General features: G+C 38.0%; 1 protein-coding gene across 1 annotated transcript; it reads left to right on the top strand.

The window, feature by feature from the left end:
* The first annotated feature begins 59,781 nt into the window (after window positions 1-59,781).
* Window positions 59,782-120,247, top strand: LOC144366277 (contactin-1-like). Its single transcript, XM_078020313.1, has 8 exons — window positions 59,782-59,926; window positions 69,187-69,257; window positions 70,689-70,923; window positions 73,299-73,402; window positions 81,259-81,445; window positions 83,619-83,731; window positions 84,520-84,676; window positions 119,917-120,247. Exons 1-8 carry the CDS (start codon window positions 59,800-59,802, stop codon window positions 119,991-119,993), a joined length of 1,071 nt encoding a protein of 356 aa, XP_077876439.1. The 5' UTR covers window positions 59,782-59,799; the 3' UTR covers window positions 119,994-120,247.
* Window positions 120,248-144,179: the final 23,932 nt, after the last annotated feature.

Here is a 144,179-nt window from a genome sequence, read left to right as displayed (position 1 = left end):
GAGATTTTTTTAAAAAAATTAAGAATCATTTGCAGAAAGTTTTCTGGGTTCTTGGGACTGTCAGAAGTTCAAGTTGTAGAGAAAGGAAGCAAGAAGGGAAGAGCCCATTGGCAGTATCTTGGTTTTCTTGGGGCTGCAGACACATCACAGGCACTGGGGCTATTCCCCTGCGGCAGTGAGCCCTGGGATGTGAGGTTCATGTTCTTTCTTTAGTATTCCCCCAGTGTCTTTAGGACAAAATCATACCAACTCGTTTGCCAAAAAGCAGCCACCATCAATACCCTTCAGAGGGTCCTGTCTCGGTGCATTTTACCCCTGCTGGCTCCCTGGGGCAGGGTGCCCCACGCCTCCCCAGTCTGCACAACCTGATGTGCCCTAAAGTGGGAATCAGAAGAAGTTGAAAGCTGGGCCCAGGTGCCTCCCAAGCAGCCACAGAGACCACGTTCTGCTACTCATTGTCTGCCTTAAATTTTGCTCAGTCCCCAAAGAAGATACCCTCCCCCCACCCAAAGGACAGAAAGGTGAAAACGAAAGGACTGGACAGAGTGATCACATCACACAGACACCTGGAGCGGCTAACGTGTGAACAGAGCCTCAGTCTTCAGGTGTAGGCCCTGCAGAAAGTGACAGCACAAAAGTGCAATGGCGTCTCCCCTGGTTCCCACCTGGGACAAGCACCCAGGTGCTGATATTTCAGGACAGCAAGAGAAGAGCATTCTAGTGTAGAAGAGGAAAATTGAATTTATTAAGAACGCAATAAAATGTGCTGTGTTATAATCTCAAACCATGTCCTGGAAAATGATCCAGACTGACAATGTTTTATGGACTTAATTACTATTTGTTTCTTCATTCAATGTGCTCATTTAATGATTTTTTTTCCTCTAGCAGAACATGTCTGCAGTGCTATAAATGGCCATCACGTAACCCTTAGTAGGTCCTACGTGCACCTTAGAGAGTTTCCAGCCCCTGAGGCTCCTGGAGAGCTGGGAGCAACAAACAAGGAGTGGACTTTGGTTTGGGCATCAACCAGTGGATGACCATGCCCTAAAAGTTAACCCAGAAGCCACCAGAGTAAGACCCCACCCTTAGGGAGAATCATGTACATGGGCACAGACAGAGCCTGGGGATCTCCATTCTGAGGTCCAAAGCCTTTCCCCAGGGGACGTTCACTGTCATTCTTGCCCTCAAAGAAATCAAATGTCACATGTATATTCACAAATAAAATAACATTTAAATAATCTTTTAAAAATCTTACTTCTCAATCTCACTAAATTGTACTGGGTCAATGAAATACCCATAGGCAAAAAAAAAAAAAAAAACTTGACCTAGAAACTCACATCTTACATAAAATCAACTCACAATGGGTCAAAGATTTAAATGTAAAATATAAAGCTGTAAAATTTTCTGAAAAAAAGAAGAGAAAATCTGAGGGATCTGGGAGTGGTAAAAAAAACATAACAGCAAAAACATCGTCTACCCACACAAACAAAAAAAATAAATAATCAGTAAGTTGATCTCATCAATATTAAAGACCTCTGGTCTGCAAACGCCTAGGTGAAAAGATGGAAAGACAACCTGCAGCCCCCCTGCAATGAATAATTTCAAACCAAGGATCTGACCAAGGATGGGCACATAGATCACGAGAACTCCAAGTACTTAACCGCCTACGAAGGAATGATGTCATGGAGAACGGCAGCTAAGTGAAATAAGCCAGACCCAGAGAGTCAAGGGTCAAATGTTTTCTCTCATATGTGGAAAAAAAAGGGATATTGCAAAAATAGGAGGAAAAGGAAATTGACCGAATTATGCTATGTCCTTGCATCAACAGGCGGAATGAATCCCACCTTCATGTATAATTATAAGGCACCAATAAAAAAAATTAACAGGAGGAAGACCAGGAGATGAGAGGAAGGGGGTCAGAGGGAGGGAGGAGAGGGAAGGGGAAGTACTTGCACTGAGATGGATCCCATGATAACATGTGCATACACAAATATGTCACAATAAATCCCACCTTTATGCATAATTATAATGCACCAGTAAAAACCATAAAAAGAAAAAGCAATCCAATTAGAATATGAGCAAATGACATGGATAGACATTTCGCTGAGCCAGGCACCACCACAAAGCACATGAAAAGATGTTCAGCGTCCTTAGTCGTGCAGGAGACACAAATTAAAACCATCAGGGGGTAACTCTCATACTTATTAGAACAACTAAAAAAACGTGATAAAACTAATGCTGGTGATGATGCACAGAAACTGCATCTCTCACTCGTTGTGTGTGTGTGTGTGTGTGTGTGTGTGTGTGTGTGTGTGTGTGTGTGTAGAGCAGTACAGCCACCTGGAACACGGCATGCCAGTTTCTTCAAAGCTCAAATGCACACCTACCATCCAATCGGCAGTCACACCCCTGGGCACCGATCCCAGAGAGAGAGAGAAATGAACCTCCCCACAGAAGCCTCTACACAAATGTTCATTCCTAGCAGCTTCACTTGTCAGAACTGGTATCTGGAAGCAGCCTCAATAGATGATACTCAGTGATAAAGAGAAAGGAGCTATCGATACACAACCTGGGTGGATCTCAAGGGCACCATGATGTGCAAACCATGCCCATCTCAGAAGATCCTATACTGAATCGTTCCACTGACAAACGTCCCCAAAGTGACAAAATTTTAGTGAGAATGGATTAGCGGTGTAAGATTTTAGGGTTCCAGGGATGAAGGACCACGAGGCGTGGGCTGAAGAAATCTTTGAAGGGATGGAACAGTTCTGCATTTAAATGTTGGTGGTCACTGCAGGAGTCTTCCCAGGTGACAGAACCGTGTACAAGGACAGACACACCCTGTTCCAACATCAGTTCCCAGCTGTGACATTGTACCAGACTTTTATAAGCTGGGTCTTTCAGCAAGTGCTGTGGTTTGGATGTCGAGTGCTCCCAAAGGCTTGTGTGTCCAGGCTTGGTCCCCTGGGGGCGGTGTTATTGGGGGATGGTAAAACCTTTGGGAGGTGGAGCCTGCTGAGGGCCCTTAGGACATTAGGATGGACCGTTAAAGGGGACTGTGGGACCCTGGTCTCTTCCTCTTCCTCTCTTCCTGGGCAGGAGGTGAGGGTCTGGCTTCACCACACCTGCCTGCTGTGATGCACGGCACCATATTTTCTCATTTATTCATTCATCTGTTCATTCACGAAGTATTTATCTAAGGCCACAGGCCAGATCTGTGGCAGGACTGAGCTCTTTCAAGGCTGCAGACATTGAAAACTTGTGTCCCTCACTTCAAAAGACCCACTGAGCTCAAAAATATCTTCAAAGAAAAGGCTCAGCATTGTTTTTCCAGGATGCCATGATGGCATCCATCATGAGTTTTCCAAATGACTCAGGTTTGTCACCTCCACAGACCTGGGGGATGTCCCTGATGGCCTGTCCCAGCAGGTATTGGGGGCACATCCCCAACCACTCGCAAGTCGTGGTCAGAGCTGTAGAGAAGGTTGGCTGGTGCTCCTTCCTGGCCTCCACTGGCATCATGGATGGACACTGGTCTCCTCTGCCTTGTCTTCTACAACCACAGCCTCCCGTTCTTTCTTTCTTTCTTTTCCTTTTTTGGTGCTGAGGATGGAACCCAGGCTCTATCACTGAGCCACATCTCTAGCCCTTTTTATTTTTTCATTCCAAGATACAGTCTCACTTAGTTACTGAGGCTGACCTCAAACTCGCAATCCTCCTGTTACGGCCTCCCAAGCCACTTGAATGATAGGCCTACACTACCACGCCCGGCCCATTATTTCTTTTCTTTCATTATTTTTATTTTTTAACTGACACATGATAATTGTACCTATTTACGGGGCACAGTGTCATACATTGTGTAATGATCCCATCAGGGTAATAAGCATATCATCTCGAACACTTATCATTTCTTTAAGAACATTCAAAACAAAACAAAAAAAAATGATTTTCCTGAAAACAAAAAAGAACATTAAAAATCTTCTAGCTACTTTTAAATCTGCAATTGATTTTGTTAACTCTAGTCACCAGTTATGCTGGCACTAGAATTTCTCCTCCTCTCTGACCGTATTTTTGTACTGGGTCCCCACTCGCTCTGAGGGAGGATCAACACACATTCCCTGTTCAGAGCTGGACAGAGGTCAAGGTGCTGCCTCTCTGGTCTTGCCCATTGCAGCTCACTCTCAGGGAGTACAGGTGACAGAGGGCAGGGAGCCTCAAGCATCTGGACCTTGCTGTCCAAAAGGAAAGCGTTGACATCACAGAATCCAAGGGCTCTCAGGCTTGTGAAGGCTGCACTTTCTGGCTTCCTGGAGTGGGTATCAATAAGGACAATTCTGCACCTACCTGCCAGGCTCAAGGTCTAGAACGGCTTGCTGAGAGAGGCCTCCGGCTCTTACTTATATAGAGCAGAATAACTCCCTCGGCCCTGAGCTGGTTCAGGGGGCTTCCCTGTAAATCAGGATGGTTTCCTTTATCATTTATAGCAGACTGAGGAATAAGAAGAAGCTTCTAAGAATAGTCTCTGACCGGCAGATAAATAAAGAGCTGGAAATCATGTTTGGATTCCTGTTTGTTTATGCTGAGTCAGGTAATAGAGGTGTCAGAGCAGGGAGGTGCCAGGAGGGGAGAGAGGTAGCACTCACTGGGGATCTGCTGTGCCTGGTACCACGAGGCGCTTTGTGTGTGCATGTGTACAGTCCTTCCACAGCCGACCAGTCCGTGTCACCCACCAGTTTGCATACAGGAACCTGGTGCTCAGGCCCATGAACCACGCACTCAGCTCCTCCCAGCCACGAGGCCAGGCTGGCCCTGCTTCTAGCCATATGAACCTGCATAGACATGCAACGTGACAGCCGCTTGTCCAGTCTGGACGACCATGTCACAGTCAGAGGTTCAGTGCTGGCCCAGAGCCTGCTGCGGTGTCACTGGGACTCCGTGGGCCTTTCCCGGCACACACCTCCAGCAGCAGAACTGGACAGACACATCCAGTTCCCTTTGGTCATTAAGTCTTGGATCCCAGGCACCTCCAACATCCTTTTTTCATGTTTTTGATCCCAATCTCTGCATGGGAATCTTTCAACAGAATTTGCAAAGAAATGCTGACCTGTAATTAGGAAAACCAAGAATGGAAATGTTTCTATTAATATTGGTCCCTACTCTTGGAGACAAGCGTTATTGGGCCAAAGATGAGATGGTCTTCCCACACGAGCTCCAGAGATCCTCCCGTGCACTGCAGAGGTCTTGCCTGCTGAGCACCCCATGGTCCTCCTGCTCTGCAGGGTTGCAGAGCTCACGCCTCTTGGCCCAGTTCTTGCATTGGCTGAAGTCCCCCTCCAGCCCGTTCTCCCTCCACATCAAAGGTCTCCGCTACCATGCTCTGCTTCCAAACCACCAGTTAAGGAGAGTGTTTACTGAAGAGGAAGAGTAAATCTGGAAGCAGCTGTGGGAAGGGCCCAGGGCTCAGTCCCCGGGGGCTCACACTTGGCCATCTGTGTCTCTTAGGGCTAATCTCTCTGGTTCTCAGAGAAGCAGCCCATTAACTCAGACAGCTGGGAAATGATGAAAACCATCTTTTTTTTCATCCCAAACCATTCTTATGATGCAGTGTTTATGCTTCAGAATCCGGGGGACTTTCGAATGATGACCTTTCCTAGGCTGTCCAGGCCCAAAGGCGTGGGTGCTGGGAACTCACGCCGAACCTCACGCTTCCTGCCAGATCCCCGTCAGGGGCCACACAGAGCTGCCTTACACACGGCTACATATGTGGACCAGTGGGCGGCTGGATGCAGATTTTTTTTTAATGCAATTTATCATTTTGAGCAGTGTGTGTCTGAGAGCCGGGGCCAGGTTTCTTGCAGAATAGGACAGAATCTACATTCTCTAGAGAAGGTTCATTCAAAGATTCTGTGAACAGTGTGCTTGGCAGTGAGCTCTAACCTCGGGTATTTCTTTATTTGCATCATTTACATCTATGAACAGGTACACACCTGGGACTCTGGTTATACAGAGGCATCAAAAATGTCTGTCAACTGAGGAATGCTTCTATTCTGTCTGAGTCTCCTTCAGTCATCTCCTTCACTCTGAATTAATCGGGGTGTCTCTACAACAGGCATCACAAACCCTTCCATCAGTCTGTGTGCTTCTAGCCTGGGTCAGCTACTCCACTTTCATTCCCAGATGCGCTGAGCTCTCCCTTTAGAAAAATAAATGCAGAGCAGGATGTTGGGTCACGGGAACGCTGATTGAGTATGAAAAATAATAAGCCTGTAAGGAAAATTACATTCTCAGTTCAAAGAACGTGGGTTTCACACAAGCAGTTGCAACCAGACGTTCAGTTCAAACCTATTTCCAAAAGGTCAGCCCACAGTTTTTAATGTGATAAAAATTTAAAAACGGTATCCAAACCTTTTCATTTGTACTTCAGTTGTTACGTGAAAAGTTGGATATCTGTGAGCTGCTGGCTGTGTGGAAACACTTAACTCAGAAATGATTTTTCTATTCTTTTTGCATCAAATGAAATTTTTCAGATTTTAAATATTTTTTTAAAGTAGAGTTGATTTGTTGGAAAGCAGGCTTGATCTTTTATTTCTCAAAGGTCAGATTTTCTCATGAATTTTGGCACACAGATGGATAAGGAGGACATGCAAGCAGAGACACACATCCGTTTCCCGGTCTGGGGACTCAGTGAACTCTGGGTGCTGTGGTCTCCTCACCATGGAAACCTGCTTCCATTCACCTCATCTCCTGCTGGTGGTTCCAAATCCACAAGAAGGGGTTGAGACCAACCAAATTTTTGCAATGGTGCAACTTTTCAGATTAAATGTCTTCATGGTTTCAGAGGTCACAGTCCATAGGGGCCTTTGGTGACATTTAAGATCCAAACCATAGCACCCACCTCACCCCATGGAATGAACTCTGCCCAACCTTAGAGCAGAAACAGATGCAAATGTTCACCAGAGGGTCTCAGTGGCCTGCTCACTATTAATTGTACAATGAAACTCTGGCCTATGCATTTTAAAGAAATACACAGAAGCAAAATTCTAAAAACGGATCTTTACAAGAGAGGGGCTTCATGTTCCAGTATAAAGAAATCAACAGCAAAAACAATACTTAATATTCTACTGTTTTGGATGCTCTAGGAAAAAAAAAAAGAGCCACAGAATTTTATAACTGGAAGAGAAAGAGAACATACAAGTTATCTTCTGTTTTATAGATGAAAAAAATAAGCCTTGGAGATACTAATAGGCTGAAAAAAAAAATATATATATATATATACTCTTTTCTGGCTGGGACCATAGACTATGCCAAAGAAAAGAAAAACAAGGTCCCTGCTATGCCAGATATTCTCAAGAAAAATCAAAGGAATTTCACAGACCTGAAGATAAAGCACCTGAGAAAGAAATTTGCCCAACAGATGCTTCAAAAGAAAAGGAAAGCCAGGTATGGTAGCCCAAGCCTGTAATTCCAGAGACTCGGGAGGTTGAGGCAAGAGGATCACAGTTTGAGGTCAGCCTCAAAAACTTTGTGAAACCCTAAGCAACTTAGTGAAATCCTATCTCAAAATAAAAATTAAAAGGTCTAGGGAGGTGACTTAGTGGTTAAATACTCTTGGGTTCAATCCCTGGTATGATGATGATGGTGATGATGATGATGATGATGATAACAATAATAATACAACGATGGTGACAGGGAGGAAGCTTTTCAATAGAAAAGCTAGGCACTCTTACAAGGAATACAGGAATATGTACATGTGTTAGTCAGCTTTCATTGCTGTGACAAAATACCTGACTTAAACTCACTTAAGAAATGAAAGACTTATTGAGGCTCAAGGTTTCAGTCCATGGTCAGCTGCTCCATTGCTGTTAGGCCTGGGTGAGACAGAACACCATGGCAGGGAGCCCATGGTACAGCAAAGTTGCCCAGCTCATGGCAGCCAGGAAGTGGAGAGAGAGGACAGGGAAGGGGCCAGGGTCAAGGTATCCTCTTCAAAGACACACCCTTGGTGACCTACTTCTCACAGGGAGGCCCATCTCTTCAAGTTTCCACCACCTCCCAATAGCATCACCAGCTGGGGACCCCGCCTTCTACCCCCAAGCCTCAGGGACATTCCAGATCCAGATCATAATAGGACAGAACTCAGAACTCAGTACAGTACAGAACTCAGATCAGAATGGCCAGGACGGCAAGAAAAGTTGGCCACTTCCACTTACCTGCAGAACCCAGGTTGGTGCTTGTCACCAGGATCCGAGGTGGAGGGGCTGCAGCCTCTTCACCTTCTCCAGACCTTGAGGGGCACCTTTGTTACGCTCAACAAGGTTTTGAGTAAGGGGCGGAGACAGTGGAGCCCTAGGGGCCTGGGAGCACCCAAACCTGAAGTCACTAAGTGAACAAATCTACACGTGTGATTGTAGCAAGGTCAACGGCCAGGAGCAAGAAGAGGTGACATGAGGTGCCCTCTCCCACGTCACCTGGCTCCGACTGCAGCACAAAGCCAGGTGATTGGAGGCAGATTCCACTTTTCAGAAATGGCCACAGTGTTTCCAGGCCTGTCACACGCATGACAGTGACCTTCTCCTCCCCTTGACCAGAGAGACCCCTGTCGAGGGACGCAGTGAGTGTCTCCTGGGGACAGTTCACTGTGGGAAGATGGAGATCCCTGGAGACGGAGGGTGGTGATGGCTACTCGGCACCATGGAACTGTCCCTGGGTGTCATTATTAGATTTCACTTACGGATGGCACGTGGATGAGCAGGTTTAACTAATAGGGCAGCCCAGGAGCTATTATCAACGTGGACTTCACCATTTTTAATTTTATTAAGAGTGAGTACACGCGTACTACTACTGATCCGTACACGTCAAAATACTGTTCTGCGCCATACGGTGATTTTAAAAGGGGGGGAAGGTGGGGTTTATTTTCTTTCTGAATCTTGAGTAGGAGTGGGTCTAGAATGCAGTAAAAGTGATGGAGTGTGACCCCCAAAGCTAGGTCACCAGGGGTTTGGTGCCCTTCTGCCTCTGTTTCCCTCTCCCTCTCTGACTCTCTCTCTCTCTCCATCTCTCTACCTTTCTATCTCTTTCTGACTATCTCCATCTCTCTCCCTCTTTCTCTAACTCTCTATCTCCCATCCCCAACCTCTCCCTCTATGTCTCTGTGTCCCTAGCCACCTCTACTCTCTGGCCATTCCCTCCCTTTCTTTCTATCCATCTCTCTTTCTGTCTTCCCTCTCTCTCTCCTTCTCTCCCTCTTTCTCCCTCTCCCTCTCTCTGTCTGTCTCTCTCTCCCTCCCTTCCCCCCACCCCCAGGGAGGCTCCTCTAGGTCAGTCCTGACCAGGGCTCTTCAGGCCCCTGAACTTTTCTCCTCCCATGTGTCCAGGGCACATTCTAGAGCTGATTGTTTTTTTACAGTAAACTCATAGATCCAACATTCATCTCTAAATGGTCATCTAAATGGTGATACCTGTGAAGTACAAGGTGCATACACCTGGAGTCCAGGGACTCTACCTGAAGTCACCAAAGACCTCTGTCCTCACCCTGAGGTGCAATCAGGAGTCAAGGGGAAGGAAGAGGGTCAGGGCGATGCAGTTCAGACCTGACGCTACCAGGAGGGCCCGTGGAGTTGCATGGGGACTGGGGCAAGGTGGAGGGTGTCCTGCCTGTCTAGCTGGGCTGCTAGGTCCTCATCTAGCCTGGGGCCAGAGGCTGTCCTGATAGGTCCTCACTGTGCCCTGTCCCTGACCTGCAGGCCTGCTGAGGAGGGGACAGCCCCTCACGGGCTCCTCCTGGGCTGTCACACACAGTGAAGGAATGCTGGGTGGCTCAGGCAGGTGAGTGACCCACGGTGGGCCTTGGGGCCAAAGAGGGAGGCTCGGGGGCCCATCTGGGGCTGGGAGACAGGAGCAGAAGCTCAGGCTTGGAAAGGGCTTGGCAAGTCCAGCTCTACTGCGCATTTCCAGGTCTACACGTGAGGAGGTGCTTGTGGACTGAGCTCTTCCTTTTGCAGCCTGGCGGCCCTTCTTCTCTCGAGAAGACCCTGGGCAGGGGGTGGAGCCCAGCAGGAGGAAGTGGGCATCTCCCCAGACTCTTGGATCACCTCTTCACACCCAGAAACCTCCTTCTGAGGCCTTTGCCATCCAGGTGAGCCATTTGGGGATCCTCAAAAGAGCCTCGTGACACTTTTCTCCCCACAGGCCACGGGACACTCACTATGCCAAGCCACCCACCCCTGAGGCAAAGCAGGCTGCTCCCAGCCTCTGTACCCACACAGGGGCCCAGCTGGACCCCGTCCCCAGCACCTCCATCTGGCCCACTCTAGCAAGAAGCTCAGAGAACACGGGCTCCACAGGCTGACCTCAGGCCTCAGCATCCCGTCTGCCCTCATGGGGCAGGTTTATGTCTGACCACGAGTCTCAGCCATTGGAGTGGTCAAAGCCTTGATTATCCTAACACAGATACCGACTTAACTGGACTCAGAAATGCAGCAGCTGCCACCTGTGCCCCGACCCCTTCCTCAGTCACACTATGAATCCCTGCAGACCAGGTTTCTAACAAACGACCCAAACATGGGAACGGCCCCCTCGGTGTGTCTGGAAGCGCAGCCTGGGTCGGAGGAGCACTGCTGTCATAAACTGTGAGGTTCTCACACCCCACTTAACCACAGGCTAGATTCTTCGGGTGTAACCACTTTAGAAAGCAGAACAAGTTTGGAACTAACAACCTGTTACATAGAGGACATTGGTGACATGGTAAGGACGCCCACGAAGGGACCGGTCCTTAGTGGGGCAGGCAGTCTTGTGCCTGCAGTGAGCAGAGAGAGCAGTCCACGTTGCAGCTGATGCTTGCACTGCCTGAAGAGGGGGTAGAAGATTTGTTGTTGTTGTTGTTGTTGTTATAGGTAGTATGATGGAAATATTTTTAATTTTTAATCTTTGTTGTTTGCTTCCATAGGAGATAAAAACACATTGTTGGATAAAGTGTCCTTGCCAAGAGAAAACCAGCTGTGAAGAGTTTAGCCTGGAAGAAAACAAAATACATCAGGAGACACCTTCACAGCAAGCAGGGCTCTGCATGTTCCTCCGTTCATTTTCCACATGAAGCACCTGTTTGGGTTGCCATGGTAACCTCGCACCTATTTTTTCAGAGGATCTCACAGAAGTTGAACTCAACGTGGAGGTTTAGTGGAGTGTAACCTATTGAAATCAACAGGACCTTGGCTTTTTTTCATCAACTTAGGTAAGCCCCATTTGATCTTTCAGTTTGCAAATGAAAACATGAATCAATTAGCAGAAGAATAATTTAGTGGGTTTTTTAAAAAAATTAATTATCATTTCAGATGCTTCGGTTCAGAATATTTGCTGACACCTTTCCATCCTGTGATTGATCTGCTTCTCTTCTGCTGCCTAACAAACCACCCCCCAAATTAGTGATTGAAACAACAATGACATTTTTTTTCTCCACCCCCAAATCTGCAACAAGGGCAGGGCTTGGCCAAAGCGAGCATCTGTGCTTCACATATTATCTGAAGCAGCTGGATGATGGCTGGTGGGATCATCTGCAGGCTGTGTACACGCTGGGCGGAGGATGCCGGCTGATTGTCTAGAACCTCACCTGGAGCGCCTGGGTAGAAAACCCTCACTGCGGCTGCCTCACATGCCCTGGGCTTTCTCACATCATGGTGGACATGTTCCAGGTTTGGGGTTATTATTTTTTTTAATTTGCTGACATGATATTTGTACTTATTTATGGGGTACCATACTATAATTTGATACATGTATAAAAAGTGTAATGATCAAACAAGGGAATTAGCATTTCCATCTTCTTGTCATTTCTTTGTGTTTGAAGGCTTTAAGCTATTCCCTTCTAGTTCTTCCTTACTGCACGATGCCATATGTATTCCTTCTAGGTAACTATTTGGGTACCCCTTATCCAACCTCCCTTTGTACCCTCTCCACCTGTACTTTCACAGCCTCTAGTGCTCCTACGTACTCTCTAGTTCTATGTGATCAACTTATTTAGCTTCCACAAATGATGAGACTCCTAGAGGAAAAAGGAAAAAAATATTTCAAGACATTGATATAGGCAAAGATTTTTTTTAAGATCCCCAAAGCACAAGCAACAAAAGCCAAACTAGGCAAACTATATCAAGCTCAAAGCCTTCTTCACAGCAAAGAAAACAATAGAGTTAAGAGACCACCCACGGAACGGGTTCCATGCACGAGCATTCAAAGCCATATTCTATTTGTCAGAAGTAGGTCTCACTGAAGCTAATACTTATCCTAAGGGAGGTGAATTAGGGTCCCCCTTTCAATGGGAGGAATGCAGAGAATTTGTGGCCATACTTCAAGATCCCATAACACCCCTGTCAGATGTATTAGACCATTTTCTGCTGCTAATAACATAATACCACAAACCGGGTAAGTTATGAAGAAGAGATTCATTTTGGCGTTCAGTTCTAGTGCAATGCCCCATATTGGGATGACCCTCTTGCTGGCAGAGTCCTAAGGTGGTGCAGGGCATCACATGGCAAGAAACACCACATGCACATGTGTGTCTCTGCCGGTCTCTCCCTCTTCTTACAAAGCCACCGGTGTTCAATCATGGGTCTCCACCCTAATCACTTTATCTAACCCTAAGCCAGCTCCCAAAGGCCTCGCCTTGAAACATCATGGCCAGATAATGTCTCCACTCCCATAATATCTCACAATGGGTCTGAAATTCCAACATGAGTTTCCAGGGAACAAACCATATTCAAACCGTAATGTTGCTTATGACTAATTGATGACTGGTGGACTTCAGAATCCTTTGCAGTACGGTGTTCTGCCCAGCAGCTGACCACCAACCTGAACTGGCCCTGAAGCTCAGACCTCTCTGATGTCCTTGCTCTGGGCTGGAGCAAGAATTGGACAGGACCAGAAGTCTCTGTCGCAAAGTTCCTACAAGTCCATAACAAAGCCCAGTAAATAGGGACAATGTAATCAGCTTTTCAGAAAGACAAATGCGCCCTAGGTAACAATTGCTCCATTATTTTGAGGTTGGATGCTTCCTATGTTTTGGAGGTGTTCAACGATCCTTTCTCTTATGAACTGTGCAGATAATGAAGCGCAGTTTTGTTGTTTGAATCGCCTTTTAAAATATTGCTGATTCATGCAATTTGAGTCAAACAAAATTACAAAGTTGAGTTTGAAGTGGTTTCCTTTGTCCATCAGAGAAATAACTGACCATTTCACTCACAGCGATGGGGTCTGAGTTAATAAAGGTAATATGGTAAGTACTTTGAAGGCAGATCCTTGGAAACTGTAGATCAGTCTAGAGAATACACAGAATTTTCCAGATTATAGAACAGAGAAATACAGAAAGGGAAAAAGACAAAGGAAGAGTATAAAGGAAGATGAGAAGGTGGAAGAAAGAGTTCTGTGGATTAAGGGTATTTTTACCAAGAGCTTCAGTTCCAGTGTAAGAGAAGACAAGAACTGCCATTTCCTTTACATGATATGAAGGACGTTGGCAGAGGGGTCAGTCTGTCTCCCTTTCCTGGCAGGGTCTGGTCAGTCTCACTGGATTCCAGGCTACTGGTCTTCAACTCAAGGCTTCACAGAATGGGACTAAGAGAAGCACCAACCCTAATAATCACAGGGGGCTCTGCTTCCTGCCCCGGTCATTGCCTACACAACAAGCAAAACAAAACAAGCCCGAGTCCTGCAAACTGGACCCAAGAAGAAGACCATAATGACGGCCTTTCTCTCTAAGTGATCCCAACATGAGATTCGGTGCAGAGCGGGCTTTCCGTGTTCCTGGTTCAGGGACTTCTGAGAAGCACCACAATCAGAAGCACAGCCCCAGCAGAGATTGCTGGACTCTTTCTTTCTTTTCTTATTTTTTGTTGTTGAGTTTTTGTTTATGATTTGTTTTGTTTTGAGATGAGGTCTCAATCTGTTGCCCAGGCTGGTCTCAAACTTCCAGGCTCAAGAGATCCTCCTTTCTCAGCCTCCCATGTCGCTGGGATTCCAGGCACACACCACCACACCTGGCTCTTGAGTGTTTTAGACACACGGACAATGAATCTGTAAGGCAATGGGTGTGTTGATCACTTTTATCGTGGGGACCATTTCACAAAATACAGACATATTAAACATCACACTGTATGCCTTAAAAAATATATACAATCTTTATTTGTCAATTATCTCTCATAAAAGCTAGGGGAGGGGGAGCATCTCTCTAGCGCTTGGTTTCTGCCATGTCTTACAAGGACTAGCTGAGCAATGGCTCCCTACCTAGCATAGCCATGTGCATGGGGCTTTGTTTTGAAAACTGGGTCATGCGTACTAGCCAGTGTCTAATCAGGATGCTTAGATGGAAATAATATTTTTTAAGTTTAGAAAGAAAGTCAGGATACAGCTTGTCCCAGGCTCCATCTGCAGACAGTTAGACCCAGGCCATTTGTTGGTGATTTAAACATCCTCTCTTGAGGACAAATTCCAGCTTTCCCAACACTAGGCTTGGTGGAGATGCAGGGGCCTCTGTCCTTCATGTCTCTGCTTCTATTGGCCGACTGGCCCATCCTCTGGAGCAATTAAGACCCCTTTGAAATAGTAGCTGCTTCTCCTGCAGATACTCCTTGAATGACCCTGAGGCATTTATTTTAAGAGATGCTTTCAGAAGCAGAGGACAATTCTTCTATTGCACAAAATACATGTCACAGAGAAGAACAAGCCCACCCACATCCCCTCCCCTGCGGCTGCATGATTGCTCTTCTATGCAACAGGAAATGAGTGGCCGCAGCCCAGGTAGTCAACTCAGGAGTCAGAGTCGCATAAAAACCCTGTCCCCTCGAAGGAATTATACCCTACCATAAAACCAGAGTCTCCCTTCCTTGAGATCTAGGCACAGCCAGAGAGAACAGAAACAAGACCAATGTAATTACCTGGTGTGTAATTACCACCAAGCGCCTGCCTGAGAACAGAGCCCTGTCCCGCGGGTCCCCACCAGAGGCCATCTGAAAGCAGGCAGCTGGTCTTGGGGTGTTTGTGTATGGAGAGCGGCTCGGCTCCCTGCAGCCAGAAGCAGGGATACTTTGTGTCTATGTGGGTCAGGGTCACCAAGCAGAAGAAACAACCAATTTGAAATGCAAGCCAGACTCATTCTGTGTGTGACTGTCCAGGAGGGCACCAGTCCAGATTTGTGTAGGTTGATCCCTTTCAAAAAGCAAATCATACACGATGCTGTGGTCAGAAGCCCCGTACCTAGGAAGGGACTGGTATCTGGCTGCCTTCAACAGAGCTGGGGCTGGAAGAGGAAAGAATTCTGCCATGACTTGATGGGTAGGAATCCCCAGGTTTGCCTTCCACCCTTCACGGTGGTGTTAGGACTTTTCTGAGATGTAATCCTTTAGCCAGGCTTCATACTAGGACATGTTGATGCTTTCACTGAGAGAAGGGATAGCCTTGTTTTGGAAGCTATGTCATGGGGGAAAGAGTTAACAGTGAAACTCACAGGACTGAGAGAAAATTTAGAGTCCAGCTGCAGCAGCTGGAGCCGGGGCAGGGCTGCAGCCTGGCTCAAGGATGCTCTGCTATGGGATCATGGAGGCCCTTCTGGCCTCCCATTTAGGAGGCATCTCCCATGACACACTCTCAGAGCACTTTGCAATACTTTCAGTGGTCACTATAAGTGGGCAGTTACTTCATGCCAATCTCTCCTCTGGAAGGGGCATAAGGGTCAGCCCCGTGCCTGGTTTGCTTGCTGCTGGGTTCCCTGTGCCCAGACCAGTGCCTTGCACAGGCAAGAAGCTGGTATTCACCAGACAAGTGGATGCAGGAGGTGGACAGATGGATGATTCTGTGGGTAGATGGGTGGATGGGTGGATGGAGAGATGGATCGATCCATCAATCGATGAAGCCCACAGGGTCACTGAAGCATTTTGTTTCCTAACTTCTGAACGGAACTCCACCAGGCATCTGTAAGCATTGATTTTCCTGTTGGAAGGCTGAACCTCTAGGTGTGTGGAACCTGGGTGAGCGCAGCAGGAGCATGGTACTCCATCCCAGGACTGCACTTAGGGGAGCAGAAAGTTCTGTCCCTTGGCAGGGCCCATCCCAGGGTTGTCAGGCAGCCTCCGGGGCCCCTTCTGCAGAGCTGAGACAGAACAAAGCCTGGTGTTTCTCAGTAGGCTCTCCACACTCTCTAAACTCTGCATGTATTTATGTAACACTTCGGGCCTGATGGAGACCAGATGTGACCAAATAGCGGTTTGTGTTGCTCAGGAATGCCGAAATACCAACCTAGACCTCTTTTATGATGGCTTATGCTGAGCGATCTCTCTTTAAATCTTTGGTTGGAGCCCTGATATACATCCATTAACTTCATTCTTCAGTGAAACGGAAACATCTGGCAACTTCCATCTGATTTGTTATGCTTATGAAAGAACTACGACTCCTATTATCAGTCAGCCTAGTGCAGTAAAAGGAATGTTGGCACGACACCAGAGACCCAGGTACCCACTCAGCCCTGCCCCTCGCTGGCTGGGTCACTTTGGGCCCACTGGATCGCTCCAGGACTTCTCGATTATAGTTTTAAGAGTTATCATTTATTAAACACCTCCTTTGTTCTACACACCCAACCGAGAGGGGGGTAAAAGTTATAGATGGCAACTCTCCCCTCGATTAGATGGGCCAATGGATACGTGGGAATAGTTTTCCAACAGAACAGAGTTCCACCCCTAGCTTTCAGACTCTAAAACCTCACCTCTTCATGAAACCAAAGGGCCTCGTCACCTCTGAAATGAGGAGGCTCAGCTGGATTGTTCTCCCCCAATTTTGTGTTCCTGGGACACTCCTGCATTGAGGGTCCTCTGTCCCCTCCTCCAAAAAAACCAGGTGGTGGGGAACACAGGAAGGGCCTGCAAGTCTCTATTTGGAACTTTGTAATACTCGCTAGCACTAGGGAGGCCTAGGACAGACGGAGCCTTGCTTAATTCTGTTTACTCCACTGCTTCCCAAATTAATAGGGCCTCCAGACCACCTTTTGTCCTATGAAATTCCTACTATTTTTACACTTGTACAAAAATGTTTATTGAGCACCTAATGTGGGCCTGGCAGGTAGGCCTCAGAGGGTGTGGCCCCATCTTGATATGTCCCCTTCTACACCTGCTTCTGTCCTGAAGAACTCTTTGCTTATCTCCCCTAAGGAGGAGAAGCAAACCTAAAGATACTTTTAGTTTTCTAGACCACTACAGCTGCTTAGAAATGCTCCCCCAAATCCCTCTGTCGGGGATGGGGCAGACATGAGCCATCCCCCTTTCACCACCCTGACAGGAGCACAGCCGGGTGCTGATGCATCAGTGTCACTTCCTGAAAAGGCCAGACCTGGATTTTGAGCAGCATTAACTCAGTGAAACTTCCCCACTGAATACAAAGGAAGGTACAGAACATCACAATTCTGCCTGCATAGCAAATTTTAGGAAAAATCAAATTGCACAGATTCCAAAAAAAAAAAAAATGTGCAAAACCTGGCCTAAGTTCCTTATAGTTCAATAACCCTCCTGTTCCTTTGAACACCTCGGCCGTCTCCCACAGCCACAGAGGCTTCTGAAGCAGAGAATCGAGCTGCATGAGGGTGAGTGCCTGGCTCCCATCCCCAGCTGTGGCCTCTGGAAGGTCTTTTTATTCTGTCTCTGCTCCACCATAGGACCGCTACTCTCCAAGAGCTGCTCTGGAGGGTCTGTGCCCCACTAGAATGGATCACACGGAATCCACAGCTAGGGAGGATCCCTGGTTAACAGGAGGCAGGCTGGACTGGAAATGTAACACCCACACACACCAGTGGGCATGTCCTCGGGTGGGTGTGTCCTTCAAAGCCCAAGATGCAGCCCTGCTTGGAAGCAATAGGCCTAGTGTGTTATTCTTTGCAAGCTAGCACACCACCCACACACATGGGGGAAAGCCATGTCATTGGTCATCAGCAGCGAAGCCCAGGCATGCACTTCTGCCCTCTTCCTGAGATACGTGCTTATTTGGAAAACCAAGAAGAGGGAGGCCCTCTGTCCTGGGTGGGTATTCTGAATAAGGATATCATTTTAGGGAGGGATCCTTAATCTGAATGTATGCAGCTCTGGAGAAGGGTGCCAACCAGCAAGGCCCTAATTGATGGGTGGGCAAAGTCACTTCAGGCCACTGGGTTTTTGAAGGAAGGGTCTTTGGAGGCCCACATTTCTTCTTACCCTTTCTTAAAGAAAAAAAAAAGTGTTCCTTTTGGATATGGACCCAGAAGTGGGACAAGTGGATCATATGGTAGATCTATTTTTAGTTTTGTGAAGAAACTTTATACTGTTCTCCATAGTGACGGTACTAATTCACATTCCCACCAAGAGGGTATTAGAGTTCCTTTTTCTCCACATCCTGCTCAGCATTATTTTTTTTTATTTTTTGATAATAGCCATCCTAACTGGAGTGACAGGGTATCTCATAGCTGTTTGTTTGGGGGGTTTGTTTTTGTTTTGTGGCATGGGGGATTGAACCCAGGACTTTGTGCATGCAAGGCAAGCACTCTACCAACTGAGCTATATCCCCAGCCCTCAAAGTTGTTTTGACTTGAACTTCCTGGATGGCTAAAGATACTGAGCATTTTTTCATATATTTGCTGGCCTTCAACAGATGGACGGATAAAGAATCTGCGGCACACATGCACAAGGGAATACTGTTCTGCCATAAAGAACAAAATCCTGTCATCTTCAGCAAAATAGATGGAACTGGGGGACATCGTGTTAAGTGAAATAAGCCAGACACAAAGAGACAGAAGCTGCATGTTCTTTCTCATATGTCAAAGCTTAGAAAAAATCGTGATTACTAGAGGTCAGGAAGTGGCAGTGGGTGGACAAAGGGAGATTGGATTGGATCAGAACATTCTGCATGCTCATATAGAAAGAACACACTGCACCTCATTTACAAATACAATTAATACAGGTTAATGAAAAATAAAATTGTCTACATAAATAGGTCGATAAAATGTATTGGGGGTTTTTGTTTGTTTAACCTCAAACAAGCCAATGTCTTGTTTCCTAACAGTTTTTTTTTAATCTGTTTTTCTTTATTTTTATTACTTTCTATAGTTTCATGGGAAAATGTGCAAAAAAAAAAAGAGTTAAACTCAAACTCCATCCAATGGACTTTTTTTTTTATTGTTGGTCATTCAAAACATTACATAGTTCTTAATATATCATATTTCACAGTTTGATTCAAGTGGGTTATGAACTCCCAATTTTACCCCGTATACAGATTGCTGTATCACATCAGTTACCCTTCCATTGATTTACATATTGCCATTCTAGTGTCTGATGTATTTTGCTGTCTGTCCTATTCTCTACAAACCCCCCTCCCCTCCCCCATCCAATGGACTTTTAAAGTAACTGGGATCATATACATGTGTCCCCTATTTATCCTACTCTAATGTCCAAATCTAGTATTTTTGTTTAATCAAGTAATTTTTTTCTTAAATGTTACTTTATTATATGTTACTAATTATAAAAGTTAGCCATGTGAATTCAACAAAATTTGAAGGATCAGGAAAGTACAAAATAAAGGAATACAAATAACTTGTGATAACCTCATCCTGTCTTTTTTTCCTCCCCTACTAGAAGAAGAAATCTCTATTGTCTAAAAGAGAACTCTGAAACCCATAATCCATGTCACTACAATATGCATGAGGTCAGCACTTTAAATGCTTTCTGGCATGAACCTGTGTTCCTGATTAAAGAGGAGAAATGAACAGTTTTATAGGAATTTGATACCATACCAAAATCACTAGCCTCGGCCTCCCCTATCTCAGAAAAGTACCAGTTTGGTCATGGCTGAAAGGCCTTCACTGACCAGTACGTTCAGCACTGTAGACCGCCCACCCACAGGGCACTTCCTAGAGTATCCCCATTCTCCTTCCTCCCAACAGTTCCTCCTGGGTCTCCTCCTCCTTTTCCTCCTCCTCCTCCTCCTCCTCCTCTTCCTCCTCCTCCTCCTCCTCCTCCTCCTCCTCCTCCTCCTCTTCCATGTGCATTTACTTCCTCGTTCACTGGCTGCCTTCACCTCTAGCAGAAAGAATGGAAGCTCCAAGAAGGGCAGGCATCCAGGCCTGTTTTATTTTCATCTTTGTTCTGAGAATCTAGAATGCACCTGGCAAAATAGAAGTTGAATACATGTTTGAGGAATGCACAAATAAATGAACAAAGCACATTTTTCTCTTGGGAAGGAAAAAGAAAAGGCAACAGAAATTCCAGGGATAAATAAAGCCAACATTCTACAACCAGTCATGGTCCATATAGGAAGCAGCTTTTGAGGAATTATAGAGGTGCATTTGATTTGGGGGCAGGAACATTTTTCTCCAGCCAGCACACAGAATCCTATAGAGAAAAACACATGATCTTAGCACACGATTTGGCCTGAAGTATAATACCAAGGAGGCCATATTTTTTTCAACTTTTAGTGTCAACCTTTGGCCTGAGTGTAGAAGTCTGGGCAGACAGAATGTAAATGATAAACTTTGATAAGCTAAATGTAAAAGCCCAGCTCACAGAAGTCGTGTGGATAATGAGGGAAGAAGTAGGAGAGGGTCAGAGGTTAAGGTCTTATCTCATATTGAGTGGAGTCAAGATGCTCCATATTGTTACCGGAATAGGAAATAGTGGCTCATTTAAATCAATCAATGAAATAACAAAAATAATGTCACTGTCATATTCAGGAGGGAAGAATAAGAGGAAGAGAATGGAGCATAGTGTAAGAAAGAGAATGTAAGTCACAGTGGCTGGTGTGAGTGAGTGACACCTAAGACTAAAAATGAAGCCCTGCATCATGGGCATCATTTAAAAAGTGCAGGCAAGAACCAGAATTGTTGAAAAGAAGCTGCCTCCTGAGTGGAGCTGGGCCAGGGGCCAGGGAGACCTGGAATTGAGGACAGAGACTTTTTGACATAAGCTTTTCAGTGTTGAAAGATTTATTATCAGACATATGGCTTACCTCATTTAAACAATGAAAATGATTCTAAAGTGACTAGCAAAGAACTTTCTCAGGGAAATTACTACCAAAAAAGAAAAAAAGAAAGAGAGAGAGACAGAGAGAGAGAGAGAGAGAGAGAGAGAGAGAGAGAGAGAGAGAGAGAGAGAGAAAGAGAAAGAGAAAAAGAAAGAAAAGAAAAAAACTCTGAGTCAGAGTCCCTTCCAGCTCAATTTTTGGAAACCATTTCTCCCTGAACTCAAAGAGAAGGAGATCCATTTGATTTACTCAGAAAGACATTGACGGTGACTCCCAGCAAGGAAGCAGACGGAGCAAATCTGAGCTACTAGCACCGTGAAGATGCAGACAATATGGACTAAAATCTAACATAATTTAAATGTTTTGTTTGTGCATTCTAGTTACACCCAATAGTGGGGTTCATCTTGACATAGTCATAATCATGCATGGAACATGAATTGCTCCTTCTCAGCCCCTAGTACTTCCTCTTTCCCTCCACTCCTCCCTCCCCATTCCCCTTCCTCTCCTCTACTGGTCTTCCTCCTGTTTACTTCTTGCTTTCTATAATCAGTGCTTTACCAATATGCATAAAGGTGGCACTCAGGGTGATATATTCATACATGTCCATAGAATAATTTGGTCAATTTTACACAGTTCCTCCCTTTCCCATCCCTCCTCCCTCCTCATCAATACCCTTCCTCTTACTCCACTGATCTCCCTATTTTCATCACACACACACACACACACACACACACACACACACACACACACACACACACACTGATCTTTTTCCCCTTATTTTGTTCCAGCTTTCCTATATCCCACTCTACCCCAATAATGAATCAGCTAAGAAAAAAAATCAGGAGAACTATCCCATTCACAATAACTTTTTTAAAAATTGGAAATAAATCTAACCAAGGAAGTGAGGAACTTCTACAATGAAAACTATAAAACACAGAAGAAAGAAATTGAAAAAAGACCTTAGAAAATGAAAAGACCTCCTATCCTCTTAGATAGGCAGAATTAATAATGTGAAAATCATCCTATTACCAAAAGGTTTTTACCTAATCAATGCAATCCCCATCAAAATAAGGATGATATCCTTCCCAGAACTAGAAAAAAAGCAGTCCTAAAATTCATATGGAATAATAAAAGACCCAGAATAACCAAAGCAATTCTGAGCAAAAAAGAGGCATCATAATACATGACCTCAAGTTGTACTGCAGAGCAAAGTAACAAAAACAGCCCAGTATTGGGATCAAAACAGACAAGAGAATCAATGGAATAGAAGAGAAGATACAGAGACAAACATAGGTGTAGTTATCTGATACTTGACAAAGGCACCAAAGTCTAACATTTTTAGGATGCATAACTTCAAAGAATAAAAGAGAAAGGCTGGGGATGCAGCTCCAAAGTAAAGTGCATGTTGAGCATGCCCAGGCACGAGGCCCTGGGTTCAATACCAGCACCACAAAAAAATAAAATAAAAATTAAAAGGAAAGAAAAGAAAAAAGGGCCTTGTCAGAAATAGCAAGGGAGCTTACAGCTGACTCCAAAGCAGCCTGAGAGCAATTACTAGATATAGACCCAGGCCAAGGACGTAGAGGGGCTCTTCTACCCATGGGAAAATGGTCCTGATACTCACATGGGACTGAGAGTGACACTGAGGTGCCCAGGGAAGGCTGGGGACCATGAGGTGCCAATCATACTTCCCCTGTCAAGGGAGGCAGAAGGGAAGCTTGGCATGTTCCAGGACTCTGGATAGGAGAGAAATGTCAGGCGATAGATTGGAAACCTAAATTTGTGCCATGCAAAAATTCACATGACCCATGTACTATAAATGTCACAAGCTGAGAAGTGGACATAGAAAATGCACAGTAACCTGACAAAACACACATCACGCCCTCCTACAGGACATGATCCCAGATTCATGGAGCTCCTTCCAAGGAAGCACAACAAAAACAAAATTTAAAAGGAAATTGCAGACTATTCAAGGAAACAAACCACTGAAGGAGAGTCGGCCTATGAGAAACACAGCCCAATGTTAATGCATTGTAGTGTATGGCATTAATGCAACAGCAAAATTAATATATTGTAACACACTGCTACAGTTTCGATTCAGAATGTCTCCCCTCGAAAGCCCATATATTAAAGGCTTAGTACCAGGGGGTGCTCCTGGGAAATGGTGAAATATTTAAGAAGTGGGACTTAGTGAGGTATTAGGTCTTTGGGGGTGTGCCCTCAAAGGGGATTGTAAGATACTAGTCTCTTTCTGTTTCTCACCTTCTCAATAAAAAAGTCTCCTCTGCCATGCCTTCCTGCTATACTGTACTGTGCTACCACAGGCCCAAAGTAACAGGGCCAATGGGTTATAGATTAAAGCCTGCAAAATTGAGTCAAAACAAAGCTTTTCTCTTCATAAATTGATTTATCTCAAGTACTTGTTACAGTAACAGAAAGCTGAGTAATGTACTCTCTGATGGACCACTTACTATATAATGTAACATACTGGAATACATTGATGGGCTACTTACTAGGAAAGTGATACGTTGGTGGAACATTTATGTAATGTAATGCAATATATCCTAACGCATTGATGGAACACTTAGTATTGACCACTGTTTCAAATGCTTTGCGCATCTCAAATCCTTTACTTTTCCTAACAACCTTGTAAGATTGTAGCTTTTGCTGTACAAGAAGCCACCCCAAAATACAAAATGATACAAATATTTGATTTCTCTCAGTTCTATGGGTCAGCTGATCAGTTTTCCTGGCAGGGCAGATCACATATACATCCAAGGTCAGATGGCGGTGTAGCTGGGTGGAAGACTTACTATGGCCCTATAGCAAGTCTGGCAGTTGGCTCAGGGTCAGCAAAGGTGATTATACCTCAGAGAGCGTCCTGAGTGTCTTCCGTTTCCTCCTGTGTTACTTTCTCTACCCATCTCTACCATCCTTTCTGCCCTGGAAGGCATGGGTTGAGTTAAGAGTTTCCCTTGCCCTCTGGCTTCTGGCTGGGTAAGACCAGAAGGAGGTCAGAAGTAAATCAGAAGGAAGGTGTTACATTTTGAATGTGAGATGTGCCTCAAAAGCTCATGTGCGAAACAAGGCAAGGTTTAGAGGAGAAATGATTGGGTTATGAGAGCCTTGACCCAGTCAGTGAATGAATCAAACGTAGGGATGTGGCTGGAGGAGGTGGGAGGCTGGGGACATGGCTTTGGGATGTATGTTTTGTATCTGGTCAGTGGGGTCTCTCTCTGCTGTCTGATCATCATGTGAGCTACTTCCCTCAGCCACACTCTTCCACCATGATGTCCTGCCTCACCTTGAGCCCTGAAGAATGGAGCTGGCTGTCTATGTCTTAATTTGTGGGCCCTCCAAAAAACTTTTCCTCCTCTAATTGTTCTGGTCAGGTCTTTTAATCACAGCCTCAAAATCTGACTAGAAGAAAGGGGAAGAGGGAGAAGTCAGGACATCCATTCCTGTAGCGCTCTCCCTCTGCTGACCTGGGACTCCGGGTGGATTTTCTACCTGATGGTCTCCTGATGTCAGTGGTCACTCTCCCTCCCTCGCCTCCGAAGCCAAGACTGTTGTCACTCCCTGTTCCTCTGCTCCAGGGCCTCCCTCACCTGCCCACACCTTTCTGAGTGCCCTTGCTCTTAAGCCTCTCGTAGAAGAGCCCAATTTCAATGTGCCGCCTGCTGCTTGCCAGACCCTTCCTGGTCACAGGAGCAGTCCAACATTCTGGTTTGGGGGTGAAGCAAGTCATTGTTATTCTCTAGAGCACCTAGAATTGCTTTCTTGGGATGACTTTTAGTTTTCTGGGTCTGAACCAGACACAAATTTCTGCCCACGGAGCATCCTTGGAGGCCCCCAAACCACCCATTCAGAGAACATCCTGTGAGAGCCTCCATGGAGGCTTGTCTACCTGCAGATCACCCCAGGTCTACTCCGGAGCCCCTCCCCCAGCATGACTGCCATCTAACCCGTCCTCAGGGGTGGAAACTTTCTGAGCACCGGCCTCCTCTGCTCCAGTGTGAGCTGTAGAATCTTCCTCGGGGGTCCTGGCACACACTCTTACTACTCCACAGCTGGGCTGATCAGGTGTGGACCAGGGTCTTGCTTTCCTGCAGCGCACCCCGCACTGGCCGATGACCACTGTCCCCAGGAACCACTACCATGTGGTGGAGCTTATCAGAGTGATAAACAGTTTGCCTGCTGCTCAGCAGGTACTGGACACCCCTCTTTGTCGATGGCTCATCTTGTGGGCTCCACTTCCAAAGCAGATCCCAAATGCACCCCCTCTCCTTTCTCCACCCTTCCCCGTGATCCCATCCCACCCCTCTCCACGAGGATGGCCTCCCACGGTCAGGCTCCACGTGGGGCTTGGAGAGCTCTCCTCCAAGGGTGAGTCTCGTCAAGTCCTTCCCCTGCTCCCAGCCCTCCTCAGGGGCCCTTGGTAATTAGGACTCAACCCCGTTTCCTTGTGCTGACCAGAAGGAGCTTTTCAAGACCGTCCACGTCCCTGATGCAGACCACTCCCTGTGTCTCCACTCTTCTCCTGATGCCAGACACCACAGCACACTCAGAAAGCCTCCATTCCTGAACCTTGGCAGGTCAGTCCCCTTCCTTGGAGTGGTGTTCCCAATGGCCGCTTTGCTGCCTCCTCCGGGCTGTCTGTGGCTCCCCTGAGTGGTCCAGACCTCAGAAGTCTCTGCACCCAGAAGAGGCCTCTGCTCCCGGCCACCCTCCCTCCCTCCCACAGCTCTGGTTGTGGTTGCATAGACATTTTATTTGAAATTATGATCATTCTTTATGGCCTCCTACCAGACTGCAAGTTAAAGGGGATTTTTAGAGATTTTTTTTCTGCCTTATGCTTTGATAGATACAAATACTTTTGAAAAACAAAATGAACTCAGCTACAAGTATTCATGGTACCCTGAAACCCTGTAGCCACATCCCAGCTGCCCACTCCTTGAGCTTTCTGTAGTTGCTATAACAAAGCACCCTAGACTGGGTGGTTTAGAAAACGGAAATGTACTCTCAAGGTTCTGGAGGCGGAAAGTTCAAGATCAAGATGTCTGAAGGGTGGGTTTCTTCTGAGGCCTCTTTCCTTCCCTTGTAAATAGCCCTCTTCTACCTCTTGTCTTCAGATGGTCGTGTGTGTGTGTGTGTGTGTGTGTGTGTGTGTGTGTGTCCTATCTCTTCTTCTTATCAAGACCTCAGTCCTGTTGGATCAGGACACACCCACACCCGTGTGGCCACATTTTACCTTCATTACCTCTTTGAAACCCTCAACTCCTAATATGACGTGTTCTGAACAGGTTCAGCTCATAGCACCCACTGTGTGCCCAGTGTACCCACACAAGCCACCCTGTCCCCTTCTAAGTCCTGTGGGTACCCACACAGACCAGCATGGTGAAGCTGGTGGGATGGGCACTCTGGCCCACTTCCCAGGCCCCTTTCCAGGCCTTGGGTAGAACTGAAGCATCCTGTTCACGTGCTCTGTCTTCTGGGGGATTTCAGAAACCAGTGTTGTCAGAGCAGCTTCTTTCAAATGCTACCCCCACCACTGCCCCTTGCTCACACTACCCTCCATGCTGAAGGCCCTTCAGTGGATGAATGGATTAAAGAAATGTGGCAGATATACACAAGGGAATAGGACTCAGCAATAAAAGAGAATAAAGTCACGGCATTTGCAGGTAAATGGATGCAGTTGGAGAAGATAATGTTAAATGAAGTTAGCCAACCCCCCCCCAAAAAAAAAAAACAAATGGCAAATATTTTCTGTGATATAAGGTGACTGACTCATGGTCAGATAGGAAGAGGGAGCATGAGTTCAAAAAATAATCAACAAAAAGTTCTTTATATTATCAGGTTCATGAAATCTGAATGAATACACATTAAAATATTGTAAAAGGTTATTTCTACCTTTTCTCTTAAAATGTTGAGTCTAGGAGCAAGTAGATTAACAGTGAGATGTGAGGGGTGGGGTTAGATAGGCACGAGGGAGGGGCAGTACTTCAAGGAGGTACTTTTCCCAGATAAGATAGAGGCACAGGAATGGAGCTGTGGCCAGAGGCGAGGCTGTATGGGGAAGAGTGTGTCGTTGGTCCCTAATATGATTAGCTACTTAAAAGCCCTTTAAAAGTATGTTCAGCCAGAAAATATACTCCCTCCTAAAAGAAGAAAGGAAGTTTTAACTGGCAAATGGATCACTTAAGGCTTGGACCAGGCCCCTTTGAACTCCGCTACTCAGGGACAGGCAAGATTGTTTTTGTTTTCTGTTCTCCCTTTTACTGCTTGGACTTGCAAAATAAAGCATAATGCGCAGAAATCAGTTCACTGTGAAGGACACATGCCTTGAAACACTTCACACTGTAAACACATATCAAAGCATCAACATTGGACCCCAAATATATACAATTATCATTTGTTGGTTAAAAATTGAATAGGTTAAAAAAATGCAAAAAAAAAAAAAGGACTTATGGGATTTGTGAAAGGAGCATTATGGTGGAATAAGGGAAAATACAATCCCTTGTATAAGAATTCTAAACCTAAGCTGAAACTACTGCTTGCAACTCAAGAAGGCCCAGTACTCTTGACCACGTATATAAAATTAGTTGGGAAATAATTGGGCCCAAGCATTGTTATCAGAGACCTGAATCTTTCAGAGACGTTCTTTCCAGAAAATAAAACACGCACAGGCTGATACTTGCAAAGGAAGCATGCTTGTTGGATCTGCATTTCTGCCTAACTCACTAAAGTCATTTCAATGGTAATTGGGTTAGAATTAGGGCTGGGAGAGAAGTCCCGGTTATCAGGGGCACAGAGACCTGGAGTTCACAGCGCACATATCTATTTGTCCAAGAGTAACACGCCTTCCAGCGGGTGCCCAGGGAAGGAGCCACCCCTCTCTACTTGGTGAGGCCCTGCAACCAGGCCTCCTGACATTGGAAATAAACCAACGTCCATCTCTGTGAGAGTTCTGGAAGCTGAGCTAGAGTCAGCACCTTTTCGTCCACTCCCTTGATTAAAATCATCATGATCGATCCCCAAAACATGATCAGATGGCTAGGGACAAATGAAGGAGGCACAGATAAGAGAAAATCACCCTGGACAAACCACCAGGGAAGAAACCTTCCAGCATAGAACTGTTCCCAACATGTTTTTATTGTTTTAGAATAGGAAAGAACCAGTTTGAGAACTTTCTGGAAAAATTCCCCTAAACCAGAATCTTAGATCCAAAGAAACTTTAATTTTAAAAAAAAACAGAATTGCCCTTGTTCCAAAAGATTACTGATAGAAAAGAAAAAAAATAAACAACAAAAAGCTCTTTATATTATCAGATTTATAAAATATGAATGAATACACATTAAAAATATCTTAAAAGGTTATTTCTATCTTTTCTCTTAAAATGTTGAGCCTAGGAGCAAGTAGTTAGAAAGGCTATTTTCAGGAATCAAATCCCTTCCTGAACACTGGGCGTAGGATCCTAGCTAATACCTGTCACATCACGTCTGCGTAGAGCCATGCTTAGTGCTTAAAGGATGGGGCTCGGAGCCAGATACCTGCTCTGACCTGCTTCTTCCTCACCTGTGGGAAGGGAAGGACTTGTATACAGGGTGTCTGGAGGGTAAATAAATTAATCCATTTGAAGTCCTCTGATCAGTTTCTGACAGGCAATCATAAGTGCTAGTCATCTTTACTGTTTTTATTCATATCTCCAGTGATAGGGACTTATTCCTGGGTTGCACACTAGGCTGGTGACATTTTCAACATTTTGTTTCATGCTTTCTTGATAAAGGTACTATTTTAAAAAAATGTTCTTCTGGAATGGAGAAAACTTAATGGAATCCATTTTCTTCTTTGTAGAAAACACAAACGGGTTGGGGAGGAAGCTTCTCAAAATAAGAGCAGAGCAGTGAGTTTGTGGCTGGACAGCCCTGCCAGCCAGGCTACGGAACTTAGACTTCATTCAAAGAGCAGAAGAGTGCTCCTCTTTGTGTACTTAGGAGATGTGGTAAGCAGCCTCCACAACAAGCCTCAGTGATCCATCCATGATCCTCTGTCCTTGAGTACAGTCTGGACTTAGTGACTTGCTCCTAATGAAGAAAATAAGGCAACAAGGATAGGATGTGCTTCTAATATTAGGTCACAAAAACACAGACCACCATGTTGGATTCCCTCTCTCAAGCTCTGCCTCCTTCACTCTAAGGGAAGCCAGTTGCCATGTTGGAGCTGCCCCCGGAATCAAGGAACTGATGCCCCCAGCCAAGAGCCAGCCAAGACCTGAGGCCCACTGCAGCCTTGTGAATGACCTGGGAACTGGATCCGCTCCCAGGAGAACCTTCTTATGACTACAGCCCCCAACACCATCACTGCATCCTTGGAAGAGATCCCAAGTCAGGGACACACAGGTGAGCTTTGCCAGATCCCTGAACAACAAAAATAGTAAAGTGAATGGTGTTAGTTCAAACCATTCTGTTTTGGTTAAATTGTTATGCAGCAGTAGATACCAAATACAGATGGTTACTCTGGCTAATGCTGATAATATATTGGGGAGTGGAAGTAAAACTGAAAGCAGAATGACAAATAAAGTAACAATAGCTAAAGCAAGGGAAGAGATGGGTCAGACCTAGGGCATGTCAGTGACCAAGGTGAGAGGCAGACAGAGATGGCAAAGTTAGGGGGAAACGCCAAGGCGGGTGGGATGCACACAGCTAATGCATGTGGTGGGGGCCCATTCTCTTGTGACAAGAAAGCTGGGATTAGGACTCGAAGCTATTCAGTGGTCAATGCAAGAAGAAATTGTGTAACTTGGTTTACAAAATAAAAAGAAGATTTTCTAAGGAGTGATCCAGTTATTCTTTATCCTATGACCAGAGAGAAATTTTTTCCATGGATTTTCAAAGGAAGATTCTTTCCTTCATCAAAGGAAACATGTCCAAATCATATCAGCCCTCTTTTGCCATCTCGCAGGATTGCTGATGGCATGAATCCAGAGTGAAATTCAGCAAAGATTCCCTTGTTCCTAAATTGCACTCAGGATAGATGGTTAATTTAATCCAGGCACATGTGGTGGATTTCTAGGGGGGAAATTAGAGAACAAACCATTAGCCACTGAGCTTTTGTCAAGAGCTGAGCAGCACTAAGGTAAGGCCCTACTCCCTGGCTGGAGCCAAAGAGCAATACTTGTCTACGAGTGTTTAAGAGTCAATTTCCAGGTATACCAAAGGATAGAAACAAGATAAAAATAAATGAATAAAAAGACAATAGAAACAGATCCCAATAAAAGAATGATCAGACAGATTTTAAAATAACTGGATTTGTATGCTCAAGAAATAAGAAGACAATATAAGGACTTAGAAGATCACTATCAATGAATCAAATTAAAATTTTAGAATTAAAATGAAACAAGGAATGAAATTAAGAACTAAACAGATGGACTTAACAGCAAACTGGCTACTGATGAAGAAGAGATCAGGAAAGTGGAAGGCAGATCATGAGAAATAACTAGAAAAAAATATAAGAATTTTTTAAAGTATAAAATGTGCCCAATAAAAAGTATATAAGAAATCAATGTGGCACGATGAGATGGCCCAATACACAAATGACCAAAGGAGAGGGGAGAGAGATTGTAGTGGAAGCAGGATTTGAAGAAAATTTCTCAGAACTCAGGAAATCCCCCAAAAGCAAGATGTTTAGAGAAACCCAAGCAGGATAAATAAAAAATAAAACCATAGCTAAGGAATATCACAGTAGATTACTGAGAACCATCAGTGAAGAGAGCAAACTTTAGGACATAGAGAAAAAATTAAAAAGACATATTCACAAAAGAAAGGCATATATGTATATACACACAGGTACATATATATCTGATTCAAAAAAAAAAAGTGCAAACAGAAGATAATGGAATGATATTTGCACAGTTCTGAGAAGAAATGTCTCCCAGAGCAGGTAAGTGAGAGAAAGATCTGAGGTTGTCAACCTTTTTTCTGCAAAAGAAAAATATACTCCTGGTTGTCACTTGATGCAAGTTTTATGTAGTTTAATGAGAGTTTTCACTATTCTGTTTTTACCTTTTAGAATCTTTACTGCCCTTAAGTTTGTGCTCTCCTTGCGTAACTGAAACGAACCTTTATACGTATTCTAATTTCAAGAAAGTAAGTTCATCTATGCTGGTGAAATCATGAATCTCATTTTTGAAAGCTTTATTTGATTAGTGGGACTTTCTTCTCATCAAAGGCTTACAAATTAATGAGATCATTACCAACATTAGCTACACATTCTAGTGACTAATTAGAGTCGCGTATGGTTTATTTCCTCCTGACACACTGTAATATTTCATTTATATAGCTAGTGAAGTCATTCAAAGTGCAGGCTTTTAATCAAAGCTGTCTGAGAGGGGACTTCTGCCTCTACCTCCTGTTTACTAGGTGATCCTAGACAACTTACTTAACGTTTCCAAACCTTGACGTCACCTGTGACCACACTCTCTCTGTCCTAGGAATTTGTGAGATATCAATGAGATGATCCATATCAGGCTTGGCACAGTGAGCATGGAATTCTCGTTTCCGAGGAGTTGGCAGTACTAGCAGAGAAAGCAAGTTCTGACAAATGGGTGCCCTCGGTAATCAGCTGGCACCCATGACAAGCCCGGTCCCCTGGGACAGCCTCACACTTGGAACAGAATCAACCTGTCCCACTTAGCAGCAGATGGTTTGCAAAAGAGGAAAAGAGAGCAGTAAGTTGTGAAAGCAATCACATTTTATAAAATGCTCTTGCCCTCAGGTGGGAGCTGGGAAAATGCCAGGTACACCCGGCTTCCTGGGATCTCTAACTCTAATAACATCCAGCAGAGTCTGTGCATGTCTGCGGCAGAGACAGACTTCTGGTTATCCTTCAGCAACCTGGAGAAGAGAAATAAAAGTTTAAAAGTAAAGTTTTAGTCTCTAGCTTTGGGTTTCTAGCTTGGGACTCTTTCTTTCAGGGCCTTGTATCCATCATAAAGCTCCATTGCTTCCCATCAGCCAAGAGAAACTGGCTAAAGGAAAGAGAGGAGCAGGGCGTGGTGGTGCACGTTTGTGATACCAGGGGCTCAGGAGGCTGAGGCAGGAGGATTGTGAGTTCAAAGCAGTCTATGCAACTTAGCGAGGCCCTAAACGATTCTGTGAGACCCTGTCTCAAAATAAAATATGAAAAAAAGGTTGTGGATGTGGCTCAGTGGTTAAGTGTCCCTGAGTTCAACTCCTGGTACAGAAAAAAAAAATTTTAAATAAAAAAAAAAATAGAGAGGGACTGGAGGTGCTGAATTCTTTAAGGATTCCTTCAACAACGATTCCAAGGTGGAGCTGGAGGGGAATCTCCAAAGTTCATGTTCATTTCATGGGAATCATCACACAATTAAGAGAAATATGCTGTGAGTTTTTAAAACAGACTTTTCTCAGAAATTAATAGGAAATTTAAACCAAATAATGAGAGGGCATGGTCTGTGTTGAGCTCCTGCCTTTGGCCTCAACAGGCCAGACCACATGCACCAAAATGAAGTCACTCGTGCCAAACGTCATATTGTCCAACTGAAGCTTTCAGGAAGCAAACAGATCACAAACCAGATGAGTCGTTATTGAAAACAGGAAATTCCCATTCACCCAAGTGAACCTAAGGTAGACCTCTGCCTTAACCTTACCAAAAAAGTCATCTGCGCCCAATGTTGGCCAGACAATATTTGTTTCTCTTGTTCTGTTTCCTTGTTGCCCCCAACAAACCCTGCCAGAGATCTCTTTCTCTCCTGGAAAATGAGACTGCCCCTGTCCAGGAACCACAAATAAAAGCCAAATGAGGTCTAGGATTTAATGGATCGCAATTTTGTCTTTGACAACACGTGCATCAACTCGATCCAACTCTGTGATCCTAGCTCCTCTAGGGTGTGGTCTAAAACATGATACTGAAAACCTAGGTTGTGATTTTATTCCACTAGATGATGCATAATTACGAGGTCTAGCTTTACTTTTTCTCTCTGAGTCAATTAAACATCTCCATCTGTTACAGAGGCATAATATAGAGCATAAAAAAACATACGTATATCACAAAAGTATACACTATCATAAAAGAAAATGAAAGCCCCCACATAAATCCATAAAATAGTGACCTCCCAGCTTAGCACATCCTCAGGCCCTAGAGCATGGGAACCTGAGTGGAGCTGGCTCTGTTCACCCCTTCCCAACCCCTCACAGCTCAGTCTTAGCTTGAAAGTCTTCCTCTCCTGTCATTGCATGTTTTGAGGGTTTCTGTTGAGCACTAGAATCCTTTGGTCCAGGGGTGGGGGAATGCTGATGATAAAACCACAGGGTTTAATATAGCAATCTCATCCTGAGGTTGAAGATTCCTTCCTGTTCCCAGCCCAGGACATGTCTATGTGCTATCACAACAAGGCAAAGAGGCTGAGCCAAGATCCTGGGGCAGCCAGGTACCATGGCTCATGCCTGTAAACCCAGAAGCTTGGGAGGCTGAGGCAGGAGGATCCCGAGTTCAAAACCAGCCTCAGCAATGGCAAGGTGCTAAGCAACTCAGTGAGACCCTGTTCATCTAAATAAAATACAGAATAGTACTGGGGATGTGGCTCAGGGGTTGAGTGCCCCTGAGTTCCATCCCCTGTACCCCCTACCCCCCAAAAGAAGATCATAGGCAGGTGGGCTCTGGAGTGAGCACAGGGTTCAACATGGGCAAGAGAATCTCATATGGAAGCAGGGCATGATCCAGAGCCAGATCTGAGGGTGAACCCTGGGTCTAGGGTCAAAACTGGTCAAGAAGCCAGCATTGAAGCCAAGGCTTTGTCTGTGGGGAGCCATTTCCTCCAAGAATGGTCTGCACTGCTCTCTTGAAAAATGTTCCCATAGTCTCCAGAACCTCCACTTGCAACAGCTTCATGGACTTATTTATTAGTAGGTCAAGGCCAAACACACCACTTCATCCAGACAACAGCTGTGGGGAGTTTCGGTTCCAGGTCTTCACACACGATTCAGCCAAAGTTCCCAGAAATGGTTCAGGTACTTCCCAGGCAATCTCAATTCCATGCTCAGCTCTCAAGAGCGGCTGTCATTCTGTCCTCAGCTGTGGAATGCAACTTCACCCTTGCCCTCGATTTCCCTGTTTTGAATGTCCCCGTTTGCTGTCCACCACACGCTAGGGGACAGGCTTCTTAACTCCAAGACAGTGAACCACTTCTGTTGGGAAGCCATAACCTCCTGAGCATGCGGTCAGCTCTCTGATCCTTCCAGTGCCTTCCTCTCAGGCCTCCCCACAATTGCAAGGTCATGTGCTTGTTGTATTGTTCTTATCTTTTCCTTTCCCTTCACTTTCCTCTCCCTTTGGGAGTCATCTTCACTAATGATATTTTAAGGCATGCTTCCTCTTGTTCTGTTGTTCAGAAGATATCTCTGCAATCCCTTTGGAGACTGCCATGTGAAACGCACTCGGCTGCCTGGCTTCTACCCTAATGCCTCCTGCAGCACAAAGGAAAATCATCATTTGATTCTTTCCAGTTTTGTGTTGTTGTTGCTTTGTTTTGTTTTGTTTGAGAGAGAGATTACTGATCCACACACTAAAATAAGCCCCTTGAGGATATAATATAAAGGACAGAAGAGCTGAGATGCTCTCCTTGCCCTTGAGTAAATGGTAAGAGACCTTGACGGAGCTGCTGACCAATAACTGATGTGGTCAGCATTCAGCACTGATCCATTCCTTCAGTTCTCAGAGCCCCAGAATATTACATCTATAAAAATAATACTCTCTGCAATAACTTTGAACCTTTGTCTGACAGCCTGGGACATCGTGGAATCTCAAGTAAATGTTTTGGGATAGATAAATGAAAGGATCAATGAAGAGATGAGTAGACATACTTATGTGCAAACACATCGATGAATGGGTGCATGGATAGACAGACAAATGGATGCAAAGATGAATGGATAGATGGATGGATGGATGGATGGATGGATGGATGGATGGATGGATGAATGGATGGATAGATGGATGGATGGATGATGGATGGATGGATGATGAATGGATGGATGGATGGATGGATGGATGGATGGATGGATAGATGGATGGATGGATGATGGATGGATGGATGATGAATGGATGGATGGATAGATGGATAGATGGATGATGGATGGATGGATGATGAATGGATGGATTGATAAATAGATACATGGGTGGAAGGATGGATAGATGGATCAATGTGTGTGTAGATAGACAAATGAATGAGTGGATGAGTAGTTGGTCTGTTTTCTTGATATTGGTTATCTGAGTAGAGAAAGAGTCTGGTATGACTGTGTGGATATGAAGTTACTTACACTTTCTGTGTCTTGTTACCTCATCTGTAATACAGAGACAAGATAGTTCCATGATCTCTTATCTGGATCTTCTAAGAACTTAGACGCTCCCAGATTTTAAAGGGGTAATATAACTCATGTGTACCCCTCCCGTTAGGTCTGAGGCAGCACCACAAATCAAGCACACTGATAATTCTTCACTGAGTAACGTAAATAGTCAGCCACTGGGCAAAATGGAGAATAAAGACTGTAATCACCCTGAAGTCTTCTGTTTGGTTTTGCCACCTAATGAATTCTGAAAGGGCTTTAGTTTCTACAATATCTTGGATTTCAGCTCTGGGTGTACGGGGATTTGAATTCATCTTCTTTGTCTTTTAGAGCTTGAGGATTTCCATAAGATTGTAAGTACATTCACCAGTTTACTTGTTTATTATCTATCTCTCCCCAAATAATAACAATGATCATCAGAAAAGTAAAAACCATGCAGGCTTGCACCTACCCTGTGCCTGTGTACAGCAGGTGCTCAGTAAAGGCAGTAGCCATAATGGCAGGGGGAGGGAAGAGAAGCCCGGATTCCAAATACCCCTCCCTGATTTCCACTCTCGGTGCTTCTCTCTTTGGGCTTGAAGAGAACTCTCTGCTGGGGACCTCACCTGCTCTCCGGCTGTAATGACGGCCGAATGCACTGACGATGTTCGACTCACGCCAGTTCAGAGGGAGCTCTCTCTGGTTCAGTCCAACGAGCCCCAAAGATCCACCTCAATTTCCCAAACCTGATTCTCAATTCCTGTCCTGTGAGTGAATGTAGCATCATCCACCTGGGCCGGAACCTGGGGAGACATCTCTTCCTCTTCTCCTAAACCCACCCATCCTCGGTGCCTCCAGGATGCCACACTGATCCACCCATTTCTCACTACACTTCTACTTGACTTGTCCTTTGACTGCCCTTGCTCAGGGTCCTGCGTAGCTTCTTTAATTTACATCAGTGACTCTCAAAGGATAGTCCGGGAATCTCTGGGATGCTTTCAGGCTATCTGAACGATCATAACTGTGCCTGGGCAAAGGCCATGCCAGGTGAGAGAGGGACCAGTGGATTTTAATGTAACTGAGTAGAAGTTCGTAACCACAGTGCCAGTGACCCCCTTGGCAATCTACCTTTAAGAAACTAGGAGCTATTGAGTGTCCGGTGTACGATGAGAGAGTAACAAGAACAGTTATCTGAAGAGGCTATCAAAATATCCCTCCCTTTTCCAACTGCATATCTGAGAAGGTTGACATTTTTCTTCATGTTACTGCAACTGAAAATTCCTCACGGCGACTGTCAGGGAAAGCAGAGGAGATCATCCGGCTCCCACTGGGCTGGACTTTAAAGAGCTTTGCAAAATGACCTCATGGATTGATGCGTGTTATCTTAAGTGAATTAAATTATGTTTCGAATTTCTATTTTATTGTTTACTTTGGCAAAATTGGTAGACACGACCCATAAAAACAAAAGCTCTTTGGGGTCCTCAATAAGTTTTTCATGGAAAGGAATCCTAAGACCAGAATAGTTTGAGAAGCTTCGAGGTACTGGAACAGTCTTCTAGCCAGAATTCTTCTTGCTAAGCCCCCTGGCAGCCAAGGTGACTCTCCTGGTGGGCCATGTAGTTACACAACCCCTGAGTGAGCCCCTGAGTGGTTCCCCAGCCCTGGAGACAGGACGGCAGGCAGCTTGCTTCTCAGGCCTCAGAGCTCCTCTCTCCATCCCTCTCCATCCTCCAGCCACACAAGGGCTTCCCATTCCCATCACTGTGGGCCCTTACACATTCGTTCACTGCCTCTAGAATGTTCTCTCCATCTTCCTCCTTTCTAATGAGTCAGCATGCTGTCAATTATAACACAGATAAACTAAACTAAATTAAATAGCAAAGATCATTTATTCACGTAACTCCAGAGTTCAAAGTTGGGGGTGGACTTTGGTCAAGGGCTGGGCAGTAGTTTGGTGGGTCATCTCTTGCTAGTTTTCTGCAGAACAGGATTCATGGCAAGACTGCCTCCCTTCTTGTTGGTGACATGAGTTCCAGAAAACACTTCCTTACCCGGCAGGTGTTTCAGTCTTCTCAAATATTGTACAAAAGACCAGGAGAAAGGAGACTGTTAAGTTGCCTACTGTTGATAACTGCTAAGTTTAATTCCCTTGTCCACTACATTCTTTCTGTACATTGTATTTCACTATCATGACATTTATCGTAGTGAACAATCTAAAATTGCTCATAGAATTCTTTTTCTCTCATTTGATGCTAAGATATAGGAAGTCAGGGACTGAGTCTGCCCTGTTTAATGAGTGTCCCCAAAGCCTGATGCCTGAGGACCTGGGATATGGCTGATGTTTAGCAAATGGTACCCAAGAAATCAGAAGAGTGGAAAGAAAATGAAGTCTTCCTCATCTTAGAGAGTATGTCAGGACCCAGCTCTGAATTTTTAGGTGTGTTATGCTGATTATCACTGCACGTTCAAACACTTGGTATTTTACCTAGAAGCTTCAGAGAATACATGACATAAAAGCCAATTTGGTTCACAGATTTATGTAAGTATGATTAAGATAATTTATTTTAAGAGGTGCTTGTAAAATTGGAAAAAGATCTAGTAAATGTACTTTGACATTATTCTTAAAATTATTATCTGGAGGAGCTAGGGTTATGGCTCAGTGGTAGAGAGCTTGCCTTGCATGTGAGAGGCACTGGGTTTGATCCTCAGCACCACACAGGAATAAATAGAAAATAAAAAGGTACATCAACAACTAAAAAATATTTTTTAAAAAATTATTATCTGGAAATTTTGATAGATTCAAGAGTATAATCCTGAATTTTACATTTTGACCCTCCTTCATATCATATGCCTGTGATTACTTCAGATTTTGTAGCTCTTCATTTCGCCATACCTGGAACATATTTTCCTGCGGTTGCTTTGACTACACAGATGAACGTTCTGCCTATACATATACAGTGAAAAAATGGGCTTTTTTTTAAAAAAAAATGCATGTCAAGTACCTTGCCAATATTTTGGAAAGAATAAAGCCCTGATGCTTAACAGTTCAGCTCCAGCTGTTATGAATATTATACAAGGGGAAGGCATCTTTTCTTTTCATGTAAAATTTTTTTTTGATTATTTGTTGTTTTGTGCCTCAAGCCTAAAAAAAAGAAAGCAAAGAAAAAGAAAAAAAAATAGTGTTTCCTGGCCAGATCCTGTTATTGCTTTTCTACCAAACACAATTAAAACATAGCTCTGGTTAAATGAACTCATAAAAATGTTTCAGAGTAAAAATTCTGCTCCAAAAAAATGATTTAATGCCTTCAAAATACTGAACACAAACGTTGCTGAAATTGGATTACATGTGATATATTTTATGTAGTTCATGAATCCAAGTCCTAGTGAAAGCTAAAATGTTGGGACCTGGTACCCAACCCCACCTGGGGTGCTCACCAGAGCAGCACCTGAGATGTGGGGTCGGTCCTCTCTCTGTCCTATGAGGAGCCTCTAAACAAAAATGCATGTTCTCGACAAAGGCATGACTGGCATGTGGTTCTGGTGGTCTGGGATTTTACAAAATCTCATCTTGACATTGGTGAGATGGCTTGGTTTCCACCAGAGTGGATCCTGAATGGTTTTACAAAAAAATGACTTAAAACTTGACCCGTGTGTTAACTCACCAAGTCTTCTGTTGACTGTATTCTGAGGCTTTGATACCGGGTACCTTGCTGACCCTGCAGAGACAGCCCCTCCCAGGACTGACCAGCTCCTAGACAAAGTAAAAGAATCTTCTGAGGGTGCTCCTTTCAAATCCAAATCAGCCAACACAGAGCCCACACAGGTGCCCAACCCCCGACCACCCCAGATACCAGACAGCCAGGGAGAGCCTGTGCAGCCCAGGGACTGTGGAATTGCCCAAGCTAGCCAGTCCTGAGCCTGCTCACCCTGCCTCACCCTGCCCTGGTGGGAGGCCTGGCAGACTGTCCACACCTATCCCATACTGTGCCAGCTAGTGAGCCCTGGGACTGAGGGACATGAGTAAACCCTGTGACTGAGGTGTCACCTGTTCCACTTCCCAAACAGTTGGCATTGGCCCTCCAGGAGTAACTGGTCACAGAAATTCTCACTTCACCGTGAAGAGCCTGAACAATGTTCTTCCATTTTTTCATTTGCCAAATGGTCAGTATATCCTCCCTCTCCCTCCGCAACTTTGTTGAGGTATAATTTTTAAATTTTTTTTTAGATGGACAACACGCCTTTATTTTATTTGTTTATTTTTATGTGGTGCTGAGGATCGAACCCAGTGCCTCACACATGCCAGGCAAGCACTCTGTAACTGAGCTACAGCCTCAGCCCTGTTAAGGTATAATTAATGAATAGAAATTGCATTATTGAAATGAGTAGGCCAAAGATATATGCACACTTCCCTCTTTCTTGCAGCATAATTCACAATAGCCATGAAATGAAATCGACTTCAGGGTCCATAGTGGGTGAACAAGCGTATAAATAAAATGCAGCATGTAGACACAGCGGAGTTCTTTAGCTTTTGACGACGAGTCCTATCATTTGCAAGGACATAGATGAACATGGAGGACATGCCAGGCACAGAAAGGCACATGTTGCATGACCTCACACATGTGGAGTCTGAAAGAGACGAACTCATTAAAGAATAGTGGTTACCAGAGGGTGGAGGAGGAAAGGGGGGGGTGTTGATACAAAGAGTTAGGAGGAAGGGGCTTCAGTGATCTAATTATAGAATAGTGACTATGAAAAATAATAATGCATTGTATATTTCAAAATTGCCAAAACAGTAGATTGTAAATGTTTTATGAGGTGATAGGTTTGTTGATGACCCTGATTTTATCATTGTAAACATATGTGAAACATATTGTACCTCATAAATATGTACATATGTATAATTTTTCAATTAGAAATAAAGTTTTTAAATATCAATATCATTTCTAAAACTGCATATATTTACAGCATACAACACAAATGATGCTTTGATATATGTTTACATGATGAAGTGATTAAGTCAAGTTCCTGACCATATCCATCATGTCACAGACTTATAATTTTGGAAGTGATAACATTTAAGATCTACTCTCTTAGCTAATTTCAAGTATACAATACAGTCCTTTTATTGTTTTTTTTTTAAATTATAGATGACAGTAGAACTCATTCTGATATAATTATACAAGCATGGAATATATCTTTTCTAATTAATAAATAAATAACAAATAAAAATTGCATTATTGGAATGAGTAGGTCAAAAATATATGCACACTTCCCTCTTTCTTGCACCATGATTCACAATTGAGTCTGGGGCTATAGCTCAGTTGGTAGAGTGCTTGTCTTGTATGCACAAGGCCCTGGGTTCAATCTCCAGCACCACCAAAACACAAACAAACAAAAAAGCAAAATTCACAATAACTGTGAAATGAAATCAACTTCAGGGTCCCTTGTGTATGAATTAACAAGTTTTATGGATGTACATGATAGTGATATCCACTATGGTGTATGCATATATGTACATAGGAAAGTTCTTTTCAGATTCCTTCCACTCTTTCCTTTTCCTATCTCCATTCCCTCCACTACAGTACGGTATTATTAGGTATAGTCATCACACCATACAACTGACCTCCAGAGCTTATGCTTTTTGTGTAACTCAAAGTCTGAACACTTTGATCAATGTCTCTCCATTCCCCAGAGCCCTGTGACCACTGTTCTACTGTCTGCTTCTATGAATCAAACTTTTTCTGATTCCAGATAGAGGTGAAATCACCCAATATTTTTCTTTCTGTGTGTGGCTTATTTCACTTAACGTAATGTCCTCCATGTTCATTTATGTTGTCATAAACAATAGGATCTCATTTTTTAGGGAGGAATGATATTCCATTGTGTGTATGTGCCACATTTTCTTGATCCATTAGTGAGTAACATTTTGACATTACATTATCTTGTATCATAATTTCCTCTTTGTCAAGGGCCCTAATGCCTCCCTACTCTCTGCAGTCAAATTTAACCCCAAAAGAGAACCAAACTTGTGATTTTTTGCACAGCTTTCCACATCCTGTGAAAATAAAGAATGTTAACCAAAAAAATCTCTCTTAATGCTGTACCTCAATTTTAGTCCACCAAATTCGATCACTGTGCTTAACATTTATGAGGAGTGGAGGTTGGAGCCAGGGCTGAAGAGAGTAAGAGGCAAGACCTCTACCACCTTGTCCATCCCACAATGTTAGACTAAATGCTGGGCCAGGTTCTGGCTCCATCTTGCTCTAGAAAAGGGGGACCAGGTGGAGTTTAGTCTTCTCTGGGGAAGCATTTTATGATGCAATTTCATTTCTGTTGTGTGATAGAAATGAACATCTGCTCTTTGTTCCTGGCTCCTGGAGCACAGCTCCTAAGACCCCTGCAATCTCCCGAGTGATGTGAGTATCTTGTGTATCGTATTAAAAGGAATGGTCACTCGGGACTCTTGATAGCTTCAGAATGGGGGCTGGTTAACAGAAAACCCAACTGTGGGATTGGAAACTTTCACCCCTGCCTCCAGGCTCTGGGGAAGCAAGAGGAGGTTAGCGTTGGTGTCAATCACCAATAATCCATGATGTAAATGATTGTGCCTAAGTCACAAAACTTCCATAAGAACCCCTAAGCTATCGAGTTCAGAGAGTTTACGGGTTGGGGAACACTTAGAGGGCTGGGAAGGTGGCAGAGAGGGCAGGGAGCTCCACCTCCCTCTGTCACACCTTGCCCCCTGCATCTCTTCCATCTGGCTGTTCCTGAGTTGTGACCTCTATAACAAACTGCTAAACATAAGGCAGATGTTTTCCTGAGTTCACGAATCATTCTGCAAAGTCTTAAACCTAGGGCTGGGAAAAATCAAAGCCACCCTAGAACTTGAAGTCTACAAGTTAGTATTTTTATTCTCATGATATTTATTCTATAGTATTTTTATTCTAATGCTATTTCCCTTATTTTAAAGTGTACCAACATCAGTTTCACAAGACACCCACGGTAGACTTCGGCACTGCCTCCATGCCACCAGCAAAGGAGCCCAACACAGTTTTCTGGGTCTCAAGGTTGTAATTTGCAAAGGATTGTCATCTGTGGCATGCCTCTGGTCAGGTAGAGGCCAGTACTTATGGCATTCAATTACATGTGCCAGAAGCCACAGCTAATTCCGGACAAGCTAAACATTCTAAATGAATACCAGAGTGGTACAGCACCAGAACATTGCCACGTTACATAAAACAACCCGTTGGAGACAAAACAGAAAAAAAAAAAAAGAACAAGATGTAGAATGGCCTCCTTTTCTCAAATACTGGATTTAAACATGCTTTTCTGATTCTATCCAAAAGACAAATCAATTCCATATGACAGGAATTCCACAGGAATTGTCAATCATTATCATAAAACTTTCTGGAAAACATTCAGACGTAGCTCACATTCCAATGTGTAGCTGACATTTAAATTTCACAGAGGCTGGGAAAAAACCATGGGAAGTGCTGAATAAAAAATCATCTAATTCAGGGGTGAATGAATGAGTGAGTGAGTAGACACAGACCCGTCTGACTTAACCCTGAGAAAGTCTTCATTTGAGAGGAGTATCCTGGAAGGTACTATCAGGAATTTCTTCTTTAGTAAGGAATATCCCAGTTCATCATGTATCCTGTCTGGCATTAACTAAATATTGGCTTTACCTGAATCTCAGATAGAGCCTTAATCTCCAGCATATATAAAGAACTCAAAAAACTCAACACCAAACAAATAACCAAATCAAGAAATGGGCACCAAACAGGCACTTCACAAATGAAGAAATACAAATGGTCAAAAAATAAATGAAAAAAATGCTCAACATCTCTATCAATTATAGAAATTGCAAATTTACACTGAGATTTCGTCTCACTCTAGTCAGAATGGCAATTATCAAAAACACAAGTAAGAATAAACATTGGTGAGGATGTGGGAGAAAAAGATACATTCATACATTGCTGACGAAACTGCAAATTGGTGTAACCACTATGGAAAGCAGTATGGAGATTCCTCAAAAAGTTGGGAATGGAATCACCATTTGACCCGCTATCCCACTCCTTGGTTCATACCCAAAGGACTTAAAGTCACCATATTATAGTGATGCAGCCACATCAATGCTTATAGCAGCTCAATTTACAATAACTAAGCTTTGGAACCAATCTAGATGCCCTTCAACAGATGAATGGATAAAGAAAATGTGGAATATATGCAAAATATAATATTATTCACCATAAAAAAGAATGACTTTTCTGGTTAAATGGGTGGATCTGGAGACTATCATGGTGAGTGAAATAAGCCAATCCCAAAAAGTCAAAGGTCAAAAGTTTTCTCTGATATGTGGAAGCTAATCCAAAATAAAGTGGTGTGGGATAAGAAAAAAACAATAGGAGAAAGATTCATGGAATAGATAAGGGGAAATGAAGGGAGGGGAGGGGAAAGGGAATGGGAAAGATAGTCAAATGAATTGGACATAACTCTCTATGTTCACCTATGACACATCATCAGTAAAAGTCCACATCACATAGAACCACAAGAATGGGATCCTAATAAGTTACACTCCTTGTAGGTACAGCATGTCAAAATATACTCTACTGTCATGTATATATAAAAAGAACAAATAATAAATAAATAAATATTGGTGTTTCACTGGTTCTCCCTTGTGTACTAGCTTCTTGAACACATTGAAAAAAAGGCATTAATCACCTGTCTTGGTTTTTATCCAAATATATTTCTACACTGCAAAATCTTATATATGAACCCAGGAGATTCACCTAAACATAATGGAGAACTTGTTATTGAATGATGTTTATGCCTTGCATTTGTTACAATTCTGTATTCATGATCCTAACATATAGGAGAAGATGTTCCATTTGTTGAGGGCCTCCTTTATGGTAAGATCTTCACCAACTGAGTAATTGTTGGTCCTTTTCATCAGACCTGCAACATTCTTTACTGAGTATCCGTGGGTGTTAGTTAAGAGCTAGAGACATAAAGATGGATAAGACAGTCCTTGACACTGACTCACTGACGAATATGGGCAAATAGCATATTTTTTAAAAAGCATGAGAAAATTCTATTGTTCCAATCATAAAATCATGTGCAGAAGATTTCTAAGTGAAAAAAGTAGTACAAGAAGAAATATATCTAAAAGAATTAAAGATAGGATTACAGAGATATGTACATACTTATGTTCATGGGAATATTATTCAAAATACTAAAAAAAAAATGAAGCAAGTCAAATGTTCATTGACAGATGCATGAGTAAAGAAAATGTAATCTCTACATACAATAAATATCCCCCAAAGGCTCATATTCTGGTTCCCATGGCGGTGTTCTTGGGAGGAGATGGGACCTTCAGAGGTGTGGCCTAGTGGGTCATCCTAGTAGGTCCAGGTCATCAGGGATTGTGGAAACCAGGCTCTCTCCTCATTCTCTTTGGATTCTCAGCCAATAGGTGAGCACTTTTGCTCTGCCTCATGCCGACCCCATGATGTGCTGCCTCACAATGGGCCTATAACCAAGTGGCCAATGAACTATGGACTAAAACTTCTAAAACTGAGCCAAGATAAACCTTTTCTAAGTTGATTATCTCAGGTATTTCCTTATAGTGCAGAAAGCTGACTAACACAAATGGGCACAGAGTTTTAGTCATGGAAGATAATGAAGTTCTAGAGACCTATACAACAATGTGCCTATAGTCAGCAATATTGTATTATAGACTTAAAATGATCAAGAAGGTAAATTTATGCTGTACATTGCTTAACCACAAAAATACAAAGTAGGGCCAGGTAAGAGATGATTCACATTAAAAAAAAAAAAAGTCTTCACTGAGTCCTCCCAGGAACACTGGAGGGCAATACTGTCCCATTTTTATAAATCAGGAAATTAAGGACTACATGTCAGGTCCAGGTGATCTAGAAGCCTGTGATTTTCCATTACCACCTCCATGTGTCTGTTCTGTAGGACACTAAAGTCCATATGATACATGTTAGAAAGTTTACACAAGGAAAATCAGGAAGGGTAAAATCATAGGATCTGTTATTCATGAAAAAACAAAGATAAATAAATAAATCATCAGAAACTAAGTGGGAAGGGTACCAAACATTTTTTCCTTATGTTTATTTACTTAACAGATCATGGAAATGACTGATTTTTTTAAAAAAATAAAACTATGAGTTTTAAAAGCTGTAATGTGAAAACTGCCTTCAAGCAGTGATTTCAATCAAATGGAGTCCATTGACTGTATGGAGACTTCTGGAATGTTTTCCTTGCATACAGTCAGCAACAAGAGAAACAAACACATATTATTTGCCTCCCCAGAAGGAATTATGAAATTACAGGATTATGAAACCTTTAAGAAGATCTAAAATACCATCAAATAAGGAGAATTGTGTATCTTCTCTCCTAAAGCAATCGTTGGAATTTTTGTTTATCATAGTTTTGTCTGAAATAGGAATGCCAACTAAATATGGTATGCCAGAGAAACATGCCACCCTTGCTCCCTAGAAAGGAAACACAAATTCTCAAAAATCTATAAATAAGATGGATAATAAATGATGCATCAGTTGATGAAATTGGATTCTAAATATTGCTGCTGTTGATTTTCAAATCTTGAAAATTGATTTGATTCTTTCAAATCAAACAGAGCCCAGGCAGACTGTTTATGGAGTGGTATACTATGTGAAAGGTTCTCATCCAGGGGAGATTCTGCGCCCCCCCCCCCAAGGAGACAATTTTGATGGTCAGGATCTGGGGTGCCACTAGCAACTAGTAGGTTGAGCTCAGAGATGCTGGCAAATATCCAAAAATGCACAGGACATCTCCAGGCGATAGATGATTATTCAATCCAAAATATCACTAGTGCTGAGATTGAGAAATCCTGTAATATGCCAATTCTCAAATTGCACTCTGTCCTCCACACTGTCTCCTAACAACAAGAAGAACAGGCCATTTCAATCCCTGCCAGGAAATAGGTCTTCAGAAAGCACCCTGCTCATGGCTGGGAAGTATTTATTTTCAACTGTGGGTATTTTTGTAGGAATGACATCAACTCACCCAAAAGGGGATAGAATGGTAGAATGCAGGCAAGAGCCAAACCAGTTCTTTACAGAACTCTGAGCTGGTTTCTAAGTCACAACAAAAAGTCTGACAACTTGGAACAGGACCAAGGTGGCATATATTTTTGTTTGTTTGCTACCACATCTGGGAAGAATGTTGGTTCCAAATCAGTCCTGAAAAATGAGTTCCATATAAGTAAACATTTATTCAGTTCACATTTGTTCCACAAAGGGTTTTACTTGGTAGACAGCATTAATAAGATAAAAAATAAAATCAGGGGAGGAAAGTCAGGTTTGGAAAACTCTCAGTGAGGCAGGAAAGAGTGGCCAGTCAATCAAAAACACACAATATGAGGTATGAGCTTATGCCAACAGGGGTAACACCCATGCAATTAAATCACATAACCTGGGCTATTTTATTCCATTAGCTCTCAAATGCAGGTGGACAATCTCTTTGTGTGGTAACCAAGTTGTCTTTGAAATGTGGCATGACATCAATAGATCATGTATTTGTTTTTCCACTTGTTTGGTATTTGGGGGGTGCTAGGGATAGGCCCCAGGGCTTTGTGCATGCTGAGCAAACCCAGCTCTTGTTTAGTTCATGTTTTATATGACCACTGAGGCCCTGAGAGTGTGTGTGTCTTGGTTATCTGTTGCTGTATAACTCATTATCCCTAAAATATGCACACTTATCTCACAGCTTCTATAGATCAGGAATCTGGGTATGACTTATTTGGGGTCTTTTGCTTCTGGTTCCCTCAGAAAACTGCCTTCAAGTGTCAGGACTGCAGTCTCATCTGAAGGTTCAACTGGGAAATGATGCACATCCAAGTTCACTCACAGGCCTATTGACAAAATTCCATTTCTTAAAGACTGGTTGTCAGAGGCCCTCAGTGATTGCCGTACTATGGAGCAGAAGACACCTTCGGTTCCTCAACTGCTGGTGCTCTTCATCAGGACAAATATAAAATAAATCCAGAGAAAGAGTGCCAGTAAGATGACAAACAAGACTGAGACCTTTATGCAATTTCAGTGATTAGCAGAGAGCTGATGAATATTACAAAAATTGTGTTAGTCAGCTTTCCATCCCTGTGACAAAGTACCTGAGAAAAGCAACCTGAAGGAGAAAAGATTTTGACAGAGATTTCAGGCCATCGTTTCCTGGTCCCATCACTCTGGATTTGTGGTGAGCCAGAACATCATGACAGACAGTACATGGTGGAGCAAAACTGCTCACTTCATGATAGTTAGAAAACAGAGGAAGAGGGAGCAAGGGAGAAAGTATGCAGGATTCAGAAATAAAATACACCCTTGAAAGGCGTGCACTGAGTCACCCCCTCTTCCAACTAGTCCCCATCTCCTAAAATTTCTACCCCTCCCAACAGTGCCGCCATCTAGGACCAAGCCTTCCACATGTGGGCCTTTGGAGACACTTTAACAGAAGCCAAAGATCAGCTCCCTGTGAACCCAGGGCTCCATGCCACCACTGCTCTGCAATAATTATGCACCAAGTGCTGGAGATCCAATGGGATGTAGGGCTCTGGGTGTGACCCTCCAGGACGTCACAGACTAGAGGGGAAAGAATACATACATGGATGGATCCAGGGTGGAGGAAGAAGCAGGACTCAGGGACAGGCTTCTGCAACCAACCTGGACATTTAAAACAAAAGTTTGTAAGTCTCTTCGACACCTAACACTCCTCCTGTGAGTGCACCATAAATCCTGATGATTCAAAGCAGAATGAGATGCTCCCTAGCCATCCTGTGGCCTCATCTCAGCAGAAGGTAGCATTTGAAAGTCAATATAGGGGCTGGGGAGATAGCTCAGTTGGTAGAGTGCTTGCCTCACATGTAGAAAGTCCTGGGTTCAATCCTCAGCATCATTAAAAAAAAAAAGTCAACATAGTCCTCTCACAATTAAAAAGAGATCCAACATTTTATCACAACCTATTTAGATTTCCAAAATAAAAATGCAATACACCAAAAAAAAAACACCTCCTTGAAATTCCCCCTCTCTCTAAGTTGAAATAATCTGTCTCACATCTGGATTTCCCCAAATATTTTCTCCTTTTCATTCTGTGTATCCCCAGACTCACTCAAAACCAGCTTACACAAGCTCCTATTTCTCTGCCCTCCCATCTTGGCTCCCTAACTTTTCTGCTTCTGTTTGGGTTGGGTTTGGTTTGGTTTTGTTTTGTAATTTTTTCTTTAATTTTTCCTATTCCCGCGTTTGTCAGATTCCACTGGGGAAAAATGAAACAGTAAGGCCACACTCTGGCCCACGAAGCTCTCTCTTCTTGCCCTCCCTCCCTCGCCACCTGTCCCATGACCCACCCTCGTGGTAGGGACAGTGATGACAGAGACGACAGGAATCTACCAGTCCAGATCTTTTCTTTATGTCCCAGAAGTGAATTCTCACTCTTGATTTGATTCATATTTCACCTAAATTGCTGAGCCCTGAACAAAATCAAACCAAATCCAAATACTCCTGTTTACTTAACCTCAAGTGGAAATTGCCAAAGGGAGAAAAACCCTAACCACCCTGTGACCATTTTGACTTATAGCCAAACCCATGACAGAGGAGTCCATTCCATAATCCCTAACTCCCTGGTCACCACTCACACGGGATCGTCCAGCCCTGGAAATGTGGGATGCAAGGTCAAGAAACACTGGACTTCCGTCCAAACCTCCCAAGAAGGTATCAAGAAAAGGACAGAGCTTCCGACATGCACAGGGGCAAGCGTACACACACATAGAACATATACACAAACGACTCACACACACCACCCACAACTACACAAACATGCGACACAACACACAATCAACACACACAACATGCAACACAACACATAAACACAATGCACACACCACACACAAAATACACCTCTCATACACACACAAATGCACCACACACATACAACACACACATACACAAATACAAGGCACAATGCACACACACACAAATACCACATACACCATACATACACAACCATAGGCACATACACACATCATACATGTACAGGTAGATACACACTGTTTTAGTCAGTTTTTTTGCTGAAGAACTCAACAGAACAATTGTAGAGGAGGAAAAGTTTATTTGGAGGCTCACAGTTTCAGAGATCTCAGTGCATAGACAGCCGGCTCCATTCCTTGGGCTCAAGGTGAGGCTGACCATCATGGCAGAAGAGTGTGGCTGAGGGAAGCAGCTCACATGGTGATCAGGCAGCAGAGAGACTCCATTGGCCAGATACAAAATACACATCCCAAAGCCATGTCCCCAATCTCCTCCGGCCACACCCTACCTGTCTTCAGTCACCACTTAACTGATTCAAGCAGATGATCAATTCACTGAGTGGATTGATCATTTCTTTTCTGAGCCTTCTTGCATTGTCTCACAGATGAGCTTTTGGGGGACACCTCACATCCAAACCATAACACACCACACACACACACACACACACACACACACACACACACACACTCCCTACATACACATACATGCTACACAGAAGATCACATACACGACACAATACACACTCCTACACACCCACATTCACACACATAGGCACGCACACAAACACACATGCACAAACCATACACAGAACTTCTTCAGGTACCAACTCTGCGTGTTGAGCTAGAGTGTGCTGGTCAGCTTTTCATCACTGAGAAAAAGAGCCAAGATATCAACTTAAAAGGATGAATATCAACTTAAAAGTGATTTGAGCTCCTGATTTCAGAGACTACAGTCTGGGTCACATGCCCCTGTTGCTTTGGGTCAGTGCACCGCGGTGGGAGGACCTGGTGGGGTAGGCCTGTTAGGCTCATTCTCCCTGGAAATCAAAAAGGAAGAGGCAGGTGCAGGGTCCTAATGTCCCCTCCCAGGGACACACCCATGGCCTAACTTCCTCCACTAGGCCCCACCTCTAGGGTTCCTCCACCTCCCCAAGTGCCTGATACGTGAGCCTAAAGTCCAGACCACAGCATGGGCAGCTGAATAATCTGAGCTGGTACTTTATTTACACTGCACACAAACCACCAAGGCCTGCCCCAGTGGATCCCACTCTGCACCTGGAGGTTTCCAGGTTGACTTGGCTCCCCTTCATGTTCTGTAGGCTCCAACTGTTTGTTATGAATTCCAACCAGGTATCCCCTCAGAGAAGCTGTTTCAGTCAGAGAAGTTGTTTTTTTTCAGCACTGTGACCAAAAGGACTGACAAGAACAACTTAGAGGAGGAAAAGTTTAGCCCATGGTCGGTCGGACGACTTCGTAGCTCTGGATCCAAGGGAAGGCAGAACCTCAGGAGGAAGGGTGTGGTGGAAGAATGCAGCTCAGGACTTCAGAAAGCTTCACTCACCACAGATAAAGTACTCACCAAAAAGGCACATCCCCGGGACCCTGCTTCTCCAGCCCTCCACTACCCACCCACAGTCACCACTGAGTTGATCCATATCGGCGATTACTGACTACACAAGGACCTCATAACCCAACTATTTCACCTCTGAAGCTTCTTGAATGGTCTCATGCATGAGGCTTTAGGGGACCCCTCATACCTAAACTCTAACAGAAGGATCTGGGGACATGAATACCATCAAAATACCTCACATGACTCCCCCTTTCTGAGAAGAGGGCAAAGTGAGTGTCCAGACTTAAACTCATACCTAAACTCTAACGGAAGGATCTGGGGACATGAATACCATCAAAATACCTCACATGACTCCCCCTTTCTGAGAAGAGGGCAAAGTGAGTGTCCAGACTTAGCAACGGTGGCCAAAGCCCTACATTCCCCTCCCAGTCATTTCCAGCCCATGCAAACTATGGCTTGATTAGAGTTAGGAATCATCAAGTTCAAAATTCCTTTGCATCTAATAACTGAGTGATGAATTAGAACTATCTTCCTTTGACCTAGCTGCTGCTCAGCTTGTTTTATCCCACTCACTGAATCAAGATCGTGAGAAGAGAAATGAGGTCTTCAGACTTATGAATGTTAGAGCTGGTCTCCTTGAATATATTGAATGAATACGGGGACTTTGCAAAAGACTTACATTTATGTGATCCACTTGTAAATGAGAAAATATTTCAAACACACTGCTCACTACCCAGATTTCATAAATTTTGCCATATTTGCCTCAAATCTTTTATGATTGAAGTCTCATTTGTGCACAGATTTCAATCATATGCCTTCATTTCTTTGCTTCGTCCTACAGTGCACCAAGATAGGGGTCTTTCTCTCTTCTTCTTGTAGGTGCAACCTCCTATACATGAAACTTTGTGATTTGTTCTACCAAGTTTAACTCTTGATCTTATGGTTAGATCTGGAATGTTCCCAAAAGCTCATGTGTTATCCCGGTCTCCACTACAGCTGTGTGCAGGGAGGGCCAGGTGTTGGGAGATGACTGAATCATGTGGACTCTGATTTCATCAGTGGATTAATCCATTGGTAGCTGAATGACTACTGGGAGTTGGTAGAAACTGTAGGCAGTTGAGGCAGGGTTGGAGGAGCTAGGTCACTGGGGGCATGCCCTCATTTCTAGCATTGGAAACAGCCAACTTTGAACTGAAACCATAAACCAAAATAAAATTTTCCTTCTTTAAGTTGTTCATATCAGGTATTTTGGTCAGTATGACAAAAAGAAGACTATTGGTTAATTTTTAAAAATCCTTTCTTGCTCAAATATTGTCAGGTCCAGACTTCTTGTTCTGATGTGAAGTCCACATCAACATTATCACCACCATCACCATCATCATCATCACCACCATCACCACCATCACCATCACCACTATCACCATCATCACCATCACCATCACCACCATCATCACCATCACCATCACCACCATCATCACCATCACCATCACCATCACCACTATCACCATCACCACTATCACCATCACCATCACCACCATCACCATCACCACCAACATCACCATCACCATTACCATCACCATCATCATCATCACCACCATCACCACCATCACCATCACCACTATCACCATCATCATCATCGCCATCACCATCACCACCAACATCACCATCACCATTACCATCACCATCACCATCACCACTATCACCATCACCATTATCACCATCACCATCACCACCATCACCATCACCATCACCATCACCATCATCACCATCACCATCATCACCATCACCACCATCACCACCATCACCATCACCACCATCACCATCACCACCATCACCACCATCACCATCACCACCATCATCACCATCACCATTACCATCACCATCACCATCACCATTACCATCACATCACCATCACCATCACCATCACCACTATCACATCATCACTATCACCATCACCACCATCATCATCACCATCATCATCACCATCATCACCATCACCATCACCATCACCATCACCATCACCACCATCATCACCATCACCATCTCCATCACCACCATCACCATCATCGTTATCCACAGAAGTATCACCTATAGTCTCAAGTGAGCTAACTGGCCTCATCCTTTCTCCAACACATAGAAACTCACTGAAAACTTCAGGGAAAAAACATTCACAAGCTGGACATGAAGACCTTTTCTTAATTATCATCCTGTTGCATGCCTAAATACTCCAACCCCTACAACACTTGCCATTCCCCAACCCCTTCATTATAGCCTTAGTAAATTATTTGAGGTTCCCAAAGGGTCCTGATACATCTTCCTAAGTGGAAACTCTAAGAGTAGACATATTCAGAAAAAAATAGAGGTTGTGTTTTCCCTCCTACCCCTCAAAACCAAGCATTCCCACGAGGCAACCTACTGCAGCCCAAAGCTGGGCTATGGCATTCATCTGTCTTAGACGGTTGGCTCCGTGGTCTAGGCACACATGGACTTTCCTGGGTTTCTTATGATGATTCACAATCCCAGATTCACATTACCTTAGACTTGACAAGGACACTAATTTGAATTTCAAAAATCAGTGCTTGTGTCATTGACTGCCACAAGAATGAAACCTCTAGAAAGCTCCACCAAAAGTTCTGAGGCTTGCGATCCAGAGGTGTCCCCTTCCGCATCCCCCTCTAGCATCTTACTCAAGTTGTTCCTCCTCTCCTTCCATTCTCAGGGTACCATGCGTCTAGGGAACAGCTGTCTAGAAAAACTGAGCTCCATTCTCTGGACCTCCCCTTTCAGAAGCCAGAGGATGCTGGTAAATACTCCTTGATCTTCGCTTGTGTCATGTTGGATCAAAAAGGAGTTCTTCTTGCTGTTTTCTCACCTTGATTCCCTTCCCCACATGCATCTGGCTTTTTGTCCCTCTGTCCTCTCTTCAACCTCCCAAATCTCAGTCAAATAAACCTATGGTCCCACTCAGTAGAATAGGACATTGACAAGGAGCAGTCTTCCAGGGTTGACTTCAGTGGAAGGGAAGCTTAAGTTCTTCAGACTTGAAGGAATTGGTGACATTTTGCTAATAAAACCCACTCACATCACAAGTACTTTTCCCTGTGTCAATTTCTTCTACCTCACTAAAGGACGCGCTGTGCATCCCTGTGTGGTCTCCACGAGTGTGCTAGAGCTCTCTCGTATCATTGGGTGAGACCTGATTTTTAATGTGTCAGGAAGGCAGGGAGCTGGCTGACATTGAGGTGGTGTTTGACATGAGCCCCAGTGTCGATAGTTACATAACAGAGAAATTGACAGATGCAGCAAATCAGGACTGTCCCTCACATTCAACACTTAACACAAGACCTCTGCCCTCCTTCAAGAACCCAGGTGTAGGGGGGTAGAACTCTATTCTAAAACAGTCATGGGCCACCTGACATTTCAGTCAACGAGGGGTCACACTGAGAATGGTGGTCCATAAGATCATACCACATGGTGACATCACAACCGTCTCAGGTTGTGTAAGCACACACCAGGATGACTGCACAACAAAATCACCTACAAGACATTTGTCAGAATGTGTCTCTGGCATTCAGTGATGCATGACTGTACCCAAATAAAATTTTAAAAATCTACTTAAAAACTCAGTCGACACCCCCCAATATCCACCTAGATTTTTTCCCCTAGAGAAACTTGTATTTTCCTTCCAACCATCACAATGTATCTGTAATTTCAATGTTTTTCAAACCATATCACTACACAGCTTTTTCTATGTCCCTACACGGCTTTCATTACCATTTTTATACCAGTTCTCTTCCTTGCTCATTTTTCATTCCCATGAATATTTCAGTGCTGATAGAATTTTTCTTTTCTTTTTTTTTTAATTTTACAAGTGATACATCATCTGAATCTTGCAGCAAGATTCAAGCAATCCAGAGTGTACAGACTCTGCTACACTCCCTCCCCCCCAGTCCTGCCCCCTACTGTCCCTACTCAGGGGACATCCCCACACATTCTTTGTGCTTCTGTCCATGCACATTACGTACATACTCAACCAAAGACATTTGGGGAAACAGTTACATGATTGGAACCATTCTACACAAATAATAGTGTATGATATTTTATGTAGATATTTTATATAATACAGGTCAATGAACTCTGATTTTGCTTATAATTGATTATTTTATGTCAAGATGTTGTATTCCAAAATTTATTTCATCTTATGTTGAAATAAATTCAAGGACAGTATATTTTACCTTATGTTGCCAAAATAATTTAGAAAAAAACAAACAACCTATAGATGCCTTGTTCCCCAAATATATATTGAATATAATCTAAAAATTAAATGAAGAAATACTGGTAGGTTTTGGTTTTAGCTGCATATTAAAGGGCAACTTTTCATGTTTGTCCTTGACATTTTCTTCTGTTGATATAGTTCTCTTATCCTTCACTTATTTTTTTTTCAATTGAACTGTTTTACCTTTCATTATTGATTTATAGCAGCACTTTCTGTTTACCAGCATTTCATGTTTTCAATAAATTGCAAATAGTTCCTACCAATCAGTCGCTTGTCTTTGAACTTGACTTATCATCTATTTTTACTATACATACTTTTAAATTCTCTTGTGGCTAAGTCTGACCGTCTTTCCCTTATGATATCTATGATCAGTGCTGACGGTGGGTTTATATGCAAGCTTCCATCTCACACACACGTAGTCTTTTTCATTTCTGGGGCAGATGTCACTCCTTCATCACTCTGTTTGGCTGTTCTCTTCCGGCAGTGATGCGGGGTCTGAAGTCCCTCCATTAGCATCTCTGTTGTCCTAGAAGCCTTCACTTCAGCAGGAGAATGGGAAACCAAACGGTTGGTTCTGCTCAGAAGTCAGCAGAAACCAGACTATGAATGGCCACATCATTACTTTCCACCAACCAGAACTCACCCACATCTTCCCATCCAGATAAAGGGAGGAGTGGGCGTGCCTAGGAGAAACAGAATAATTTGGTGACCCCTTGCCCGTCTCTGTCAGAGCATCCAGCTTTATTTCTTGCTTGGGAAGTTCTTCCTCATCTTCAAAGGGCAAAAATGTGGCTCCTATCTTCCCGGCAACTATGTTTACAGGTGGTTTCCCCGTCTTTAAACTGTTTGGTGTTTATTCCTGAGAATATAGTAGGGGTCTCAGTGGAAAACCACTTATCCCAAAACCGTGTCCTGCTATTTTTACATACCTTTCAATTAACAGAATTTATATATAAATAATATATAAGTTATATATTATATACATATATATAAATTATTCTGTTTATAGACTCTCTTCTTTTTTGTTGGGCTGCGCAAGTTCATTTTATTTATTTTTTTAATTAAGTTTGTATTTGTTTTAATTATTTATACATGACAGTAGAATGCACTTATATTTGTTGAGATATCATACATAGATGGGATAGAATTTCTCATTTTTCTGAGTATACATATTGTAGAATCATATTGGTCATATAATATTCTTGGTTCATATTTTTTTTTCTTTTCAATGCTCAGAACATGCTATCTTAGATGTTTTCTATCAGGCTGAGAAAGCACTTTCCTATCAGTTTTCTGAAAGATGTTTCAAAAATCCCTTTATGTTTATATATATATTTATTTCTGAATTTCCATTCCTTTTTGTAAAACTGGATTTTTTTTTTCTGGTACAATTCCATAAATATAGAACTTCTTAGAACACATATTTCAGGTTACTGGAGTCAAAGACCTTCAGCATTTTTTCCATTAGAAACAGTCTTTTTTGTTGTTGTTTTATATTTAAGTGGTGTTTTTGTTCAATATAAATTCTGAGTTGTTTTATTTTCTTTGAGAACTTTAAGAATATTGTTCCATTGTCTTTGACCTGCACTGTTTTTTAATGAAATTAGCTGTTGATTAGCTTCTTTCTCTATACTTAATATGTCCATTTTCTGTGAATTCTGTTCATATTTCTCTACAAATTTTCTTTTTAGCTTGGCAAGATGTATCCTGAATGGGGTTTGCTGGCTTCTTGTGTCCTTGGATTGACATTTCAACTTTGGAAAATTATCAGCCACTACCTCTTGAAGAGAAGAAAGGACAGGGGCTGGGGTGGTAGCTTAAAATGTTTCCTTTCTTTCACTCGGTTCATGGTTGTCCCTCTGGAGGCTTAGGCTGGATTGCTGGTCGTTGCTCTGACATCTGTGATGATGACCTCCTTTCCTCTGTGCTCTACCAAAGATGAGATTTATTCCATTGTATTTCTTCACAAACTCAACTCTAAGTGCCTTTGTAGACTATCTGTTTTACTTACTTTAGTGTACAAATGAAGATTTCTAGTGACTATACCCTCAGTAGAAATAAAAAATATACTTTTGGCAAACATCTGTAAATAAAAATCATGGATTTTTAAAGTTATGCTAGTGTTCAATAAAAATTAAAGTATAGGATGAAATAAGTTTATAAAGGTAATTATTTTAAATATCCAATAAATATTTTTCAAGTTATCAGCTCTTACCAATTCAAAGATTAAATTTTAATTTAGAATAATGATATTAGGAAAAAAGAGAAGGAAAATGTGGATTTTGAAAACAATCTACTCTAACTATTACTCTCAGTTTTTTTTTTAAGAGAATGAACAGTTTGGTATCATTTCCAGATTTCTACAAGATGCTCAGGTCATACTTGGAATACTGTGTTACAGTCTATGATGAGTGGGAAGTTGTTTCCAGGTAGTTTCAAATATTTGGGTTTTAGATTGAGATGGAGGATCCTAACATTTCCAATTGAATCCTTAAGGAAATATCAGGACTCACTCAGGCAACTTTCAAAAGTCTAGAATATAGGGGATTATGTTGGCTGGAGTTTTGGCTGGGCTGCGTCCCCTCCAAAGGCCCCAGGGAACAATTTATTCCCTGTCTCTTTGGTTTCTGATGGCTCCAAGTGTTTCTTGCCATATGACTGCATCACTTCAATACTTATGGTCATACTGCCTTCAGCTCTTTAAGAGTTTTTCCTCTGTGTCTCTTATAAGGACACTCATCATTAAATTGGGACCCATTCAAATAACCCAGGATGATCTCATCCAATATCCTTTACTTAATTACAGCCTTAAGTTAAACTGAAAAGGGTTTGCCAAGACCTTCTTTCCAGTAAGGTAACATGCACAGGTTCAGGTAATTGAGATTTAGACAGGGACTTATCTTTTTTTTTTTTTTTTTGTCAGGGATATGATGTAAACCACTGTAGCCTCGTAGTGTCTTTTTCCATAGGGGGCTCAAGATGACTGAAATGCATCTAGTGAGGATGAAGGACTGCCCAACCCAGGGTCATAACAACTCATTCTATTTCCCCTTTACTCCATGAAGGGCCCTTTGCAATCCAGAATTTCACTTTTCCTCTTCTAATTACCTAAAAAGAAAGTGCCTAAGTATATCAAATAAAACAAACAGATTCTGATGTTATGCAAGGGAAGAGTGGAATAGATAGGAAATAAAGAAGCAGAACAAAAACAAGAGGGACAGCCACATATTTAATCAGAATATCAAAAATTTATGTCAAGTCTATGGGCTGGGGTTGTGGCTCAGTGGTAGAGCACTCACCTAGCATGTGTGAGGCACTGGCAATCCTCAGCACCACATTAAAAATAAATAAATAAAAGAAAGTTATTTAAAAATTCTTTAAAAAATCATGTCAAGTCTATAGAACAAATGTATAATGAAATAAGAGAATAAATAGCAAAACTTGCAGCAGAGTGAGAAATGAAACAGTCTGAGCTATAGAAGAATTTTTCTAAAAGTAAAACTGAACACCAAGATGCTTTGCATTTATTATGGTAATGGGTACAACATCTTAAGAAGCTGCATATTCATAGTTTGCATTGCAGGCTGAAAATTCCCTAAATATTAACATAATGAGTCACAAGACAAGCCAAAAGAAAAAAAATTTCCAAAGAGGTAGTGTGTCGCGACCCCCCTTGCCCGCAAGGAAGACGCGACTCAGGAATCTTCTTTCAGCAGTTTATTCAGGCCCTTGATATTCTTCTAATAATTCTTCTACTACTACCTCGGAATAATAATTGGATGCCCCTCCCAGCCTTAATAAAGCACCTCGAACCCCAATGCAAAGCTGCCACGTGTACCCTTCTCACAGGGTGCTAGAAAATGACACGCCAACTTTCTCTGATAAGGAGCTGGGAACATGCCAACTCTCTTTGATATGGAGTTGTCCTTCACAGACCACAACGGAGCCAGCGCCATCATGTAATGGCGACCACAGTCCGCAGGAACGGCTCACCACAGTAGTGTATATGCATTTGTATGCATATGTATGTGTAAGTTAATTATAAAAATCCTGTAGAAATATTTTCAGAGAGCTTAAAGTAAGGCATGAACCTATCTTGGTTGTATATCTTATCATATTTCAATTAAATAAGCAAGCTAAGGTCATATCCTACTCATAATTTATAATTGCCTATTAGTATTTAGTAACATGAATTCTGAGTACTTTACTAGTATAATATTTATTATCACTGCCTCAGATGATCTAAGTACACAACTGTAACACCAACAAAAAAAAGGTCATAATCATTATCCTTTTTTACCCTATTAATAAATCTTTTGCTATGTGTAGACTACACCTGTGGCAGTGCATAAACTTTTTGTGCTAGTTTTACCTTTGCCTCTGGAAATCTTTCTAGGTTTCACCTCAAGAACACTGCTTCTTGTTCCTCAAGCTATAGTTCCTGGACCAGCAGCATCAGCATGACCTGAGCATTCCTGAGAAATACAGAATTCGGTGCCCTACCTCAAACTTCTTATGTTGCATGTCTCTTTCTAGTTCATTATTTATAATAACTTCTTCTCTTACTTGAACTTCACATTTCTAGTTATCATTTTTATTTTAATTCCACATAATATGTACATTCTCTTCAAGAAAATGAAATGAAAATGAAGAGTGATAAAAATAACAATTTAGGCAACTAATAATCTCCATTCAATATTTATTTTATTTAGATCCCCCAATTATTGAAGGAAATATGGAGGCAGCAAGAGCAGTGGACCTAATCCCATGGATGGAGTATGAATTTCGAGTGGTAGCTACTAACACGTTGGGTATAGGAGAGCCCAGTTTACCATCGAACAGGATTAAAACAGATGGCGCAGGTATGTACAAGAAACTAAATTCCAAAATGTTTATAAATGTGATCTCAGTCTAATAAGTAGAGGAAAGTATTTGGAAATAAATAATGCTCTAAGGTAAGAGATTCATCAAAACATGTATGTGTGTATGTATTTCACACATGTGTGTATTTTATATCAAGGTGGCCGGCCAAAACTCAAAAACAGGAAATATTAAGTTTTGAATATTGTTGCATAATTAATTTAGGAAAGAAGTAAATGGAAACCACTGCACAGTCTACCAGACACTATGTAAATGAAGTTGGCATTTAGAAGATAGACTGTAATGTACATTCTGAATTTTAACCAGGCAGATTCTGGATTAAACAGGTTCCAGGATTTAATTTAGAAGGTTAGTGATTTTTTTTTTCACTTCTGAGGCATTTATAATTGAATGTCCTTGCAGATGGAGGGTGTGGGCGGAGGGCAGAGGGAGAGCAGGGCATGGAGAGAATTTACTGAGGACTTCTCAGATCAGTGCCACGTGGGGAGTCATAGCATCGCCAAGACATAGCCAGGATGTGTTCTTTTAACATTAGGTATAACTCAAGTTCTCTTTTATCATAGTTCAACTTTGGCTGTTCTTCAAATTCAGGTTGGCATTTTTATGCTAATTACCAACTCCATTTAAGTAGCTTTTACTGAAAGAAGCACTCTTTTCCCCTTTCCCCCTGAATTAATTAATTAAATAACTTCTTTCTTTCTTCAAATTTGTTATACATGACAGCAGAATGCATTTCAATTCATAGTACACATATTGAGCACAATTTTTCATTGTCTCTGGTTGTACACAAAGCAGAGTAACACCATTCTTGTTTTCATACATGTATTTAGGGTAATGATGTTCATCCCATTCCACCATCTTTCTTACCCGCACGCCCCCTCCCTTCTCCCCACACCCTGAATTTCTAAGCAAACTGTAATTTTGATTCTAATGATAGCTCTTCATTTATCATTCCTGTATATCAAAAGGATTTTGTTTTTGTAAGCTCTCTGAGTTCCTTTATTTTTATTTTGACTATACTCTGCTAAACTTCAGCACTTTATTTTGGGAAAAAGTTGGGGTTTTTAAGGGGGAGTGGGTACCACGGATCAACTAGAGGACATTTGACCACTGAGCCACATCCCTAGTCCAATTTTGTATTTTATTTAGAGACAAGATCTCACTGAGTTGCTTAGCGCCTTGCTTTTGCTGAGGCTGGTTTTGAACTCAAGAGCCTCCTGCCTCAGCTTCCCGAGTCTCTGGGATTACAGGTGTGCTGTTGGGGAAAAGATTTTAAGCAGATAACAGACTAGAATATAATCATATAATCCTGCTGTGCTCTCTTAATACCACTTATTCATGTTTCTGGCTACCTCAGTTACATGGTATAATTTCTGAACTTCTATTTTAATGTCTTTAGTTTTTAAAACAAACTGATTCCCAGAGATAACCATCAATAAGCTGTCTCTCACAGTTTTATATAATTTCATCAAATTTATCTGATGAAAACGATGACCCTTAAGTGAAGAAAATAGGATTAAGATATATGGTCTGTGGGGAGTATTTTCACCTAAATTTCATTTAACCTCATGATAATATTTCCATATAGGAGAACAGTCCTTATGATTGTTAATAAGCAGTAGACTCGGGGACACTGGGTAGTTTGCCTAAGTTAATACACCTACTTGTGCAATTCAGAATTCAAATTCAGATCTGTCTGATTCGACTGATATATTGAGCTTTTCTGATAAAAGCAATATCTCAAGCAGGATCCTAAAAATTTATTTGCTTATGTGAAGCTGTATTAGAATTGCATTAGAAGTTTGAATTTATTTAATCCTTAACTAAGATGTTAGAGATGTCCTAAGTATTATTTTTATTTATTTGTTTTAGTGTGTTCACCTAGGAAACAAGAAGTGTTCCCTCTTCTCTACCTCATAGAAATCCCTTAGGATATGGAAGTCATCTAAGTCAAAGCTGTCTGAAGCACAGTTGTACAGAGCCAGCACCTCTGTGTTTATTTTTATTATTATTATTCCCTAGAGTCACCTATGTTTGCAATGGAGGCTACTGTTTGGCAGGCTGAACACAGTTGTTCTTTCTTGAAAAATACAAAGAAAGGAAAATGGGGCATGACTGGACCAGTGGTTTTGACCACATAATTTTACACTGAGAGATCATGCACTTGATCTGATTTAACAAGCATTTTCATTTTCAAAATAAAGTTGGAGAAAAATACAGAATGATTAAATTGGTCTAAGCAAGCATTTCAGTTACAACACTGTAACATACCTACCTCAAATACAAACCTTTTTAAACAAAAATCTCATTGAATTTTATTAATTTTCTGCAATCTCTTGATTAATGTCATATAAACCAAGTCTTATCTGGACACTGTTTCTTGAAGTAAAAATGGTTCACAGACAGGAGGATGCTTTCCTTTGGCACTGAGAATAGAAGTAGACCTCCCTCTTTTTACAAATTTTATTAAAAACAATAACTTTAATATTTTTCTCAGAGAAGGATTTGTTACATAAGTTCATCATCTGGACATGATTTCCATAGGATTTGTCTTAGGCTTATTTTTAAATTCCCAAGTAGAAGTAATGAAATTAAATGTTTTTAAGAGCAACAATAAAAATACCAATGTCTCAGATTCAATTTAATTGTTTCATATCTGGGTCTATGAATATAGTTTGTATTTAATATAATGCCTAGAAGTCCCTTGCTTAATACTAGTGGTATGTTCCTATGAAGAATTTTCTACTTCAATGTTTTCTTCTTCTTAAATTCTAGGGGAAAAAATGTTTCAAAGTAATATCAAACCCCAAATTGTGGCAACCAACTTATTTTTGGCATCATCTCTTACCTTATTTTTACTCAAATGGTATTTTATTAAGGATTTAACTTTCTCTCTAGTGTGCTTAGAAAATAAATTATTTTAAATGACATCATAGGCAGAAGAGCAAACACAACTATGAAATGATAAAGGTCTTAATCTCAGAACAAGGTGAAGCCCTGTAGTCACAGGGGATGATTCATTTACATTGTGAAAAACTAAATCCTGTAACCTATAACACATTTATTAATCTATCATCAGAAAATGCTTTAGGAATTTTGATTAGTCAACTTTTTGGTTGCCACCATTCACATATGGGACATAGGTTGTCAGACATAATGCTTCACTCTCTTCTTAAATATATATATATATTTTTGTTCTTTTGTTTTTTTGGTATGCTGATTGAACTCAGGGGCACTCAACCACTGAGCCACATCCCCAGCCTTATTTTGTATTTTATTTAGAGACAGGGTCTTACTAAGTGGCTTAGTTCCTCACTTTTTGCTGAGGCTGGCTTTGAACTCGGGATCTTCCTGCCTCAGCCTTCTCAGCTGCTGGGATTACAGACTTACACCATCCTATCCAGTCTCTGCTTATATTGCTTCTCTTAATTTTCATGACAGCTTTACAAAATTATGATTATTCCTGGTCTGACATGAGGAAGATTGTACCCAGCTAATGGGAGGCAGAGTTGGAATTCGAATCCAATTCTTCCAAATTCTAAATGTTTTGCTCCTAAATTCTATCTGAAGACAGTGCACAGTACTGAAGTTCCAAGCCATTGATCCTCTATGGAATCATAGCATCATCATTTAGAAGCTCTAGGATCTGGAACACATTACTTAATCTCTTGGAGCCACACAGTCTCATCTTTATATGGGAATCAATTGTCTTATGGGATTACTTTTACGATTTAAAAACACAGGATAGCAGCATTGTGGTACATAATATTTGCTCAATACATATTTATTATGCTATTAATGTTAATTTTAAAATTTAATATGCTTATAAAAATATGGTCTCCTGTCTACTTTGTAATTAATCACCTCACTTGGTAACATATTTCCATTTTTAAAAGCATAACAGATCATATTATTTCATAGAATTTTTTATCATCTTAAAAGAATGATTTTATGTATTCACAAAATAAAATTCAACAGAATTTCTCTTTTTTGTTTTTCCTTTCATCTACTTTATTAAAAATGAATATAGATATAATTGGACATTTACATTTTTCTTTCTTACAAAAAAGTAAAAAGACTTTCTAAATGAGAGATATTTGTCTTGTCATGTGCAATTATAACGACTCTAAGAGATGCCAGCATATGTTATGTGGGATAAAGGCTAGTTTCCATTTGATGGAAAAGTTGATCTATGCCTCATTATGCTGACTGAAGAGAGGTGACATTATCCAATGCTGCACATGCCCTGCTCTGTCCAATTACTTAATGTCAAGATCTCAGAGCACAGTTGAGTGTATTCTTTGGATTCAGACAAGTGTATTATAAAATGGATGCTCCCAAATGAAGAATTAGAAGGCATGTTTGTAATTCATTTTAGCCCTTTTAATTTTGACTGTAAGAAAGAGATAACAAAAACATCCTTTGAAATAATGAGTCATTGTAAGACATATTCCCACAGCTAATAGCTCTGCAGGTGCAGTTGGTGAATTGATAGCCTCAAATGGTGCAATCAGGTTTATTTTGACAGCTTTGTGTTTATTTGCCAGTTCAAGCCAGTTTGAAGAGGAAAAGAGGAAAAATAACAAAACCAGAATAAACACTTTCATGTTTTGTATTAAGTCTGAATTTCATGTCCAACAAAGCTAGTATATCTTTCATTTAGCTTTTTCCATTTCTTTTTTTCTTTCTGTTGTTTTTTTTCTTTTTTTCCTTATTTAATAAAAGACAGGAATGCCACTAAGAACATATTTTATAGCTAGTAAGAAACTACTATGTGAAAGTAAGTTGTCATTAATAATTAAGTAGATAAATCATTTTAAAAGAATCAAAGAATATAGATTGATTTTTAAGCCATCAGGAGACCCAAATTAAAGTTGGCAGCTTCTCTACTTGTGAGTAGTATAACCTGGACAATTAGCTTCTTTGGGATTCATTTGCCTTTTTTTGTACTTAAAAGTGTTGTGTGAGTGTCCAATTAGGTGAGATAAGTAAAAATAATTCAAAAGTTGTAGATAAGTCTGTTGTTAAACACGGATCATTTTATTCATTCAGCACTTTTATAAATTTTGGACAATTAACACAATGAATTAAAACTAGTAGTGTGCACTTAACCTCTACCATCATAAAGAACATCTTCGGGACTTGAAGCAAATTGTATTTATATTGTTATCTTTAGTGCTTAACACAGCATATTGTCCATAGTTACTAAAAATTATTTTTAGAAGAAAAAAGGGAGAAATAAGGAGGATAAGCTGGCAGTACTAACTACCAGTCATTAATAGCAGATGGTGAAAGGAAGGTGTGATCAAAGCAACAGTGGGATTTACATATTATGATTTAGAAATATCTACTACCAAATACATTTTGTTTTGTTTGAAAACAAGCTTAACATCTGTATTAGATGATTTTGGTTTTCATACACACAGAAAGGTAAACTAGAAAGTAACAAATATTTTACTTTATTTAAAGAAATAATCCATTACTGGTTTGGATTTTACTTATGAATTTTATTCTGCATATAATTATTTCAATTTATAGCATTCTTTTTTGCCTATCTAACCACTATCTACAACTGACTTTTCTTATAGGATCATTGCATTGAGCAATTAATATACTTACTCTACTCTCCTGTTATAATTTCCTATTTGAAAACAAAGCCTATAATAACAAACAAACCTCCGATCTCTGCCTGATAAGATGCTGAAACATTAATATTTTTGAGAGCTATCTTGAAATTTCTTTATTTTTATCTATAATAGAAGAATATCAATTTAATATAGTAGGTGCATTAGAACTGCTAGCAATCTGCTCCGCCATCAATGTAGGATCTCATGAGTTACAAAGAACTACTTCTATTTGAATATCCAAATATTTTACAATTTGTTTCATTTTATTTTTCACTAGATATGGAAGAGGGGTGGGAGGAAAAAAGAGGGGGCAGGGGATTAGCAAAGATGGTGGAATGTGAAGGACATCATTATACAAAGTACATGTATGAAGACTTGAACTGGATGTCAACATACTTTATATACAAACAGAGATATGAAAAATTGTGGTGTATATGTGTATTAAGAATTGTAATGCAAAAAAAACAAACAAAGTACATGTATAAAGGCATAAATTGGTGTGAACATACCTTATATATAGAGATACAAAAAATTGTGCTCTATATAGGTAATAAGAATTGTAATGCATTCCACTGCTGTTGTGTATTTAAAAAAATAAAATCAATAAAAGATTTAAAAATGTAAAAAAATAGAAAAAAGAGTTTTTCAGAATTATATATTTAAGTGCTTAAACATAAAGACATAAAAATAGAATAAAACTAGGTGTTAAATTGTAATCTCTTAGAATAATACTTATGGAACCATTTAAAATCTCTTACTAAGATATTTGCTTTAAATCATATTGAACTTTTGATGCAACTTAAGCTGAAAATTTACATTCATGTTTAAATTTTTTGTCTAAAAGTGACTTTTCAAGTCAAGGAAATAATTAGCAACAAATAAGTAGTTAATATATTCTGAGTCAAGATCCAATCTTTATATATTCTATTTTCATAATTTTGGTTTTGTTACAAGCCAGTTTCAACACTGTTACATAAAACATCAAAGCCCAAAGTGATATTTATATACAAATTGTTTAAGTGATGTTTATATACAAATTGTTTTATATTGAAATATAAAAGGGAGATTGGCAGTATTAGCTTCTTTTCATAGGAAAGATAATCATGGCAATAACTTGATTTTCTTTTTTAAGTTTTCTAAACCTGTGACTGTAATACAGAGGCACTCTTATAAAAAACCTCAAGGGAATCGCAGTTAGACTGAAATGATGGCAAAAGAATGTGTTAAAATATCCCACTGTTTTTACCTTTCATAGTAAAATTATAAGTATTGCTTATTCATTATTAATATTTTAGCATTTTTTAAAATATTAGCTTAAATTTGTTTTAATGATTTATTATTTAAAGAATGTCCAGTTTGTTTTCTGTTCAGTGTGCTGAAGCCTGGAGCTAAACAGACTTCCTTGTGCTTATGGTGATTTACTTGCCTAAAAAAATCACCATGTGGCCAGGTCCTCCTGTGTTACCAGGGCCAACAGGAGGAAAACAAAACAAAACAGCATCTAACTGCTCTGTTCTAAGATTCAAGTTAGATGGGTAGGCTATGTGCTAACTGCATCTGTGAAAAATTCCCCAAATCTGCTAAGGCTACTGGTGAATATTTAAGGCAACATGGGGGAAATTAAGTCAATAATCTAAGTAAGATATCAAAACAAAGCTACTTTTTATTACTTTTACTTCTGTGCTTTTCTTCATTGTCTTGTTTTCAGCAACATGAGCCCAACAGGCAATATTTGAGGAGCAAATCAATTCTGAATTATTTGTTTGAAGCATGTTAAAAAGCACTTAAACATAAAGTGGCAATGTAAACACACTCTATCTTTCGCTCTGTTCTTATCATAAGGTTAAAAATGATTATAATGAAATGCATTAGTTACATTATAAATTATAATGTAACATCCTAACTAATATACTTGTCCCAAGGAACGCAGTGTTTGATTCAACGAATTGTGGTATAGTTTATTATTTTAGAGGTATTTTTGCAATTATTTGCAAAAAAAACCTTTACTCATTGATTATTAGACAATAACCTTTTTTTGTTTTTCTATAGCATGTGGAATTTTAACTTCAGAACATGAGTTATGGAGTTAGAAGTGTTTCCAGAGTTATTTTAATATCCTAGTCTTCAATATGTGTTTTAAAGAGCTACAAACAACTTCACTTTTAACAACCCTGTGCACTGAATTTTACCTTCTGACATTCACTGTGGTAACAGTTGAATAATGAATTGAAATCACTCAGGTTTTTTTCATGAGAAAAGGAAATCATCATATAGTTTTATAAATATAAGGGAAAGCATGCATTTTGTTTCTGTGCAATAAATCTACATATTTCATCTAAGAACTTACATAGCTAACATGATGTTTTGAGGCTTGTCTTTTTTAATCATAATTATTTGTTAGGTTCTGTACTTCAGTAAATGTTACCTTGCTAAGACGATTCTGAGGAAGATATGACCATGTCACCTTGGGAAGGGAATTGAGAAGAAATGACAGTTCATCTCTTGGAAGGATTAACCAATTTGGGAATAATATCTCCCACTGAGCCAACACATTTGCATGGGGAATGTACACAGCTTATGGAAACCCAGACCTCTTCCTAGGCAGCCAGTAGCTGGGGCATGCTCAAAACAGACAAAGCATCATTCATCTGCACATCTCCAGTTAGAGGCCATGTCTACACTTCTAACAAGATACAGTGTCTACCCTGAAGGGATTTCAAGGAATGAGAAAATCAAAAAAAGGAACCCATTGGACTTGGCAGTTAAGATCAATTTTGTGAAATAGGGATTTTAGGAATATGAAGAAGTGGAAACAGATTGAGGGTTGTTAAAAAGTGATTATGTAATGAATACAAAAGACAGTCATGTGTTCGTTCTTTCACACACTTCAGTGACAGGAAAGGGTGTGATGGGTTGGGGATTAAGAGGGAAGCAGCATTACAAGAAAGTTCTTCAGAGCGGAGAGACTGCACAGTGAGAAAACTCTCCAGCAGAGATTGAGACTGAAAGATGATGTAAGAGGTTCCGGAACAGAAGGATTGGAGTCACTGATGGGGCAAGCTTCCAAAAGAGACTTAGGAATTGGAAATGAGAGCATAAGAGATAATATTAGATTTATTGCATTTTTCTTATATCCACATATTTGGGGAAACATTATCCAATGTCAATATAAATGTATGGAATCTTAATATTTATTTTGTAGAATGAAGTATAAAACTGGCAAAACAGTAAGTTGTGGGAAATTTGTAGGGTTTCAAGTGAGAGCTCTAAAATATTTTCCAATAGAATATATATATTCTTAAAATATCATTTTAAATGGAAGGACACATCACACAAAAGATGGATGAGGCCAGTTTGCTTCATTCTCCTTTGCTGAAGGAAACCGGCACATTTCCTATGGCACAGAGTCAAATTTTATCTTGGCAGTAAAACAGATTATTACAGCTACTGTGAGCCATTGTTATTATAATTGAGTGGGATCATGCAGGCAGCTTGTTTTTCCTAATGAAAGAAAAAAAAATCATGTTTTCTGTGGTAAATAAGAACACTATCATCAGAAAAAAATTACATAGTCTCTGTTTTTGTTGTTTCATATGTTTGTTTGTTTGTTTCAGCACCAAATGTGGCTCCTTCAGATGTGGGAGGTGGAGGTGGAAGCAACAGAGAGCTGACAATAACATGGGCAGTAAGTATTGATTGAATTGAACATATTATAGGGTACTTCTATACTGAACTGCAAACACACTTTATTTTCTGAAATAAATTCAAAACAAAGCAGAATTCTCAATCCACAAACAAGAGTGAATTACTTCTTTTTCTTTCTCTGGCTTGCAAAGGCTAAGGTGGGCAGATCCTATGCAAAAAAAGGGTCCTGAACACCAAGGGATGCAGTAGCCTAGATGATTAAATATTCAACTCTCTGATTCCAGAAATATTTTAAATTCATTGTGGTCTGGTAACCCAGTTATAATTTATAACTTTTTCTCTGGACAATCTGAACTCCAAAGATTCAATTTGCAGACGTTCTATCCAAATCCATTTTTTTAAATTGGAGATTGTTTCTTACTAGTGTAATCCATCATGATAGATGAGTCTTAGAAGTCATCCAGGGGACTGTTACTGAGTGATACAAACAGTTTATTACATTTTCTTTATCCAAAGGAGAACTTCTATATCAGATATAGTATTTGTTGATTTTTGAGGTGGGAGGGAAATTGGGAGGGTGTGGGGAAAACTGTGATAGCACAGAATTACCTGAAGTAGGCATCTGGCACTTATCCAGGTAACACTCCATAAATTCATTTATACGGTCCAGATTTTTAATGTTTAAGTACTGCAGATAGTTGAGGAACACAATTTAGGCTCCAAAGGATTTGAGGACCACAAGAAAAAAGACAGGTTTTAGTCTTTACATGAATTAGACTGATTTATTAAGTAAGAGCATATTTAAATGACTTTATTCTGTCCTCTGTAGTCACATATTATGTTTGGCACTTAAATAGATTTTTAATCAAGATTTTTAAAAAAGAAACAATGAAAGAAAGGAAAAGAAAAAAAGAAAGAAAAAGAAAAAACCCTGCCTTTTGCTTGTCTGAGTCTCCAATTATTTATTCCCGAGTTTTACTGTCAATGTAATGTCTCAAAATGGAAATATAAAAATCAGGACATTGTACTCTTTTCCATATGGCATGGTTTTTGTAAACCCTGTGGATATCTGCTTCCCAATAAAATGAGCTTTGTGAAAAAATTTCGAATTAGAAATTCTCCTAAAATTCAAAATCAAGTTTCTAAGGATAGGGCCTGAGAATCAGTGTTCTTGAAGGCTCAAGAAAGCTTGGGAGGAATCTATTTGCATCTCAGGCAGAAGAAATTGAAAATGGGAAGGTCCAAGGCAGGAGCCCCTGGGATGTTTGAGAAATAGCAAGGATGCCTCTTGGTCAATGAGGTCATCACATGTTGAGCATGATTTTTCTCTGGCATGTTCCCCCAGTACTAACTTATGAGCAAATACATTTTAAGGGAAAGCATGCTTCTATGTGAATATTTATTCTCACAGGATTTTTCTCACTGCTAACTTTATCACTAAAACCTATTTAATATTTTAACCTCTATTTAGCCTTTATCAAGAGAATACCACTATGGTAACAATTTTGGTTACATAGTGGCATTTAAACCATTTGATGGAGAAGAATGGAAAAAAGTCACAGTTACTAATCCAGACACTGGCCCATATGTCCATAAAGATGAAACCATGAGCCCTTCCACTGTGTTTCAAGTCAAAGTGAAAGCCTTCAACAACAAAGGAGATGGACCCTACAGCCTCATAGCAGTCATTAATTCAGCACAAGATGGTAGGTCAGAGGCCTTGCCAATGTGGTGAGGCAGATGGAATCTAATTCTTTGGCATTCAGTTTGTTTTCTGTCAGGTCTTACTTATGAAGATCCTTCTATAGTACTGCACCTTTCACAAATTTTGAGCCAAAATAAAATGCCAGTCTCTCCACATAAATGACAAGAGTGTTACTCATGCTTTTGTTCATCCTTTAGATCATGTCCAATGTAGTTGACTAGACTCCTGTTCCTTGCCTCTTAATTATAACGTGGTTGTCAAAATTCTCCAAAACTGGATTGGAACTTATCTTTGTGCATACTACTACATAAGACTCTAGAACATATGTATTGCTTATAAAATTGCTCAAAATTATAACACAAAATTTGTGTGACTGCAGCATTCAAGAAAGCTTTCTTTTTAATTATAATAGCATGCTGAAATTTTATTAGTGGGTATCTAAACATGATTATATAAAAGAGGAATCAGAAAATCAGTTGAAATTTTTTTCTTTTAAAGGAAAATTTTTGTCCTATAGGCCATTTAGGGAAAAAATATTGATACTGGCTCTCTGTTTTTCTAGAAACTAAATTAATCATGCTTATAGAGGACTTTTATGGTAAATGACATACAGTTTTTAACATAGTTACCTTATTTCCTATGATTTCCTATTTAAGCTGCTAAGATTTTTAAATTTATATTCCTGTTAAAAAGTGATAAAATGTCCACATTATGTCTTCTTACTCATATGCACTGTGTAAATAATTAATGACTAATGAAGCAAATAGAGATTTTATTGACTTCTGATCTAACACATTTACCCTTAGACAATTTCCCCTTGCAAACACTCAAGTGGAAGATTTTGAAAACTAGAACTGTGTGAGGTATTCTTCTACTCTCTTAGAGGAAAAAAGGCTCCATCTAATGGTTTATCCAATTTGCATTATTGTTACTTCAAAATAAACAGAAATGTCCCTTAGAATTCAACTGAACTTCTCTAATATGATCCTCAGTCATAGACTCATTAGCTTTCATATTTGTTAAAAATGTAATATATATTCAAATAATCTTACCAATTCTGTTATTCCATTGTATATGTAGTATCTCATAACATCATGTTGCACACTCTAAATATATATAATATATATTCAAGAATGCACATGTGAAAGGCAGCCATATGAGTCATTTAGCTCAGCTAAATACCTTGAAAGAATAAAAAGCAGAAATAATTTGTTTATAATCAAGCCATGGAAAAGTCCTGATGACAAATCTTACATTCTCTATTCCTATACTTATTCAGCAGAAATGTGATAACTTGACTCAGTTTTAATAACTTGAAAAACATGACTACATCTCCTGGAGAAAATGAAAGTTAAAAGTATTTTACAAGTTATCTTCTCATCCAATATCATTTTTTACTGCTGTATTTGATGCTAAAGTAAGCTTCTAGGCAAAAGGCCATGCTTGTCATCTATGGAGTCATGGCCATTTGTGTTTAATTATATTTCTTTCCTAAATATTTCATGAGTCCCATAAAACTTGCATGTGCTGAAACTTGCATAAGTTGTTAATCTTCTACTTCTAAGAAATCAATCACAGTGCTACATGTTTACCTTGATTTGGAAAGGCAACAGTGTTCATATGTAGAACATTTTTTAACATTAAATAGGATTATGCCTTTTTAATGAAAGACAATAAAAATTGATCACCCCTGCTTAAATGTTTCCCTGGTTTCTTTGTATAAATTTCATAATGGATGTAAATTACTTTTTGTCCCTGAACAGAGGCTTTTTGATACATATTTGACTTGATGCCCAGTTGTAAGATTAGACATATAAAAGCTTTCCTGAGCCCAAGAAACAGTGGATGTCACAACTTGTTTCAAAAGATCATACATTCTTTTTTTTTAACTCTTAGCTTGAACATAAAAGAAGAAAGTTTTATTAATTATATTGCTATGTATTGTTAATTATGAATAACAAGTAGGAGAAAACTCATTATAATGAATAATTTGTATAGTAAATACTGAAGTTCTTTTGGTAAGGTAGAATAGATAAATATAGTTTTAATTTACATAAGGAGGGAGGCCTTCTTAAAAATATCAGTTGGGTGAAATAAAAACAAATTAATGTATTTCTTGTTCAAAGGTATCCTGGAAATCCACAAAGCTTTCTATAATTTGTAAAAGTACATGAATAATTGTATGTCTACATTATCATTCATGTGTAAGAAAATGTGTGTACATAGTAATAATAAACATAATAAAAATAAAGGAAGATATAGTAAAACTAATTTATTTTTCAAATGTGATAGTTCTAATTCATTCATATAGCAAACAGTTTTATTCAAATCTCTTTATGTAAGTATCTAAAATGTAATGTTCTCATCAAATTTCAGCTCCCAGTGAAGCCCCCACAGAAGTAGGTGTAAAAGTCTTATCATCTTCTGAGATCTCAGTACATTGGAAGCATGTATTAGAAAAAATAGTGGAAAGCTATCAGGTGAGCTCAATTTTTGTCAAACATTGCATTTATTCATAAACATATGAGCATACATTTAAATAATTGCATGTTATAATGTCCTGGGTCCCACTAATTGGTAGAGCAACTAACATTATATTTTGGGTATTTAGTGTTTTGGGCGCTTATAAGCTAATTGTCAAGAGTAAACTAGGTAATACCCTGAGATGATTATTACACATTATCTATATGTATTAAATTACCACACTGTACCACATAAAGATGTACAAATATTAAAATATTATGTATCAATAAAAAGTAAAAGAAAAGAGTAAGACAGTGTTCCTAACTGGCTAATCCAGAAGGGATATAGAGACCTATGTGCTAGCAAACCACTGGCTGAAACAAAACCTAAAGTAATAACACTCATGGTTAGCCAAGGTATTTTAAAACAAACATTCTCATAAAATGCTGATGAATATCAAGTTTTTTTGGAAAGCATTTTAGCAATTTATATCAGCCTCCTCAACATGGTCATCTTATTTCACTTAAGCAGTTCCACGTCTAAAAGTTCCTTTAAAAGATACCATTATAAATTTACCAGATATGTGTCTTACAATGTTATCTATGATGGCAGGGAATTGCCAACAATCAAAATGTCCCAAAGAAATTCATGAAGCCAGGCTTAGAGAACTGGTAGGAATTAGCCAGGTAGGAAGGGGAAGGTTTGTCTTCATAAGGGAGTGAAAACTGGAAATGGGAAACTAGAAAGGTAGTTGGGGTCTTCAACACAAAGCTAAAATAATTCAGGCTTGGTTACGTAGGATAAGTGAACAAAAGGATTGGCATCACCTGCCTTCACAGATGAGTGAATAAATACTAGATTCCAAAAAGATTCGACATGTTTCCTCTGTTGTTCTTAACAAGCAGTGGCAGGGCAGTGTCTAGAACTCAGATTTTCTGACTTAAGGTTAGGGCTTGATGCCATACCACAGATCTCCTTTTGTTTTGCCCAGTGAGTAGAAAGGACTGCTATTCTGGAGATGCTCACCAGCTAGCTTATCCTCTCAATTCTTGTGCTTTGCTTTTCCATCTGTGAATAGACTATCAGATCCATAAGGGCAGGCTTTTATATATTCTATTCTCAGTACTGAGAATAATGCTGTGCACATATCAGACACTAAATAGATGTTCATTGAGTACTGATAGGAATAATGAGGTATGATTGAATACAATGTTAACCTTTGGCTCTCTGAAGATCATGTTTCTGTAATGCAGACACATAAGCAACCCAAGCCTTTAAGCAGAAACACCCAGACTAATAGGAATTGGTTTTCTGTTGTTGTTGTTTTGTTTTGTTTTGACACCGTGGTTCATGATTTGGCTAGATTTCAAAGCACCTTCAGGTAATTTTTGCAAGGGTTCAACTGAAATTATAATAAAGATAGCAGATAAGAGGGGACTAGGAATGAAAGGAGCAGACAGACTGGGAATACACAGTTCTCATGATTTACTAACTCGACAATTATACATAGTACAAAAGGAGAGAGAGAGTGAGGTAGAGGGAAAAAGAAAGAGAGAGAGGTTGAGAGGGAAAGAGAGAGAGAGAGAGAGAGAGAGAGAAATTTTGTAGATGTCACAAATCCTCATAATAAGTAAATCCAAGATATCACTGGGAGAAGGCATCAATGATTGGTGCTTAAAACATCCGATTTTATACCGCAGGATTTTTTCATTCTTTATATTATTCATTTTTAACAAATGAAAAATTTAATGAGAATGAAATTTAATATATAATCCATCTCATTGAGATAAAGTGTTAAATATATATTTTACTTTATTAAAGGATACCCTATAGAATTATATACTATCTTTCCCTATTCCAGTAATTCTATATTGACTATGTTATTATTTTCAACATAGAGAATACAAAAGAAATATAAAGTAAGTAACCATATATTGATACCAATAATTCAGACAATAATCAGAATATAAGCTTTGATTGGGAAGTAACCCTGGATTAAAGATTCTCAAATAATAGAAAATCAGATTTTCTGAAATGGGAATTTAAAAAAAAAAAAGGGGGTGTGCCGTGGGGAATTTGGTTTCATAGACTTCTGACATTTTGCAGCACCACATCAAGTAGAAAGTTATGAGCTTTGTTGCTGACCAGACACAGGCTTACATTACAGCTCTGTTACTTAGGAATTTAGTGGGAGATTTATTTGAACTTCCTTAGTTTCCTCACCTATAAATTTGAGAGAGTCACCACTGCCTCATAAGATTGTTGCTTGGAGGAAATGAATAATCCACATTTAAGAGTTTTCCTGTTCTTTGCCATTGGGTATTCTGAAAATGACTATGGCAATGATGAGATGATTGGGATGATATTGAAAAAGACAGCACCTGTTAAGTCCTTGTATGCTGAACCTCAGCTCATTGTATTGAATCTACACAACCTTAGGGGACAGCCGCTTTTGTTTTCTCCATTTTAAAGATGAAGGTCTCGAGTCTTCCAAACATTTATAATAATTGTCTTGAATCTCCAGAGAATAGAAGATTTAAAACGCTAGAAGTAAATTGTTCAATTATTGTTTCTATTCAGTCTTTCTTGAAATCCTTTTAAGCCTTTCACACAGAACCTCAAATATCAAAGATAAGCACAGATCTTAAAAGAGAAAAATCAGTATCATTTATTTCTCCCATGAGAAATGTCCCATGAATATATGGGGGGAAATTTTTACTGACTATAATATGGCTATTATTTCTATTTTAAAAATAGGAAAGAAGCCAGTAGTTTAGAAAGGTAGATGATCAGGAAAATCAATACCCCCACTGCACTTTCTATGAAAACCTATGATGGATCTAAGTTACAAATATACATATGCAAAAAGCAACATGTTAAAATACCAAATAAATCATAATGTTGAGAAAGTTGAGTCCTGGTGATCAACCGAATCTCAAGGCTGAGATTTCAATGAGCACTGCAGGCAATTGGGTCCAAAATTAGTCTTTTCTTTGTGGTTTTAAAGTTTGTTTCAGTAGAAAGTTGAAAGGTCACACATGGTTTTTTGGGGGAGGGGCAGTCAGGTTAAAAAGTTCCCCATTTCCAATTTAATTACCCAGTGAGTTTTTCTATAGAATAGGTGAGCTAGAAAACCACAAAAATTCCTTCTCAAAGTCATTTCAGTAACTTTGGTCTCCTTCCCAGAAATCCACAAAAGCCTTAATTTACTCACTCAGCAGGTAAAATATTCACTTAATTAATTTAATGAAAATAAGCAAAAATAGGCTGTCAGAAATAATGAATGCAAAAACTCTTGGTAGCTGAATTGGAGATTAATGCAGATAATTGATTGTGCAATCATCATAAAAGATTAACGGTCCCAAATATTCTTCTAAAGTGTTCTTACTGGTTATGTTGTTATGAGTGAGCAAAAAATGATGTTTAGGAAGTGCTTCATGTTCTTATTTTGGAGAAGGCGTCTGTCTTAGTCTGTATCTCCCCTGAGCAAAACTTCACAAAGGTGTAGAAGAAGGGGACTTTTTATTATTGTTATTTATTTATTTTACATAAGATGCAATGGAGCAGACGGGAGGGAAAGGAAAAGAAAACAGGACAGGAGAGAACTTAAAAACAAAGGAGCTTTATCTTGTTGGCAGCCACTGTGGACAGCATTGAGATCTTTAAGAAACTTCACAAATGTGGCTCAGGACTGCCCTGCCTGAGATGAAAGGGGAAGCACTGAGGCACCCCTTTCCCCTGGGTTAAGGTGGAGCCATAGGCATTGTCTCCTCTTTCTGTGGGGCCTACTGAGCTTCACCCTGAGGTGCAGGTTGACCCTAGGCAGGGAGTGTGATGTTGGGAGCTCTGAGGAGATGAAGTGTTGTCCTGTGTTTGTGGAAAGCTGCTTGAAACCTGCTCAGCTCTGTTTGATCTCTGTACCAGTGGCTGAAATGAAAGGGAACTTTGAGTAGTTCCCAAGTGGTATGCAAATAGATTTTGAAAGATTTATATCATTGCCATTCATAGTCATAAACTGTGCTAATACTTGATCTGGGACCTGGATAATTTAAAGTCATCATAGCTCTTTAGAGATTTAGTCCTTTTTGTTACTCTTATTTTTCCACTTAAATACCATCTGTAGATTGTTTTTTTTTAGTAAAAAGATACCAATTCTTATATTAAGTAGAGGAATATTCACATGTCAGCGATTACTTTTGGATAGATAAAATTTTCAATTTAAAGGAGGGTACTTGGAAATTGATATGAAAGTTTACAGAATTAGCAAATAATAAAATGATACAAAGCTAGTTTTTGGAAATGCTAAATATCTTCAAGCACTCCATAACTGGTAGCATGTATTATTTTATTCTGATCCTCTTTGAAGTAAATGAGGTTAAAGGGCTGCTTTTCTTACAAATTTCTCATTTTTTTCTGGGAAGGGATATAATTGTTGCTTTTTTGAGTGAGCACAAAATGATGTTTAGGAAGTGCTTCATGTTCTTATTTTGGAGAAGGCATCTGTCTTAGTCTGTATCTCCCCTAAGTAAAGCTTCACAAAGGTGTAGGAGAACTTCACAAAGGTGTAGAAGGGATATAATTGTTGCTTTTGTAACATGATTGTCACTATTTTGTGACACTATTGTAGCTCATAAATGTATTATAATTATTCATTATTAAAAATGGGAGTTAGTTTTTTTCTGAGGCATTTTTTTTCACTTTTTAATACTTTTATGAAGAGTACATTTTCTTGAAACAAAATTAAACACTGATCTATCAATGATTTTAATAATTATATATGAACTTAAGCACTTTTATTCCTTGCTTAACATTTAAATAAGAAATATGAAGGAGAACACATTTCTTTGGTTCTCTACTGCATAATCAGCATTTAGTACATTATCTGGTACAAACTGGGAATCTAATGAATATTTGTTCAATGAATGAGTAAGTACCACAGGTAAAACAAAGTATTACATACACTTTTTAGATCTCAATTTTAGCATATAATGTGTTCAAAAATAATACACCTCCCATCACTAAGCTTATAATCTATACGAGCAGAGAGACAAGTAATGAGGCAATTCTATAATGGTTTAATATGCTATTATGAGTGAGCAACTAGACACTGAGTATGGTGGGGCTTTTAACAACATGTAGATAAGTGTTAAATGCCATGCATTAAATAGAAATAAATATACAACTCAGACAGAATCACATGTTTTCTCTCATATGTGAAATCTAGAAAAAAATAGACAAGAATATAGAAGGGAGGCTTAATGATGAGGGGGGGTATTGGGGGAGATGAGAGGGGTGGTGGAGGGTGGGGAGGGGTAGTGGAGGGTGGGTAGTGGTGGGATAGCAATAATCAAAATATGTTTTATGCATGTATGAATATGACACCCAATGTATGTAATACATTAAAATGTATTAATAAATATTTAAAAAATTAAATACAACTTTTACTCCAGCAAATGAAAATGAAATTTAAGGTCAACTATCAAAAAAGTGTAGACCTGCTTTGTTTATTTACTTCCTTGCTTTTCTAATAATGATAATGTAACCTCCCATTAATTCATATAGAGTCTCTTTTGGTCTCCCTACTGATTAGCCAAGAGCATTACATTTGTTCTATTTTATGGTTCAGGTTGTAGACCCCTCCCAATCCATGCCAAACAAATTTTCACACAAATTATTGTTGTTTCTTCACCACAATGAAAAACTCAGCATGAAGATCAAGATGCAAGAGACCAGACTTATCATCTACTTGGAAATTCATTCCAATTTCATAGTCAGCATCTAGTTCAGACAGAAATCATAATGCCATGTTTTACACATATCCATCCACTTCTATTTATTTTAGAATTATTTGAAAACATAAGTCATAAGTATGTTCATATATACTTAAGAAGAGGCTGATTATGCAAACAAATCATTCTGTGTCAGGTCTTTCATTTGTAAAGGTTGAGTGTACATGTGAAAATGCTATGTAACTCTCATATTTGGAAACTAGGAAATAAGGAAGTACTACTTGGCACACAAAGTGATTCTTTCTGCTCCCAAGTTACAAGGGAATAGCTAAGTCACTGCTTCAATTGGCCATGAGTTTCAGTGGAGACTGTTATTACACAGATTCTTGCCAGAGTCAGAGAAATAAAGGAATTGGTCATTCAGGATAAGTTACAAAGAATACATTAAGAAAGGTTTTTATTTTTCCTTTTGTTGTGCCAAATGTATCATGAAATTTGAATAAGATGACTCATTTTAGTATAAAACATGGAAACTGCCTTCATTATAGTCATCTGGTTCAAAAGCTTCTCCTCTTTAAACTGGGTTCTTCTAAAGGAAAGATGTTTTAAAATGTGGTATGCATCTCAGTCAATAAGCACATTTATAAAAATTCAGGAATCACGGAGGCCTCCATTGTAGTTGCTGTAAGATGGGGTAAATTCGACCATCAGATGTTTGTTGAGAAGACAGTGTGTGTGGATGATGCTAATGCAGTGCCTGGCATTTCCTTAGAACCTAAATGTTCATTTTATTTCTCTTCTGCTTAGTAAGGAATAGGCCTTATGTATTGTCTGTCTTAACCACTCACTTAGATCAAGGCCTTTTGCTTCTGATCAGATGAGTGTTCTTAGAGCCTGAGAAACCCAGGCCTCCACCAGAAGACTCTTGTCTTATCTAGAAGACCAGGAAGTTTCTGCCAGCTAACAGCTGCTTTCCCAACCTCTGTGTACCTTTCTCAGTCTGAGAATTTCCTTCTGGTCTGATGATGAAAATGTCAAGGAGTGTCTGTTACAGTCATTAGAAAATATACTATTGTATCAGAAAAGTTTAGCATTAGTAAACAAAATAAAAACATTGCAGAGGAATAAATAAACAGTAATCTTATTCAGAAATGTGCTTGTTCTACGTATAAAGCTTATTTGGGGATCTTGCATCTTGAATTTGGATCATCCTGTTCCATTTTATATGATTTCATATGTATTTATGTGAATGAAAAGTTCAGGATTATTTTAATGTTAGATAATTTTTATCTCGGATTTTGAACTAATTGTGAAATTAAAATCTCATAATTTTATAAATGGGAATCTATACTATATAAAATACCAACATATTTATAAACAACTATTTTTAACTTAAACTTTAGGTTTAATTATATAGATTACTGTGCCCTCTCCCCCCAAAAGCCTATATTTGAAGAATCTAAATTATAATTTATAAATTTTCTTAAACTAAGAGACAGGAAGACTATAATCCTTTGGCAGAAGTCATTATTTCTAATCATAACATGGACACATTTTAAAAATTAAGTTTATAAAGTTTATCAAGTTATCTGGTATATTTCTTTATGATTCATGTATAAAGATTGGAAGGAAACAATTTTACATGCAAACTTTGAAAGAAACTACAAGAAAGTTTACTCGGGCATATTCTAGGCAACATATTGACTGCTTTTGTAAAACAAGGTTGTACTCCTGTCAAATTGCTTTATCAGTGACTCATAACAAGTCTGAAACCACATAACAGAAATAAAGCAGGAAATAAATGATAAAAAATTATTGTGGCAATTATTTCCAAGGAGATCACTTTTATAGATTGAAGATAAGTCATATGTGTTCCGATCTGGTTTCTCTACGTCTCATTTTGGTCAGTGTAAAAACTTCTTCAACCAATGAAGTGAGGCTTTGATTTCCTCCTGATGCTTTCATCAGAACTACATATGTACCTTGCCATTTTCTAAGACTGACAGAAAGGTAAGACTGTAATGTAACACTTGAGAATATGATGCTCAACCAACATCAGTGTAACAGAACCAATGGAAAAGAACTTTTCACAATTGAAGAATCTGGGTTATGGTAAAAATATTACTACTCTTCAATGTTTGCAGATTCGGTATTGGGCCACCCACGACAAAGAAGCAGCTGCACACCGAGTTCAGGTCACCAGTCAAGAGTACTCAGCCAGACTGGAGAATCTTCTGCCTGACACTCAGTACTTTGTGGAGGTTGGAGCCTGCAACAGTGCAGGGTGTGGCCCTCCAAGTGACGTGATTGAGACCTTCACCAGGAAAGCACGTGAGTGTCTTTTTTAGCCTTTTCAAAAACTCTCACTGGATTCAGTCATAAAATAGGGACATTTGAAGGAACTTTCCTATCTTATTGTGGGAGAAAGTTTGATTTCCAGTGATATCTTTTACAATAACACATGATTTCATTTAAAGCATTATTAGTTGTGGATATTGAAGAAAATGTGAAGGATGTCTTCATACATTTAAGGTTCCATTAAAGCAATAAAATTAAACAGCTTCCCTTTGTAAAGACTACTTCAAGTTTTGTACCATTAGATTAGTAATTTGTTTGCATTCTGTATTTATTAATTTAAAATTTTTTAGAGAAATGTATTCAAAGCATCAGAAAATTAAAATTCTGCTCATTTTTCTATGCTTGATATATAAACCATCACTACACAAAGCAAATACAAGTTAAATCTCAGTAGCATTTCTTTTACTCTCATATTACTGTATGTTTCCATTGTTCATATATCAAGACCACCTAATCTCCTCAGGGTTTCTGGTCATTCCAGTCTCTTCAGATTTACCCTGATATCTCTCTTCCTGAATCCAGGTTGAATATATGAAAAAGAAGAATTCACACACAGGACTCTAGGGACTTTTGTAAGAATGCCTAGGTTTGGTTAGTACTAGGGTTTGAAAATTTATAAAATGCTCTTGGAGACAGAGAAGCTCCTAATGAGACTATGAAATATAGTGGTAAGAGACAGACTTTGGTGTCAAACGTGGGTTTAAGATATAGTCTGCCTCTTAGCAAATGTGTGATAAAAGAAAAATTGTCTGACCTCCTTAAACCTCAGTTTTATAAATTGCAAAAGAAGCACACATTCCTTTGTTGTTGTTTCTATTAATTCATTCATCAGAAATATACTATGTACCCAGCACTGTTCTAAGTGGTAAGAATACAGAAGAGACTAACTAAGCCAGACCTTGAAGGAAACAGACAAACAATCAAATAAAATCTCTGATAAATATTTAATTTTTTTAGCTGAAGAAAGACCAATAGAGCCAGGGCATAGGTTATGAAGTGAGGAAAAGGAAGTGCCCTAGGGTCAAACTATGGAGGATCTTACAGACCACAGGAAGAAGTTTGGGTTCTATGTGTTGTATGAATACATTGCAAGATTTTAAGGCAGAGAGTAATTAAAAAAATATCATTCTGGTTTTTGGGTAGAAAATGATTAGTGTTAAGAGAAAACAGAAAAGCCAATCAGAAGGCCATATCAATAGTTGAGGAGGATTGTGGTTGGCTAGCATGGAGTGGTAACGAGGACAGAAGTGGTACGTTCTCTGTAGGTAGAGTTGACTTCTTCCTGTAAATTTGTGTTGCCGTGGGTGAGATAGCTGGTCTGAATAAATTTTTGCCTTACAAATTGGGAATTTGGTTGTGTCATTCAAAAAAAAAAGAATAGGAATGACTTACAAGAGGCAGGTTTGGAGGTACACAACAAGTGTTCCATCTTGGTTACATTACACTCAAGAAGTCTTCCAGATGTTCAAGTAGAGATAGGCATTTGGGCACATCTGTCTAGAAGTCCAAGAGAGAAAAGAGGGCTATAATTAGAATTGTATTTAAAACCATTGACTTGATTTTGGTACTTTGGAAAGATTTAGACACAGAGGAGAGAAGGATGTGCAGGATCAAGTTGTAAGTAATGACATCATTTAGAAGTTGAACAGAAGACCTCTATCTAGGTCATGAAAATTAATGAGAAAGAATTCTGACCAAGGTAGAAAAAATATCAAGGTAAGATACCATGCATTTAAGAAAAAAACAAGAGATTCAAGAAAAAGAAAAGTGGTACAGCTCTGTGAACTATTCCAAGGATGTTAAGTTTGAAAAGAATAGGACAGCGACATTAGATTTGGCCTACTTGAGGTGATTGGTGACCTTGAAAATTGCAATTGCAAAAAAGTGGTGGAGAAAGAAACTCAAGTAGAGTGTGAGAGAAAAGAATACAACATAGTTATATTCTCTACCTTACACTAAAAGAAATCATGGCTATCAAGTGCTTAGCCTAGTGTCTTTCCGGCACTATAGGAAGCACTTTTCCAAATTGGGTGGTGGTGGTGTTGTCATCATTGCTATCATCAGTAGTATACTTCCTGATGCAATGAGATTGCAGACCTGAGTTTGGATATGGTGACCACTGATTACCTATTGCTGCTTTCCACAGCTCCTAGCCAGCCACCAAGAATCATCAGTTCAGTAAGGTCCGGTTCATGCTACATAATCACCTGGGATCATGTCATTGCTCTATCAAATGAATCTACAGTGACGGGATATAAGGTATACAAGAGTACTAAAATGTTCCTCATACAGATTTCATTCTTACAGATGTTTATTGATGTGTGTAATTTTTGCCATTTCAGTGAATTCCATTCAGCTTTCTTATTTTACCTGTATAGCAACATTAGATGGCATAGTCTGAAATTTTTTGAAATGAGAAAACATCTTCAAGGAATTTTAGGGAAATGCTATGTTAAGTGATCAAGATACATAAAATAACTGTTTTTTAAAGAATATAATTGTTAGAGTAATTATAGCTTAATGAGGAAAGACATAATGAATTCAGATTTGTTTGACAATGTTTATCTTAGTGTTGCTAAACACACAGCAAAGTAAAAGAGAAAAGATTGTTACTATGTATTCTCTATATCACATGCTATCATATATTTCACATTCATCAGATACTAAATTTTAGGAATAGTATGAAAAAAGGTTAAAGTAAGAGAGAGTATGTTTAGACTATTTCAATATATTGAAAGAACTTTCATTTTATGTTTTTTCCCTTAAAAAGACATATAATTCCGATCTCTTTGTTTTCTATTATATCAAAAAATAAAATTCAGATTCTGATAGCAAACCTATTGTATAATCTTCCCCCAGAAGCAGAAATCAAGTTCTGTGAATGAAAATAACATTAAATTTTTCCAGGTGTGAAAGTGCTAATGTATTTTGTTTGTTCGTTTGTTTTTAATAAATGCAAGGGTAAGTACTTTCATTCTGATTTTAGTATTAGGGCATTTGCTAATTAGTTTGAATTTATTAATAGGAATGTCTTTGGACTTTATCAGGTACTCTATAGACCTGATGGACAGCATGATGGCAAGCTGTATTCAACTCATAAACACTCCATAGAGGTTCCCATCCCCAGAGATGGAGAGTATGTTGTAGAGGTTCGAGCACACAGTGATGGGGGAGATGGAGTGGTGTCTCAAGTCAAAATTTCAGGTAAGCCAGTCATTTCAGTTAAATATTTATAAGTTTCTATGCCATATGGCTTCCCAAGAGTAAAGGTAGAACTGATATTCATACCACTATCAACATTTCCCTAAGTAGTTTTGAATTATCAAAGAAACCTGAAACTTGATATTTTTTCCTTATGTGTCACAAAAGTAAAGTTACAACATACCATGAGTTTGTTGATTATTATCTAGGTGTCAAAGCATAGTTAAAAACTTTCAGTTATAGAATGAACAAATTCTGGGGATCTAACGTATACCACAGATGGTTATAGATGTGTTAATTTGATTGTGATAATTACTATATACTAGGTATGTGAATGCAATCATGTTTTCCTTTTTCTTTTTCTTTTTAGTTGTAGATGGACACAATACTTTTTTTTTTTTTACTTATTTTTTTATGTGGTGCTGAGGATGGAACCCAGTGCCTCACTCATGCTCCGTGAACACTCTACCACTGTGCCACAACCCCAGCCACTACAATTATATTTCGTACCTTACACAGATTCTATTTGTGATTTCAAACCAAATATTTTAAAATATAAAAGTATTTTTAAAATATAAGATATTAAAATGGTTAATTCTAGACCATAATTTAATAAGATCCAAACTTCTCTCATATCAAAAGGAAATCTAAAGAATGATTTTTAATTCTCTGCACAACTCCTTTTTCTTGTCTGCCCGTGTTGATATGATAATAAAACAGATCCTGTACCTTGATCTCTGTTTCCTTTTGTGTTAGCCTGTTTTTTTTTTCTGCAAACTCTTTTTCTCACATCATTGGTTAATTTTGAATATATATTTGAGACAGAGGGTTTTTTCTCTTTTTTGATCGCATTCTTATGATTTGTTTAATAGTTGAGACTTTTTTTTATCTTCATGGTTTCATTGAACTGAATTAAAACTAATGTTAATTTGAGAATTTTATGAGAGAATATAAAATACTACATAATGCTAAATCAGACAGGAATAACTGGGTTATAAGAGTAGTGATGTATAGCTAAATTAATGATATGTTACATATTAAACCAATAACACATCCTTAATACAATATCAGACAATTTAATAATTTAAGTACTATCTTCCTATTAGCTACATTTTCATGCAATTTACCATAACACATGCATACTTTTTTCAAATCAAAAATTTACTGAATAGTGAATTTATATTTTTCATTTTAATTTTAAACATTAGTATTTTGCCTTTTTCGAATATTTAGAAATTCGAAAAATCTAAAAGTAACAGAAAATATTCATTTATATTCAAAGTACCCTGTAATAATTATAGTTAATGTTTAATTGAATTTATTTCTAGTTACTCTATGTACATATATAATTTTATGTTTTAACTTTATTAAATGCCATATCCACCTTTCATTGATTGTTACACAAATATTCTGTTTCTCATTCAAGATTTTGAAAATTTTATTTAACATTACACATAATATTCTTTTAAGCACTTCTACTCCATTCAGTTTTTCCAATCATAAGTGATCAGTTTTTGAGAGTATGTTTGTAAACTGATTTTTCCACAGGTTAAATTTAAATAATGAAACTAAAATTTTACTTCATTTTGCAGTTCTTTGAAAACATTTATCTGTTTATCTTCCTATGTCATTTAATGTGTTTGTTCTCACTTAATACTCTAACATTATTGTCTTTCTCTTCAGTCATTACAAATTTGATAAAAGAAAATGGTATCATTTTGTTTTTGAAGCTTTTTCTATATTCTGAACTATGATAACCAACACCTTCATTTTTTTTTAAAATCTGGCATTCATTCCTCAGTTTAAACTGAATGTAGTTTCTAGGATTTGGACTCACAGTCTGTAACTTGTAATGCTATAGTCAAGCCAGCAATGTCAACATGCTTATAAAAGTGATATGTTGGTAATTGCTCAATAACAGACATTCTGGGGATGGTGGAAATCCCTTTGTTTACATCTGTGGTGTAAATATTCTCACCATGTCTGATTGCAAGCTTCCCACATGATTTTACTCAGTACTCACTAAGTGTAAAGTACTACCCTCTGCAGATGTGAGGGGCATAACTTCAAGAGCACTGGTGACATTGAAGAGTAGTAAAATAATCAGGAGGTGATGGATTTTGAATATTTACTACCTTTGTTTTAAGTTTTTTAATAAGTTTATTTAATTTGACTTTTAATAATGGTGTTTTTAACAAATGCTCATAAAGTTCCTGAAAACATAACAGTTGGCTCTCAAAAGGTGGTATGGGCCAATTTCAGTAAGCCATAGAAGTAATTGGACATTCCAGTGTAAATAGCCTATGTATAGAAGATACATTGTATGCTTGTTTAGAAACATAATTGGTGTCTTCCCCTCCCTCCCTACCTTCTTCCCTTCCTTCCGCTCCCCTCCCTTCTCTCCTCTCCCCTTGACATCCCTCTCTCTGTTTCCTAACTAATGGACAATTCTTACTTGCAAAACTTCTATTATTTATCTTAGTCCAACCGTAAGTGCACAAAGAAACTGTAGAATTAACATTATGAAATGTCAGATATTTAGGGAATAGTAACATTTTAGTATTTTGTTGTTTGAGTTTGGATTTATTTGCAAATTGCTTAATTTATTTGTAATGAAAAAAAGCATGTAGCTGGAAATGTTAAACCTTCCTGCAAATTTGAAGAATTTTAATACTTTAATATTTTATTGCAGTTTTGTGTACAAAATATGTAGCCAAGAATTTTAATATACTGCTAGATTTAATGTTTGTAACCATTTTGCTATTAATTAATTCATTCAACAAATATACAATTAGATACAGTACAGTGGGCTCAGTTCACATACTTAAAACCTGCTAAGGTCTTTACATTTCTACATTCCTCTCCGGTCATACTGCATTTCCAATCTTAGTCTCCTGCAGTTGACTGTATGCACACTCAGAGAGGTCTTTTCAAACATACTCAAATCATGTGAGTCTCCTCTTAGAAAGAGGTCCCATAGAATAATGTCTAAGTTCCTTCTCATGGCCCTTAGGCCCTGTGTGACCTGGCCAAACTCATCTCCATTAAGTGATTTCTCCCTTCTCCACTGACCTCCATATCTACGTGAACACAGAGGTGTCACTCCTGGTTGAGGCATTGTACTTGCTCCACCTACTGCCTTGAGATCTTTGCATTTTGGCAACCCAGGCTCTTTCTTACCATTTGTTTCTGCTCTGAGATTATCACCACCAGTTTTTGCTGTGCCCCCTCACTCTGAGTAACTGTTAGTCACATATCACAACACTGTCTTATTTTCTTCATAATATTTATAACCATTTAAAAGTGTTCAGTGCGTAGTAAAATCAAACAGTTGTTCATTGTCTGTCTCCAGTCTTTCCTGAATCTAAGCTCTATGGAAGCAAGCTCTTATCTGCTTTGTTCGACTTGGGGATCTCTAGCACCTAGGGAACTATTTGGCATGTAACAGCATTTAGTAAATGAATGCTGAATCATTTATGAATTCCACATAGAGAAAAATATAGTTACAAGAATAATTTGGGCAACTTAAGGCTATGGTTAGATCTTCAGAAAAATTGATATATTTTCCCATTAGGTACAGGCATTATATGTCAGGTGCTGATCTACAAATTTGAGTCTTTGAATAGTCTTTGATCTACAAATTTGAATCTTGGAAATTTTACTAGGCATAGTAATCTGTAATTCTACTTCTTTCTGCCCTGAATACTACTTGCTGTCTTACATGATTCCTTATGGAATATTTACAGTGCACATCAAGACAAATGTAACACCTCAAATGTTTCAGCACAAAAAAAAATCTCTAAGAAATTATGAATTGTCTTCTTATAACCTTTAGTTGTTTCTAATCATTAGGAGCTAAATTAAGAGAATGTACAGATAGCTATAGTGTTTTGAGTATTAATTTAAGTAAGCTAATTTGGTTTAATTCATATTTGCTATAAAACTTAGGCTATCAGATAACAAGGATCTTTGTTCATAAATATCCACAGAGAATCATACATTTGTCATTTATGTGTAAGCGTGCCTATTCTAAGCCCTTATTTTTTTTTTATTTAGTTTCAAACAGGCAATAGATACCTCAGCCAAACCAAGGAGGACTTTTAAGGACATTTCAGAGGCTGGACTTCTTCCTAAGGACAGAAATAGTTAGTCATATGATACCTTTGACATAGGATTAAAATGATCCGATTTTCTCACTTGCAAAAATCATATTGGTGATTGTGGAAAATATATACAGCCAGGCAGTTAGAAGTAAGGAGAGGAATTGCAGGGCTTATTGCCATAAGATGATTAAAAGATATTGATGTTTTACACCAGAAAGATGTGGTGATTGAAGTCTAGGGTGGATACTAAAAGAACAGGCCCTCTTTTCCATTTGACTTAAAGTTACTGTGTATTTATTTTGTGGACTTTATGTCTTCTAATAAATCTGTAATTTATCCTGATGTTACCACAGATGATGTAATGTAAACATTTAACCTACTATTTTTGTTAACTCCAAGCTATTAAGTTAAACTATATAACCATAGCCACTGACTTAAACACTGTGATGAAAAACATGTTTTGTCTTTCATTTGTCCTTTACTCTCCAGTCGAAGAAAGAGGGGTAAAAAAATCATTTTATGATTAGAACTTTTGGACATTTAACTCCTTAATTCCCATGTGCCCTTCTCTGGTGCCTTAATAGTGCACTATAAAAGTGACAAGGTGACAGATTGAATGTTCATAGTTAATTCACATGTTATTAAATGAAAGTGCAATATTGACGTCATCATCCTTGCGATGTCTTTTATAGGCATTTTCAAACCTAAAGTTCTGAGCTTCTAGTCTTACACTATAAGCTCTAAATGGAAGGAAAGGGAAGGTAATACATATGGTGGTTTTAAGCTTACTTTATCCTGCTTTCTTTATGACAGGATACTATATATGATTCAGTGATCCCTACATCAGCAACTTTGTAAAAGTCTTCTATCTTTCAGGAGAAGTAGATTTCTATGAATAAAGTGACCATGTGAATATTGTGAATGCATATAATTTGACAGTAATACTGCAGTTGAATGCCATTCTTATAAATCCATCATCATAATTTAATAAATTTACATTTTCAATAAAGGCAATTAGATACTATTAAGGAATGCTACCTCTGCAACCATTTTGATATAGCCAAATATTTGGTTTTCTTTTATATTTTGTGCATGCTCATGTTGAGATTTCAAGTGGATAAATCTAGTCTACATAGATCTAGGTTCACAAATAGCTTAATTTATGTCACTTCTAAATATGAATCACCTTTATTTTCAGTGAATTGTGACATCTCAAAGCCTTTCCCCAACACCTGTACAGAATTCCTAGTTTTGTGGCAAGAAAGAAAAATGAAGGAAAGGTTTTATATAATGTAATATCTTGTGAATTAGACTTCAAGAAGAAATGCACAGCCCTGATGATTAGTAACCTCATCCTGTGAATGACCCAGCCTTGCTCCGGTAGTGGATGGTTAGCTCACAGCTCAGGGAGCACCCAGAGTCTCACTTGTCTTTCAGAAGCTTTGAGCACTAGTTTGAGAAGCATATGCTAGGAAGCAGACATATTGTGAATGGTGGGAAAAATTTCTGTGCATCTCTGGAAACAGAGTAGTGAGGAGCCTAGTGATGATAGTCCAAGCAAAACATGAAATCAGCTTTGACTAGCGTGCTAATAGTAGAAGATGGAAGAAGCAGTATTATTCAAGACTATTTGAAAGAAAACCCAGAAGTATTTTTTGATGATTTGATGAGAGAAGTTTGGGGATTTGGTATGACTAAACATTTAGATTGACCAGAAGAATCATATACCAACATGACCAACAGATTCATGAAACAGAACCATTTACTGACAATAGGAAAATTAAAGAGAACTTCAGAATAATAGGATATACTAGAAGATCAAGGAAAACCAAGATTCATAACTTCTAGTTAAAGAATAAAGAGCAAAACAGAGTCTGCATACAATCACAACAATTTTGGTGGTCAGTCATAAATTCTCAATTCAAAATTATTTGAGAAAATAGATACAATTAGTCCTGATATGATCAGGGTCTCAAAAATATAATCATGAAACAGGTTTTCTTCTCTCTCCACTTGAGAGGCCCCAGTATTGGCCTTATTCAAAAGCTTCCATTTATGCAAAATGCTGAAGAAGCATTAGGGATTATCCCTCACATATAGATATTATAATTAATACCATGAACAAGAGGCTCCATCTCTTTTGGAAGTCAATATTAAAATTATGGATCTTTTCCAAAAGCCACTCCAAAAGCACTCTCCCATGATATTCAGAACCAAGTCATAAGTCTATCCCTAAATTAATAGAATGAAATTTCTATGATTGCCCCAAATGATCAATATTTACTGTTGATCTGAGGATGACAAAAACCTTTCTGGAGAAAGAATATCTCAACAAAAAAAATGAACAGTGGATAAACAAGAGAGCAGAAATGAAAAAGATTTCTGCTTAATATTAAAAGTGAGGAAAAAGAGGGAATTAGGTCAGAGATAAACTTTGTAAAAACTCAGAGGAAGAGGGTTGGAAAGTTATGGATATGCTAGGACATTATCTTCAAAAGGCAGGGTTATTTTTAGTTGAAGCAATAAGGTATGGCCAATAAGTGTAGGTGCTGAGATTAAAATAAGAATTTATAATACTGAGCAAGTTATCCAAGATTATGTCAACACTTAAGTTGAAAGAACTCTAATCCAAACAAAGTAAGTAAACACAAGTTTATCCTTTACAAATATACATTTGGATCTATTCAAATATTCACATAGGCAAGTGGAGAGACATATTTAAGGAACAGTTTCAGTCATTACTACTATAAGAAAATTATGAAAGTTTTTTTGTTCTGTTTTCTATTTTGGATTAGATATTTTACAATGCTGAAGTCTTTGAGACAATACTTTCCCTTTAAAAGCTGCATTTTGGGGTGTGCACTGAAATCAGAAAGATACATTGTGAATGTGTAGTCTGGAAGAAATATTACTAAAGAAACTAAAATTGCTCCCTAGCATGAGCAGTGACTCATATGATCACTGCTTTAGAAAACCAGATTGGAAATTAGAAGAATGTACCATTTTAAAACAGTATAATTGCATCAAAAAAGTTACAGGAAATGAGCCTAAAGGAGATATCTTGATTCATAAATAAGTTTTGTTTTTGTAAATCTTGAGTATCAGAAAAATTCCAGGTTCACTAAATAGTAGTTTGGTTGTCTCACTTTGTATAATACCAAACTATGAGAAATTTGGCCATAAAGTTTTCAAAATGATTATGGATAATAATTTGCTTCAAATATTGGTAATGAGAAAATGGATAATCTTATATAATGATATATCTTAGGTATCTGGTTATAATTATTAACAAGCTCACATTTGTATTTGTAAAAGTTAATATATTAATGGCACAAAATAATATTAATATATCTCTTTTTTATACTTAGAAGGATTAGAAACAGCCTATATTCCTAAAGATGTAATATCAGGATAGTTATTCCTCCCCTCAAATCATCATTTTATTACTTTGTATTCTGTATTGATACAGCGTCAATAAATATGTGAGGTAAAGAAATTAAATGGTCTGTAATCAATGTATGCAAAAACTATAAAAATACTATTTCAAAATTCATTTTCCTCGGAAACTTTATAGCCATCTTAGGAAAATATAAGGATAATTGCCTATGTTGAGAAGGGGAGTTGGGTTTTAAATTTTCTCTCCTGAGATTTGACATGAATTAATTATAACATAATGTGAAAAATGTTTATAAAAGAAAATGAATTTATCATTGTTAAAAAATAAGAGCCTGGAAATTTCTCACAAATGTAACTAAAAACTTTAATGCTATCATAAGAGGAGCATAAAACACTTAAACTGAAAAGTAATATGCCAACAAATATAAATGGTCCATTTGATATTACATTAGGGACCAGCTTTGATGATTTATGAAGAAATTTTCAGGGCTCAAAGTACTTCCCATATTCTGGTAAGGAGAGAAGGTGGGCCTCTAGGTGGGCCATGCACAGTATGGAAGCAGTTCAGTGAAGCAGATGGCATTCCAGAGTTAGATTTTATAGAGCCAGACCAAAAGTAAATAAATAATTTGGAGCATATTTCAAGAGTATGAATTTTCCAGCCAGTTGTCTTGCTTCTACCATCAGACCCTGCACACTTGACTCTTACCAAAAGCCAAGCACCACAGAGAAGCAAGACCATTCCCAGGTGTATAGATTACAGAGGAGTGGCTCCACAAGACACTAAGCCCAGAGATACTTCAGAATCCAGCTATGCCTGCTCGTGGCAAATTCTTAGAATACTGATATAGATGTAGGTGATTCCTTCAATAATGCCCTGGCCTCCCAATTCATTGACCTTCTCTTTCCTGAGGATCTTATCCTCTCCCCTTTCTCAACGATCCACTTATAATCACAATCTCAACAGGACCACATCCAGAATGTGAATTAGAGTTTGAGTAGTCCCTGAAATTGGAATGAGGAAAACAATTACATTGTAAAGTTCAATAATTTCTAGTAGAACTTTAACATTCCTTCAAATATAAAATCACTTTCACCAAGAGTAACTGAAGATAGTCTCATAACTTATTTCAACTGTTGATGTAGCAATTCAAAATATTATTAGACCTAGTTCTAGGTCTCATTATTTAAATATGCCAATAAACATGTTATTATAATGTGCTAGAAAACATATATTTGGCTTTCTAATCTTTGTATAAGTGCATTTCAATATAATTGGTTTTCTTTTAGCTCTATATTGTATTTTATTCATATAAAAGCAATATTTCCAATATTCTCAGTTTCACAAACTACTAACAGTGTCCATGACACACCAAATAGGTTAAGAACGCCTACAAATCTTAATATTATTACTAACTCCAAATTTAAAAAAAAAACTTAACTTAAGCATTTTATTCTATGATGCTTAACTCTTCCCAGCTTGTTCCTCATATTTTATCTCAACTATAACCATTTTTCTACGTTTCCCCCAATCAGACTTTCTGTTGTTCCTCTTGCTTATGCTTCTGTCCTTCAGCCCTCTCATCACCTAAGTGGTCTCAGCTCAGACACCACATTTGCCTTGCCCAGTTTTCTTGATGCTCCTTCCATAGCCAAGTCCTCCTTGCTTCCTTCAGGACATTCTCCTCTCCAGCCGCAGAAGGCCTGTTTGGCATCTCAAAGCCTCAATTCACCTGCCCATTTCCTCTTGTTGAGGTTTTCTGTGAACCTTCTACAAGCTCTTGGGCCCTCCTATTCATTCATTGGAGACTTTAGTACCCATTCATGGTTATACTCTCCAGATTACTTCTTGAAACATTTTGATGATTTCAATATAGATGTAGATGATCTTTCCATTTTTTATATCTTCACAGGTTCTTGAAATATTCCTCTTATTTTACTGTCCTGCTCTTGTTTCTACCCCTCCCCCTTATCATTACTGTCTTCATCATCTCACACATTCTAGCGTTGACTTCCTCTTCCTATCTTTCTTCTCATTCCTGATACTAGAACTTCTAAAATTTTTGACCCAGCAGTCACCACAGCCATGACTTTACTTTTTCTCTATCCTCTATCTTCTTCATGTCCACATCTGTCCACATCTAGCATATATCCAGACACATCCACCTCTGCTCTATCATGCCCAGCCCTCACATTTTGCCTCCAGCACTGTTGTACCAGCCATCTAACGGTTCTCTTCCCTTTCTTCCTTACACCCTACCATTCATTCTCAACAGAATGACCACAGTTAGCATTTATCCAGCTAATGATTGCTCTCTCCACTCAAACATTTAAATTTAGCCACCCGCCCAAACACCAAACACCATTCTCTTGACACTTGGTATTGGTTTAGATTGAGAACATCAATACAAAAATTACAGTTAAATAATCCTCCTCTGCGGGCAGTTCAGATGTTACTGACTGTTACTGACTTTGATATTTGGTATTGCTTTAACATGAGGAAACACTAAAAAAAAGAGAATAAACAAAACCAAAAAGTAGTCACACAAAATCTACTGTCATGTTACAGTGTTCTAAAATTGTTGAAGATTTATTTTGCTGTACCACACAATATGCTTTTAAAGAGCCATGATTGAAATGTCTCTCTAGTAGGGCTAAACCCAGAGAAAGGAGCACTATGATTCAGGATAATAAATATCTAATATTAGAATAATATATTATTTATTATTATATGAGGAGACATGAAATCTCTTTACATCCTCTATTTAATCCCTTTAAATAGAGGATGAGTTCTTCAAGAAAGGATGTGCAGAAGACCTCTTATATCCAGACTCTAAAACAGGTCATCTCTTCCACATGTATCCCATGTAAGCACCCACATTACGAAAGTACTGTGAATAGTCCATTTTCCTCTACAGGCATCTGAGATATTACTTACTGGAGTGTTTTGAATAGGAGCCTTTTTCATCATACACATTCTTTTAGTTAGTTTTTTGTCACTATGACCAAAAGACCTGATAAAAACTTAGAGTAGAAAAAGCTTATTTTGACTCACAGTTTCAGAGGGTCAGTACATAGTTCTGGACTCCATAGTTCTTGGCCTAAAGTGATGCAGAACATCATGGTGGAAGGGCATGGAGCAGGAAAGCAGCTCAGGACATGGCAAACAGGAAGCAGAGAGAGAAATAAGGGTAGAGATGGGGAGGAGAGCTGTGCTCATCATGGACAAATATAAACCTCAAAGGCACATGCACAGTGACCTACTTCCCCGGCCACACCCTACCTGCCTAAAATACCACCTTGTTAGTCGATGTCAATGGATTAATCTACTGATTTGGTCATACATCATCATCTGATCATTTTGCCTCTGAAAATTTTTGCATTGTTCCACACACGAGCTTTTATGGAATACCTCATGTCTAAACCCTAACACATATAATCTCTAAATAGGTTACCAATATTAATCTTCAATTCAGTACCGTTATCTAAAAGAACTCTGGGGAAAGCACACTCTGATAACTTCCTAATTTATTGCATTTTAAATAGATTGTTGGCAAACATTATAGATTGTTATTCTGGATACCTACCCTACTTGATTATCCCTCAAACGGTGTCTGTTCTCTGGCATTATTTGAAATATTTCCTCTTATTATACTGTCCTGCTCTTGGTTCTGCCCCACCTCTTATCTTTACTGTCTTCATCATCTCAAACATTCTGTCTGAGGTATTATTTGTTTTTATATTTTGGATGATGACCTTGATTACTGATCTCTTTCTCTGTATGCATAATCTGGCCAAAGCTGAACCAAATCTGCAATATGCCTTTATCTAAATATATGCAGCATTGTGTATTTTAATTAAAAATCAATAAATATATATAGAACGCTTTTTAAAGTTACCCGGGATGCCTGAGGCACTTAATAAATATTAGCAATATTAGTAGTAACATTTGCTGATATTATTGCTCTTTTGGTTTTATTTTTCTTTTGTGTTACTTTTCCTAACTTTATTTTTCACTCTCTCAATATTTATTTTTTTCTTTTTTCAAGCTCTCTTAGTTTCTGTAAACTCTTGCAAAGCCTTTTTAAAATGAGCCAGCATATATCTTAAGTAAATATTTATTTTATTATCCAAAGAACCTCACATAGCATTTTGATTCAGTATTTGTTTTTTTCCATTTCATTACCAAAAACAAAAACAACAACAAAAATAAACCTCTTCACATAAATACTATTGCCTTACAATGTATGAAAAACTTAGATCATAAATGTTTTAGGAGCATATATTGATCCTCAAGAGCTATAAGACATGTGGATCCGATTTCTAGTATATGCTTTATGATTAACTGTAAGCTAAAAAGAATTCTTAAACTATTACTTAAAATTCTAAGAAATGAGGACCTAAGCTACTTAGCAAGACCTTGTCTCACAATAAAAAAATAAAAATGGATATGGGTTGTGGCTCAGTGTTAAAGTGCCCCTGGGTTCAATCCCCAGTAAAATATTTTTTTAAAAAAAAGAATATATTCCAAAATATGAGAACAAGTAAAATATAAAAAGGAAATGCCTAAAATAAAGGGAAACAAGAAGAAAATTGGGCACAATTAAAAACCACTTATGTATTTAGTGAAACAACTTTCATAGCAAATGGAAAACTAGAACATGTGATTCTAAGATTACAGAGATTATAATCTAAGGAGAAATCTCAACCATAAATTAAACCAACTTAATAGAGGAAGATTAGATGCAGAAGAAGTGATGCCACTCTATTTGAAAGGTATAATCATCATAGTTCTCACATTTGTTCAAGTCCCAAATATTTTGGTGACATTATCTATTTGAGGTTTTCTGAGAAAACCTTAGTTTATATAAATGATATAACATTTTTTTCTTTTTATACAGCCCCTACAAATAGCTGCTTTATGTTATCACTGAGTATATTTTTCTGGCAATAAAATAGAATTAGTCCTTTGGAAGATTGCTCATTTCTCTGCACTCTAGTGATTTTGAGAAGATTGTTAATTACTTTGCTCTGTGAACTGGTAATTTTGACACTGGAACATACTGTTTTGCAGTTCCCTTAAGCCATATGTTATTTTTTTGCTTTGTTTTCCCCCTAGGATTGAAAGCTGCCTTTATCAAAAAGTTTTAACTGATCTTTAACAAATTTAAAATAACTAAAATGTATTTAAGTATCATTACAGAAAAGGCAATATATTCATTCATTTATTACACTTTCATAGAACATTGAGCTCAGTTAAAGAAATGAAGGATAATTTGACTTAGAATATTTTTACTCTGATTTTTTAAATCCCCTTTCTTTCATTTACTTGAATGAATATAATTTGTTAATAAGGCAAGAACTTTACTAACTAGTCCTCTATTTTATTTTTATTTTTTGGTATTAGGGATTAAACACAGGGGCACTTAACCACTGAGTCACATCCCCGGGCCCCCGTTGTTTAAAATATTCTATTTAGAGACAGGGTCTTGCTAAGTTACTTAGGGCCTTACTAAGTTGCTGAAGCTCACTTTGAACTCACAAGCACCCTGGCTCAGCTTCCTAAGACACTGATTTTTAAAATAATATTTTACAAATCAGATAAAGGAAATATAAAATGAAGAATATTTTGTAGAATATCTGAATTTTGTAGCCAGAATCCCTTTTCTTGGAAAATTTGATGGGAAAATCCAAATTAGTGTGGATTTTAAATTATTATGAGACTATTTGTAACTATGTAGTGTTTGAACTTCTTTGATTGACTGTCTTGGAATAAGATATATCCTACTAAAATTTGAATTTAATTGAGTAATAAATTTTGATAGGAGTTAGAGTATTGTTATCAGGAGAAAAAGCACACATATCACAGGCAATAATAAACTCTATACTATAATTATTTCTTAAGACTTTTGTTTTTAAGTATTTTTGTGTAAATTAAGAATTGTCAGTGCCTGATAGCATAAATAATACATTTTTTTTCCTGTAGCATAGGCTGTATGTGCCAAGGTTAGCTATGCAACAGATAAAAAAATCACAATGAGAATATGATCAAAGTTTCTGCTTTAGTAGAGAAAGGAATGGCTATTCTTTCTGTACTTTAAACTTGAGCAAATTTCCTTTTTTTAATAACTGACTTCTTGGCAAGAGCCAAAACACTCATCTCAATGTACAGCAGTTATTTTATGTATCCTCAGCAGTTACTAATAAACATTGTAATGCTCACATGTGAATAATGTGTTTCACTCAGAATCCTCCCTTTATATTACATTCTCAATTGTCACATCATATTTAAAATACTAGTTCTTTAGTTATTAGATGTACTTAAATAGTCTTATATGGTTTGGAAATTGTCAAATTATAGAATACATTTTTGCAAACTTAATGGATTCTAATAGATATGTATTGATTTAAATTGCTGTGTCTATAATTTTATATATTTTCTATACAGATATGCTGTGCAGTCACTGCACAATATGTCATTTATGGCTTATTCTCATACCTTTTCAATTAGTCAAAATAAAACACTGCAAATTCAAAACCAAAAAGTAGGGTTATTATAAGTAGTGAACATTTCTGTTGTGTTTCCTTTCCAAGGTTAATAACTTCTCTGACATTTGAGCAATTGTGGGTTTTTTTAATGTATTCTAAAGGAATATGTTTTTTAATTCTGTAAAATTTATGGTTAAGAAGATGATGATATAAAATATTTTCTTATATTTTAAGGCATCTATATGTTTTTATTGTTTTAGAGTGTTCTATAAATCAGTGAATGTAAATTAATATACCAGGATGACTTAACTATAACTTTATATTAAATATGATTAATATAAATAAATAGCTTAGAATAAGAGTTCACTTCTTTTTGAATATCAAGGATTACTTTTGATTAACTTTTCTCTTTTGAGCAATGCATTTGCTCATGAGTATTATTTTTCTCTTTTCACAATTAGAAGGGCATTTGTAAAACACATTCATGTATTCTGCCCCATCTCATCTGTTTAGCTAATGTCTCTCCTCCCCTAGGAAGCTCCTTATTGCAACCACTTGCAGCTGTTCCTCCTTTTCCTTTACATCCATCCTGTTTGGCATCCTAAGTGCAATAGTTCTCACCACATGCTACTACTATTGTGGTTTATTGTCACTCACCTGTGATCTCTGGAGGAGAGATGGTTCATTCCTGCAGCCAGTACTGAGAAGCACTAATAGGCTCATTAAATTGAAATACATGAGTGAATGTCTGGCAGTTAAATTTCTTTCTCTTCTGTTTAAATTTAGAGAATTTGCCTATAAGAAAAAAATTGATCAGATCCACAGATTTTGGTCACATTCACATGATAACTGACATTACTACTTAAAACACACAACATCTTTATCTACAAGTTGGATCCTGTCAGTGTACTTTGCTCAGGTGGTGATTTGTATGTCTTCCCTCTTTGCTTCCCACCTAGGGGCATTATGGTGCAGGAACTGCTCTTATTTGAAAGAAGGGTGTGCTTCACTTCAGTAGGTTTCTAGCTTTCAACAACCTTGGAAAGGTTAAGCTATAGTAGCGTAACCCTGATTCCCCCTGGCTTGCCTTACATGATGCTGTAAATCCCTCTTGTTACCTTTTAGGTGCCCTTCACTGTGGATCTGATAGATACCTTTTCCTTCCTCAGTGTGGAATTCTTTTGAATTTGGTCTGTTGACACTACAGATGAATGTCACTCAGATTTTTGACAAGGGCAGATATATCTACTTACAATAACAGGAAGAGCTATCAGCTATTAAATATTTTAAATAGTAATGTGCTCTGTATCTTTAATTGGTACAATAATACAATTAGATAATTGTTTTCTCACCATTTTGTTAATGAAGTGATTGAAATTCAAAGTTTAAGTAATTTGTATATGGTTGGTAAAGTGAGGATCCAGAATTCAAGTGATATAGTTTTAACATCAAAACATGTACTCAATCTCTACACTATGCCCAGATATAAAAATTCCACATGGCCAATTAACAAGAACCTGATTCTGAGACATGACATGGCTCAAGAGAAAAAAACAAAGACATTTAGAAATACCCAGGCCATTCTATAAGTAACTATCCTGTTGCAAAATAAGTAGTGAAGCCAGATAGGCAGAAGTGAGATCTATAGCACCTCAACTCCAAACCAAAGTTTGTTAATTATAGGGGAAAGAACATGTAATTGCTTTGTCCATTATATAAACACAATATCTTTGGAAAAATTAAGTAAACTCAGATTACTTTCTTTTAATTATCTAGAGTCCATCTGCATAAGAGGAAAATTCTTCTGAGTCAGTTCAAGCTAATATAGTCAATTAAAATGCTAACTAAATATATTCCTGTAAAGTAATAGATTATGATTGCTGGACCAAGATCATATCTCTTACACAGTGGGAACATAATCAATACATAAAATAAGAAAGATGCTGAGTAGTGCTTAACATCTCACAACTGCATGGGCGGAAATTTCACAAGAGAAAAAAATATATTGTTGAGGGTCTCAATTCTCAAGTTGAGAAACTTGCTGGTGTGCAGCAAATTTTTCCAAGTAAATTCTACTTTTTTTGTCTATATTGTAAAACTGACCTATAATTAGCTAGCAAAGACATTTCTCAAATATGGAATATATGAAAGACTGTTTTACCATATTTCAGAATTGTGCTCTACAGTGTATGTTGGATTAACTACTTGATGTGGGTCTACAAATAAGTAGGAATTTAATAGGGAAACTAAATTCATTCACTTCATTTTCTCAGGAGAATGCTCTTTCCAGCATGCATAAAAAAGAAAATACATGGTAGAGCTACAGCGGGGGGGGGGGGGGGGAATCTAAAGTATGGTTTAGTGATAGAATGAAGATAGTTTTGACTATCAATCAGTTCATTCAACAAAAAATGTACTGAGCACCAAATTTGCATTATATAGCACTTAGTGCTTGGAAATTTGAAGATGAATAAGAACATAGTCTCTATTGTCTATTTAAGGAGCCCCAAAGTTACAAGAGAATAAGGCAGGTGAAGAAATAATTGCAGCATGGTGCATTAAGTTTTGTAGAAGCCACCAGAGAAGTTAGCTATGCACAATTGTTTCAAGGAATGACACTTTGAGTGAATCTTAAAAGATCCCCAAGACTTTTTCAGGTACTAAAGCCATTCAAGGAAACAAATTTAAGGAAAAAAGTTGACTCTGGGAAAACATGAAAATAATGTCTCATTTACTGAATCTGGAATGCAAGATTAAAAAACAAAGGTAGGGTAGATTTGATGACAGCACAGGTAATAGTCAGACTGCAAAAAGGGAGCAGATTAAATTTGTTAGCTTTGGAGGTTTGGGGCTTTTTTTTCTTTTGTTTTGATTAGGTCCTGGGTTTCTAAGACAGAGGTAATAGAGTGGAACTAAGAGATTCTAGAGCTGCTTTGGAATAAATCAATTGCACTTTGTGTACAAGTTTGCATATTGCAAGTGAAAGGGGGGGGGAAAGGGTTTTGAAATTGATTTTTTCTATTATATATAATTAAGTGCATGGTGATGTCATGGACTAAGCTAGGTAATGCAAAGGATGGGAAAATTTTATAAGAATAGTGACAGAAAGAGAGTGTGTATGTGTGTGTGTGTGTGTAGGAAGACAGAAAAAAAAAGTCCTATGACAAACTCTAAATGAAAAACCCAACCTGAGAAAACTATGTAAGGTGAACAAGAGTATGAACAGCCCAGATAACATATACTCTATCAAAAATGATTCTTTGCTCTCAAACTTCTAATTTCCATAACATTTATCTCGGCCCCTAAAAGCTTCCATTATCAATTACTTCAAAATACTTAGTATATCATCATTTTTCAGCATTTACAAATCCTTTTATATAAAATATAGTTTCAAGAGATACAAAGACAATGGGATACAAGTGGAAGAGAGAAAATGCAATAATGGCTCTAAAACCTGAAGTAATGAGTGATTGAGAGAAGAGTGGCAGTACTGTTAGAAATGCTGGTATTGACAAGGGTCTCAATTCTCATCCTCTGTGTGGGAATTGTCTTGCTCAATAAAAACAAAATGATTTCTTAAAAAATTTCCCAGAGTTTCTGGTGGTTGGAAAGAAGAAACTACTCTGTTGATTTTGTAAACTCTTTGCAGAGTGATGAAAGTTAAACTTTTATATATATATTCATTATTTTGAACTCAAAAAGAATTTGAACACCACTTTATATTTCAGGTCCCAATACCATAAAAATACCATGACTAAGAAGTAGTCTTTTGGGAAAAGCAATTCTCAAGAGTATATATATATATATTTTTAAAAAAAGAAGGAAATTTTGTGCAGATACAACCTGAAGAGATTACAATTATTTTATACTATCTGGATGAGAAAATGAATAAGCACTGCTCTTAGACATTCTTTGGAATAGTCAGTGTTCAGTTTTGCCAGTAACTCCTTACACATTTCTGATCCTTTTCAGAACATCTTAGAAATTGTTTCTCCTGTAGTGCAAAGAGAACCCTACATTGTTGTGATCCATTTAAGATACCAGGGATTCATAGATTTAGACAATTTCTTATAAAAACTTCGTATGTGGGGGTGGTGACAGAGAGGCACTGATCTTTTTGATAGCTGAATCCTGCAGTGAGGCTCCAGTATAACAAATAAGTTCAGGATCATAGTAAGAAAGAAAGTCATGTGTACCAAGATACTATGTTAAACAGGTGAGTCATTCATTTGTCATAGCCCCAAATCAAAAGATAAATCAAGAGAAATCAAATGGGACTTTTTGCCCTAGTTTAAGACCTGGGAAAGTTTCCAAGGTAGTCATGTCTCTGAATCACCATTTGGAACCAGTGGGAGAATAGGATTCTTGGCTTCTGTAGCAATAGAAGTTTTTAAATACCTGCAATAATCTCCAACTTGCAAATCATTACTTTGAGGTGGGATCACTGCATTATCTAACAATATTAGGAGATGTTCAGGAAGCAGCCATGGGATAGACCAAAAAGGGCAGTAGGTTAGACTGTGGTTTGAGTGGAGTACCCATTTTTGCCTTCTGCCAGGTGGACATAGGTGAGCCTCTATAAATAAAAATAAGGATACATAATTGTGCATTATACTAGTTAAATAACATGTTCAAAGTGTCCTGAACAGAGTAGAACTTACTAAGTGATAAAAATTAAAGGAGCACATTGATCCAGTATTTAATAATGCCATGTTATGGGTCAGACTTCCAGAAAACTTAAGTGAAATACAGTTAAAGAAATCTCCTTTTTTCATTCTACTATCACCATTCCCAGTATATTTAAATTTTGGAGGTTTCCTCATTGTCAGGTGGAGATTCTATTTTACAAAGAAAAACAGAGGTACAGTATAAATTTTGATATAACCTGTATCTATATTTAGATAAAACCAGATATGTGAGATCAGAATCACTTCCAAGTAAGACAACCACTTGGATAGTGGCTGCTAAATAAGGAGCCACATGAATCTGAATACTGCTTCCACTTGGGACACACACCACGGATGGACGGAAGTTTTTCTGTGTATTCCACAGCTCTCACCTTCCTCAAGGAGCTACTATTCTTTTAGGCCACATACATACTTTTTCCTAGAATTGAGGAAGAATTCTCTCACAAATATTGATAAGGTAATAGGTGTTCAAGTATGTATCTCCAAAACATATTGCATCTTTCCTATAATTTTAGGAATTTCATACAATGCTAGACTGTCTATGAATGAGTAGTCATGACATCCAGCTTCATGATAGTGTGACCCCAAAGTTTCCATTGTCTCATCTAGAAGTAAATTTTATGCCCCACTGTGGGCTTGAACATGGGTATTAAAATCACCAAAAGATCATCTAGTCAAATTTGTATAAAAGAACTGAGAGGAATTCCGTGGGCTATGTGAGAAGACATATCTGTTCCCTTTAGGTTGAATTTCTTTAGTTTAGATACGCTTACATCAATTCTTGAATCTTCTTTCTGACTTTACTTTTCCCTGTGCCTCAATACTAATTAGATGAAGGCAAGGTAGAGGCTGCAGAAGAATAATTTATTAGTTTTAAAAATAAACATGGAAAAATCAAATGAGCATCTGAAGTTTCCAGGCTCTCTAACTTCAATAGAATTTAAGAGAAAGTAATCCTGTTGGTAATTTGATATATTCCATAAAGTTCAGGCTACCTATTGTGGAGAATGTTCTTTCAAACAGCTATTTTCATACCTATATGCAAAGATTATCTAATAAACTTGCTCTGGTTGTTATAAAGAAATTGAATACCATTGCTATAGATTTCGTGTAAGTTGAAAATGAAACAAATCCATAAAACCCATATGTATGCTGTGTAAGAATTCTGTAGAACAGGATGCAGAGACCGGGTCTCTTTTGTCTCACTCCAGGCTTACATTTTATCACTAAATATTCACTAAATAATAATTTGTAAATGGACAATTATTTTCAACTTCATAATTAACAGATGGTCTTTACTGTGCATTTCTCATATTTTTCAAATTTAATTCTTATAACATCCTACTGTATAAGTATACCCTCCCCATTTTAAAGGTAAGGAAATGGAAATCAGAGATGGGTAAGTGCCTCTGAAGGGGTCACACCCTCAAGTGAGTGGTTATGATATTCAAATTGCATTCTGTCTCACCCCAAAGTTCATGCCCTTATGAAAATGCCACCTTGCATTTCCAAAGAAGTAGATAAGCCAATTTTAAAAGTTTTCATAATTATTTTCTTACCTCTCCCCCCCCCAAAAAAAATCAAAAGTTGGGTTTTGAAGCATGTGCTTATTGGCAAGGAGGTAGTTATAAGTTGCTTTTATGTTTCCCAGCAAATAATTGGTAGTCATCTATTGCTAATGCTCACTCTTTTCTCAAAGAGGAAATGTATCCTAGCAATCTGGCATTCTCTGACAGGAAAAGGGCCAGAATCAACAGTGAGGAACAAACAGAACTGCCAGGACCAGCTGCCAGCCAACCATGAACCTCTGCCAAAAATAGAAAAAAAGATCTATTTTGCTTGGCATAGCGGTTCATAATTGCCAAACAAGTAGAAGCAGCAAGATTAGTGGGTTTGACTTGATTGAAACAACCCACCAAACCACTGGTACTTATATGACCAAGCTTTTAATGAATATTTATAAACTAATATCAACTTTGATTATCATAAATAAGGAGAACTATGACAAGTGTGTTTGCAGATTTCATGGCTCAATACTTTACATTCTAAACTACATTATGGTTTGCTTAGACTCAGGCTCCTGCCTTAGTAGGAACCTTAAGACTAACACACTGAACCCTATATTTTATAGAAGGAAAGTCCACATGTTTGAGACATAAAATAGCCAAAGATCATGACAGGGTCAGAACCATGATTTGAGCCCAAATAATTATTTTTACGAGTTATATAACCAATTATTTGATAGAACTAGAAGCAGGCCTTAGGCTGCCTTTTTTCTATGCAGCTTAATATTAATAATGTTGTCTCAAAGAGGCATAAGAAGATAAAATCAACAAAATCAAAATAAGCAGGATGATAAACAGATACTGTACTTAAATATATATCTGAAGGCAAAAAAAAGACAAGAAAAACATCAAATATACAAAAAATCCTGCTCTACCTAAAACTACAAATTAATTTTATTTTCTGATTTCTTTTTGGTTTCTGTTCTAGAAATTCTTAAAACCAACTATGGTAAATATCTATTACTTCATTTTGTTAAAATCAGAAAGTTAGTACTCATAATAATTGATTCAAAATTGAAAATGGTATGGATGTGTTCCTCAAAAGAACTGTTTAAAGCAAATCCAACTAATTTCCTAAAAAAGTCACCTTTAATTTTTAACTATTATATTTTAGTCATATATAATTAGTAAAGAATAGTAATGCATATTTATGGAATGCAATGGGATGTTTTGATTTATGAACACATTATGGAAAGATTTAGTCAAACTAATTAACATAACCACCACTCCACCAACTTGATGTGTGTGTGTGTGTGTGTGTGTGTGTGTGTGTGTGTGTGTGTATGGGGGGGAGGGGATGAGAATGTTAAAAACATTTCCTCAAAAATTCTTTAATTCTTAATAAGCATAGAACATGTATAAAAAAGCAATTTTGGTAATGATCTAAAAGAAATTTTAACAATAGTCTTCCTGAACTACAGGAATTTTACCATCAATTCTTTCCCAGTTTTCAGGCAAGAAAATTTTCTACTTTGTGAGTAAGTCTTATATTTCAGGTCTACTGTATGCTTGTGCTGTTGGTAGAGATTAGGCAAGATGAATAATGGCATATGCACCTGGGAAGAAAATACTGCGGGAGAAAATGTATAAAGACAAAGAAACAAAGATAAGAGAAATTCTTTTAAAAATCTGTCAAATAATAATAAGTCTAAGATTGTATTGTCCCAGATATTTTGTGAAATCCCTGTGATTAAGGTACATTTTTAAATATTTGTTTTTGTCTCAATGGCTTCAAATTGATCAAGTGTTAAATTCTGTAAGAATATTGGGCTGCATGAATTTTTAAAAATTGCCTTTGTCAGAAGACTGCACCATCTCATAGGCTTCATGGTCTCAAATTTAGACACAGTTCTGCCTCCTTTAACATTTGTTTCTATTCTTTTCTACCACAAAAAATTAAGTAATTATATTATATACCTAATTAATTTCCTTACCTAATCCCTACTGTGACCCAGTAGAGAACAGATAAAATTTAATAATTTTCTGAAGGGTACATCTGGTGAATGACCCAGAAATTCCCAACTTGTTGAGCTAAATTTCAAAACAGAGCTCTTAAGCATCTTTTAGCTGTTTGGTTTTTTTTTTTTTTCAGAATAAATTTTTTGAGTGATTGAGTTTGTAAAGTGAAAAACTCCTCTGAAAATAAATAAGGTCATAAATGCTGACAGTTTCTAATGCTGCACCAGTCCTGGGTGAATCTCGGTGGTTTCTCATGAAATGACTCTAGTTTATTTGAAATGCTGAAGTTTTCTGTAGCTAAATAAATCACTCACTGTTATCTTGATTAGCCTCAAGCAGTTGAAAAGTAGGTGAATGTTGAAAAGGCCAGTTAGAGAGCCTGTGAATAACTCAAGTGTGTAATTCCCTGCAACATACTTTTATGTTTTACCACAACTTTGTCACAAAACACACTTTCCAAATTTGTGGACAGGTCCTTTCTCTTGTGACATGCTCTTTGACAGAAGGGTTACTGATCAACAACTTTGGAACACTGATTATCCCATGTTGCTTTCAGTGACTTGAAAGCAAATGAAAGAGAAAGAAACAAACAAACAAACAAAAAACAGAGACAGACCTCAACGGATCAGCAATGCTTTATTAAGCAACAGAAGGGCACATTTTAGAGAGGAAAATAGCAACTGATTATAACAGGCAGTTGAGTTTTATAAGATTCAGTGTGACCGAATCATAGCAGAATGTGTCCATTGAGTAGTCAGGATGAACTGTTGTAGATACAGGAAATTGTGAAAGTCCATGGCCCATGGTTTTCCTTTTTTCCATGGGAGTTGTTCTCCTTTTCTCCCTGGTGGTTGCTGTTTCCCATATTCTTCATTACAGACTCTGAAAGGGGATACTGAATAGGTGTATCAATATCATGTCTGGCTGCTTCCTGCTGAAAAGGGGCAAAGTATGGAGACCTCCACTTTCAGAGTTCTGAGGGAGAAGACAGAGGTCCCAGGGTTGAGGCTGAAAAGGACCATATATGGAAGGAGCCTAGAGGTCATTGTAGGTGAATTCCCCTTTCTGTGGTTTCAGAGAATCACAATGTAAACACAGGAGGACAGTGGCTTTAACATGTTCCTGGGAGGCATTTTGAGCTAAAGAAGCTGTTAAGAATAAAGGAACATTAAGAATACAGGGAAGAAAGTTTATTATGAAAAAGGTGAATATTAAGGGGTATATAAGGGAGCATAATCAGGAAGTCTATCATTTTTGATCCCCCAATGAGGACTACCAGGAATCAGCTACTTCAGTACCGAGTCAACAACCTGTTGAAACTCTTTAATAACCTGGTCTGATAACTTTTCATAGTAATGAATTTATGATCCCAATCCTGCTGTTCCTATGCCAGTCACAGCAGATAACTCTAGCCCTATAAATAAAGGAATAAACTGGAGGGATTTCTTGAGCCTGGTGTGCGCCCTTATTAAGATAGGTAAACTTTGGTTGTTAGGTAAAATGTCAAATTGAGGAGTAAGGATGACCAAGGTACAGAGGCCAGTCCAATTTTTGGTAGGTAGGGCTGTGGGGCTGACACAAGTATACATCTTAGGTTCAATTAAAATAATAATAGTCTTTTATTTTAAATACCCAGGTATGGCTATACTTTGGTGATAACTATTTAGGTATTTAAGACCAAGCTGGTCAAATTGACCTTATTCCTATCTGTTGTTAAGAGCCAGCTGAGATCACTCTTTGGAATTTGTGAGCAAACTCTAAGTTCCACTAAAGTGCCATCTGCCTGGGTAGGTCAGAGTCTCTTTGACCATGTGGCTTCCCTTAGAAGCATCAGGGATAACACCTCCTCCAATGACCCTCCCCTTTGCAGCATGTGCATCAGTCAGCTTTCTCTTCTACAGGGTCTTATTACTCTCCCTGATCAGGAGATTATGTGGCCATGAGCTAAAAAACCCTAGAGAATTCCCCTGTTTCCCTGGAGTCAAGCTGATCTCAGAGGGCAAGAGCCAAGTATTGGCTATTTTCTCTCTTGGCCATTTTATTCCTTAATTTTAGTCTCTGAGTTTGGGTCCTGAATATACAGCAAGCCAGTTTCACCAGTCTTACAGTAAGAGTACTGAGTTTTACCTTTAATGTCTGTAACTTTACAGTTATTTACCCATTCTATTTAATTGGGATAAGTATTAGTGCTAGAAGTTAGCCTTACATCTGTCTGTCCTATACATGATGGCCTATTATCTCAAAATAGTTCAGGTTGTTATATTACCAGTTGTTCTTTTGTAAGGGACTAACAGATACTGGTTAAAGTTTAGAAGGAAAATACAAAATGAAATTAACAAGAGTAAAACATTAGTGTGTATAATAGCTATGAACTAAGAAACACAATTTTTGTTGTGGGAGGGTGGATACCAGGGATTGAACTCAGAGACACTCAACCACTGAGCCACATCACCAGCCATATTTTGTATTTTATTTAGAGACAGGGTCTCACTGAGTTGCTTAGTCCTTTGTCATTGCTAAAGCTGGCTTTGAACTCACGATTTTCCTGCCTCAACTTCCCAACCACTGGGATTGCAGGCATGCATCACCATGCCTGCCAAGAAACAGAATTTTTATAATCCCAAAAATTTACTTTAAACTCTGGTTTGAAGAGAACCAAATTGGCAAAATGTTCTTTTACACCTTATATTTTAATGACTTGTATGCTTGGAAGATATAAATACATTTAGGAAAATTCAGAATCTATAGTGCAATGTAATACTCTAAAATAACAATTGTTGTTTAATCAGAGTTGTACAAACTAATTTTATTAAGACAAGTTTTTCTAAATAAAACTTAACAGACATGAGAAATTATCTTGATAGATAAAATCAGATTAATGTTTTAAGAAATCCTTGTTACTTCAACCTATAGAGGATTAAACTTTGATTTATATCACTAGTACATTAATAGTTGACCTTAGGAAAAAGCCTTCCTTATGAAATTTCTGAATTTTTCCAATTATTCCTCTTAATAAGATTACATACTTTATGTTATTTACAATACATTAATTGAAACACAGCTGAAAAGTTTTGGACTCTTTTCATATAAAATTGCACCTGTTAGAATTTTAACTCTTAGCAATCTTGCTTTAGTGAAGAACAAGAAACAAAAAAATCTTAAACTCTTTTTTTCATGTAGCAATTTATAAAACACATCTAATGTTTAAATATATTACCTTATAGAATTTGAAAAATCAAAAGTACTTGATTTTATATTTAGCAGTTAATGCTTTTTAGCATAAATTAATCAGATATCTCCTCTAATATACTTATGATCAATCACATTGATATTGATGTTAAATATAATTTACTCATTTTTAACTGTAAAAACCAAGATATCAGACAAGTGTTGTTAAGAATATTATCTATCTCTTTCCTGTTGAAGAAAAATCCTAGAAACAACGGATATTGCATTCTAGATATTTTATAGAAACCAATACTCTGTTAATTGTCTGACCATCTAGAAAACCTATGAGTTAGTAATTTTAAAGACATATTTTTTCTCATCTGTTTATCTAATTTAAATTAAATTTTTAACTCTCATGAACTGAAAGGTATTTGGATCCATTTCTCTTTTAAATTTTAATTTATGAGCACTCATTTATCTATATGCCAATTTTGATACCATGTACATGATATATGGACATAATCAGATATGTAGACACAACACAATACACAGGTGTGCACACAAACGTAAATCAGCCAGGAAACAATCTTGTAGCTGCAGGTAGATCTCTACAGGTAGAAGGCAATGTTACAGATGTTTATTAAAGCCTCTATTAAAATTAACCTGCTATAAATTAAAATGTAGTTCATTAGACTTTTACATTATGATTAATCACAGAAACCTATGAAATTGAAAATGCTTGGTGTAAAGTCTAACAGCCCTGACTGATACTTAGATCAGGTGGCCACTTTTCCTCAGGGACCACCAGATTTATTTCCAACATCACCATGTCCATGTCCTTTTTTAGGATTTTGTAAAAGGAGATTCTCCAATGTATTTGAGAGCTTACCCTTGAAATTTTGGCCTCTAAACAAACACAGTGTAAAAACCTCTGTAATTAGATTAAAAAAGACTGATCAGAAAATATTTTAAATTAGGTATACAGGATTAAATGTGAATTCACCATAAAACCATGAACTAAAAAAATAGAATTTTTTAAAACAGGAGTTCTAAAAAAGTGGCAGTAATTAGTAAAGCAACAAACTGAACATCTTTATCAGATCAGAGTGCACTTTTGGTTCAAACTAGAGTCAGTTCAGATGTTGAAAGAGTGAGAGCTCTGAAATGCTTAGGTAAAAAATTTCAAGGTACAGAAGACTTGTATCTTCTATCTTCCCTTATTGTGCTGTAGTGTTTAGGGAGGAACTTGTTAAGAAAGCAGTGTGGTACACTGCTAAGAGATACATAGCCAGACATTTAGGTCCCATAAGCAGCTTGGATTTAAAGGTGGCATTTTTCCCCCTTTGATCTCAACCAGTTCTCTGAAAGCCTTGTAAATCTTGCAGGCTCTGCAGGCTCTGTAAGCCATGGAGAGATAGAGATCTGGCAGCAGCTAAGAAGTAAAGGAAGCTGCTGTTTTGAGCAAGGCCTCATCCATAGGGCATTTTAACCATTTTTCATTTCCCCAACTGGCTACATTTGGATGAAGAAAATTCAGCAGTTTCTGCCTTTCCTTCCATGACCTCTGGCTGGGGCTTCACTCAAAATGGAGGATACTAACTTCTTGGTTTCAAGGGAGGATTTTTGTCATCTCGTTGTGCCCTTAACATTTCTTACATATTCTCTTTGTCCTTTGGGGTCCTCATACTCATAGGACCATGATATCATATTATGCTCTTCAATTGAAGTGGGAGGCAAGCCTGTTAGTGTTCTGGGTGATATCTCCACTAGAGAAAATAAATAATTTGGATTATTGAACTAGAACAGATAAGGGGTAGTTTTAATGTGATTAAGTGAGACAGATTTTCTGGTCTTTTTCCTGCCAGAAAAGGGGAGTACAGAATCAAATGTGTCTTGTGAGAGTCTAGAGAAGGTAGTCTAATTTTAAATCATGAGTCCTTGTTTAAGAGGCAAACAGTATGGACAGAAATGGGGTTGAAGCATTTGAAGAAGGAGAGATTGCCTGACTCATGCTTTGAGGATTAGTGGGTCACCACTTTCCCAGAGACCTCAGATCAGACCGAGATTTCATCTCAGAATCCCAGATTCATTGGGTGAGAGTGCCCTCCAGCATCAGGCCAAGTCAGTCAGAAACAGAGACAGATAGTGGTTGATATTTGGCACCCCTGGGGGCTATAGGGGTCAAACTCAGTACATGATAGCTTCATGCAGCACTGGGGAGTGGCCCCGGCCAGCTGACTTCAGTTGTCTCAAGCTGTTCTCTGCCCCAGGCACCAAATTTCTCCCACAGAAAAGAAACTGAAGCAATGCTGGACCAGCATTCCCAACACCTGGGTGAAGGGGGATCCAACCCATCCCTTATCAACATTATTTTGGGCCTGTATTTCCTCTATAGTAAGGTAGTTTGCCAAGGAAGTGACATATCTTGTCCACAGGAGGCCAGGCAGGGTTGCAGGTAAATTGCTTCTTGGAAAAGAAATCATGTGGGAGTCAGCACAGTGGGCCCATTAGATAAAATTATTATATATAAAATTTAGCATCTTTAATGTCACAGATGTCCTCTTGAGCTGTAGTTAAGAAGAGGAATGGGGATCAGGATCTGATCTAGGGGGCTTATGGAGCAGAGGTCTAAATTAAGGTAGGAATTGGAGAGGAGAGGATTAGAAGAAGATGCCTCCAACACAAATAACGGACACTATACAGGTCCTTGCTCTGTCCATGTGGCAATGATGAAGGAATGTCTAATGCCATTTGATTTTTGTAAAATCCCTTACTTTTGGCATTACCTCTGTGTTTAGTAGAGATCCTTTTATCTGTGTCAATTAGAGCTTTCATAGTGAAGTTAGGAATTTTATGTGCCATATTACATATTTTCAGACTAATATGAGGGATAAATATTGGGGCTAGATAATCATACTGGCAAACAGAGAAACACAGATAAAGCCTGCTTATGTAGGAGGTTAGGAAGATTTGTTGGTCTCAAATTGACGCATGAAAAAAAAAAAAAAAACGCTTGTGACTCTGACAGTCTCTTTTGGTGGTAATCAGGCACTCCTCTCTATGAAACTTTCCTTTATAGCCTCCCGCTTTACTTTTGGTGAGGGTTCATCTGCTATTTCAGGGCAGTAAATGAAGAAGAGGGCTGGGGATCAGGATCTGATCTAAGGGGCTTATGGAGCAGGGACACAGTGAGAATTGGTTGGCATAATGAGGGCCTTGAGTGAAGGTCAAAGAAAGCTTGGGGGTAAGCCTCAGGCCATTTGCCATTTCATTCAAGGAAATTGTTTAAGTTTTGGAGGATTTTGGAGTCAAAGTTCCCAAATTCAGGCCACTGATGCAGGTTGTCTGATTTATATTGTGGCCAGATCTAAGTACTAAGCCTAATAAGGCATCAAATTTTAAGGTTCTTAAAATTATTTTTGAGACAACCTAAGGGAGAGTCCAGTACATGGAAGCTCCCATGTGGGAGAGGTCTGTTTGGGGTGGTGATTGAGATCAAAGTGTCCTTTGATGTCTCCTGTCACTAGACAGAATTTCACCAGAGAATGAGAGGGCATCCCTTCTAGAATCTGAGTAGTGAGGGACCCCCAGGGTCCAGAAAGGTGGAGGGTCTTGGACAGGGTGCTTCTGCAGGAGACTAGAAGGGATCTTACCTCTCCGAAGAATGAGGAGGTTGGTGTGTTGCATACAAAAGCAAAATGGCAAACAGCGGCCTCTAATCCAGAGGTCTAAATTAAGGTAGGGATTGGAGAGAAGAAGATTAGAAGGAGGATGCCTCCAACACCAATAACGAATGCTATACAGGTCCTTGCTCTGTCCATGTGGCAATGAGGCAGCAAAACCCTAGCCCAAGAATGGAATTGGTTTGGGGACATATATCTGCTGCCATTGAGCTTTAGTGGACTTGGAGTTGCAAAGGGGATCCTTCTATCAGAAGGAAAGAAGGAGAGAAATAGAAATCAGATGAGAAGATAGAAAAGATGGTGGAGGTTCATTAATGGGGAGGTGTAGATAGCCTCAAACCCCTTCCCAGTTTTCGGCACTAAATGAAAGCAAATAAAAGAGAAAGAAAAGAAATGGAGATAAATTTCAACAGATCAGCAATGCTTTATCAAGCAGCAGAAGGGCACATTTTCGAGAAGAAATTGGCAACTGGTTACAATAGGGGTCTGAGTTTTATAGGGTTCAGTGAGACTGAGTCATAGCAGAATGGGTGAGTTGGGCAGTTAGGGGGCGGGGGGGGGGATAGTTGTAGAAAAGGGAAATTGTGAAAGTCCAGAGCCCATTGTCCTCCTTTTCTCCCTGGGGGTTGTTGTTTTTCATATCCTTCAATTCTCATTGTGCATTTACACTTTGGGTTGAAGTATATTCTCTTTTTTTTTTTGCCCCAGAAACCCTCTTTTACTCCCAAATCTATTCACTTGGGAATGTGCTAGTCCTCCTGAGATAAGAACCAAGTTGTCAATTTACTAAGTGGCATTGCCTCCTTTACCACAGTGATTGGTTGAGCGATGGGAACATGTTCAAGGCTGGTCCAATCATAGCCACTAACTAAGACACAGTTATTAGCCTGAGGGCAGAGGTGATTCAAAGTTGCAAATCATTTTTTCCTTTAGAGTTTTCTCACTCTGGTGGGATCTAAAGAAAAATACTACTTATTTGTTTTTGAGAATCTATAATTGTGAGTTAGGAGCTCATCTCTATTTGGAATACATGTCTATTTTCCTGGAGAATGTTGAGCAATATGCGAAGGAAGAAAAGAGGAAAGCTACATGTATTCAGTTCCCTGACTCTAGTTATCCCTAAAGTCAGAGTATCACTTCTTTCTTTGGTTGGATTTCTGTTACTTAAAAAACAAATATCTCTGACTACCATGCCACAGAGAAGGTAACACTATAGCCAGACTATTACAGAAAAGTTCAGTATGCCCAATTTATGCTGCTGTTTTGCTCTGGTTTCTATCCAACTACTCTTCCAAAAATAAAATGTTCAGGTCCAGAGCAAGAAATAATCATATTCAGATGTAGTGTGAATAGCTAGCACTTACTTAGAGTTTTCTTCTTTATTATTCGCATTAGTTTTATTTTTAGTTATACATGATAGTAGAAAGTATTTTGACAGAATACACATACATAAAGTATAACTTATTCTATTTGGTTCCCACTCTTGTGGTCATACATGATGTGGAGTTATGTACATATATGTGGTCATATATACAAATACAAGGCTAGGAACATTATGACCAATTAATTCTACTGTCTTTCTTATTCCCCTTCCTTCTCCTTTCCCTTTATTACCTTTTGTCTAGTCCAGTCTATTTTTATTATTCCCTTCCCTCACTTGGAGTTTTCTACTATCCATGTATTTGCTGAAGTGCTTTACAGAAAGATTCAGCTTTAAGACTGTGATAAGCAGAGCCCCCTGTGTTCCAGGGGGTAGTTAGGGATGGGGAAAAGTATAGCTGCAAGCTTAAACACAGAGAAGGCAAAAACCTGGCAGTGCCCTGTCCTCAGACCCATCTTTCAATAAAGCATCCCTTCTGCACCCATTTCAGTAATGGGCTTCCACATACTGTGATTACTTATGAAGAAAAAGTTTATGTTGTATATACATAAGCCTTTGGTAGATATGTTCTCAATTCTCACAATATAGCCATAGAGACATATGATTATTCCTATTCTATGGTCGAAGGAACTAAGGTTTACAAAGATTACAGAACATACTCAGCATCGTCCAGTCCGTTGCACTTCCCTTCCCCTGGCCTCAGAGCCCTCTACTTGTACTGCCACGTGAAGCTGCTCCCGACGTAACCTCATACCTGCTACTAAGACCAGGGAAGTCTCTTCTTGCTTATTGATCCTCATGGGTGCCAGCCTGTTCTGTTAAAACTTAACCAAGACGAAGCTCAAGCCTGTTCTCTGACAAATTACCTACTCACATGGGAGGGAGAAGGACCTTATGTAAGATATGAGTTCCTGCTAACAGAATTCTAAGGAGGATCTAAGGAAGGTGTCAGTCAGTTCTGGATTAATTTTGGCTTCTGAGGTGGAAGTAGAAGAATTGGGGATTAACTACAGTCATGAGGGGAGGGCAGGTTAGCAGTTGGGTATCCCCACTAACAAATGGGAAGAGTAGAGCATCACTGGGCCATCATTGTAACTGTACACTATCCTCTCAAGGAGGAATTTATTATGGCCTTTTATAGCTGCTATGTCATCTTGGAAGTGTCTGCTGTCAATTTGGCAGGGAGCATGACCTGTGGCTTTGTTCTTTTCCTCTCTGAGCTAATTTTACTCTTTCAGTCCCAAAGTTTGCTCTTTCTCCTTTCTAAGCTTGCTGCTGTCCCAGCAGGGGTTTTGTTGGACTCAACAACTAGCAATGGCAAACATCTACCGATGTGTACCTAAGAGACCTGACTGTACTGAGCAAACTCCTCAGAAAAGGGGTCAGCCATCTTATCAGAATTCTTTCTTCTCTGAGCCCATGGAGATTGTAAGACCTTGGAAGGGTCAAAAGTGGCCTTGCAAGGCAAGCTGGGCGAGCCCAGGACTTAGTAAAATGAATGCCTTCTGATGGTGTGGGTGATGGCTATCATCTCTCTGATAGGAAAAAAAATACTATTTCTTGAGAAAAATCTTTCATAGAAAGGGGTAACCCTCCTCCTTACACCCTGTCTTTATAAGTTAGAGGATCATGATATAAAAAAAGAAAGAGAGACAAAGACAGAGAAATATTAGAAGTTTGATGGAGGTCATACTGGTATCCCTTAAAGGCCTTCTTCCTCAGACCCCATTGCCCTGCCCTCTTGCTGTTTTCCCTTCTGCCTTGTGCTTAGTTATCAGAAGAGGTCCTGTCTTGCTAAGGAAACATGATTCAATTATGTGGCATCATGGTTTGAATAATTTCTATATACTGGACTTGAAATTCATTAACACGGCTGCATTAATTTGGAGTCAGAAAGTCCCTTTCCTGAAGTTGTCCATAAACTAAAAATATAACAATTGTAAACTCTAAACAAACAAACAAATAAAAATGATACTACAAAAAGAAAAATCTAAATATGATGTCATAATCAATAGCCAAGCAGTAGCAACTTGGATTAGATCATGTTTATGAAATTTAAGCCTCAGAGAGGAGATATAATTAAAAACTGAAAAGAGCAGTTCTCTACTTACCATAAGGACAACTTAACTTTTAAATGAAGTATTGTTCAACTGAAATTTCTGCTCTCAATCTGTATTCCTCTCTAGCAAAAAAAAAAAAAAAAAAAAAACCCTTCCTGAAGGAAAGTTAAAAAAAAAAAAGAAAAAGAAAGAAAAAAAGCATGAAAATCTAATGAAATAGTACTCTAAATTAGTTTTAAATTTCTTCTTCTAGGGAAAAAAGTGATCCACATGACTGATGATTTGTTCATATTTAACTTTGATCAAATACATGAAAATCAAAATATATGTTTAATACATACCATATATGTACTAGAATTATTCTTGATAGCAGTAATATATACTTTGTGAGATATATAATCAAAATATATTGAAAATCCCTCAGGAATATATAGACCCCCACATTTATAATGACTTTAAATAGTAATTCAATCAAGTCTCCAGTTTCTGCTGGAATGGAGAAGAGAATTGAAGATGAAGACCACAATTACATAAGCACAAGCCATTAGAGAAATTAAATATAACACACATAAACATGAAGAGTTTATTTAAATAAATCAAATATCCTGATGTTGAAACCACAAATTATGAAATTGTGTTTTGTTTTCATACTAACACGAAAATTTCAAAATCGCATCCATAATTGACTACACTTCTTTCTGTAGCCATAGTTTGTACAGTGCCAAGCCACATATTCAAGCAAGCACATAAACGGGTACCCATGGCTGATGTAATTTGTGGTCACAGGATAGAGCATTGTAGAAACCCTGCACTCATCCTTGGACAAAGGTCTTCAGGGGTCTTAATATGGGTCAAACTTTGAAAACTGAATGTTTAACTATGCAATTGAGGTCTGTTATTGGTCATTTTATCAGAATAACATGATGTGTGCATTGTAGCCTATTTTTAAAATCATGTACAAAAGTAGATTTTAAAAAAGGTCTACAAGAATGCAAAAAAACTCTCTGAAACAGCTTAGGAGGTATCCCTGTTTTCCCATATGGCATTTATTTTCCTTTTTGTGACATTATCTTGACACATCAAGAGCAGGGTGTAGTGTCCTTATGCATTTCCAAAAGTATTCCTTTTCTAAAGTTATCTGCAGGATAGTGACAGAGAGGTAGAAAGAACACGGTGTTTGGAGCTAAGCAAATCTGAGATCTAAACCTGTCTCTGGCCTCTAGTGGTGGTTGGCCTGAATCTGAGTTACAAAATCTGTAGTATGACGATAATAAAATGAATAAACTGTTATGTTAAAGTGTGTATATGCATGGTGTGTGTGTGTGTGTGTGTGTGTGTGTGTGAGAGAGAGAGAGAGAGAGAGAGAGAGAGAGAGAGAGAGAGAGAGAGGGAGGGAGGGAGAGAAGAGCAAACAGGGAGTCTATTTTGTTGCTGTGGAACTATAACAGAGGCTGACATAGTAAGGATTAGTGTTTTCATTGTTATTGATAGTGTTACACAGCATCTGCAATATTGCAGCTGCTGGAGGGCCATTTATCTTGCTCTTAAAAATTTTGTCCTCACTTTTTGATCCTCACTGCCCTCCTTATTTCCCAATATCACTTTATCTGTATCTAAAAATACTTTCTATTATATTTTCCAAGCAGCCAGCAGGACAGTGGTGGAATGCAAGCATGCAGAAAGGATTCTCTTCCTCTTTAGAGGGACCACAGATGTGATCATAATGCCTAGATATTCAGGAGAAATGCTCTAAGTCTTGGATGTAAGAGAGATATTTTAAAGAATGGGCTGATTTAGGCCATTTTTAATCTTAGATATTAAGTTTTCAAATTTAGAAAGTAAACTTCCAAAAATTGAAAAAGAAATTATCATCTTTGCAAACTGTTGACTATAGTTTTTAGCCCTTCCCTCTTTCCAGTAAGTTAGTTCCTAAAATGTGTGGAGAATGGAAACAAAAAGTAAACCTTCTCTGTCAGGAGTTCTAGAGAGAAAAGCACATAGGCCAAGAACTTACTTACAACAGAAGTTGTCCTTCTAGGTGGCACCCAAATTGCAATATCAATTCATATGTGTTCAGAGCATATTAAATCATTTTCATTTTTATTTCAGAGAATAATACATCAGGGCAATTATTCTTTAGCTAAAAAACATAAAGAAAATTAATGTTATTAGAAATGCTTTTCTTAAGTCTTTATGTGAGTACCTAAATGTGTTAAAATTATTGAAATATGGAATTATGCAAGATTTATCCAGTACATCTCTGATATTATTATCCCAGGTAACATTGTTAGGTTTGTTTGTTATTTTTGTTGTTGCTATTGTTTTGTTTTTGCAAAGCCCAGGGCTTTGTGCATGCTAGACAATTGCGCTACCATTGAGCCACATCCCCAGTCCCATTTCTTATATATACTTCTTGACCTTTTGCCTTCTGGTAGGAATTTGGGACTGCTGTATCATAGAGACAGGATAATCATTTTGGATCTTATTATTTTCCATGACTACTTTAAACCTATAAAAACAGTTCATGTGGTCTCTAAATCCTTGATCAAATCTATCTCTTTCTCTATTTCCTTCCTTCCTTCCTTCCTTCCTTCCTTCCTTCCTTCCTTCTATCTTTCTTTCTTTTCAATCACCAATAAACAAAACATTTGGTTTTCAGGGCAACACAATCATACCTTCCCCAAGCAGACTAAATGAACAATAATGACCAATCAATGAAATGACATATATGCTTTTCATTTTCTTTTGTAGGTACGTCCACCCTATCTTCAAGTTTTCTTGGCTTACTGCTGCCTGCCCTTGGCATCCTTGTCTACTTGGAATTCTGAGTGTGATGTGAAAGCTGCTGTTCCCAACCCAGCTCAGAGGACACCCTTCATCCTGGGATAAAGACAGTTCCCACCAATTTCTGCGGCTTCATCCTAAGCCAAATAAATTACACTTCAACAAACTATCCAGCTGATTTACAACACATTATGACTGAGGCATTCAGGAACCCCTTCATCCAAAAGAATAAACTTTTAAATGGATATAAAATGATTTTTAACTCGTTCCAATATGCCTTATAAACCACTTAACCTGATTCTGTGACAGTTGCATGATTTATTCCAATGGGACAAGTTACAGTGTTCAATTCAATATCATAGGCTGTAGAGTGAAAGTAAAATCACCATACACAGGTGCTTTAAATTTAATAACAAGTTGTGAAATATAATAGAGGTTGAAATGTTGATTGTATGTGGTAAATGTAAGAGTAATACAGTCTCTTATATGATCCCATCTGTTTTGGGTCCTGCTTATTTTTGAATGGCCCCTATCATTCATGAAATTTTGATTTTTTTCCTGAAAAAAAAGAGAACATGACAGAAACATTTCAGCATAAATTCATTACCAAATCACTTCACTGAATGAGCTGAAAGATTTTGAATATTGAAAACCAAATTCTAGAACTTACTATCAGTATTCTTATTTTTGAAGTAATTTTATAACTATTTCATTTTCAGAATCAGTAATGCTTTTCAGTTAGTTTTCTAATGGTAAACATACCATATGAAGATTTTTTTTTACTTTTGTATTCTACTCTGAAATTATTTTATGCTTTTCTTATCATCAGTATCAAACCTCAAAAACCACAGCTCTTATCTGAAGTATCATCATATTGCTGCATTTATTCATATGTGAAATGATGGATTTTGAGAAGTAGTGTGCTTCCATTTTTTTATTAAGATGTGAGTCTTTATATAGTAGAGATAAATGACAGTTAAGTGAATATCTGAATTACCTAATAATATTCTAATATCTTTGTTTTTGTGCTTCATTCCTAAGAATAATCTTTCTTTATTGAAGGTGTGAAATCAACAAATCATCTGTAGGTTGAAGAAGCTACAGTATTCTTTTAAAAACAAATAAAATAAAACTTAATTTTAAGCTCATTTGCCACTTCAATGCCATATTGACAAATGGCTAAAAATACCAAATTGACATGTTGTTAATGGTACTTTGAAGATCATGCAAAACTGGAAGGTCACAGGGAGACAGAAGATGTGTCTCCCAAGTGTTGGTACTTAGGGTTTTTATAAGTTGTGAAAAGAAGGGTGCACATTTCTTCATTCTCCATGGTGTGCATGGAAATATATCTGAGTGTGGATGTGAGAGCTTGGGAAATAAAGGATTAGCTGGCTCATGAAATAGTGCAATGTTTGATGCTTCAGGATGTATGATCCTATTTTATCAGCACAACCTTGCTAGCTAATTAGAGATAGAGTTTTTCTTTTTAGAAAGGATACCTGATAGGTTCATAAAAAGATATTTACAGGAAGCAAAATAAATCTATTACTACTTTACCCCCTTTCTTTAATTTTTATAATTTTTGTACTATATATCTATGTATAAATGTTTAGAATCTTCATTATGAAAATATCAATAAATATTTTATTAATTTACATTTACCTCTTTGTTATAAAATGAAAAATTTTAAAACCAATGAAATGGATGACTGCCCAGTGAAAGTATGTCAACAGTCTTAAGATCATTGCCAGGTTTCATAAAATATTTAATTATTTGGAAAAAGAAACAAAATGACTTCATACTTTAAGGAAACGAATACTCTGTAAGCCTTCTGTATAAATGTTGGTGTTTCATTGTTACACTACGGGGTTTTCCTTTTTCAATGTGACCCATGTTGGGCATTTTTATATAATCAACAGCAACGACATCTTTTGCCAAATGCATGCTTGCCTTTTTATTTTTTAATGTAAGGTAATAAAGAGCAAAACTGGCTAGATTTTTGCATGAAATGGTTCTGAAAGGTAAGAAGAAAGCAGACTTTGGAGGTTGTTTAGTTTTAAACTTGTGACAGATAAAGTAGACTAAAATATCTCATATACTTATAACTCAAGCTTTTCATTTCCTCATACAATTGTACGAATTTGACTGGGACCATCAGTTTTAAACTGTTGTTGAAATAACTAATGTATCATATGCTTTAAGACGCAAGATTCTTAATTAAACTTTATATAGATATAGAAACATCTGTGGTTTCTTTGTATTTCAGGAAAGGTGGTAGTAGTTTTATTTGATACTGATAAAATATTGAATTTATTTTTTTAGTTATTTTTTATCATTTTTCAATGGAGTAGTATAGGACTGTGCTTTGTCCTTTTTATGAATGAAAACAAATTATAAAGAAATAAATGTCTTACTGTTACCCAAAACATAATAACTGTCCTTTCAATTTACCAAGAGTTTAAATTCAGATTTAGAAGGTTTTCATTCTAAGTGCAATAGCATGGAATAAACATTACTTGGTGAAGCAACAATTCAATGTTGATACGGTTCACTGTTAAAAAAAAAAAAAAGTATACACACACAGACAAAACCACAGTCAGCTTCATCGTTACAGTGAAATAAGATCACCTGGTAAGTCAGTTCAACTCTTGGAGGTGCCCATGAATGTCACTCAGGCAGCGGCAGAAAATAAGAGACTGGTAAGTCTTGAATGAGCTGAGACACTAGGAGGAATTTGCATGAAAGCATAAACCCAGAGGCAAGGAGTCTAAAACAGGTAAAGTCTTCCTCTGAGTTCTGAGCAGACTGGACCCCGAATTAGGAATCTCAGGGCTTCCTGAGCTCTGCCTTTTTCATTTTCCCAAGTGTCCCTATTGTGATTTCTCTTTGCCACCCTGACCTCCCTTCCTGATTCATGAAGCTTGCTTCACCGTGGATCCAGGTTTTCCCTTTTAAGCCCTTTGTTTAAGTTCCATTGCTTGACCCTAAGTATTAGGTTACTTCCTAATTCTAATATTTTGCTTCTGGTATTTGACCTTCAACTGACCTCAGCTCAAATTTTTCCCGGCTTTGGGAGATCAAAGCTTTCATTGAGAGTACCTTCCATGTAAGTATTTCTCAAAACTAGTTGCCCATCAGAACTTTCAAATTCTCAAGAAATTGAAAAAACAAAATGGACTCTGTTGCTTCAGTCTGAAATTTCCATATCAGAATCATGGGAGTGAGGTACAAAAAGCTATTTTGGGAGGCAATGTTCAGGACTGTTTGATAGGAGGTCAGGTTTGAGAATCAGATTTTTCATGATTACTATAACTTTGATATTTTTAACTAAAGAACATAGTTCAACATAATATATACATAATTTAACACACCTGAAGAAAAAAATCCATATTAACTTACCTAAAATGCTGATTTGCTTATGACTTGATCTTATCTTTACTTCTACATTATAAATATCAAAATGCTATATGTTTTCCATAACGAAAATATCCCTTAATTTGTTTATACCTGAAACACAGGCAACAAACTGAAATATTTCTCAGATTTCTTTTCTCAAGGAATGTGGATTTTCCTTACATTTTTTTCTTTCTCTTTATTTCCTCAATGATACTTGGATAATTAATTAAAATTTAATAATTTCCTGCGCCTATAATCCTCGGGAGTGTCTTAAAAACAAAAATAATGATGAAAGGTGCCCTATCCCCAACTTCAGAATTTGTTTTTTTCTGAATAAAAACATGGTGATTTTTAATAAGTTGACTTCATAAATTAGTTTATGCTACATTGTTTATCATATTTTAAAACAGATTCCTCATTTTGGTTACTAAGAATACATTTGATATTTGGGGTAATGTATACCAGTACTTGCAAAACCATTACTGATTTGGATTTAGAATTCAGTCTGGCTGATTGTAAGGCAGAACTCTGCAGTAAAGGAACTTGGTCTTCTTCTGTCATATTTGCTCATTCAGACTCATTTGCTTTCCAGGATGCTGCCCTGAAATATTTCTCCTTTCCTCATTTTGAAACCTGTATGTGTGTCATACTCATTAATATGGATAAGATTGAAATGCTGCTCCAAGCACATTTTCAGAAAGCATTTATGTTGATAATGTGCAACAGTGTGGATGAATCTGAAATGTATTATGCCATAAAAGAAGTCAGATGCAATGCTATGTGATTCCATTGATGTGACATCCTGAAAAGGACAGAACTCTGGGGACAGGACAATGGTTTCCAGGGTTGGATGTGAGAAAAGGATCTGCATATATGCAGCATGATAGTTGATAAAACTGGTGGTGGTGGTGACTCATACCTAAGCATTTGTCAAAAGAGTGCACGGATAAGGTGAGCTCACAAAACAAGGCCATGAAAAGTCAATCTCATCTCTATCTTGCTCACTTTCTCTCTGTGATTCATGGGATTGGCTAGACCTATTATATTATTCTGACTACCATTTATTACCTTACGAATATGAACAAGAAATGTAACATTTTGAGGTTGTTTCCTCTTCCACAAACTAGGGATATCACTTTTTATCCATTCAGGATTCTTTCAATTACATAAGTAATTACATAATAGACATAAGTAATAAACAATAAGTTTAAGGGGAAAATAGGGAGTTTATTGGCTCAAATAATGGGATCTCCAAGATGGAATGGACATAGGGCTTATATAATATTCTTAGGGAATGACTTTTCAACCCACAGATTTTGCTTCTCTGACAGACTATCTCTTGTGACAGGAGTTATCCTAGTTGATGATCCAAAAGTAATAGATATGCATTCTTACTGATTTAGCACATATACCAAATCTTATCGAAGATTCATTTTATCTTCAAGAGTTTGGTATGTTTTATTTAGCCAGCCTGGGTTTCCTGTCCACACTTGTGTAGTTGGAAGGTGGCAGGCATTGTGTTAGAAATCCCCACAAGAACCACATGGAGTAAAGAAGGGATAGTTTCCCCCAAAGAAAGGTGCCTTTTGGCACTGACACCCTCCTCTTTCTATACTTTAAATAAACACCATGCCCGGAGATGAGGGGTGAGGGGAAACCACTGTCAAGCAATCCATCCACACCATTGTCATTCTTTCTAAAAAAAATTGTCTAAGAAAGAATGACATGAATATCAAGTACAAGTTTTCAAGGGACTTCAGAATTTCATTGGAAAATCTTACAAACGTAGATAATCACTCCAATTAAACACTGAATATGTTTCATTGTTGAAAACACACATAACATTTTAAGCTATCTGAATTAGCATTTAAGGACAAACAACCACAAAATATAAGTGGCATATTACAATAGACATTAATGACTCACATAGCTGGGCAGTAGTAAATAGATATGTTATTTTGCTACCTGAGCTGGGCTGCCTTATATTTAGAAATTGATGACTGTCAGCTGTTGGAGGCTGCCTTTAGATGGGGCCTTCAGGGCAACTTGGCTTAATTTAGTTTTCTTCCAACCTCCATAAGTCTAATCCTGGCATGTTCCCATGGCAAAGACAGAAGTGCAAGAAAGCATGTGGAAACATGTATGCACTCTTTCAAGTCTTTGCTTGCCTCATGTCTGCTAACATTCTGTTGACCAAATTGAATAATATTATAAACACTGGTCCAAGGGCAAAGCAGACTACCCATATACACTGGTGAGCACTTTAAATATACAAACAAAGAATATAGATATATAGGAAAGGTCAAAAATATTGAAGCCAAGTCATTCAAACTATCACAAGTGCTTACCAAATTTCATTGGCTCTCAGAAAATATCAGTTTTCGATTAAAAAAGAAAAAAATACTCCTAATTAAATTATAACACAATGATTGATTATCATGTAGGATATATATATATATATGTGTATATATATATATATATATATATAGAGAGAGAGAGAGAGAGAGAGAAACAATTTCTACTTCAAAGACTCTTTATTATTTATTATTCTTACACATAGACAAAAGTGAAACTATCAATAAAATAATTCTATAAGATAACCCTAAAATTCTCCACATTCAGAATATGACTCTTCTAAATTATTTTAAAACTCTGAATAGTTGGTGCTTATATTTTGATACAAAATATCATTCTTTGGTACTAATGTGTTATTCATGATTTCTTAAAAGGATATTCTAACCTTTTTCTAAGTGACTGATGCCCATTATGCCTGTACTCTCTCAATATTACCAGGCACCAAAAGAAAGTTATTGTGGCCATTAAAAAAATATATGTCCACAGATTTTTCCACTTAATAGTTGGAACCTAATTCTATTCCCCTGAAGTATGTGCTGGATTAAATAACTCTCTCCTACTGAATAGAATAAAACAAGAGTGACATTGGATTACTTTGGAAATGGGGACATGAAAAGCCAAACATTTCCATCTACCTTGCTTTCTATCATGTTCCTGGGAGAAGAAAGCATTCAGGTAGCCCTGTGGAGATGCCTACATTGCCCAGAACTGAGGCATCCTGCCAGCAACCTAGTGAATGAATCATCTTACAAGCATATCCCCAAGCCACACCCAAGATTTCAAATGACTATACTCTGGCTAGAAGCTTAACAGCAATCTAATGAAAGGCCTTGAATCAGAACCACAAAATCAAACTGACCAAAGATGCATGACTCTCAGAATCTGTGTGAGATAATAGATATTTTTTGTTGTAAGCCACTATGTCCTGAAGTGATTTGTATTCAGTAACAGACAACTATACAATTAGTATACAGTGAAACTCTTACAGGACTTGTTAACAAGAACTTTAGGCAAATGAAGTCATCTAATCAGTTCAGTAAGAATAACAAATATATCCCTAGATGTCCAGCTAACTTATTTTGATGAATTTCTGTACATTAGAACTTTTTGTCTCCATGCTAAATCAAAAGATACTTTAAAAGCAGTTAAAGTCAACATGTGTTATCTTCCACATACTTCCAAATCAACTGGAATAATGACAATATAAACAGCTATGAACAAGGCCACATATGTGCAGGCAGTGACAACTATGTCATAGTTGTCTCCTTGCTGAGAGCGATTGAAAGACACCATTAATTATAAAATGCATTCTATTTTCCAAGATGTTAAAATGTAAAAAAAAATGTATACTAGAAATATGATTTTTAACAGCTCCTATGGATGCTTGCAGCATCTAAGAGTAAATTTAGAGTAAAGGAGGTGAGGGTTATATTTAGATTAGGATGTTGAATGGTGTTTGGTTCACTGCGGAGGCAGGACTCCAGCTCAGCTGGCTGGGATCCCAGTGGTAAACTGAGAGGAGCAAGGCTGCCAAGGGAAATGGTTTCTGCCTTTACATCTACTGTAAATGTAGCTGCTCAAAGCGTTCCATCTGGCTCACTGTTTCACCATTTCTTTTCATCTTTTCAGAGCAGTACAAGGCCTTGCATGTAATAAAGAACCAAGTACATATATATCGAATGGATTGCTGAATGAAAAATAAAGCTTTTAGTTGTTTAGTGTTTTAGCACCTTTTCTAGAAATGTTTTTGTATTACTAGATTACTAATGTGCCTATTCCACATATTCTAATATTAGAAGAGCTCTTGAATAAAAGAAAAATATCAGTTCTACATAATGGAGTATTTATAGGTCTGAGTTTGTAAAACCATTTGGGAAAAGGAATAGGTTCAATGAATAGTGGTCGCTGAAGAGGAAGACGTTTATTTACACTTGTACCTTCAGAAAACAGCCAGTACCTCCTTCTCCTAACATTGTTTCCATAATCCTTTCTTTAAATGTTGCATGTTAGGAGCACATAATAAAAAAATACCATATAATTTGTGGTACCTATATATTATGCACAACATATCTTTTGTTTAATGACATATGTATTTATTTACATGTTGTATTGTGTAATTATCCCTTTAATTTCACCTTTGTTATGGTTTAGTTGTGAGGTGTCCCCCACAATCTCCTATATGAGACAATACAGAAAGATTTAAAGGTAAAAAGATTGGGTTATGAGCTTTAACCCAATCAGTGAATTAATTCCCTGATAGAGATTGACTGAGCAGTAACTGAAGGCATGCAGGGTGTGGCTGAGGGAGATGGGTCCCTAGGGGTGTTCTTTTGGGGTATATATTTTGTCCTTGAAGTGTAGAGCTCTCTCAGCTTCCTGATGTAATGTCCTGAGCCACTTTACTCCCTCACAGTGTCTTGCCTCACTTGGGCCTGAGGAATGGAGCCAGCTGTCTGTGGACTGAGACCTCAGAAACCCTGAGCCCCCAAATAAACTTCCTCCCCTAAAATTGTTCTTGTCAGGTCTTTTGGTTACAGCAGTGAAAAGCTCAGTAAAACAGACTTCAATATCATAGATTCCATATTTGTCCCCTAAATTCATCTTATTAATTTTATTTATGAACAAAAATTTGTATCATATGTGGTTTTTATTTACATAAATTGCACATTTTATTCCACATGTCTTATTCTATTTCCTAGCTCTCTCAATTAACTCCCCCCTAATCCACTCAATGTTGTTCTATAAAGACCTGGTTTATTCTTCTGGCTAATTTCATTCCTTTATTCCCATTCTGTTTTTAAATCTCTCCACCAGAGACTATTCCAAGCAAACATCTATTTAAATAATTTTTATGCCCCTCTGTGAGACTATTTCTGAGGTACATTTAGTAACAAAATTACTACTTTACAGTATGCATGTATATTTATTTTTGTTTAGCAAGATACTTTTCTTGGTGTAGGAATGAACAAAATAAATCCATTCCAATTCGTAAAAGGTGATACCAATTTTCAGTTTGTCCAGCATTTGAAAGTCTTTATTTCCTCATCAAATCTTAATATATAGATTGAGAGTTTGGTCAATAGTCTGTATGAAATGTTTAAATTTATATTTTCTGATTTACTAAGTATCTCTTTGTGTGATACACTATTTGTATTTTTCTCTTCTATGAGTTGACTATTTATAACTAAACATTTTGACATTCCCTTAAAGATATGCATATTTTCTGAAAAAGCAGTTTCAATCCTAGAGAGATATGATAGAAAATTGTATGTATATGTGCACTAGGTATAAAAGTATTCAAGTCAGCATGATTTATAATTGTTCAAATTTAGAATCAACACAAGTTCCAACAATTAGTAGCTTAGCTAATTATACTGTGGCATTATATTACTCAGCATTCTCAAGAGAAACTGAACCAAGGATTTATGATGAAGAATTATCTTATGTGATAATGGAGGTGGAGAAGTCTCAAGATATGCTATCTACAAACTGGAATCCCAGGAAAGCAGGTGGTGTGGTTACAGTCCAAGACCAAAGGAGCAAAACCATGAGTGCTGATGTCAGAGGAGAGAAAGAGATAATGTCTCAGCTGAAATAGAGAAAATGAATTTACCCTTCCTCTACCTTCTTCTATTCAGTCCCTTGATGGATTGGATAATTCCATCTACACTAGTAAAAACAGATCTTCTATATTCAATGTATGAATTCAAATATTAATTCAAAAATACTCTCATAGACACACCCAGGAATAATGTTCTATGAGTTATCTGGGCATCTCTTAGCCTAGTCAAATTGAAACATAAACTATCAAAGGTATATTTAATATAATAGAGTATTATACAGTGATGAATAAGAAAATTGTACTACTAAATCTAAGTATAAATCATATTCATAAGATCAATGAGGAAGCAAGATTCAAAAGACTATATGTTGTAAGTCTTTTTTTTAAGTTCATGGATAAGAGAAACTGATATATTTTGCTAGAAGTCAGAATCTTTGGGAAGATGGGTGCCTGGCAGGGAGCATGAGGATATTTCTATACACAGTAATCAAACTATATAAGAATCCATTAAGATGAAAACTTTAAACTTATATACTTTTCTATATTTATATTATGCTCCAATAAAAATTTAAAATTTTAGTAGCTCGATCTGTGCATAACCTTACATTTCCAATTCTATCCTAAAATAAAATTGCTAGTATTCTCTCACAATAAACTTATTTTTTTTTCACTCTTGGTCAACAAGAAATATAGGTAATTAAAGAACAAATTATAATCAAGTGTGATAAATCTATAATAGGGAAATTTGAGATGATATAGGAGTAAAGCAGGCTTTACAATAGCTGTCTGGGAATCCAGAGAAGATTCTCAGAGGAAATAGTGTTTAAGGGGATACCTTGGGGAAAAAACTGGGTGTCACTTGGGGAACAATAAGGAAAAAGAAGGAGCCCAGCAAATGTGAAGGGACAGAAGTAAGAGAAACTGAAGTTGTTTTGTGCTGCTGTAACAGAATACCACAGACTGAGCAAATGGTAAGTTGAAGATTATTTGGTTCATGGTCTCGGAGGCTGGGAAGCCCAAGATAGATGGGCCACATCTTGTAGGGGCCTTCTTGCTACATCATGACATGGAGAGAGATTTCACATGGTGAGAGAGAGATGGGAGAATGGTGGCCAAGCACCCCCCTTTATAACTAACTCCCTCCCACCATAATCAACTTATTCACTCATGAATGTTTCCATTGGCTTTTTCATTGCTGGGACCAAAATACACAACTAGAACAATTTTAGGGCAGTTTATTTGGCACTCATGGTTTGGGAGCTCTTAGTCCATAGACAGCTAGCTTCATTGCTCTGGAATCAAAGTGAGGCAGAAGATCATGGTAGGAGGGGTATAGTGGAGGAATGCAGCTCAGGAGCTGGCCAATAGGAAGCAGAAAAGAAAACTCCATTCATCAGGTACAAAATAGAAATCCTAAAAGTGCACCCTCGTGACCTATTTCCCCCAGCCACAGCCTACTTATACCACTTAGCACCCAATTAATCCACATAAGTGGATTAATGCACTGACTAGGTTAAAACTCTCATAACCCGATTATTTCACCTCTAAACTTTCTTGCGTTGTTTCACACATGAGCTTTTGTGGGACACTTCATATCTAAACCATAACAATGAGTGTGGACCCCCCATGACCTAGTCACCTCTTCAAGACACCCCGTCACAGTACCATCCAAATGTAATTAAATTTCAGCATTAGTTTTAAAGGAAACTTTCAAACCATAGTACTCAGTGAGGTTTAGAATTTGTGAGAAGGGCAGTATGGCTTGCATGTGACAATAGAGGCTTGGCAATAGCCATTTAGGAATCCAGAGAAAATTCTCAAAGGAAATGGTATTTAAGGGGATAGCTGACAGAAAAAAAAATTGAGTGTCACTCAGGGAACAGTAAGGAAAAAGAAGGTGCCCAGCAAATGGAAAGGCACTGGGAAGGGACAGAAACAAGAGGAAGCTGAAGTCTGCTGTAAACAAAAGTGGATCGTGAGGACCTCGTAATCCCTATTAAGAAAAGTATAATTTATTTTACAAGAACTAGGCCACATTGGAGGCAGACAGTGATATAATAAGGATGGGCTTTCAGGACTAATTCAGACTAGAGCTTGGAGAAGGGCTTGGAAATGGGTATTGCTGAAGCAAGGAACAGTAGTCTGGGAGCAGTCACTGTGTTCCAGGGAAGAATCCTTTAGGTGGCTTGAAATTCTCTTATGGTTAAGTAAAACAAATTCCATAGACTTTAGAGATATTGCTCCAAAACTCCTGGATTGATTGGACACAGTGGAAAATTTAAAAAAAAAATTGAACACCATTTATTGGTTTCTGCCTTGGCTCTTTTTCATAGAAATTAACCAGTACTCAAAACTGACTTCAGGACAAATTTTTGAAACTCCATAAGTATTTGCAGTGAATTTTCATAATTGTATCATTTCAATTGTGCTTGTACTATTCATAGCCATGGCTAGGAAAAACAATGCAATGCCAGGAGGGCAGCTTAATGCGCATTAGTCTATAGAAGGAAAGGAAACAGAAGGGAAAGTACAAAATATCTTCCTAAGACTTAGAGAACTTGCTGAGGTAAGCAGAAACAATTCAGGTTGCTCAAAAGTTTCTCCAATGATTTTATAAATGAGATTTTGATTCCTTTTAGAGAACATGGTCACATAGACATTTTAAAAGGGAACAAGTTATATTCCCCTCCTCACTTACCCTGCAGTGCTGAAAACATTGGCTAACTGCTTAAATATTTGCCATTTACAATTATTGGAGAGACAACTGCTGGTATCCAGTGGTTTGAGTATTACCAAAGGGACCATGTGTCTGATACATTTTAATTATCTATATTATTATCTCCATTAGCCTAAAACAGTGTCCCTTAATCTTTTAGAATATGTAGCTAAAACAAAACCAATCAACCAAACAACAAGCTATCCATGCTGATTAAATTATTGTTAAAATGTTATTTAAAGATATTAGATATAAAATAAGTCAAAAACATCTCATTCTTGTGATTCATACATTTTAAAATAAAATAAATCTACAAGGCTAGTAATATTCAAATTAATAATTGATTTAATATGATCATTGAGTTTGTTTGGCTAAAATTAATTTGTTGCTCACAGTCCTATACTAGAAAACTGAACCCTTCCACCACATTCCTCTCTCTTAATTATCACACAATCTTTGGGCAGGCAGTGCTGACATTTGGGTGTCACTTAGTGCAAACTCATCATTCACCCTCAAGTTTACATGCACTTATTTCTTGTAATGTACAACAGAACTTGGCCCCAATGGAATTATAAACATAAACTCTGGGACTAAAATTCCAGAAAAAGCTTTCAATGTTTTTAAAGATATTATCTAAAGATAATCACCAAATAATCAATTGCTTTAAATTCTTCTTGAATTAAAAATACTAATTGGTGGGAAGAAGTTTCTTAGGCCAGAATTAGCTTGAGGAGCACTGAATTGATTTGATAGGCAAAAGTCAAGAGTATACATTATTTGTAAAGAATAGCACACATTTTTTGACACCTAATTCAAAATAATTTGAGTGGAGAAGGGAAGGGCCTTGAAGAAAAGGAAAGACAATCTTCTTTCTGATTGAGTTAAGGAGTTTGGAAGTGGTCAGAACTTTAACCATTTGTAGTAATTATATGAATCTTTCAGAAGGTACTAGAAAGTTCTATAAGGCTCTAGGCAACATAGTCCAATAAGGTCATCATCAGAATAAGAGCGTGATGTAAGAGGATTTGAGGGAGAATGTAAAACATTCTTTGAATGTTAAAAAATATTGTTCATAACATTAATACATATTATAGAGGAGTGTCATTATTTTCTTCAGTTCAGCTGTGTTCATCTAGAGTTGTCATTCTCAGAAAAGAAAAGAGGCAGATTTTGAAAATGACATCAGTACTCAAAGGACTATTTACACTACTAACTCATGCAAACAAGCTTTTAGAAAAGATTTATGGACTGAAATTTTTGGCCAATGAGACACTATCATCGGTTCTCTATATTCATCACTTTCTTTCATATGAACAAAAATGTCTGTTATTTTTAAATTATCTCATTCTAGATTGACAGATTATTTACTTTAGAAAAAGTCTCATCTGGCATGAAATATAGTATTTTAACCAATTCAGTTTGGGGAGTGTTTTATGACTTGAAAATTTTGGGGAAACATAACAACTCTTTGAAAAAGTAATTTACTAAGTGCATTAAACCATCAATTTGAATTTCAGATCTAGAGATACTGAGCTAGATATGTGATCCCTGTGGGTCTCACTTTTATCTACCATAATAGCAGGGAGTTGGCATCAATAATCATTGGCTCAACCCTCTGTATCATCAAATCATGCAGGAAGCAAAATTTCCTCTAATCTGCATCTTTAAGTATTGCACTACTAACATTAAACAACAATAAAAATGAATTATTTATAATTTTATTATTCACTTTGATCTCTGTTGTATCATATAAAGGGTATTTTCAGCTCACTCTGTATATGTGCATAGTCCTAGGAGCCTGTTAGCTAAGTCTTAACTGATAATCTATTTCTGTGCTTCATCTGCAGAAAGGAAGAAAAATATACTGTATTTTATAATACTTTCTTAAAATATTTATTAGAGTGTGGAGATTCCTCAGAAAACTGGAAATGGAACCACCATTTGATCCAGCAATTCCTCTTCTCAGTTTATACCCAAAGGATTTAAAATCAGCATACTGTAGTGACACAGCCACATCAATGTTTATAGCAGCTCAATTCACAATAGCTAAACTATGGAACCAACCTAAGTGTCCCTCAATATATGGATGGATAAAGGAAATGTGGCATATATACTCAATGGAATATTGCTCAGCTTTAATGAAGAGTGAAATTATGACATTCACCAGTAAATGAATAGAGTTGGAGAATATCTTGCTAATGGAAATAAGCCAATCCCACAAAATCAAAGGCCAAATGTTTTCTCTAGTATGTGGATGCTAATTCACAATAAGGTGGGGGGCACTAGGGAAGAATATCATTACCTTAGATTAGATAGACAGAAGTGATGGAATGGGAGGGGAGGGGATGTGGGGATAGAAAAGATAGTAGAATGGAACAGACATTATTCCTTTATGTATATATGTGACTACATGACCAATATGATTCTGCAACATGTACACTCAGAAAAATGAGAAATTACATGCCATCTATGTATGATATATCAAAGTGCATAAATGCATGCTACTATCATGTATAACTAAAACAAATATTAATATTAATAAAAAATAAATTATGCAGCTCAAAAATGTTTTTTAGAGCATTATAATTACACATAGTATTTATGTTCATTTTGACAAAAATGATACATGCAAGGAATTTGATTTTTAGAATACGTTTTTATAATCTCAATTTCTGGAAAGAAAAAATCATTTTAGCATTTCTTTCTACTACACTCAGGAACAGAACCTACCCCTAGGAATTTACAATGAATTTATTTTTCTGTTTCACACAATTACTCATCATCCAGAGAAATACTGCCTCCAGACCGATATATAACTATATGAAATCTCAAAATTTTAATGATCTTTCCAGGTTCCTGAAATGTTTTCTCACTGAGAATCTTGTTTATTATATTTTCCTTCTTCTCCCTGCCCCCTTTTCCTCCATAGTTGATTTTGTTGACTCCTGATTGACATAACAGCTTTCCCTAGTAATGACTCTTCAAGGCAAAAAAAAAAAAAAAAAAAAAAAAAAAAAACCTAGATTTCTTTTCTTTCCATGGCATCCTCTGTTCTCTGGCACTCAGGAAAGCTCAAATTGGGTGGCCATTCTAAAGATACATAAAATGCCATGAGGGTGGGCGAGCCCCAAATCAAAGAGCTGTCTCAGACTTCCATCCCCAAAATAACCACAGGAAGCTCTTCCATATCCAGCTTGTCTCATCTTTCCCCACCTTCTGCCACTGGGTGCTCCTGTGACATGGGTCCCTGAGCAGTAGCCTCTTTTATGCTCATTCTTCAGAACCTGATAAGGAAAAATGTCCTCAACCATGTCTGACATTGCCTTTATATACCCGAGTCTTCTGATGACACTCTGAAAGAACCCAGCTTTCCAGAAAGTTCCTATCAGATTTCTATAATTTCAAATGTTATTTAAATATGCAGTTTATGAAATAAACCGCACCACAGAAAATATGATAATTACTATTTAGGAAAAAAAATGAAAGATGGGTATTTGGACTCTTCTGGCTTTGAAAAAAATAAACCAATAAAACAGGAGAAGGTAGAGAGGAGAGTAATGGAAAGCACCTGCTTCTTGTGAGCTGAAGGGCACCTGGCCACATGTGAAAGTCATGATGCAGACCTCTTTAAGGCCATTAAACTCTATTTTTTCAGTAACTATTTAAGGGATGATGATTAAAATCTTGGTTGTCAGTCAACTTGACTGAATTGAGAAAATTTATAACCAAATTTCTGAGAGTGTCTGTAAGGGTGTTTCCAGAGAAGACTGGCATGTGAGTAAATGAACTGAGTGTGGAAGACCCTATCTGAACATGGACCACACTTATTCTGAGATTCTGGATTCCTAGATTGAGCACATACTGGTTTCCACAGCTCCCCACTCCAATGATGACCATTGAGGGACAATCAACTTCTGATCATGTGAGTCAATCCATATATATATATATATATTCATTCATTCTACTGATTCTGCCCTCTGGAAAACTCTAATACAAAGGGTCTACCAGATTTGACTTGGCTTAGGGTTCTTGTTACTGTCTCTGGGAAGTTGATTCAAAAGGTTTATAACAGATGTGAGTCTAAATATGGATTTACTTGTAATTTCTTAGTAGGTTTCTGCTTATCTTCTCTCACAATAAATGTCACCAAAGAATTAAACAATTGTAGATCACATAAAATAAAACAATTCATTAAGTAATTTGTATTGTAGAATTTCTTAGGTGGCAAGTTGCTTTTATATCCCCTTTGATTACTGTATGAGTTTCCTGCAGCTACTGTTAACAAATGACCACAAGTTTGATGGCTTAACGTAGCAGAGCTTGTATTTCCTTACATTTCTGGAGTCCAGAGATCATAAATTGGTATCACTGACCCAACTTCAAAGTGTGGTCAGAGTGGTACTCCCTTGAGGCTTTAGGGGAGAATCAATCCCTGGTCTCTTCTAGATCTGATTGCTGACTTCTTTAGCTTGTCTTGATGATCACATAGCCTTTTACTCTTCCATATATAGTCAAATCTCCTACCTTCCTCTTAAAAAGATACTTGTCAATGCATTAGGGCCAGCTCTGATAATCCAGCATAATATAGTCCCATCTCAATGTCCTAATACACTTGAAAAGTCTTTGCTGTATATATTAACATTTAAAGGTTCCAAGGATTAGGACCAATTTCTTTGGGGGCCATTATTGAGCCTTCTACAACAAGCCTGACTTCTGACTTATGTTTTACTTCTTGGAGTGATGATATCAATAAATAAATTCTCATAAGCAATTCAATTCCTTGACTTTTAATAAGTTTATGTCAATATTCTGAAAAACAAGGCATTTAAAATATGTACTATAAATTACCTGATAAACTTTTAAAACAGTTTCCTAGAGGTGTGGTTTTTGGAAACAGGCTTATTAACATCATTTTTTCACACCTGAATCAATATATTTGCCATATGTATTACCACCCCTGTAATTAGCATCAAAGAATATCAAGTGATGAGTATATGAAATTCCTGTTTCCATTTTCTTTTCTAGTTGTCCTGCATTTAGGTGAAAGAAATTACAAAACTTCACCCTTAATTTAATATCTATGAAATAGACATAATGTAATATGTATTTATTATATAAACATTAAATGTCCATATTCTAAGTCTGAAAATTTCCTAGATACTATTCTGAAATCACATTCATCTCTCCTATACCACCCAAAATTTATCTCTTTCTAGTACCAGTATGCAAAACTTGTGTCTTTGCTCCTGTATGGAAACGTCAATATTTTTTTTAAGCTGCTACTCCACAAGTTGGTTTTAAATCCCTCCTAGACACATAAATGTTTTCATTGAGATTAGTAACTCCCTTTTCCACAGGGATGATACTCCCAAGGTTCAGTTTGGAGCAACCCCAAACACTCAAATCTGGCTCCAGCTGTGCCTTCCTTCCACTGCCTCCTTCCTGGATAATCATCTCTTCTTTCTTGCACCCATCCTTAGATATCTCCCTAACACACTCCCCAGAGGGAAACTCATCCTACAAACTCTTTTGAAATTCTCAAGAGACAAAAATGAAATTCCTTGACTGAGAAGTCTCCATATTTTGTCTATTTCCTTGTTATTTACTTTCCATCTGACATGCACACTCTCTCTAAAGCTTTATCTTGTATTTTTCTTTGAGTGTTTTTTCTCCTGAAACAGTCCACCAACTCCATTTCTAAGGCACATGCTTAGTCAGGTGGTGATGACTCTCCAACATCCCTTTTCACACTTTCCTGGGCAAATCACCTCTCTTTGCTTCCCATGAGTCATGTGGGTTAGGTTCAGCTAAACCCACCCTCATTAAAGTAGGTTCTGGTTGACTGAAACTAGTTCTATCCTGTTGGTTCTAGAGATTGCCCAGGGGTGCTATATGAATTTAGATATATTTGACTACAGCCAGCATAAAACTCATGAAATCAAACTTTTCATCATTATCTCATCAAAAAGTCCAGATGCGTGGTGTCAAGGTGTCTCAGCTGGTGGATGATTTCAAAAACATAGGCTTTCCTACACTTAAAATATGAGTCCCTTGAATCTTCCAGTTTGAAGAACTATGACAAAAATAAATAAATAAGCCAACATGTAGAACAAATAATATCACATGTGCTTCACACTTTCAGCACTACCAGAAGACAACTAAATTGTGAAGTCTTCAAACTGATTGTAAATTGAGTAAAAGAAATCCAAATTCCCACAGAGCTGCTGAAAACTTCTTGCTGCTGCAATTCTGGGGTGAGAAGAGTAAAGCAAAAGATGTTTAGAGAGGCCATAACTAACAGGAGATGAGAGCAAAGGCCTTAGATGAAGCAAGAACAAAATTACCCCCATGGAGAGAAAGTCAGCATTAAATGCCAAAATAACCAACATGTCAGAACTTGGTCATTCACAGCACTGGCTACAAGAGAGTCCGGAAAGGTACAAAACTAGAATGGCAGCATTGTTTCAATGGTAAAGTCAGGGTAGTCAGAAAACCTTGGCAGTCCAGGTTGCTGAGGTTAGACATGAGAGAAAAGTTAAAGATCTCACAGAGATAAGCAAAAAAAGATACACTTTGTCCTCCACATAAAAGAAACAGAAAACAGAACTGATGGGCACTGTCCTGATGGGTAAAGGTGCTCCCAAATCAGAAACCTTGTTCATGAAATAAAGAGAAATAGGGGAAAGCAAGCCACACTCACCTAAAACCTCTGTGAATAATTCAAAATACATATCAAAGCAATTCCACTGTGAAAGTTTCACCCCACCAAGGGTACCCTGGAATCAGTAGGTATTCTGCTAATATGCTGAATTATATTGATTGATTTTCAAATGTTAAATCAGCTTTCTACTCCTGGGATCATCTATTTTTTATATATTCCTCATTTGATTGATTCATATTTTGAGGGGGAGTTTTAAGTCAATGATCATAAAGAATAGAATAATATATATCATTTTCTTCTCTTTTAATATCTTTACCTGATTTTAGCATCATGGTAATCCTAGCCTCATAAAATGATTTAGGAAATGTTTCCTCCTGTTTTATTTTCTAAAAGAATTTGTGTGGGATTGTGTTCCCCTGATTTTGCTTATTAATTCTGGAAAAGTGGGGAAAAGAATATCCTCCCCTCCAAAAAATGTAATTAGTTTGAGTCCTTTCTTCTTTTCCACATGAGGATTTAAATTGATGAATATTTCTCTAACTATGTTCTAATTGCATCACAATGTGTAGTTTCACTATTATTCAGGTTAAATTTTTATAACTTGTAATATCTCTTTTGAACCATGTAGATGTATATTGTTCAATTTCCAAATATTTTAGGTTGTCAACTGTATCTTTTAGCTGGTTTTAACTTAATACTCTGGTGGCCTCTATATAATTTTAATTTTCTTTAATTTGAAATTTATTTGATTGTGTGGCCAATGGCCCAACTTGGTAATTGTCCATGTGCACTTGAAGTTCATGTGCAGCTGCAGTTTGAGTGAAGATGTGGTATGAATGTCAAAAGTCAAGTTGGTTTATAATCTTCTGGCCTCTTTTATCAACTTTCTGTCATTTATGATTTACCAACAGGGGAGTTGAAATATCTAATAATACTTATGATTTTGCCTATTTTTCTTTTGCTTCTATCAATTTATATTTTCTGTATTTTGCAGCTCTGTTATTGGGTGCATACAAGATTAGTACTCTTACATGTTCTTGATGAATTGATCCTTTTATTATTCTAAACTGTGTCTCAGTATCTCTGGAAATATTTCTTCTCATAAAGTTTACTTTGTCTCTTACTAATATAACCACTCCAGGTTAAAACTGTTGTTCACATTTTAGTGTATCTTGTTGCATCCTTTATTTTTGACCATTTTGTCTTTATATTTAAAGTACATTTCCTGTTCACAGTGTATAGTTTTTATAGTTTTCCCCAGTCTGTTATTAGCCTCTACCACTACTTTTTTCATTTTCCTGCTTTTGATTATAGAAACCTTCATACAAGTCAAAGAATTAAAGATGTTCTTGCAATTCATAAGAATGAGTAACAGGATTATATGATCTTCAGCTCCTTTGAAGGCCTGGCCACAAGCAAAAAAGAACTTCTTAACAAGGATGAAAGATTTTTTGTTTCTCAGAAGACATATTACATACGACCTATAATGCTACAGGAGGCAGAAGTTCCCTCAGATTTTTAATTTAGATTTTCCAATTGGCTTCCCAAGATGGAATAAGCTTCATTTGCAGATTTAAATGGTACAGCAATGTATTTCTTGCCCAGTAAAATTCTTAAGATCAAAAGAGGAGGCCTATTTGATAGTTTTTGTTCTGCAAAGTCTTGAAGAACTTGGGCTCATTCAAAGTCACCAATCTGTTACTCTCAAGGTGTGGGTCTTGTCTGTCTTCAAGGTCCAGGAGAGTTCTAGGCAGTGAAATGCAGGAAAGGGCAAAGAAGCAGAGGCAAAGGGCATTTTCTGACTGTTTTTATTGAAAATTTCTGAAATTAACCAGATGAAGTCTGAGCCCCAAGGCAATCTGTGAAATGTAGTCTTTTTTTCTGTAGGGAGCCAGGTATTCTCAAAATAAGGCTGAGATAAGAGTACTCTGAATAATTATTATTATTATTATTATTATTATTATTATTATTATTATTATTATTATTGCCTTTGACTTACTTTATCCAAACCCAAAGTTGGCTTGCAAACATGCTTTCTTTGACCTGCATTATGTAACTTTTTAACTATTTGTCAATTAATTGCATGTAAAGTATGAGATTTATGGCTTTTCTTGAAAAATCAGACAGATATACTAACAATGGGATATGTGTCTACAAGGAAATAGCTGGAATTAAGAACCGTTCCCTCTGTAAAGGAGGCTTGCACTCTGCAGATGGCTGACCCACTGGCAAGTTTCCTGGCCTCAGAGACATTTGTTGATATTGAGAGTATTTGACACCACTTCCCCAAGGGCAAAGGCTGTCTAGTTACCTTTTTGCTTAACTGTAGAAGGTCACTATGGACATTCTTGAGTTACTGTAAGCAGCTTTGAACACTGAGACTTGCTGTAACTTGGTTTTTATAACATACCATAAATTAATTTCCCTTTCACTAAAAGATACTTGGGTTGCCTCCAATTTTCATTCCATCCAATTTTATATGTACCTTTAAATATATATTTATACTATATATTTTATACATCCTACTACATGCACACACACTCACTGTGTTTACCTCAAATGGTGTTTCATAGAATACAGCTAGATAAGCCTTGTAAAGCACTTAGAGAGTCTATGATATATATATATATATATATATATATATATATATATATATATATGTGTGTGTGTGTGTGTGTGTGTGTGTGTGTGTGTGTGTGTTAAATGAAGGAAAATCTGAAAGATCAGTTCTCAGATTTTAAAAAGTATGGCATTACCAAATATCTATAGGTGATTATGATTATTATATGATTAAAACATATTTACAAATTCCAAGCTAAGTATTTTTTCATCTTTTAACATGAAAGATGTTAAAACCCCCAGACGGAATGGGGGTTTGGCTGATAGTTGGTGGTGCTTTATAATCAGTGTTGGACAGAAAGAATTTTTACAGGGGATAATCTTATCTGAGCACCTGAAAACTTGGTCATGATGTCAATATTGTCCTCACCACAGTTAAGAAGATAACACAGCTGGTAACATACATGTTGGATTTAATTATATTAAAACATCCTGATTATTTTATGAATGGATATTTACTGAAAAAGAATAGTGTGTTCAAAAAGTCATCAAAGCAGGCACAGTGCATACATTGTACATTAGTGAAGTAATATATTGAAGAGGGGACTATAAGCACACAAATTGCAGAATGGATGTCAGTAGCTTGAAAGAAAATAACTGAAGCTAAAAGTACTTGATTAACCCCCTCATTTCTGACCTAGAGAACTTAAGAACAATGAGTCAAAACTGGTTAAAGACATAACACCGAGTCAAAGCAATTCACAAAATGTGGAGGATTTAGGCATAACTTGGCCAATTTATTTTACTTTTTTTTTTAATTTGCAAGAGTGATACTGTGACCAAAATATATTTCTATGTGCCTCTAAGGAGCTCTTTCGCTAAATATTAAAGTGGGTGGGAAGAAAGCATTATCTGGGTAACTGATAACATTTTCTAAGTGATGTACAGTAATGATGTCTCTTGCATGTATAGCATCTTAGATAAAAATCTAAAAATGGACAATTTCCTAGCATCCCAATATTTTTATATTCTGACTGAGATCAGAATCCAAGGAGAGGGCTTATGTATCCTTGCTTTAATCAGATGCCAATCTTTATCCTGGAAGAAAGAAGAGACACTTGATTGGGAGTTCTGATAGGATTTAATGCAATAAAGATGGGATATATTTCAGAATAAATATTAAAATCCTATTACAAAAAAGAAAGGGACATTGGGCTGGGGTTGTGGCTTAGTGGTAGAGTGCTTGCCTAGCATGTGTGAGGCACTGGGTTCCATTCTCAGCACCACATAGAAACAAATAAAATTAAAAAATTCATCAACAATTAATACAAAATATTTTTAAAAAAGAAAGGGACATGGATTTCTGTGCAATCAATACAATTGGATAAAAAGAGAGATATCAATTTTGATAATAAGAAAACTGTTAAATAAGGAACAGAAGTAATTTAAATAAAGAAACATGAGAATATGAATTTCTCAACATCTTCAGCAACATGTGATAATGATCATATTCTCTCTCTATTTGATGAAGGATAAAAGATATTTCACAGTTGTCTAAATTTGCATTTTTCTTCTTACTAGATAAAGTAAGCATCCTTTACGTTTTTGTTTTTTTTTTTTTTTTTGCTATTTGTATTTCCTCTCTTATAGATAACCTACTATGAAATTTGCCGATTTTTCTACTGTTTTGTCATTTTCTTATATACATGAGAGAATATCTGATTATTATTGTTTGTTACATGTTGTTACATATGCTAGCTCAGTCTTTGATTTTACTTTGGACTTTTATTTACATGATACTGTTTCATGCAGGTAATTGATAATCTAATGTTGTGAATCATCCAAATCTCTCAGCTCATGAAGGAAAGGCAGTTAATATGTTGAAAATAACCAGTATAAGGGGGTTCTGTGCAGCTCCACAATGGAGGAAGACCCTCCAGAAAAATGAATTAAAAAATAATAATGATAGCTAAGAGCCTAGAGATCTCACCTTAGGTGCCAACAGAGGGCAGGCTCCCCCTGGGTCTCTGGACCTTCCTCACCTTTCTCCATTAAAACCTTTTGTAAATAACAATTCATAAATGACAACCTCCAGTGGGTCCCTCTTGATCCTCAGGGATCCCATATTTCTGGACAACATGGAATCCTTTCAAGCATCCAGTATTAGGCTAACAGTCCACATGTACTCCCAAATACTTTTGTCCAACACTAACTTTATCCTATTTTTTTCCTTGAGATATTTGGAAAGAGGGGAGCATGGGCATATGGAAACGAGATTTTTCTATTTGGGTTAATCTTCTATCTCAGCAATAAAGGCATAACCGTGTAAACACAGTATTTATCCAATTACTACTTATTAAATATTTTAAAATGCATGCAGAGGTGGAAATTTTATATATCCAATTTTTCAACTTACAAAATAAGACAAATAATCATCAACCAAATATTTTAACTTGATTTTTTAAATATATATGTATATGTATATATATATATATATATATATTAATATATATGTATGGTTTCAGGTTTTTTGTACTTTACAGTTGGTTAATGTATTTTAATCTATAGCAAACATTAGGACAAAGAACATAACTCCAGAAATATAATTAGAAGGCCATATTTTCATTCATAAAACAAAGATTAAACTGTATCTTTAGTCTTTAGGCTTCATGTTAGGGATGTGTTTGTGAGAACATAAATAAAAACTCCAAATATCAGGACTTCCCCCCTGCAATTAAAGTCTCTCTTATTTGTGTATTTAAGCACTGATGGCCCTGGCTACAAAGTCACACAGCCTGTCTACTAATCCCTGCCAAGAAGCAAGAGAGGTGGGGTGTTGGCCTGGGTGGGTCAGAGTTCCAGCGGCCCTGCTGCTGCCTGGAGCCAGTGCCTAGGGAGTAAAGGCTCCCTGACCTATCAGACCTGTCATCTGCAGCAGCCAGGCCTTGGCACAGAAGGGAGGCCTGCTGCAGAAGCCC

This window comes from Ictidomys tridecemlineatus, chromosome 8, assembly GCF_052094955.1.
Source record: "Ictidomys tridecemlineatus isolate mIctTri1 chromosome 8, mIctTri1.hap1, whole genome shotgun sequence".
Lineage (NCBI taxonomy): Eukaryota > Metazoa > Chordata > Mammalia > Rodentia > Sciuridae > Ictidomys > Ictidomys tridecemlineatus.
This window is presented reverse-complemented; position numbering and strand designations above follow the sequence as displayed.

Bases quoted from the DNA above. Each gene is read 5' to 3' on its own strand.
- LOC144366277 (XM_078020313.1), top strand. From the start codon at position 59,800: ATGGAGGCAGCAAGAGCAGTGGACCTAATCCCATGGATGGAGTATGAA. The intron at 70,924-73,298 runs GTAGGTCAGAGG...ATCAAATTTCAG, and splicing joins CATTAATTCAGCACAAGATG to CTCCCAGTGAAGCCCCCACA. The intron at 81,446-83,618 runs GTGAGTGTCTTT...TGCTTTCCACAG, and splicing joins GACCTTCACCAGGAAAGCAC to CTCCTAGCCAGCCACCAAGA.